Source organism: Silene latifolia, unplaced genomic scaffold, assembly GCF_048544455.1.
Source record: "Silene latifolia isolate original U9 population unplaced genomic scaffold, ASM4854445v1 scaffold_106, whole genome shotgun sequence".
Lineage (NCBI taxonomy): Eukaryota > Viridiplantae > Streptophyta > Magnoliopsida > Caryophyllales > Caryophyllaceae > Silene > Silene latifolia.
In genome coordinates this window covers 920604-1064782 of record NW_027413125.1, presented here as the reverse complement: position 1 = coordinate 1064782, position 144179 = coordinate 920604, and positions in this window count along the sequence as shown.

Here is a 144179-nt window from a genome sequence, read left to right as displayed (position 1 = left end):
TACTTGTTAATTAGCCCTTGTGACTCGTTGTGTGAACTGTTGTCGTTCTTTATTAGTAAATGTGACTCGATGTGTATACCATTTGTCCTTGTTTAAAAGTCTTTGTCACTCGTTGTGTTAAACAATTGTAATTGTTCATTAGTCCATGTAACTCGTTGTGTGAACCATTTGTCCTTGTTTATGAGTCCTTGTGACTCGTTGTGTAAACAATTTGTCCTTGTTCATTAGTCCTGGTGACTTGTTGTGTTAAACAATTGTACTTGTTCATTAGCCCTTGTGACTCGTTCTGTGAACCGTTGTCCTTGTTTATTAGTAAATGTGACTCGATGTGTGAACCATTTGTCCTTGTTCAATAGTCATTGTGACTCGTTGTGTTAAACAATTGTAATTGTTCATTAGTCCATGTGTCTCGTTGTGTGAACCATTTGTCCTTGTTTATTAGTCCTTATGACTCGTTGTGTTAAACAATTGTACTTGTTCATTAGTACATGTGACTCGTTGTGTGAACGATTTGTCCTTGTTTATCAGTCTTTGTGACTCATTGTGTAAACCATTTGTCCTTGTTCATTAGTCCATGTGACTCGTTGTTTTAAAACAATTGTACTTGTTCATTAGTCCTTGTGACTCGTTGTGTCCAACAATTTTACTTGGTCATTAGTCCATGTGACCCGTTGTGTGAACCATTTGTCCTTGTTCATTAGTCCTTGTGACTCGTTGGGTTAAACAATTGTAGTTTTTTATTAGTCTATGTGACTCGTTGTGTGAACCATTTGTCCTTGTTCATTAGTTCTTGACTTCTTTTGACTCGTTATGTTAAGCAATTGTACTTGTTCATTAGTCCATGTGACTCGTTGTGTGAACCATTTGTCTTTGTTCATTGTCCTTGTGACTCGTTGTGTTAAACAATTGTACTTGTTCATTAGTCCATGTGACTCGTTGTGTGAACCATTTGTCCTTGTTCATTAGTCCTTGTGACTCGTTGTGTAAACCATTTGTCCTTGTTCATTAGTCCTTGTGACTCGTTGTGTTAAAACAATTATACTTGTTCATTAGTCCATGTGACTCGTTGTGTGAACCATTTGTTCTTGTTCATTAATCTTTGTGACACATTATGTTAAACAATTGTAATTGTTCATTAGTCCAGGTGACTCGTTGTGTGAACCATTTGTCCTTGTTCATTAATCCTTGTGACTCGTTGTGTAAACCATTCCTTGTTCAGTAGTCCTTGTAAATCGTTGTGTTAAACAATTGTACTTGTTCATTAGTCCATGTGACTCGTTGTGTGAACCATTTGTCCTTGTTCATTAGCCCTTGTGACTCGTTGTGTGAACCATTTGTTATTGTTTATTTGTAAATGTGACTCGTTGTGTGAACCATTTTTCTTTGTTCATTAGTCCTTGTGACTCGTTGTGTTAAACAATTGTACTTGTTCATTAGTCCATGTGACTCGTTGTGTGAACCATTTGTCCTTGTTTATTAGCCTTTGCGACTCGTTGTGTGAACCATTTGTCCTTGATTATTAGTAAATGTGACTCGTTTTGTGAACCATTTGTCCTTGTTCATTAGTCCTTCTGACTCGTTGTGTTAAATATTTGTATTGGTTCATTAGTCCATGTGACTCGTTGTGTGAACCATTTGTCCTTGTTCATTAATCCTTGTGACTCGTTGTGTAAACCATTCCTTGTTCAGTAGTCCTTGTAAATCGTTGTGTTAAACAATTGTACTTGTTCATTAGTCCATGTGACTCGTTGTGTGAACCATTTGTCCTTGTTCATTAGCCCTTGTGACTCGTTGTGTGAACCATTTGTTATTGTTTATTTGTAAATGTGACTCGTTGTGTGAACCATTTTTCTTTGTTCATTAGTCCTTGTGACTCGTTGTGTTAAACAATTGTACTTGTTCATTAGTCCATGTGACTCGTTGTATGAACCATTTGTCCTTGTTCATTCGTCCTTGCGACTCGTTGTGTTAAAATATTGTACTTGTTCATTAGTCCATGTGACTCGTTGTGTGAACCATTTGTCTTTGTTTATTAGTCCTTGTGACTCTTGTGTAAACCATTTATCCTTGTTCATTAGTCCTTGTAAGTCGTTGTGTTAAAAAATTGTACTTGTTCATTAGTCCATGTGACTCGTTGTGTGAACCATTTGTCATTGTTTATTAGTCCTTGTGACTCGTTGTGTTAAACAATTGTACTTGTTCATTAGTCCATGTGACTCGTTGTGTGAACCATTTGTCATTGTTTATTAGTCCTTGTGACTCGTTGTGTTAAACAATTGTACTTGTTCATTAGTCCATGTGACTCGTTGTGTGAACCATTTGTCTTTGTTCATTAGTCCTTATGACTCGTTGTGTTACACAAGTGTACTTATTCATTACTCCATGTGACTCGTTGTGTGAACCATTTGTCCTTGTTCATTAGTCCTTGTGACTCGTTGTGTCAACCATTTGTCCTTTTTCATTAGTCCTTGTGACTTGTTGTGTTAAACAATTGTACTTGTTCATTAGCCCTTGTGACTCGTTGTGTGAACCATTGTCCTTGTTTATTAGTAAATGTGACTCGATGTGTGAACCATTTATCCTTGTTCAATAGGCTTTGTGACTCGTTGTGTTAAACAATTGTAATTGTTCATTAGTCCATGTGACTCGTTGTGTGAACCATTCGTCCTTTTTCATTAGTCCTTGTGACTCGTTGTGCTAAACAATTGTACTTGTTCATTAGTCCATGTGACCTGTTGTGTGAACCATTTGTCCTTGTTCATTAGTTCTTGACTTCTTTTGACTCGTTGTGTTAAACAATTGTACTTGTTCATTAGTCCATGTGACTCGTTGTGTGAACCATTTGTCTTTGTTCATTGTCCTTGTGACTCGTTGTGTTAACAAATTGTACTTGTTCATTAGTCCATGTGATTCGTTGTGTGAACAATTTGTCCTTGTTCATTAGTCCTTGTGACTCGTTTTGTTAAACCAATTGTACTTGTTCATTAGTCCATGTGACTCGTTGTGTGAACCATTTGTCCTTGTGACTGGTTGTGCGAACCATTTGTCCTTGTTTATTAGTAAATGTGACTCGTTGTGTGAACCAGTTGTCCTTGTTCATTATTCCTTGTGACTCGTTGCGTTAAACAATTATACTTGTTCATTAATCCAAGTGACTCGTTATGTGAACTATTTGTCCATGTTCATTAGTCCTTGTGACTCGTTGTGTAAACCATTTATCCTTGTTCGTTAGTCCTTGTGAGTCGTTGTGTTAAACAATTGTACTTGTTAATTAGCCCTTGTGACTCGTTGTGTGAACTGTTGTCCTTCTTTATTAGTAAATGTGACTCGATGTGTATACCATTTGTCCTTGTTTAAAAGTCTTTGTCACTCGTTGTGTTAAACAATTGTAATTGTTCATTAGTCCATGTAACTCGTTGTGTGAACCATTTATCCTTGTTTATGAGTCCTTGTGACTCGTTGTGTAAACAATTTGTCCTTGTTCATTAGTCCTGGTGACTTGTTGTGTTAAACAATTGTACTTGTTCATTAGCCCTTGTGACTCGCTTACGGAACCGTTGTCCTTGTTTATTAGTAAATGTGACTCGATGTGTGAACCATTTGTCCTTGTTCAATAGTCATTGTGACTCGTTGTGTTAAACAATTGTAATTGTTCATTAGTCCATGTGTCTCGTTGTGTGAACCATTTGTCCTTGTTTATTAGTCCTTATGACTCGTTGTGTTAAACAATTGTACTTGTTCATTAGTCCATGTGACTCGTTGTGTGAACGATTTGTCCTTGTTTATCAGTCTTTGTGACTCATTGTGTAAACCATTTGTCCTTGTTCATTAGTCCATGTGACTCGTTGTTTTAAAACAATTGTACTTGTTCATTAGTCCTTGTGACTCGTTGTGTCCAACAATTTTACTTGGTCATTAGTCCATGTGACCCGTTGTGTGAACCATTTGTCCTTGTTCATTAGTCCTTGTGACTCGTTGGGTTAAACAATTGTAGTTTTTTATTAGTCTATGTGACTCGTTGTGTGAACCATTTGTCCTTGTTCATTAGTTCTTGACTTCTTTTGACTCGTTATGTTAAGCAATTGTACTTGTTCATTAGTCCATGTGACTCGTTGTGTGAACCATTTGTCTTTGTTCATTGTCCTTGTGACTCGTTGTGTTAAACAATTGTACTTGTTCATTAGTCCATGTGACTCGTTGTGTGAACCATTTGTCCTTGTTCATTAGTCCTTGTGACTCGTTGTGTAAACCATTTGTCCTTGTTCATTAGTCCTTGTGACTCGTTGTGTTAAAACAATTATACTTGTTCATTAGTCCATGTGACTCGTTGTGTGAACCATTTGTTCTTGTTCATTAATCTTTGTGACACATTATGTTAAACAATTGTAATTGTTCATTAGTCCAGGTGACTCGTTGTGTGAACCATTTGTCCTTGTTCATTAGTCCTTCTGACTCGTTGTGTTAAATATTTGTATTGCTTCATTAGTCAACGTGACTCGTTGTGTGAACCATTTGTCCTTGTTCATTAATCCTTGTGACTCGTTGTGTAAACCATTCCTTGTTCAGTAGTCCTTGTAAATCGTTGTGTTAAACAATTGTACTTGTTCATTAGTCCATGTGACTCGTTGTGTGAACCATTTGTCCTTGTTCATTAGCCCTTGTGACTCGTTGTGTGAACCATTTGTTATTGTTTATTTGTAAATGTGACTCGTTGTGTGAACCATTTTTCTTTGTTCATTAGTCCTTGTGACTCGTTGTGTTAAACAATTGTACTTGTTCATTAGTCCATGTGACTCGTTGTGTGAACCATTTGTCCTTGTTTATTAGCCTTTGCGACTCGTTGTGTGAACCATTTGTCCTTGATTATTAGTAAATGTGACTCGTTTTGTGAACCATTTGTCCTTGTTCATTAGTCCTTCTGACTCGTTGTGTTAAATATTTGTATTGGTTCATTAGTCCATGTGACTCGTTGTGTGAACCATTTGTCCTTGTTCATTAATCCTTGTGACTCGTTGTGTAAACCATTCCTTGTTCAGTAGTCCTTGTAAATCGTTGTGTTAAACAATTGTACTTGTTCATTAGTCCATGTGACTCGTTGTGTGAACCATTTGTCCTTGTTCATTAGCCCTTGTGACTCGTTGTGTGAACCATTTGTTATTGTTTATTTGTAAATGTGACTCGTTGTGTGAACCATTTTTCTTTGTTCATTAGTACTTGTGACTCGTTGTGTTAAACAATTGTACTTGTTCATTAGTCCATGTGACTCGTTGTATGAACCATTTGTCCTTGTTCATTCGTCCTTGCGACTCGTTGTGTTAAAATATTGTACTTGTTCATTAGTCCATGTGACTCGTTGTGTGAACCATTTGTCCTTGTTTATTAGTCCTTGTGACTCTTGTGTAAACCATTTATCCTTGTTCATTAGTCCTTGTAAGTCGTTGTGTTAAAAAATTGTACTTGTTCATTAGTCCATGTGACTCGTTGTGTGAACCATTTGTCATTGTTTATTAGTCCTTGTGACTCGTTGTGTTAAACAATTGTACTTGTTCATTAGTCCATGTGACTCGTTGTGTGAACCATTTGTCATTGTTTATTAGTCCTTGTGACTCGTTGTGTTAAACAATTGTACTTGTTCATTAGTCCATGTGACTCGTTGTGTGAACCATTTGTCTTTGTTCATTAGTCCTTATGACTCGTTGTGTTACACAAGTGTACTTATTCATTACTCCATGTGACTCGTTGTGTGAACCATTTGTCCTTGTTCATTAGTCCTTGTGACTCGTTGTGTCAACCATTTGTCCTTGTTCATTAGTCCTTGTGACTTGTTGTGTTAAACAATTGTACTTGTTCATTAGCCCTTGTGACTCGTTGTGTGAACCATTGTCCTTGTTTATTAGTAAATGTGACTCGATGTGTGAACCATTTATCCTTGTTCAATAGTCTTTGTGACTCGTTGTGTTAAACAATTGTAATTGTTCATTAGTCCATGTGGCTCATTGTGTGAACCATTCGTCCTTTTTCATTAGTCCTTGTGACTCGTTGTGCTAAACAATTGTACTTGTTCATTAGTCCATGTGACCCGTTGTGTGAACCATTTGTCCTTGTTCATTAGTTCTTGACTTCTTTTGACTCGTTGTGTTAAACAATTGTACTTGTTCATTAGTCCATGTGACTTGTTGTGTGAACCATTTGTCTTTGTTCATTGTCCTTATGACTCGTTGGGTTAACAAATTGTACTTGTTCATTAGTCCATGTGATTCGTTGTGTTAACCATTTGTCCTTGTTCATTAGTCCTTGTGACTCGTTGTGTAAACCATTTGTCCTTGTTCATTAGTCCTTGTGACTCGTTGTGTTAAACCAATTTTACTTTTTCATTAGTCCATGTGACTCGTTGTGTGAACCATTTGTCCTTGTGACTGGTTGTGCGAACCATTTGTCCTTGTTTATTAGTAAATGTGACTCGTTGTGTGAACCAGTTGTCCTTGTTCATTATTCCTTGTGTCTCGTTGCGTTAAACAATTATACTTGTTCATTAATCCAAGTGACTCGTTATGTGAACTATTTGTCCATGTTCATTAGTCCTTGTGACTCGTTGTGTAAACCATTTATCCTTGTTCGTTAGTCCTTGTGAGTCGTTGTGTTAAACAATTGTACTTGTTAATTAGCCCTTGTGACTCGTTGTGTGAACCGTTGTCCTTCTTTATTAGTAAATGTGACTCGATGTGTATACCATTTGTCCTTGTTTAAAAGTCTTTGTCACTCGTTGTGTTAAACAATTGTAATTGTTCATTAGTCCATGTAACTCGTTGTGTGAACCATTTGTCCTTGTTTATTAGTCCTTGTGACTCGTTGTGTAAACAATTTGTCCTTGTTCATTAGTCCTGGTGACTTGTTGTGTTAAACAATTGTACTTGTTCATTAGCCCTTGTGACTCGTTCTGTGAACCGTTGTCCTTGTTTATTAGTAAATGTGACTCGATGTGTTAACCATTTGTCCTTGTTCAATAGTCATTGTGACTCGTTGTGTTAAACAATTGTAATTGTTCATTAGTCCATGTGTCTCGTTGTGTGAACCATTTGTCCTTGTTTATTAGTCCTTACGACTCGTTGTGTTAAACAATTGTACTTGTTCATTAGTCCATGTGACTCGTTGTGTGAACGATTTGTCCTTGTTTATCAGTCTTTGTGACTCATTGTGTAAACCATTTGTCCTTGTTCATTAGTCCATGTGACTCGTTGTTTTAAAACAATTGTACTTGTTCATTAGTCCTTTTGACTCGTTGTGTCCAACAATTTTACTTGGTCATTAGTCCATGTGACCCGTTGTGTGAACCATTTGTCCTTGTTCATTAGTCCTTGTGACTCGTTGGGTTAAACAATTGTAGTTTTTCATTAGTCTATGTGACTCGTTGTGTGAACCATTTGTCCTTGTTCATTAGTTCATGACTTCTTTTGACTCGTTATGTTAAGCAATTGTACTTGTTCATTAGTCCATGTGACTCGTTGTGTGAACCATTTGTCTTTGTTCATTGTCCTTGTGACTCGTTGTGTTAAACAATTGTACTTGTTCATTAGTCCATGTGACTCGTTGTGTGAACCATTTGTCCTTGTTCATTAGTCCTTGTGACTCGTTGTGTAAACCATTTGTCCTTGTTCATTAGTCCTTGTGACTCGTTGTGTTAAAACAATTATACTTGTTCATTAGTCCATGTGACTCGTTGTGTGAACCATTTGTTCTTGTTCATTAATCTTTGTGACACATTATGTTAAACAATTGTAATTGTTCATTAGTCCAGGTGACTCGTTGTGTGAACCATTTGTCCTTGTTCATTTGTCCTTCTGACTCGTTGTGTTAAATATTTGTATTGGTTCATTAGTCCATGTGACTCGTTGTGTGAACCATTTGTCCTTGTTCATTAATCCTTGTGACTCGTTGTGTAAACCATTCCTTGTTCAGTAGTCCTTGTAAATCGTTGTGTTAAACAATTGTACTTGTTCATTAGTCCATGTGACTCGTTGTGTGAACCATTTGTCCTTGTTCATTAGCCCTTGTGACTCGTTGTGTGAACCATTTGTTATTGTTTATTTGTAAATGTGACTCGTTGTGTGAACCATTTTTCTTTGTTCATTAGTCCTTGTGACTCGTTGTGTTAAACAATTGTACTTGTTCATTAGTCCATGTGACTCGTTGTATGAACCATTTGTCCTTGTTCATTCGTCCTTGTGACTCGTTGTGTTAAAATATTGTACTTGTTCATTAGTCCATGTGACTCATTGTGTGAACCATTTGTCCTTGTTTATTAGTCCTTGTGACTCTTGTGTAAACCATTTATCCTTGTTCATTAGTCCTTGTAAGTCGTTGTGTTAAAAAATTGTACTTGTTCATTAGTCCATGTGACTCGTTGTGTGAACCATTTGTCCTTGTTTATTAGCCTTTGCGACTCGTTGTGTGAACCATTTGTCCTTGATTATTAGTAAATGTGACTCGTTTTGTGAACCATTTGTCTTTGTTCATTAGTCCTTGTGACACGTTGTGTTAAACAATTGTACTTGTTTATTTGTCCACGCCACTCGTTGTGTGAACCATTTGTCCTTCTTCATTAGTCCTTGTGAATCGTTGTGTTAAACAATTGTACTTGTTCATTAGTCCATGTGACCCGTTGTGTGAACCATTTGTCCTTGTTCATTAGTCCTTGTGACTCGTTGTGTAAACAATTTGTCCGTGTTCATTAGTCTTTGTGACTTGTTGTATTAAAACAATTGTACTTGTTCATTAGTCCATGTGACTCGTTGTGTGAACCATTTGTCATTGTTTATTAGTCCTGGTGACTCGTTGTGTTAAACAATTGTACTTGTTCATTAGTCCATGTGACTCGTTGTGTGAACCATTTGTCTTTGTTCATTAGTCCTTATGACTCGTTGTGTTACACAAGTGTATTTTTTCATTACTCCATGTGACTCGTTGTGTGAACCATTTGTCCTTGTTCATTAGTCCTTGTGACTCGTTGTGTCAACCATTTGTCCTTGTTCATTAGTCCTTGTGACTTGTTGTGTTAAACAATTGTACTTGTTCATTAGCCCTTGTGACTCGTTGGGTGAACCGTTGTCCTTGTTTATTAGTAAATGTGACTCGATGTGTGAACCATTTATCCTTGTTCAATAGTCTTTGTGACTCGTTGTGTTAAACAATTGTAATTGTTCATTAGTCCATGTGACTCGTTGTGTGAACCATTTGTCCTTTTTCATTAGTCCTTGTGACTCGTTGTGCTAAACAATTGTACTTGTTCATTAGTCCATGTGACCCGTTGTGTGAACCATTTATCCTTGTTCATTAGTCCTTGTGACTCGTTGGGTTAAACAATTGTACTTTTTCATTAGTCCATGTGACTCGTTGTGGGAACCATTTGTCCTTGTTCAATAGTCTATGTGACTCGTTATGTTAAACAACTGTAATTGTTCATTAGTCTATGTGACTCGTTGTGTGAACCATTTGTCCTTGTTCTTTAGTTCTTGACTTCTTTTGACTCGTTGTGTTGTGGCGCATAAATCGAAGAAAGGAAAGCCAGGCTGCCTCATCAGATAGGGGATCACCGTAGAAAAGCAACTATCCTTTGTTGTCGTTATACTATTACTCCCTCCATTCAACTCCACTTTGCAACTATGCTTTTTGCGCGGGTATTAAGAAACGGATTAAAAAAACTATTAAAAGTACATAGGGAAAGGGAATGGTGGGTTAAAGATATTAAAAAAATATAAAGGTGAGTTTTATGGTGGATTTGTGTGGGGTATGAATGACATTTTTTGTAAATATAGATTTTCAATAAGGATATAAAGGTCTTTTACATGTCCAAATAAGGAAACCTGTAAAGTGGAGTTGAATGGACGGAAATAGAATACTTGTAAAGTGGAGTTGAATGGAGGGAGTATAATATAATAGTTCGAGTCAACCTATGCTGTAGACGTGGTTCGTGATGCTAGTACTGACGGTGTACGTTAAGGGGTAAAAGAACAGAAGGGAAAAGCTCAAGTCAATCAGGAAAGTTTTATTTTGTGTGAACGCTTTGCTCGTCTATATAAGGAAAATGAAGAGCATGCATATAATATATGGAAATGTTGATCAAAGAGCGGAAACCAGTAACTTGTTTAAATACTTATAGGATTACTGCCTTTACAAACTGAGCTTCAAGAGCTTTCTAGCTGAGGAGATTAAAACGTGGCTTTATTCCTATATGAAAGAAGGATACGCCCAATAGTTCACACAACGAGTCACATTTACTAATAAACAAGGACAAATGGTTCACACAACGAGTCACAAGGGCTAATGAACAAGGAAAAATGGTTCACACAACGAGTCACATGGACTAATGAACAAGTACAATTGTTTAACACAAGGAACCACAAGGACGAATGAACAAGGACAAATGGTTCACACAACGAGTCACATTTACTAATAAACAAGGACAAATGGATCACACAAGTCACAAAAGCTAATGAACAAGGAAAAATGGTTCACACAACGAATCATAGGGACTAATGAACAAGTACATTTGTTTTAACACAATGAGTCATCAAGACTAATGAACAAGGACAAATGGTTTACACAACGAGTCACAAGGACTAATGAACGAGGACAAATGGTTCACCAAACGAGTCAAATGGACTAATGAGCAAGTACAATTGTTTTACACAACGAGTCACAAGCACTAATGAACAAAGACAAACGGTTCACACAACGAGTCACAAAGACTAATGAACAGTTACAATTGTTTAGCACAACAAGTCACAAAGACTATTGAACAAGGACAAATGGTTCACACAACGAGTCACATTTGCTACTAATAAACAAGGACAAACGGTTCACACAACGAGTCACAAGGGCTAATGAATAAGGACAAATGGTTCACACAGCGAGTCACATGGACTAATGAACAAGTACAATTGTTTAACACAACCACTCACAAGGACTAATGAACAAGGATAAATAGGTTACACGACGAGTCACAAGGCCTAATGAACAAGGACAAATGGTTCACACAACGAGTCACATGGACTAATGAACAAGTACAATTGTTTAACACAACGAGTCACAAGGACTAATGAACAAAGACAAATGGTTCACACAACGAGTCACATGGACTAATGAACAATTACAATTGTTTAACAGAACGAGTCACAAGGGCTAATGAACAAGGACAAATGGTTCACACCACGAGTCACATGGACTAATGAACAAATACAATTGTTTAACACAACAGTCGCAAGGACTAATGAACAAGGATAAATGGTTCACACAACGAGTCACATTCACAAATAGCCAAGGACAAATGGTTCACACAACGAGTCACATTTACTAATAAACAAGAACAAATGGTTCGCACAACGAGTCACAACGGACTAATGAACAAAGACAAATGGTTCACACAATGAGACATATTTACTAATAAATAAGGACAAGTGGTTCACACATTGAGTCATAAGGGCTAATGAACAAGGACAAATGGTTCACACAACGAGTCACATGGACTAATGAACAAGAACAATTTTTTTAACACAACGAGTCACGAGGACTAATGAACAAGGACAAATGGTTTACACAACGAGTCACAAGGACTAATGAATAAGGACAAATGGTTCACACACTGAGTCACATGGAGTAATGAACAAGTATAATTGTTTAACACAACGAGTCACAAGGACTAATGAACAAGGATATCACACAACGAGTCACACGGACTAATGAACAAGTACAATTATTTTAACACAACGAGTCACAAGGACTAACGAACAAGGACAAATGGTTAACACAACGAGTCACATGGACTAATGAGAAAGTACAATTGGGTTTAACACAATGAGTCACAAGTACTAATGAACAAGGACAAACGGTTCACACAACGAGTCACATGGACTATTGAACAATTAAAATTCTTTAACACAACGAGTCACAGAGACAATTGATTAAGAACAAATGGTTCACACAACGACTCACATTTACTAATAAACAAGGACAAATGGTTCACACAACAAGTCACAAGGGCTAATGAACAAGGATAAATGGTTCACACAACGAGTCACATGGACTAATGAACAAGTACATTTGTTTTAACACAACGAGTCATCAGGACTAATGAACAACGACAAATGGTTCACACAACAAGTCACAAGGGCTAATTAACAAGGATAAATGGTTCACACAACGAGTCATATGGACTAATGAGCAAGTACAATTGTTTTACACAACGAGTCACAAGCACTAATGAACAAAGACAAACGGTTCACACAACGAGTCACAAGGACTAATGAACAGTTACAATTGTTTAACACAACAAGTCACAAAGACTATTGAACAAGGACAAATGATTCACACAACGAGTCACATTTACTACTAATAAATAAGGACAAACGTTTCACACAACGAGTCACAAGGGCTAATGAACAAGGACAAATGGTTCACACAGCGAGTCACATGGACTAATGAACAAGTTCAATTGTTTAACACAACCACTCACAAGTACTAATGAACAAGGATAAATAGATTACACAACGAGTCACAAGGACTAATGAACAATGACAAATGGTTCACACAACGAGTCACATGGATTAATGAACAAGTACAATTGTTTAACACAACGAGTCACAAGGACTAATGAACAAGGACAAATGGTTCACACAACGAGTCACATGGACTAATGAACAATTACAATTGTTTAACACAACGAGTCACAAGGGCTAATGAACAAGGACAAATGGTTCACACCATGAGTCACATGGACTAATGAACAAATACAATTGTTTAACACAACAGTCGCAAGGACCAATGAACAAGGATAAATGGTTCACACAACGAGTCACATTCACAAATAGACAAGGACAAATGGTTCACACAACGAGTCACATTTACTAATAAACAAGAACAAATGGTTCGCACAACGAGTCACAACGGCTAATGAACAAGGACAAATGGGTTACACAACGAGTCACATAAACTAATGAACAAGTACAATTGTTTTAGCCCAACGAGTCACAAGGACTAATGAACAAGGATAAAGGGTTTACACTACAAATCATAAGGACTAATGAACATGGACAAATGGTTCACACAACGAGTCACTTGGACTAATGAAAAAGTATAATTGTTTAACACAATGAGTCACATGGACAAATGAACAAGTAGAAATGTTTTAACACAACGAGTCACAAGGACTAATGAACAAGGACAAATGATTAACACAACGAGTCACATTAACTAATGAACAATTACAATTGTTTAACACAACGATTCACACGGACTAATGAACAAAGACAATTGTTTAACACAACGAGTCACAAGGACTAATGATCAAGGACAAATGGTTCACACAACGAGTCACATGGACAAATGAACAAGTATAATTGTTTAACACAACGAGTCACAAGGACTAATGAACAAGGACAAATGGTTCACACAACGAGTTACATGGACTAATGAACAAGTACAATTGTTTTAACTCAACGAGTCACAAGGACTAATGAACCAGGACAAATGGTTCACACAACGAGTCACATGGACTAAAGAGCAAGTACAATTGGGTTTAACACAATGAGTCACAAGGACTAATGAACAAGGACAAACGGTTCACACAACGAGTCACATGGACTATTGAACAATTAAAATTGTTTAACACAACGAGTCACAGAGACTATTGAACAAGGACAAATGGTTCACACAACGAGTCACATTTACTAATAAACAAGAACAAATAGTTCACATAATAAGTCACAAGGGCTAATGAACAAGGATAAATGGTTCACACAACGAGTCACATGGACTATTGAACAATTAAAATTGTTTAACACAACGAGTCACAGAGACTATTGAACAAGGACAAATGGTTAACACAACGAGTCACATTTACTAATAAACAAGAACAAATAGTTCACACAATAAGTCACAAGGGCTAATGAACAAGGATAAATGGTTTACACAACGAGTCACATGAACTAATGAACAAGTACATTTGTTTTAACACAACGAGTCATCAGGACTAATGAACAAGGACAAATGGTTCACACAACAAGTCACAAGGGGTAATGAACAAGGATAAATGGTTCACACAACGAGTCACATGGACTAATGAGCAAGTACAATTGTTTTACACAACGAGTCACAAGCACTAATGAACAAAGACAAACGGTTCACACAACGAGTCACAAGGACTAATGAACAGTTACACTTGTTTAACACAACTAGTCACAAGGGCTAATGAACAAGGACAAATGGTTCACACAGCGAGTCACATGGACTAATGAACAAGTTCAATTGTTTAACACAACCACTCACAAGTACTAATGAACAAGGATAAATAGATTACACAACGAGTCACAAGGACTAATGAACAATGACAAATGGTTCACACAACGAGTCACATGGATTAATGAACAAGTACAATTGTTTAACACAACGAGTCACAAGGACTAATGAACAAGGACAAATGGTTCACACAACGAGTCACATGGACTAATGAACAATTACAATTGTTTAACACAACGAGTCACAAGGGCTAATGAACAAGGACAAATGGTTCACACCATGAGTCACATGGACTAATGAACAAATACAATTGTTTAACACAACAGTCGCAAGGACCAATGAACAAGGATAAATGGTTCACACAACGAGTCACATTCACAAATAGACAAGGACAAATGGTTCACACAACGAGTCACATTTACTAATACACAAGAACAAATGGTTCGCACAACGAGTCACAACGGCTAATGAACAAGGACAAATAGGTCACACAACGAGTCACATGAACTAATGAACAAGTACAATTGTTTTAACCCAACGAGTCACAAGGACTAATGAACAAGGATAAAGGGTTTACACTACAAATCATAAGGACTAATGAACATGGACAAATGGTTCACACAACGAGTCACTTGGACTAATGAAAAAGTATAATTGTTTAACACAATGAGTCACATGGACTAATGAACAAGTAGAAATGTTTTAACACAACGAGTCACAAGGACTAATGAACAAGGACAAATGATTAATACAACGAGTCACATTAACTAATGAACAATTACAATTGTTTAACACAACGAGTCACACGGACTAATGAACAAAGACAAATGGTTCACACAACGAGACACATTTACTAATAAATAAGGACAAGTGGTTCACACATTGAGTCATAAGGACTAATGAACAAGGACAAATGCTTCACACAACGAGTCACATGGAATAATGAACAAGTACAATTTTTTTAACACAATGAGTCACGAGGACTAATGAACAAGGACAAATGGTTTACACAACGAGTCACAAGGACTAATGAACAAGGACAAATGGTTCACACAACGAGTCACATGGAGTGATGAACAAGTATAATTGTTTAACACAACGAGTCACAAGGACTAATGAACAAGGATAAATGGTTCACACAACGAGTCACATGGATTAATGAACAAGTACAATTGTTTTAACACAACGAGTCACAAGGACTAATGAACCAGGATAAATGGTTCACACAACGAGTCACATGGACTAATGAGCAAGTACAAGTGGGTTTAACACAAGGAGTCACAAGTACTAATGAACAAGGATAAACGGTTCACACAACGAGTCACATGGACTATTGAACAATTAAAATTGTTTAACACAACGAGTCACAGAGACTATTGAACAAGGACAAATGGTTCACACAACGAGTCACATGGAATAATAAACAAGTACAATTTTTTTAACACAACGATTCACAAGGACTAATGAACAAGGACAAATGGTTAACACAACGAGTCACAAGGACTAATGATCAAGGACAAATGGTTCACACAACGAGTCACATGGACAAATGAACAAGTATAATTGTTTAACACAACGAGTCACAAGGACTAATGAACAAGGACAAATGGTTCACACAACGAGTTACATGGACTAATGAACAAGTACAATTGTTTTAACTCAACGAGTCACAAGGACTAATGAACCAGGACAAATGGTTCACACAACGAGTCACATGGACTAATGAGCAAATACAATTGGGTTTAACACAATGAGTCACAAGTACTATTGAACAAGGACAAACGGTTCACACAACGAGTCACATGGACTATTGAACAGTTAAAATTGTTTAACACAACGAGTCACAGAGACTATTGAACAAGGACAAATGGTTCACATAACGAGTCACATTTACTAATAAACAAGGACAAATGGTTCACACAACAAGTCACAAGGGCTAATGAACAAGGATAAATGGTTCACACAACGAGTCACATGGACTAATGAACAAGTAAAATTGTTTAACATAACGACTCAGAAGGACTAATAAACAAGGACAAATGGTTTACACAACGACTCACAAGGACTAATGAATAAGGATAAATGGTTCACACAACGAGTCACATTTACTACTAATAAATAAGAACAAACGTTTCACACGAGTCACAAGGGCTAATGAATAAGGACAAATGGTTCACACAGCGAGTCACATGGACTAAAGAACAAGTTCAATTGTTTAACACAACCACTCACAAGGACTAATGAACAAGGATAAATAGGTTACACAACGAGTCACAAGGACTAATGAACAATGACAAATGGTTCACACAACGAGTCACATGGACTAATGAACAAGTACAATTGTTTAACACAACGAGTCACAAGGACTAATGAACAAGGACAAATGGTTCACACAACGAGTCACATGGACTAATGAACAATTACAATTGTTTAACACAACGAGTCACAAGGGCTAATGAACAAGGACAAATGGTTCACACCATGAGTCACATGGACTAATGAACAAATAAAATTGTTTAACACAACAGTCGCAAGGACCAATGAACAAGGATAAATGGTTCACACAACGAGTCACATTCACAAATAGACAAGGATAAATGGTTCACACAACGAGTCACATTTACTAATAAACAAGAACAAATGGTTCGCACAACGAGTCACAACGGCTAATGAACAAGGACAAATGGGTCACACAACGAGTCACATGAACTAATAAACTAGTACAATTGTTTTAACCCAACGAGTCACAAGGACTAATGAACAAGGATAAAGGGTTTACACTACAAATCATAAGGACTAATGAACATGGACAAATGGTTCACACAACGAGTCACTTGGACTAATGAAAAAGTATAATTGTTTAACACAATGAGTCACATGGACTAATGAACAAGTAGAAATGTTTTAACACAACGAGTCACAAGGACTAATGAACAAAGACAAATGGTTCACACAACGAGACACATTTACTAACAAATAAGGACAAGTGGTTCACACATTGAGTCATAAGGACTAATGAACAAGGACAAATGGTTCACACAATGAGTCACATGGACTAATGAACAAGGACAAATGGTTCACACAACGAGTCACATGGAGTAATGAACAAGTATAATTGTTTAACACAACGAGTCACAAGGACTAATGAACCAGGACAAATGGTTCACACAACGAGTCACATGGACTAATGAGCAATTACAATTGAGTTTAACACAATGAGTCACAAGTACTAATGAACAAGGATAAACGGTTCACACAACGAGTCACATGGACTATTGAACAATTAAAATTGTTTAACACAACGAGTCACATAGACTATTGAACAAGGACAAATGGTTCACACAACGAGTCACATGGAATAATGAACAAGTACAATTTTTTTTAACACAACGATTCACAAGGACTAATGAACAAGGACAAATGGTTAACACAACGAGTCACAAGGACTAATGATCAAGGACAAATGGTTCACACAACGAGTCACATGGACAAATGAACAAGTATAATTGTTTAACACAACGAGTCACAAGGACTAATGAACAAGGACAAATTGTTCACACAACGAGTTACATGGACTAATGAACACACAATTGTTTTAACTCAACGAGTCACAAGGACTAATGAACCAGGACAAATGGTTCACACAACGAGTCACATGGACTAATGAGTAAGTACAATTGGGTTTAACTCAATGAGTCACAAGTACTAATGAACAAGGACAAACGGTTCACACAACGAGTCACATGGACTATTGAACAATTAAAATTGTTTAACACAACGAGTCACAGAGACTATTGAACAAGGACAAATGGTTCACACAACGAGTCACATTTACTAATAAACAAGGACAAATGGTTCACACAACAAGTCACAAGGGCTAATGAACAAGGATAAATGGTTCACACAACGAGTCACATGGACTAATGAACAAGTAAAATTGTTTAACATAACGACTCAGAAGGACTAATAAACAAGGACAAATGGTTTACACAACGACTCACAAGGACTAATGAATAAGGACAAATGGTTCACACAACGAGTCACATGGACTAATGAACAAGTACAATTGTTTAACACAACGAGTCATAAGGACTAAAGAACAAGGACAAATAGTTCACACAACGAGTCACATTTACTTATAAACAAGGACAAATGGTTCACACAACAAGTCACAAGGGCTAACGAACAAGGACAAATGGTTCAAACAACGAGTCACATGGACTAATGAACAAGTACAATTGTTTAACACAAGGAGTCACAAGGACTAATGAACAAGGACAAATAGTTCACACAACGAGTCACATTTACGAATAAACAAGGACAAATGGTTCACACAACGAGTCACAAGGGCTAATGAACAAGGACAAATGGTTCACACAACGAGTCACATGGACTAATGAACAAGTACAATTGTTTAACACAACCACTCACATGTACTAATGAACAAGGATAAATGGTTTACACAACGAGTCATAAGGGCTAATGAACAAGGTCAAATGGTTCACACAAAGAGTCACATGGACTAATGAACAAGTACAATTGTTTAACGCAACGAGTCACAAGGACTAATGAACAAGGACAAATGATTCACACAACGAGTCACATGGACTAATGAACAAGTAAAATTGTTTAACACAACGACCCACAAGGACTAATGAACAAGGATAAATGGTTTACACAACGAGTCACAAGGACTAATGAACAAGGACAAATGGTTCACACAACGAGTCACATTTACTAATAAACAAGGAAAAATGGATCGCACAACAAGTCACATGGACTAATGAACAAGGACAATTGTTTATTATAAGGAGTCACAAGGACTAATGAACAAGGACAAATGGTTCACACAACGAGTCACATGGACTAATGAACAAGTACAATTGTTTAACACAAGGAGTCACAAGGACTAATGAACAAGAACAAATGGTTTACACAACGAGTCACAAAGACTAATGAACGAGGACAAATGTTTCACCAAACGAGTCAAATGGACTAATGAGCAAGTACAATTGTTTAACACAACAAGTCACAAGGACAAATCAACAAGGACAAACGGTTCACACAACGAGTTACAAGGACTAATGAATAATTACAATTGTATAACACAACGAGTTGAAAAGACTATTGAACAAGGACAAATGGTTCACACAACGAGTCACATTTACTAATAAACAAGGACAAATGGTTCACACGTTGAGTCACATTTACTAATAAACGAGGACAAATGGTTCACACAACGAGTCACAAGGGCTAATGAACAAGGACAAATGGTTCACACAACGAGTCACATGGACTAATGATCAAGTACAGTTGTTTAACACAACCACTCACAAGGACAAATAAATAAGGATAAATGGTTTACACAACGAGTCACAAGGACTAATGAACAAGGACAAATGGTTCACACAACGAGTCAAATGGACTAATGAACAAGTACAATTGTTTAACCCAACGAGTCATAAGAACTAATGAACAAGGACAGATGGTTCACACAACGAGTCACATGGACTAATGAACAATTACAATTTCTTAACATAACGAGTCACGAAGATTGCTTTGAGCGTCCTAATGAACGAGAACAAATGGTTCAAATAACGAGTCACATGGACTAATGAACAAGTACAATTATTTTAACACAACGGAGTCACAAGGACTAATGAACAAGGACAAATGGTTCACACAACGAGTCACATGGACGGACAATTACAATTGTTTAACATAACGAGTCACAAAAACTAATGAACAAGGACAAATGTTTAACGCAACGAGTCACATGGACTAATGAACAATTACAATTGTTTAACACAACGAGTCACAAGGGCTAATGAACAAGGACAAATGGTTCACACCAAGAGTCACATGGACTAATGAACAAATATAATTGTTTAACACAATGAGTCACAAGGACTAATGAACAAGGATAAATGGTTCACACAACGAGTCACATTCACAAATAAACAAGGACAAATGATTCACACAACGAGTCACATTTACTAATAAACAAGAACAAACGGTTCGCACAACGAGTCACAACGGCTAATGAACAAGGACAAATGGGTCACACAACGAGTCACATGAACTAATGAACAATTACAATTTTTTTAACACAACGAGTCATAAGGACTAATGAACAAGGACAAATGGTTTACACAACAAGTCACAAGGACTAATGAACAAGGACAAATGGTTCACACAACGAGTCACATGGAGTAATGAACAAGTATAATTGTTTAACACAACGAGTCACAAGAACTAATGAACAAGGACAAATGGTTCACACAACGAGTCACATAGACTAATGAACAAGTACAATTGTTTTAACACGAGTCACAAGGACTAATGTACAAGGACAAATGGTTCACACAACGAGTCACATGGACTAATGAGCAAGTAAAATTGGGTTTAACACAATGAGTCACAAGTACTAATGAACAAGGACAAACGGTTCACACAACGAGTCACATGGAATAATGAACAATTAAAATTGTTTAACACAACGAGTCACAAAGACTATTGAACAAGGACAAATGGTTCGCACAACGAGTCACAACGGCTAATGAACAAGGACAAATGGGTCACACAACGAGTCACATGGACTAATGAACAAGTACAACTGTTTAACACAAGGAGTCACAAGGAATAATGAACAAGGACGAATGGTTCACACAACGAGTCACATGGACTAATGAACAATTACAATTGTTTAACATAACGAGTCACGAAGACTAATGAACAAGGAAAAATAGTTCACATAACGAGTCACATTTACTAACAAACAAGGACAAATGGTTCACACAACGAGTCATAAGGGCTAATGAACAAGGAAAAATGGTTCACACAACGAGTCACATGGACTAATGAACAAGTACAATTGTTTAACACAAGGAACCACAAGGACGAATGAACAAGGACAAATGGTTCACACAACGAGTCACATTTACTAATAAACAAGGACAAATGGATCACACTATAACACTTCGCGTTTTAAAATGTGTTTTAGAGCTATCCACACATGTTTACATGAGGTAAGTTCCGGGACGGAACTTTATTTTAAGGAGGATGGAGTGTAATACCACTCAAATTTTATTGTGTCTTTATTTTCTATATCCGAACTTCGAGGACGAAGTTCTTTTTAAGGAGGAAAGAATGTAATACCCTAAATATTTTTAATATATGTCCTTCTACTATTTTTTTTTAATTTCTTTAAATACTTAATTATTTTCCTTGTATTATTTGGTAAATATTCGCACTACTCTTTTACTTTGAACCCTATATTTCGTTCCACTATTAAGCCCATCCTATCATTTACCCAGTATTATAATTATCATTATCACTAAACATAAAACCTAATAGTCATACAAGCCTTATAATATTATTCATCGTCTCGCCGTGTAATGTTGTGCGGCTGACTATACAACATTCAATTGCCATTCGACTTAAGCTTCTGCAAACATCATCAAATTCCACTCCTGTCAACTGTAAAAAGCTATTTATTCTCTTCCCTTTGCCAAGTGTGACATTACTACGGAATAAATTGTTCCTTTTCATCGCCCTTTTTCTACGGTTGTTGGTGTGCTCTGCTAGTTCGCTCATCGTCTTTTCTATTTGTTATAGATAAGGTAACACGATTTTACCGATCCTAATATTATTATTATTATTCGAGGTTGTATGTTTATGTGTGAATTTAGTCTTGTTAAATAATTGTTACTTTTGATTGAGATTTGTTATTGGATTGTTGTTAATAATAGGAATAGTAATAACTATATATTTTTCTATCGTTTCTAGTTTGTGCGTGGGTATATGTTATAGAGTGTTCAGAGCAGAGATGAATTTTTTAAACAAGAACGACGGTCTTGGAGATAGAGTACTGAATATTTGGTTGATTTAAGGTTGACAAGTTGGGTTTGAATTGTATGATAAAGCTAATGATTAAGCATGGAAATCATATATGGTATTTGGCCTTTGGCGTAAGATTGCATTATGTGGAATTGGGATATTGCATTATTACTTCGTACGTGGTGATAATGCGAGATTTGGTTGTTATTTTATGGTATTGTGTCTTTGTTATCGATTCTTTTGACCTTGACTCGTGGGTGGGTAGCTTAGAGTATTTACTCTAAGTGTTGAGCACGGTTCTTTGAACCTTTGATAATATCGATATTGAAATTGAGATGGAAATTGGTTACTGGTATTGAGTTATGAGTTATGAGGCCTTTAAGCCGAGTTATTTTTATGGTCCAGTGTGACCATGGTTAATGAGTTAGTTATATTGTTTGGAATTGACATTGAGATGGAGATATTGTTTTGCGGTTCTAACCGCCGGTTCACTCACCCCTTGTCACTGGTCTTAGGGTCGACGATGAGAATACGATATCTGGTTACTATGGAGTATTATATTATGAGACGGAGTAATGAGTTAGACGGAGTAGTGAGTTGAGTTGAGCATATGTTAATTATTGGGTCGAACTGGGGAACGGGCCTGGTGGTTGTCGTGGTGGTTCAGGCGGCGCGTGAGGGGTTTGGACGAGTGTGAAGGCACGGGTTGTGGGAGTCGGGTTGTTAGGTTGTTCAATGTTTGATTCGTTTTTCTTAATCGTATAATTCGTTTAATCTTTTATTTATCGTATTAGTTATTTAATTTAGTTCCCGAGTCTTTTAAATAATTAGAGACGGGTTTTGAGTCGGGTTGGTTAAAATGGAAAACTGCTATATCGGGGAAGTTTCCATTTAAGGAAACTTTCCATTTTTTAGGAAGTTTCTATTTTAGTAACCTTCTATTTTGGGAACGGGAATAGTTAAGTAATCCCTTATCATTTATTTATCTTTCGGAGGGCGAATTTTTGTGGAATATTATTGAGCATCTCATTTGATTTGACTAAAGATCGAGGTAGGGAAATACACTTGACTTATTATCGTTGATGTTGAATTGTGTTGACTTGTTTGTGTTTCATATGACCAAACCGTGAACGTTGACTTGATTCGTGGTTGTTGATTTATGTTATGATTCATATCTTTGGAAGGTGATTGATTGAATTGATCGTATTGAGTATGTTATCACAACATTTGGTAACCGGCACGATTTTATGATTGATCAGTTCAATGATATATATATATATTGTGTTGCATTAATTTCTTTTGAGCATTCATATACATTGGAGATGGAGGATGTTGTGGTGATGTGGTGTGGTGAAGATGATGTTGTGATAAGGCCCAGGCGGGTTCTGCAGACTTGCCCTGGTGTCCTCAACGTGAGTGGCGGATCGGCTACGGTCGATATATAGTCTACCGGGGATCGGTATGGCTGGGTGTTCCGGGTTATGAGATATGAGTTGAGATGGAGATGGAGGTGACGGAGGAGCATGCATATCATATTTTGTTGTTTCATTGTATTCCCTACTCAACCTCGTGGTTGACCACCCGTGTATTCGTGAACACCGTGATGATCCAAATATTGGGGAGCAGTTTGACGGGTTATGAGATAGGATGGGAGCTTGATGGGCGTGAGACACTTTGGATCGAGAAGACTTAGTAGCTAGATCATCATTTAGAAGACTTTCGCTTTTAATTATGTTAGTTCTTTGTAATTTGATGTAAAAGAGGTTTTGTAATAATTAAGTTAAAGTAATTATATAGTTTGCCTTGGTGTTTTAATTTGTTATTCACTACCTCGGGAAACCGAGATGATAACAGTCCGGTTTATTAGGGAATGTCTGGCTAAAGGCTCCTTCATAAATCGGGGTGTTACAAAGTGGTATCAGAGAGAACGATCCTCAGGCCTAAAAACAAATGAACAAAAATAATGAACATAGGAAGAGTCAAATAAAATGAACCCAGGCTAGTAATCGTTAGGAGCCCCAGTTGGAATGAGTTAGGGGCCCCCTCAAACCAAGCCACCGGCCCTTTCAGCCTAACTCAAACCCTTGAGTGATGCAGAGAGTGGGTAGTAACAAAATAAAGGATCAGACCTTGCCTATATTATACTAGCAGTTTTGCAGGAGCGGAATGTGGTAAGTAATGATGTGATACATGGTTAAAGATGAGCAATGAAAGAATATGGTTGATATTGGCATGCTGACTTATTTGAATAATTGAGTGAAATTTTAGTGTATGGATGACATGAGTTGTGAATTATGAATTATATGATGATATGCATGCGGCTTTCGATCCCGAACCCTTAGGTAGAGATATAATATAATGATATGTTTAATGAGTTGATCATAGAGGCACCATAAGCTATAGCTACCTAAGAGGTTAGATGTAGGAGGGATATGACCATGATTGACTGGAATGGTTAGTAGAGCCAACCAGGCTATGTTGTTACAAGATGAAGAATCAAGTTAAGTCCTATGTGTAAAGCTAGTAGACCAAACGGTGTCGTGTCCGTTGATAATTGTTTTGCTGTTATTCTAAGTGTGTATATACTTCTTGTTGAATGTCTTATTCTTTGCAAGAGTTTACTGTTTTTCTTACTAGGCAAATGTGATCGAATTTTGAGATTTATGATTGTTATTATTTTACTAATTGCCTTAGCAATCCATGTCTAGTGGTATGTGGAATGTGTTGCCCTAAGCCATGAATGTTATATAGTTGTGTGTTGAAAATTTCATGCCAATTTTTACGTCTAATTATATACATTTAATTTAGTTATAAGGTTAGTATTCAATAAGTGACACCTTAGTGATTTCTGGGATATATTTTCGTATTTATATAAGTTGTGATTGTTACGATGAGAAACTAATGCATTGTCTATACATACATGACTATTGAGTTATTTAGTTGATTTTATTTTCGGTTTCGCAATCTTTACCGTTTTCTAGATGGCAATTACATGTATATGGTGCAACGTGATTCCTATGCCTCAAATGATATGTAACATGTGTTGGAGGAAGAATGGTTGTGTGATAATGTGAAGTAATTTAAAGGAACCAAAAATTTTAATAAATTCCAGAATGTTACCTTGTTTGTACAGGCTGCCATTTAAAATGTGTTCTCTATATGATGGTGAAAATTTTATGTGTGATAACATTCTGATTTAGCTTTTCAATGCTTTTAGTTTCATGCTAATATGAATTATATTTTGAGAGAAATAAATATTTTAGTTGACAAATGGTCGATTGTTACTGCACAGTTCTGTTTCGATCCATGTTTTTGAAAAAGAAACCATTTAAAACGTGTTTATTGTTTATGCATAATTCCAACTCTACTGTTTAGAATATTCATTCACGTTTTCAAAATGATAAGCCACGTAAAATCTTAACGAGTCGTTATTTAATAGTGATTTTTGCAAGTTGCCCAATTTTCTATCTAATTGCTGTAAAGTTTTTGTTCCGACCAACCGAGTTGTAAAATTTGTTATAAATAAATTCCTTAAGCTTTGCAATTGATTCTCTTTCCTATGATTAGTGAATTCATTATATTTCCTAAAAACGATAATAGCTCGCGAAATAGCTAAGCGGTTATTTAATTATGAATTTTGAAAGTTGTTGCATGATGTTTGATTGTTGAAATTGTAAGTTATGTGAGTTTCATATAAAGTTTAATCAAATATGAATTATGTGATGTAACCATGTAATACTCGATATGAATTCTCGTAGCATGAACGGTAGGCATATGATATGAGTATGAACCTTGTTATATGATAATATAATCTTATTTGTTTCGGTGAGTTTTATGTAAAGTAGTCTCAATTATACAAACGCTATTACATTGCTTGAATTTTGCCTAGTGTCTTTCTCTAAACCTGATTTGCAGAAATATGGATTTTACTTCTATGATATGATTACTGATATGAAATATTTTAATTCGTCAAGTATGAACTATGAGTTAGTTGATTGTCTACATTGATGTAAATGTGTTAATTTGGTGTCAAAGCATCCAAGTATTTGTTACCTTGATTTTGTGTAATGCGTAGCATGAAATTGACAAGTGTGTTTTGTTGCTTGAAAAGTCGGATGCTAGTTACCAGTATAGAGTAATTAGCTTATCAGATGAATTGTGTCTATTGTTTCAGTAATCTTCTTGAACATTGGATGTGGAATTTTATAATGGGGTTACGGGGACGTAACCATGTTTTAAGGAGGATAGGATTGTAAAATCTTGATGGTTTACGATCTGGCTAAGTGGTATGTTATGATTGGCTGACTGAGAATTGACCATGCATGGAGTCTGCTGTTTAGATTTGTTATTATTCGGTCAATGTTGTGGTTCTTTAAGTGCCACATACTTCTGTCGTATGTTCAACTTTGGGGACAAAGTTTCTTAAGGGGGATAGAATATAACACTTCGCGTTTTAAAATGTGATTTAGAGCTATCCACACATGTTTACATGAGGTAAGTTCCGGGACGTAACTTTATTTTAAGGAGGATGGAGTGTAATACCACTCAAATTTTATTGTGTCTTTATTTTCTATATCCGAACTTCGAGGACGAAGTTCTTTTTAAGGAGGAAAGAATGTAATACCCTAAATATTTTTAATATATGTCCTTCTACTATTTTTTTTTTTAATTTCTTTAAATACTTAATTATTTTCCTTGTATTATTTGGTAAATATTCGCACTACTCTTTTACTTTGAACCCTATATTTCGTTCCACTGTTAAGCCCATCCTATCTTTTACCCAGTATTATAATTATCATTATCACTAAACATAAAACCTAATAGTCATACAAGCCTTATAATATTATTCATCGTCTCGCCGTGTAATGTTGTGCGGCTGACTATACAACATTCAATTGCCATTCGACTTAAGCTTCTGCAAACATCATCAAATTCCACTCACAATCGTAAAAAGCTATTTATTCTCTTCCCTTTGCCAAGTGTGACATTACTACGGAATAAATTGTTCCTTTTCATCGCCCTTTTTCTACGGTTGTTGGTGTGCTCTGCTAGTTCGCTCATCGTCTTTTCTATTTGTTATAGATAAGGTAACACGATTTTACCGATCCTAATATTATTATTATTATTCGAGGTTGTATGTTTATGTGTGAATTTAGTCTTGTTAATTAATTGTTACTTTTGATTGAGATTTGTTATTGGATTGTTGTTAATAATAGGAATAGTAATAACTATATATTTTTCTATCGTTTCTAGTTTGTGCGTGGGTATATGTTATAGAGTGTTCAGAGCAGAGATGAATTTTTTAAACAAGAACGACGGTCTTGGAGATAGAGTACTGAATATTTGGTTGATTTAAGGTTGACAAGTTGGGTTTGAATTGTATGATAAAGCTAATGATTAAGCATGGAAATCATATATGGTATTTGGCCTTTGGCGTAAGATTGCATTATGTGGAATTGGGATATTGCATTATTACTTCGTACGTGGTGATAATGCGAGATTTGGTTGTTATTTTATGGTATTGTGTCTTTGTTATCGATTCTTTTGACCTTGACTCGTGGGTGGGTAGCTTAGAGTATTTACTCTAAGTGTTGAGCACGGTTCTTTGAACCTTTGATAATATCGATATTGAAATTGAGATGGAAATTGGTTACTGGTATTGAGTTATGAGTTATGGGGCCTTTGAGCCGAGTTATTTTTATGGTCCAGTGTGACCATGGTTAATGAGTTAGTTATATTGTTTGGAATTGACATTGAGATGGAGATATTGTTTTGCGGTTCTAACCGCCGGTTCACTCACCCCTTGTCACTGGTCTTAGGGTCGACGATGAGAATACGATATCTGGTTACTATGGAGTATTATATTATGAGACGGAGTAATGAGTTAGACGGAGTAGTGAGTTGAGTTGAGCATATGTTAATTATTGGGCCGAACTGGGGAACGGGCCTGGTGGTTGTCGTGGTGGTTCAGGCGGCGCGTGAGGGGTTTGGACGAGTGTGAAGGCACGGGTTGTGGGAGTCGGGTTGTTAGGTTGTTCAATGTTTGATTCGTTTTTCTTAATCGTATAATTCGTTTAATCTTTTATTTATCGTATTAGTTATTTAATTTAGTTCCCGAGTCTTTTAAATAATTAGAGACGGGTTTTGAGTCGGGTTGGTTAAAATGGAAAACTGCTATATCGGGGAAGTTTCCATTTAAGGAAACTTTCCATTTTTTAGGAAGTTTCTATTTTAGTAACCTTCTATTTTGGGAACGGGAATAGTTAAGTAATCCCTTATCATTTATTTATCTTTCAGAGGGCGAATTTGCTGTGGAATATTATTGAGCATCTTTCCATTTGACTGCAGTACTGAGGTAGGGAAATACACTTGACTTATTATCGTTGATGTTGAATTGTGTTGACTTGTTTGTGTTTCATATGACCAAACTGTGAACGTTGACTTGATTCGTGGTTGTTGATTTATGTTATGATTCATATACTGGAAGGTGATTGACTGAATTGATCGTATTGAGTATGTTATCACAACATTTGGTAACCGGCACGATTTTATGATTGATCAGTTCAATGATATATATATATATATATATATATTGTGTTGCATTAATTTCTTTTGAGCATTCATATACATTGGAGATGGAGGATGTTGTGGTGATGTGGTGTGGTGAAGATGATGTTGTGATAAGGCCCCGGCGGGTTCTCACAGACTTGCCCTGGTGTCCTCATCTCATGAGTGGCGGATCGGCTACGGTCGATATATAGTCTACCGGGGATCGGTATGGCTGGGTGTTCCGGGTTATGAGATATGAGTTGAGATGGAGATGGAGGTGACGGGGGAGCATGCATATCATATTTTGTTGTTTCATTGTATTCCCTACTCAACCTCGTGGTTGACCCTGTGTATTCGTGAACACCTGTGATGATCCAAATATTGGGGAGCAGATTTGACAGGTTATGAGATAGGATAGGAGCTTGATGGGCGTGAGACACTGGATCAGAAGACTTAGTAGCTAGATCATCATTTAGAAGACTTTCGCTTTTAATTATGTTAGTTCTTTGTAATTTGATGTAAAAGAGGTTTTGTAATAATTAAGTTAAAGTAATTATATAGTTTGCCTTGGTGTTTTAATTTGTTATTCACTACCTCGGGAAACCGAGATGGTAACAGTCCGGTTTATTAGGGAATGTCTGGCTAAAGGCTCCTTCATAAATCGGGGTGTTACACACACAACGAGTCACAAAAGCTAATGAACAAAGAAAAATGGTTCACACAACGAATCACATGGACTAATGAACAAGTACAATTGTTTTAACACAACGAGTCACAAGAACTAATGAACAAGGACAAATGGTTTACACAACTAGTCACAAGGAATAATGAACGAGGACAAATGGTTCACCAAACGCGTCAAATGGACTAATGAGCAAGTACAATTGTATTACACAACGAGTCACAAGCACTAATGAACAAAGATAAACGGTTCACACAACGAGTCACAAGGACTAATGAACAATTACAATTGTTTAACAAAACGTGTCACAAAAACTATTGAACAAGGAATAATGGTTCACACAACGAGTTGCATTTACTAATACACAAGGACAAATGGGTCACACAACGAGTCAAAATGGCTAATGAACAAGGACAAATGGTTCACACAACGAGTCACATGGACTAATCACTACTACAAATACAGGCAACCACAACGGCCCTTTAACAACGCTTATTCACGAAAATCATCAAAACACGTTGTAGAATTTATTCCGCGAATTTTACCAAACTTAATGACAACGGTTATGTGTTGTTAACCGTTGTTATTGGTTTTAACAACGGGTCATACTTAAACAACCGTTGTTAATGAAAAAACTAATAACAACGGTTAAATTTTAACCGTTGTTAATGGTTTGGCGCCAAATTAGTGAAAAGTAATCACAACGGTTATATTAGAACCCGTTTTTAATACGTTTTAACAACGGTTGTAGACTCAATAACCGTTGTTATTAATATTATGAAAATCTTAAGAACAACATATTGCTTTATTCTGCTATACGCTACAAACACAAACACAAGCTAATACTGCTACTATATCATCCTCCATTCCTCCCTGATCGTCTCTCTGTCTTCATCTCCGTCACTGTTGTCACGTCTTCTCTCCCTCATCGCGCGTGTTTATCAATCAGGTATATATATGTTTCTTAGCAACGCTTATTATAACTAGATATAGGATTTTTTGTGTTATTATCTAATTTGTTGATAATTTAGCTTAATTGCTTTCCTGAATTTCGTTTATTTGTTTGCCTATTATTGTATTTTCTGAATTAGTTGCCTATTATTACGAATGTAGAATAATGACTCGAACTTGGATGATTGATGCAAATATGAGTGACCGCACCTACAAGGATGGTTTAGCTGAATTTTATGAATTCGTTTCGAACAATTTGAAAGGTTCTTCTAGTATTGCATGTCCTTGTGAAAGATGTGGTAATATTAGCTATATGGCTTTTCCGGACGTTAAAATACACTTAGAAAAGTGGAGATTTAGTCGATCCTATACACTTTGGATTTTTCATGGGGAATCATTAGAGGAAGAGAATAACTCTGAAGAAGATGATGTTGAGGTACACGAAAGGCTAACTGATGATCCTGAGTTTGCCGAGTTTTTTGAGTTGGAAGAGTTGGAAGTAGAGAAGTTGAATGTTGGGTCTATAGATAATGAAGAGAATGATGATGAGTCCATTGCTTTTGAAGATGTAGGTGATGACACTAGTAATTGGGATGACCTTAACAACATGTATGAGAAGTTGTGTGAGTCTGAAGCACCTCTTTATCCTGGTTGTAAGTTCACAAAAATGTCACTGTGGTGAAGTTGTATAATATCAAGGGGGCAAATGGGGTGAGTGACACGTGTTTCACTAGTTTTTTAGCCTTGATAAAGGAGTTGCTTCCCGATGGTAATGTTCTACCTGTTAAGACATATGAGGCGAAAAAAACTAATAAGAGGAGTGGGTATGAAATATGAGAAAATACATGCATGTCCAAATGATTGCATATTGTATCGGAAATTATATCAAAACTTAACCAATTGCCCTAAATGTTTGGAGTGGCGTTATAAGGATAAGGAAGGGATCCCGGCTAAGGTGTTGTGGTATTTTCCATTGATACCAAGAGTCATAAGGATTTATGCGAATCCCGATGATGCAAAAATGTTAACTTGGCATGAAACAGGAAGAATAAATGATGGAAAGCTAAGACAACCGGCAGATGGTAAGCAATGGAAATCGTTCGACGCTAAGTATCCCGAGTTCGGCAATGAACCTAGAAACTTACGTCTAGCGCTGTCCATGATGGAATGAACCCACACGGAAACATGAGTAGCCAACATAGTACTTGGCCGTAGTGTTGGCTATTTATAACTTACCTCCATATGTGTGCATGAAAAGAAAGTATTTGATGTTGTCGTTGTTAATTTCCGGCCCTAAACAACCTGGAAATGATATAGATGTATATTTGGAACCTCTTCTAGATGATTTGCGATTGTTGTGGGATAGTGGGATAGAAGTATTTGATGCATATAAGAACGAAACTTTCAATTTGAGAGCGATGTTATTGTGTACAATATCTGACTATCCGGCTTATGGCGACCTTTCTGGGCACACAGTTCATGGGAAAGAGGCTTGTCCATTGTGTGGGGAGGATATCGAGTCTGAATACTTGAAGTCTTCTCGTAAGTATGTGTATATGGGAAATAGGAGGTTCTTGTCTCATGACCATTGTTATCGCAAGATGCTGAAAGCATTCAATGGAAGACAAGAACTTCGTCAACCTCCTAGAATTTTGAGTGGGCATGAAGTTTATCAGAAAGTAAAGCATATTGAGATAGATTATGGGAAGAAGAGCGGCTCTAAATTGTCTACTCGTGGGTATAAGAAAAGATCCATATTTTTTGATAAACTTCCATATTGGCCGACTGGAGGTCGGCATTGCCTCGATTTCATGCACATTGAGAAAAATGTCTGTGATAATATTATCAATACCCTTCTGAATGTTCCTGGTAAAACAAAGGATAACGCCGCAGCTAGGGAAGATATGAAAATGATGGGTATTAGGCTAGAGTTGGCACCACAGAAGAGAGGTAATCGTACATTTTTACCGCCAGCAGCTTTTACCCTTTCACGGAATGAGAGAAAAGAGTTCTATGCATGCTTGAATGGAATTAAAGTGCCACATGGTTATTCGTCGAACATCAAAAGCCTAGTGTCGATGCAAGACCTAAAACTCACCCGGTTAAAGTCACATGATTGTCACACTTTGATGCAACAATTACTACCTGTGGCTATTCGTTCCATTTTACCCGAAAAGGTAAGATATGCTATAACTAGATTCTGTCTCTTCTTCCAGACCATATGCGAGAAAGTCATCGATCCCGATGACGCGGATTCATTGCAGGACCTCGTTGTAACCTCTCTTTGTCGGTTGGAAATGTATTTTCCACCCTCTTTCTTCACTATCATGATTCATCCGACCATTCACTTGGTTAGGGAGATTTTGTACCTTGGGCCCGTGTACTTGAGATACCAATATCCTTTCGAAAGATTGATGAAAGTCTATAAGGACTATACATCTAATCGGTATCGTCCGGAAGGTTGTATTGCTGAACGCGCTATTTTAGACGAAGCTCTTTCATATTGTTACGCTCATCTCTCCCCTGAGGAGTTGATTGGCGTTCCTAAGAATCGTCATAGTGACTGGATGACCGGAAAAGGTATTAGGGGCCGGGTTGAAAAAATTGTGACACGTGAAATGTTGCATTTAGCACACATGTATGTGCTAAACAACGAAGATGAGGTGCAACCTTATATTCAACAACACAAAGATGAGCTCAAATACGATCACCAAAACAAGACCGAGAAGTGGATTGCGAACGAGCATATGAAGACGTTTCCAGTGGTTTAGGAATATTGTCTTACAAAGTCTTGATCAAACCGGTGATGACATCTCTCCTAGGTTACTACGTCTTGGTTTAGGTCCAAATGCCAGGGTCACCTTTTACAACAGTTTTGCCATTAATGGATATACTTTTTACACCCGCGAGCAAGATGAGGTGAGCACAATGCAAAATAGTGGTGTGAGTTCTGAATTTGAGGCAATGCACTTTGCTACTTCAAAAGATAAAAAGCCTATTTGGGGAAAATGCCTTTATTATGGTGTTATTCAAGAAATATTGGTACTAGATTACATTGATTTCACACTGCCTTTGTTTCGATGTAACCGGGTTGATAACAACATCCATTGTGTCCGAAAGGATAAGATGGGATTTACGTTGGTCAATCTGGGTAAGGTTGGCAATAATAAGGATGATCCTTTCATAATGGCATCCCAAGCTAAACAAGTGTTCTATGTCACCGATCCTATGGATAAGAAGTGGTCATTTGTATCGTCTATAAGGAAAAGAAGGAGTAGTCCATCCGATAATGGTGATGATGATCGGGATGTCGTTTTTGAGGGAATGGATCAGTCTACCACTGTATCTTATTTCGACGATGTTGACACTGATCATGAGGACACCGAAAGCATCTATATGCGTGATGACCATGGTGAAGGTATTTGGGTTAACGAAGAAACTATGACATCCAAGAAACGTCCCCGATCCTGAGATAGTTCATCGGGACACGATATGCATGCATCTTGGTGTAAGTTGTCTTATTTTCTTGATCTTATTATTAGATGTGGATGCTAGTGTTGAAATTGCTCAATAATGTTGCGATGTATTGTTACAGTTTGGACTGTAATGGAATTACGATAATTTTTTTAAAAAAAGAGGTTCAACAATAACAACGGTTATATTTAAATTACCCGTTGTTAATACTTTCAACAACGGGTGTAGTACCTCTACCCGTTGTCAATTATTTTTTTGACATATTTCATTTTGGCGCAAATTTGGTGAAAATATATTACAACGGGTATATTTTACCCGTTGTAATAAACCTTTGACAACGGTTTACTTTTATTGACCCGTTGTTATTAACATATAACAACGGTTCTTCGTTGAGCACCCGTTGTTAATAGTTTGTCTTAATAAAAAACTAATATAGAAACCCATCCAAAGATGCCATACACAAACACACACAACATTATTACTCCAACCGTTGGTATCCTGTGTTAATTCTTCTCTCTTCCTCGCTTTTTAAATTCTCGTCCGCCGTGAGTCGCCCGATTTAAAGCCCGTTCCGTTGCCTTCCCTTATCATCCTGCTCGTTCTCTTTATCATCATCATCAACAGGTATGTTCACTTTAATTTTGTGTTTCGTCATTAGGGTTTTAAGACGATCATCTTGTTTCTTTTTTCATGCATCTGTTTGTTTTTCGTTTTCTTTGTTATCTTTATCATCCCGCATCATCTACTTTACTCCTCTTATCGGGGTTTAGGATTTTAGAAGCTCAATCTGTTGTTTTAAATTTTCATTCCTATTAGGGTTTAGGGTTTTAGATAATATTCTGCATGTACGTTGTTAAGTTGTTCATTTCCAGCTATATCATTCATATTTGGGTTTTAGGATTATCATGGGTGAAAAACGTAAAAGAAGTCAAAAGAATAATGAGCCTGGTGATAATAAGCCTGGTGAGAGGGGTGCTACGAAGTGCAAGAGAGTCCTTGCGACTATAGCCGCTAAAAAGTAGCTCGAAATAACATGGAGTGAGATGGGTTTCCCTCGGTCCAAATGCGGGCCTTTTCTCCGATTGGATTGGTGCTTGCACAAGACAGTTTGTGCCTATCCATTTAGATGATGTTAGAACTTTGAATCCAAAATTGGCGGAGTTATACTTGGCTCGTGTAAAGGAAGGCTTTATTATACCCGATAAAAGCCATGATGAGTATTTAATGCATAAGGCGGCGGATGTCCACAAAAGGGAAGTGTGGCGTTGCTAGGGATTGGTTGTATGTGGACAAGGCAACGGGGAGATGCGTAAGAGCCCACCGGAAAACAAGTGTCCCACCATCAAGCGGAAGAATGGGATCTTTTCAAAAGATGAGAACTACGAGAAGTTTCAGTTAAATATCCTCGCCTTTTAACGATTTACCTATCATTTTTTTAATTAATGAGTCCTTTATATAATCTTTTTATTATCTCATCTACTTGCGCTTTTATATAATTATTTGAAGGCCGTTAGCAAAAGAAATCGTGCTATCATTTCATGCAAGAAGGGGAAATTCTATGGTTCTCGAGGCGGTTCTGAAAAGATAGAAGAGGACCTCGTAAGTAGCATGCATTATTGCCCTGTGAGACTTTATTTTTTAATCACACTTGGACTTGCATTGATACACATTTACGTGTATAAATGTTACCATGTTAATGTGTAGGTGGCAAAGGGAGTGAAAGAGGTGGATCGGCATGTAACTTATAAACATGGGCACACGCCTAAAGGATCCCTATTGCGTCGCATGACAAATACGATGAGGAAGTTTTGGCCAACATAGTAAGCATTATTTTATTAAGACGAGTTCATTACTAACTTTATTGTTTTAGTCACAAATATAATTTGAAGTTTATTTAATATATTATAGGATAACGTATTGAAAGAGGTAGAAGAAGGGAAATTCACTCCCAGTGGTCGTAATGACGTTCTTGCTAGAGCGATCGGCCGACCCGAACATCCAGGTCGTTTGAGGGGCGTCCCGTTACAGGTTGGAGTAACGAAATATTATGGGAAAACTGCCCAGATAAAGAAGAAAAGGAAGACTAAGTCCGAGAACGCCGACATGGTAACATTTATTCTATTATTTTCATTTAAGTTCAATTCACATGTTATTGTTGGGATAAAAATTGTGACACATTACATTCTTGGCAAGCGACTTGATTAATGGCATCCGTACTACTAAAGCTGAATCTTTGGAGGTAAGCTTTCCGAAGAAGAAGTGAAGATGATGGAGGATGTCATTTCTAAAGGGGGTAATAATAAGGTACAACAGATTGGCGAAGAGGCCACTACTACCTTGGCAATACATGAGAAGGAAGTATCGGTCAACGAGATTCAGAAAGATCAGGTACCTAATAATGCTTCTGAAGTTGTAACAACTAAAGCCGATCAGGTACCTAATACTTCCTTATTTTTCTTTTGTTTTTTTTTTTTGGGTAAGATCGGGGTGTGTTCACCGCCAACTTCGACATGGTGCCATTGAATTGGTTAATTTTATTAGGTAAATAATGGGTCCGAAAAGGAGATGCAACTTGATGAGAAGACGGTGATGGAAAATGAAGATACATCCCCTTCAAGTCGGTTCCTGTTTTTCGATAAGGTATGCATGAAGTGTTTAATTAGTTAAATTTATATGAATGCTTTGAAGTTTGTGCAAAAATCGGCCGAGACAGAAAGCGTTTTTGCAAAATCTTTTGAATCTTTGAAGCGTTTTTGCAAAGATATAATAATGTATGTATGTGTATATTCTTCAGGCCGTAAACAAGAGGCCGCTTATTCTTGCGACCCTAATAGAATCGAAAAGCCACCCGTGCGTGTTGGTCGGGTCTCGTAGAAAACAAATCTGCAGCGGCGAAATCGTAGTTCATGGCGAAAAACTTTTGCGAATCATAGAATAGTAGAGATAACTACGATCAATCCAGGCCATGAAAAATTTCCACCGCCTGTCCCGGTTCGACGACATTACCATTCTGGGAGATGCGCTTGGAAGTTTCATCCAATGGCCTGATACTCACATCTACTTGGCGAAGATATCTCCGCCGCCTCCGCCCGAGCAAATGGAAAGCGATTGGGGTTAGAAGAAATACCTTTATATATATATATGTGTTACATTTTTAATTGTTGAATGTTTTTATATGTTAAATTTATATGTTATTTTTTTTTGTAGGGAACAAAAAAGGCGGCTTTGGCGGATAAGTCTAAGTCCACAGACATGCCAACGACCTCGACTTCACAACAACTTGATGAGGTATGTATTTAATTAACTTCTCCATTTTTTTAAAAATTAACCTCGCCCCTTTATTTATATTTTGTCTGTATTTATAAAAAGCATGGTAATTTTGTGTAGGGGACAAAAAAGACTGATAAGCCTAAGTCCCCAGTCTTACCTGCTACTACTACCTCATCATTGAAAGAGCAGGTTGACGAGGTATTTAATTAAGTACGCTTTTATTTTTATTACTCCAACTAGGATATGTTACCTTTGGATTTTTTATTATTTTAATTATCTATACTACATGTGTAGGCTGGTGGTAGTAGCACCACATCAAAGACTCATTCTTTCCTGGTCGTGAAAGTTAGGAGTATAAACTCCACACAATATAAAGGGAAGGATTACATGCAAAAAGTAAGAACGGGACGATGATGAGATCGTATGAGGAGGCTGGCCATCGCATAGCCTCCGAGCAACCGATAATTATTTCGCTCGAGGAGGATATTCTAGGGGGTGAGCGCCAAGCGCTTATATCATGGGATCTCGCTGGCCGTATGGGCTGGACTAGACCAGATTGATATAGCACACATATTTGTTTGGATGAAGTAAGTTTCTTAATAAATAATTTCATAGTCTAATATTCTGACTACTAGGTAGATAGTGTTTTAAATACCGGAATTAATACCGTAATAATGTAGGATATTGCAATTGAGAGTGATCCCCGAGAAGAATATTCCATCTGATCAATACGGATTCCTGTGCCCCTATGTTTTATCTTTATTTATTCCGGATTTCTCGTTCGAACAACGGGTAGATTATATTGCTCAAAGAATTGACGACAACCAAGAAGCTGATTTTTGGCGCTTATAATGAAAAAGGGTAATAAACAAATTAATATTACGTTTCCCCCTACAATTGCATTTTCATAACTAATATATGTACTTGTTAATAATGATGATGTCTCTTGATGTAGGACTCATTGGGTGCTAGCAGCCATCATGCCGACAAAGAAAAACGTTTTCTGGTTGGACTCTTTACATCATCAACCAAGCGAGACTTTTAAGCACTTGATTAAAATGTAAGTTTATAATACTGATTTATTTATAATAACATTTTCAATTTTTATTTATAGAAAAAGCTCGTTCATATTTTTGCCCCTAAAAAATTAGTTTTACGCCTCCTTTTTTATTTTTTAAAAAAAGGGCCTTTAAGAAGAAAAGAGCAAACGAGGAGGATCAACCCACGAACGATTCTGATGTTGGCCCTGATTTTATTACGATAACAGGGGTACGTGCTCAAATACAATAACATTAAGTGCAAAATCTGTGTTTAATACTAATACAATACCTAAAGTTCAAGATTCCGATGTGAGCCTTCTCTCGTCTGTTTTTTTATGTAATAATAGGCCCCTCGCTTGAGCGGATAGCATACAATGTGGATACTACGCTTGTCGGTTCATGTTGGAGATTATTAGGCGAAGATATCTCGTTATTCCAGAAAGGGTTAGTAATAATTTAAACATGTGTTTATTACTTTTTTTAAATTAGAGCTAATGTTGTCTTGCAATTGTTGCTATATATACCATGATGTTGCTAATGTTGTCTTGCTTGTCGCTATATATACCATAATGTATTCTCTTTGTTTTTTCCATGCGGATGTAATCAACCAGTCACAACAGATTGAGCAATACTCAAGTATAGATATAGACGAGGTAAGAGACATGTGGGGCAACTACGTCTTAGAATATATATAGATAGAAATGCATGATACTATACTCACAAATTTAGATCAAACTTATTAGTAATTTTTTTGTTGAAGTTAGGGAATGATTAATTAGTTCATGTAAATTCAACTCCTTGTAATTATATATATATATATATATATGATGCTGCTGTTGTGGTTGAATTGAATCTATTGAGTTCTGATGAACCCACTATGATTTATCTTTGTCTTTGGTATATGGTCTTTCTTGATATATGCAGGTTTTTGAATGGCATGAAACAAATTTAATTTTTCAGAACATTAGGTGTACGTAATAAAAACGGTTACTAAAAAAAACCGTTGTGAATACCTTTCACAATGGTTAATAAAACTAACACCGTTGTGAATGACATTTACAAATACCCGGGCATAATATTCAACAACAGGTTTTAATCAAAGAACCGTTGTTAAAAGTATTCACAATTTTGGAGGTAAAATTACAACAACGGGAATTAAACAAAGAACCGTTGTTACTAACAATTTCAACAACGGGTATGTAACATAAACCCGTTGTCAAAAGACTTCACAATTTTGGAGGGAAAGTTACAACAACGGTTATACATACGACAACCGTTGTTATATAATTCCCTCCAAAATTTTGAAACACTTTCCACAACGGAGAGCATCCAATAACAACGGCTTTTAACCGTTGTGAATAATTTAGACAACGGTTCCACTAAATAAGCAAACCGTTGTAAATACCTTCTACAACGGCCGCTTTAACAACGTCCGCTTTTTTATTTTACAACGGTTTTTACCCGTTGTTATAGGCTGTATCTGTAGTAGTGAATGAATAAGTACAATTGTTTAACACAACCACTCACAAGGACTAATGAACAAGGATAAATGGTTTACACAACGAGTCACAAGGACTAATGAACAAGGACAAATGGTTCACACAATGAGTCACATGGACTAATGAACAATTACAATTGTTTATCACAAGAGTCACAAAGACTATTGAACATGGACAAATGGTTCGCATAACAAGTCACATTTACTAATAAACTAGGACAAATGGTTCACAGATGGAGTCACAATAGCTAATGACCAAGGACAAATGGTTCACACAACGAGTCACAAGGACTAATGGACAATTACAATTGTTTAACATAACGAGTCACAAAAACTAATGAACAAGGACAAATGTTTCACACAACGAGTCACATGGACTAATGAACAATTACAATTGTTTAACACGAGTCACAAGGGCTAATGAACAAGGACAAATGGTTCACACCAAGAGTCACATGGACTAATGAACAAATACAATTGTTTAACATAACGAGTCACAAGGACTAATGAACAAGGATAAATGGTTCACACAACGAGTCACATTCACAAATAAACAAGGACAAATGATTCACACAACGAGTCATATTTACTAATAAATAAGAACAAACGGTTCGCACAACGAGTCACAACGGCTAATGAACAAGGACAAATGGGTCACACAACGAGTCACGTGAACTAATGAACAATTACAATTGTTTAACACAACGAGTCACACAGACTAATGAACAAAGACAAATGGTTCACACAACCAGACACATTTACTAATAAATAAGGACAAATGGTTCACACATTGAGTCATAAGGGCTAATGAACAAGCACAAATGGTTCACACAACGAGTCACATGGACTAATGAACAAGTACAATTTTTTTAACACAACGAGTCACAAGGACTAATGAACAAGGACAAATGGTTTACACAACAAGTCACAAGGACTAATGAACAAGGACAAATGGTTCACACAACGAGTCACATGGAGTAATGAACAAGTATAATTGTTTAACACAACGAGTCACAAGAACTAATGAACAAGGACAAATGGTTCACACAACGAGTCACATGGACTAATGAACAAGTACAATTGTTTTAACACGAGCCACAAGGACTAATGTACAAGGACAAATGGTTCACACAACGAGTCACATGGACTAATGAGCAAGTACAATTGGGTTTAACACAATGAGTCACAAGTACTAATGAACAAGGACAAACGGTTCACACAACGAGTCACATGGAATAATGAACAATTAAAATTGTTTAACACAACGAGTCACAAAGACTATTGAACAAGGACAAATGGTTCGCACAACGAGTCACAACGGCTAATGAACAAGGACAAATGGGTCACACAACGAGTCACATGGACTAATGAATAAGTACAACTGTTTAACACAAGGAGTCACAAGGACTAATGAACAAGGACGAATGGTTCACACAACGAGTCACATGGACTAATGAACAATTACAATTGTTTAACATAACGAGTCACGAAGACTAATGAACAAGGACAAATAGTTCACACAACGAGTCACATTTACTAACAAACAAGGACAAATGGTTCACACAACGAGTCATAAGGGCTAATGAACAAGGAAAATTGGTTCACACAACGAGTCACATGGACTAATGAACAAGTACAATTGTTTAACACAAGGAACCACAAGGACGAATGAACAAGGACAAATGGTTCACACAACGAGTCACATTTACTAATAAACAAGGACAAATCGATCACACAATGAGTCACAAAAGCTAATGAACAAAGAAAAATGGTTCACACAACGAATCACATGGACTAATGAACAAGTACAATTGTTTTAACACAACGAGTTACAAGGACTAATGAACAAGGACAAATGGTTTACACAACTAGTCACAAGGAATAATGAACGAGGACAAATGGTTCACCAAACGAGTCAAATGGACTAATGAGCAAGTACAATTGTATTACACAACGAGTCACAAGCACTAATGAACAAGGATAAACGGTCCACACAACGAGTCACAAGGACTAATGAACAATTACAATTGTTTAACAAAACGTGTCACAAAAACTATTGAACAAGGAATAATGGTTCACACAACGAGTTGCATTTACTAATAAACAAGGACAAATGGGTCACACAACGAGTCAAAATGGCTAATGAACAAGGACAAATGGTTCACACAACGAGTCACATGGACTAATGAACAAGTACAATTGTTTAACACAACCAGTCACAAGGACTAATGAACAAGGATAAATGGTTTACACAACGAGTCACAAGGACTAATGAACAAGGACAAATGGTTCACACAATGAGTCACATGGACTAATGAACAAGTAGAAATGTTTTAACACAACGAGTCACAATGACTAATGAAAAAGGACAAATGGTTCACACAATGAGTCACATGAACTAATGAACAATTACAATTGTTTAACACAACAAGTTACAAGGACTAATGAACAAAGACAAATGTTTCACACAACGAGTCACATGGACTAATGAACAATTACAATTGTTTAACACGAGTCACAAGGGCTAATGAACAAGGACAAATGGTTCACACCAAGAGTCACATGGACTAATGAACAAATACAATTGTTTAACACAACGAGTCACAAGGACTAATGAACAAGGATAAATGGTTCACACAACGAGTCACATTCACAAATAAACAAGGACAAATGATTCACACAACGAGTCATATTTACTAATAAATAAGAACAAACGGTTCGCACAACGAGTCACAACGGCTAATGAACAAGGACAAATGGGTCACACAACGAGTCACGTGAACTAATGAACAATTACAATTGTTTAACACAACGAGTCACACAGACAAATGAACAAAGACAAATGGTTCACACAACCAGACACATTTACTAATAAATAAGGACAAATGGTTCACACATTGAGTCATAAGGGCTAATGAACAAGCACAAATGGTTCACACAACGAGTCACATGGACTAATGAACAAGTACAATTTTTTTAACACAACGAGTCACAAGGACTTATGAACAAGGACAAATGGTTTACACAACAAGTCACAAGGACTAATGAACAAGGACAAATGGTTCACACAACGAGTCACATGGAGTAATGAACAAGTATAATTGTTTAACACAACGAGTCACAAGAACTAATGAACAAGGACAAATGGTTCACACAAGGAGTCACATGGACTAATGAACAAGTACAATTGTTTTAACACGAGCCACAAGGACTAATGTACAAGGACAAATGGTTCACACAACGAGTCACATGGACTAATGAGCAAGTACAATTGGGTTTAACACAATGAGTCACAAGTACTAATGAACAAGGACAAACGGTTCACACAACGAGTCACATGGAATAATGAACAATTAAAATTGTTTAACACAACGAGTCACAAAGACTATTGAACAAGGACAAATGGTTCGCACAACGAGTCACAACGGCTAATGAACAAGGACAAATGGGTCACACAACGAGTCACATGGACTAATGAATAAGTACAACTGTTTAACACAAGGAGTCACAAGGACTAATGAACAAGGACGAATGGTTCACACAACGAGTCACATGGACTAATGAACAATTATAATTGTTTAACATAACGAGTCACGAAGACTAATGAACAAGGACAAATAGTTCACACAACGAGTCACATTTACTAACAAACAAGGACAAATGGTTCACACAACGAGTCATAAGGGCTAATGAACAAGGAAAATTGGTTCACACAACGAGTCACATGGACTAATGAACAAGTACAATTGTTTAACACAAGGAACCACAAGGACGAATGAACAAGGACAAATGGTTCACACAACGAGTCACATTTACTAATAAACAAGGACAAATCGATCACACAATGAGTCACAAAAGCTAATGAACAAAGAAAAATGGTTCACACAACGAATCACATGGACTAATGAACAAGTACAATTGTTTTAACACAACGAGTTACAAGGACTAATGAACAAGGACAAATGGTTTACACAACTAGTCACAAGGAATAATGAACGAGGACAAATGGTTCACCAAACGAGTCAAATGGACTAATGAGCAAGTACAATTGTATTACACAACGAGTCACAAGCACTAATGAACAAGGATAAACGGTCCACACAACGAGTCACAAGGACTAATGAACAATTACAATTGTTTAACAAAACGTGTCACAAAAACTATTGAACAAGGAATAATGGTTCACACAACGAGTTGCATTTACTAATAAACAAGGACAAATGGGTCACACAACGAGTCAAAATGGCTAATGAACAAGGACAAATGGTTCACACAACGAGTCACATGGACTAATGAACAAGTACAATTGTTTAACACAACCACTCACAAGGACTAATGAACAAGGATAAATGGTTTACACAACGAGTCACAAGGACTAATGAACAAGGACAAATGGTTCACACAATGAGTCACATGGACTAATGAACAAGTAGAAATGTTTTAACACAACGAGTCACAATGACTAATGAAAAAGGACAAATGGTTCACACAATGAGTCACATGAACTAATGAACAATTACAATTGTTTAACACAACAAGTTACAAGGACTAATGAACAAAGACAAATGCTTCACACAACGAGTCACATTTACTAATAAATAAGGCCAAATGGTTCACACATTGAGTCATAAGGGCTAATGAACAAGGACAAATAGTTCACACAACGAGTCACAATGACTAATGAACAAGTACAATTTTTATAATACAACGAGTCACAAGGACTAATGAACAAGGACAAATGGTTAACACAAAGAGTCACAAGGACTAATGATCAAGGACAAATGGTTCACACAACGAGTCACATGGACAAATGAACAAGTATAATTGTTTAACACAACGAGTCACAAGGACTAATGAACAAGGACAAATGGTTCACACAACGAGTTACATGGACTAATGAACAAGTACAATTGTTTTAACACAACGAGTCACAAGTGTTGGGAAATGTGTCCTCAACAATAGTGCGATCACATGATTTAAATATCATTATTAAATCTCATACCAAGAATACGAAAGGGATGATACATTACATATATATAGTCAACTGGTCCACACATATCGGTAATGATTGGTCAAGCTAGAGTTTGACATTACTGTCGTGCGACGGTGGTGATCAGTTGATCCCTTGAGGTCACACCTAAAGGACGATTCCCTTAATTGAAAAGGTTAATTAGTTGTATACCGATACAGATTAATTAATTCCTTAAAATTGAACAATTCGATTTATGAGAGAGAATATTGATATCTTATTGTAATGGGATTAAATAAGATTTATTTTAGTAATAAAATGCTTTATTACTAAAATTGTTTATTGTTTGAGAAACAATAAAGATAAGAATGAATGGTTGATTATAATTACAAGACATTGTGAATTATAATTATATGACCCATTTTATTTACGTGATCAAGTATCACTAGTCAATTTGTTGAATATAATTTAATTAATTTATAAAGTGATATTTATGTGATAAATATGCATTTAATTAATTAGTAACATGTATCATACTACATGTGACATTTTGTGTGACAATTGACAAATTGACAAAATAAAATGGTAGTCCATTTTAAGACATGGACCGAAATGAAGGATGTCATGGTGGTGTGTAGTTGATTATTTTATGAGATAATGCAAGTGTAATCATTCCTACACACACTAGCCTTACATACCTACAATATTGATAAGACAAAAAGAAAAAGGCAAGATGCTCTCCCTTGGCCTCTCATGGGCTCTCTACTCCTATTAGAGGAGTTTTAGTTCTTTTTCTTATTTTTCTTACACTACCATTCATCTACATGCAAGTTGTTCATGTATTTTCCTCTCTTCTCTCTCTTTTATCTTCATCAAAAAGATGAGATTTTAAGTAATATATGAGTATTAGTAATCAAATTTAAGGTAAACCACAATATAAACATCTAGTACATGTTAGTTTGTGGGATTAAGGGATAGTTTTGGGTGCTACTAATTGGAGGGCTTCTAATTTGAAGTCAAGAATGTTCATCCATTAATGGAAAGCTCAAGAACTAACAAGAAGGAGATCTTGTTGGTGCCCAATATGACCGAAATTCATATGGTGAGAAAATGTTTTCTTATCTTCTTTCATTTTAGTTTGCATGCATAAGATCCACATTTAATTTTATGACAAATTAATTAAGACATATATGAGTATGATAGTATGTATAAAGATCTACATTTCCTTCAATCGGTATCAAGAGCCACGGCTGTTTGCATGCAAATCGGTTAAAAGTTTTTCCGAGTTATAAGAATAACATATAAAACTTGTAAAATTTGTGTTATTATGATATATCACGAAATTAATCTATGCATGTTAATATTTCTGGTCCTAAAATGTTTTAGGATATTTTGGTTAATTTTACGGATTTTTATTGTTCATATTATTCAATAATGGCATTTAAATATGATTTTATGAGTAAAAATGTCATTTTCGGTCTAAAATTAGCTATACTTCGAATTTTCCAGTGATTTTTGGATATGTTGTCACATTTATTATTTTGAGATAACCTGTAAATTTTCATAATTTTTGGACTTGTTATGCTCGAAAAATGGATTTTTCATTATTAAATTCAGATTTAGGTGAAAAATAGGTTAATATGAGTTAAATTTCGAATCTGGTCATAGAAATTTAATATGTTGTCACATGAAATTTTAAAAGATGTGTGTAAAATAATTGGCTATAAAGAAGTCTTTTTGCATGATTTATGGATTTTTGAAGAAAAATAGCATAAATAGTGACATTATTAGTGTAAAATTAATAAAACATAATCTATGACTTAGGAAAAACGTCTAATGTTGCATTTTATTATCTTTTTCAGATCTAAAATTGAAAAGTTTATGAATATAATTTTTCCCATGTTTTTATGATTATTTTAGTTAAAATCGATAAACCGCAACATTGTTTTTCCGGAAAAATTTCGAAATTTTTAACCTAAGATTTTGAACATTATGAGTGTCATGGTATTTTTCCACAATGTTCATGAATTTAAATTTCAAATTTTGAATTTATTTGAAATTTTTGTGATTTATTTGAAGTTTATAGCTTATTTTTGTAATTTTTGGTCCATTAATGAACAATTTTATAAATATGAGTTAATTATGGTCAAATTTTTAGTGAAGACTAAATTTTGAGTCCTAAGAGGTTAGGGTAATTAACTTATGCATAAATATGAATTTATGTAATTTTTTGTGATTATAAAATGTTGAAATCACGCAAATCCGTAAAAACCGAGTAATATACGATATTGGCTAATTAAAGGCAATTTAGCATTAAATTGAGCATGTTCATACATATTATAATGCTGCATTTTTCCTTTATGATTGTCATAATTTTAATTATGTAATTTTGAATTATGTAATTTTACTTAGTATGGCCTTAGATTTTAATTGGTATTTCCCGAAATGTATGGGAATATCGATTCGGTTGTAATTTTTATTGTGATCTCGTATCACCGTTTTGTAATTTAATAGATTTATTTTATTTTAAGTTACAAATGTATAATAGGAAATTATGTAATTTATTATGTAATTTTATTCATTCCGGAGTTCCCAAAGACGGATTTCTTCAAGAATGGCGATACATAAAGACGGTGTTACCTCGAGATGCGTGCCACAACCGAAGTTCAAGGGACCAATGGAGTTGGTTTCCGAATATGTAATAGTTAAATAGTTTTTCTATTTTAGGAAAGGCCATACTAGGATTTATTTATTTTTATGCTTGCATTTTATTTTATGTCGCATGCATCGCTAAATCGCCATAACTAAAACATGCATTTTTTTTATCGAGTTTATCGACCGTGTCAATTAGAATTATCGTAGTTCACCGCTTTAGTTCACTTAAAACGTGATAGATAATAAATTGACATGACCTCTCGCTAAAACAATCAATTGAGACATAGCCTTACCAAATAGTAGAAACCATGAAAACCTATTTCGCGAGGGAGTGCACTCGGCCCTACCGGGGTACAAACCTTGTTACGTAGGGGAAGTGGGTGATGAATGTTAATCCACCGAATTCATGTTGATAAGGGATGAATCGGCCCTACCGTGCCCAAGTTGATATGGATTTGGATCATGGACACATTTATTCGAAATTTGGATTGAACTCAACAAAAGTTTTTGATAAGGGATGTATCGGCCCTACCGTGACCTTGTCGAATGTGTTTTGGGCTAAAGATAATTGTTAATGTAATATTATCGACCAAGAGTTCTAAAAGTAGAATCGATTAAACGTTAATCCACCGAGTTATATTGATAAAGGATGAATCGGCCCTACCGTGCCTAAGTCGATATGAATTTGGGTCTTGGAATCATTTATCATAGTTAGGTAGAGGTCACTATGTAAATGCTATACTTGTTTTTCAAGTATTAATAAAACGATAAATGTTAAGTTTTCCACTATTCCGTTTTTATATTGTTCTATTTCTTTACCACAATTCATATACGATATCATTTCGATTTTGATACAAATCTCCATTAAAACATCGTAACTAAAGACAAATTTGAATTTGCTTCTAAAACCTCAAACGAACCATTGCTAAGGATCTCTTGTAAAGAGTATAGATTAAAGTTATTCATTATCAAACAGGTTTTTGATTCTTGACTAACACTTCTACTTACAATGGATTATGTTTCATATACTTAATTGAATTAAGTACCTTGAACTGATAAATTGTTTTGGTGATTAGATTTTCAGAATTCGTAATTGACCAAAATAACGCAACCACTTCAATGAAAGTTTTAAGACTAAAATAAACAAATGAAGAGTAATCTTCATGAATTCAATTTTGCTTCTCAAAGCAAAGACTCATTGAAATAAGTGGGAGCATTCTCTTAAACTGTTAAGATGAGGACGAGGTTCAAGAAGTAAATGGAATTGATACAAGGTAATGTTAAAGGTAAAGTTGTTGAGACTGACGATACTAAACCTATCAATCCCGACCGATAAAGTTTCCATTGTCTTAAATGTTGGACACGAGAAAGGAAACTACCCCAAATTATTGAAGAATCAACAAGTTAGTTGTGGGACATCTAATGGGACCTTCTTCGTTAAATGTTTATTTGATTAAACACAAATTTTGCTAGTATTACTTCAATAATATTAGAAACCGGTGGTGGTTTTCATCATTATGTTTGATACATAGGATGATTAGAATATGACGACTAGCAACAATGAAGTCAAGAGATAGAGTCATTGTGTACTAAATCTAGTTTTCGGGTTTGGAGTTGTACTTAATTGTGACTATTAAGTACATAAACTCTAAATAAGAATACAATTTGTTATAGATACAAAAGAGGTTTCACTTTTGTGACCCTATACACCATGATTTGATGTATGGCTAGCCCATCATCAAGGTGATTATATTCTAAACCAAACTAGAATAATATATCATGAAGATGATGCAAGACTCAAATTGGTAACCCAAGATTAAACCTTAAAATTTTGGAATAATGAACGCAAAGAGTTAACGAGTTCTCTTGAAACCACTAGATTGTTAATGGTATATGCGTATCTTGTATTCAAAGCAAGATGTCTCGTGCCTTTTGGTTGAAAAGGAGATCGAGGTTATAAATCATTGATCCATAATAGGTTGATCATTCTCTTTTACCAACGATTTAAGTTGACGCTAGTGTGTTCACTTAATAAGGTAAATAGAGAAATCTTTGAAGAAGTTCAAGAGTTCAAGGAATCACGATTTAGTCGTGATGGGATTATCAAAGTGAAGACTTTGATATAAGCCAAAGGAAATGTGATATAGTATCACAAGTTAATCTCTCTTAGCACGCATTATGAAATAATGTGTGGATGGATAAGAAATCAAACGCTATTCGATATGGTTTGGACTTCAATCAAGTTACTTTGAGTTACTTGATCCTTTTGGGGATTTTATCATTTTTGTCTAAATTATTTTTCCACTAAATCGAATCATATGAGATATGAAATGGTAAGGGTACCATGTTTGTAAGTTTTCACAATAAACAAATGCTCATTTTTCCTTTTCAATTATCACGAGTACGACGGGTTTGTGGCTCGTGAAGCTGTCTTTCTAAAATACAAGTTTATTGTTAGAAGACAGAGTGGGAGAAATTATTCAAGAGCCACAAAGAATGCCACAGATATGTTATGTCGCAAGAAACTGGTCTTTCTTGGCTACATGAGACGTTTTGTGTAAGACGTTGTTTCTTTAAAACCTAGGAGGTTAAATTCGTCACTTGTTAAAGATGATGAATTCATGCTACTTTTAAGAAAGTAAAGAGCTTTTAACTTACAAAAGAAATTGTTTGATTCAAGTTGATTACTTCTGGAAAGTAATGAATAAATGACTTACATAAGAATGTTTAAGTCACAACTCACTATAAGGCTTTGAGCCATGGAAATCCGAAATAAAAAGGCTTGATTAGTGACAAAGGGTTTTGCACTAATAAAGACAGTTTTCAAGGCTTGATTGGTTGCAAAGAGTTTTGCACAAATTGAAATGCTTAAGTTTATCTGGATCTTCTTAGGGATTGTGTTTCATTATTATGAAATACATAGCGAGTGAATCTAAAACCCACTTCTTCAATAGAAAGAATGTATTCAATACATGTCATGAGTTTTATAGATTCTTGCAATCCTAAGATAATGTGAAACTTTAGAGAGGATCTTAAGTAGGACATCAATGAGTTGGAATCAACATTTTGATCATGTGGTAAAACATTTCTCGATAAGTCGAGAAGTTGTGTTTATACATGGAGTTTAGTGGGAGTTACGGATTTTTAATTAGTCCGATATGTGGATGACATATTGATCATTGAGAATGATTTAAGACTTTTGGAGTATTATAATACATCTAGAATATCCGGATTTATGAAGATAAATCCACATGATATTAGCGTCAGTAAGAAGTCTTATGTTGATAAGATTCACGACTAGTTCAATTAAATTGAACATATTTGATTGATTTCATTTGCTTCCGCTGCCGAATCAATTAAAAAGAAATGATGTATAACACTTCATATGCTTTGAGTATGATGAATTGTTTTCAAAAATCGAATTTAAGTAATCTTTACCAAGTAAGCTATAAAGATTATCCTTAAGTGCTTGCAGAAGCATTAAGGAAGTAAAGCAAAGTGTTTATGATGCAATTTTGTGTAAGGGTGTTACACAAGTGACAATTGACAATTGAGATTGCGCATGGTTTCCGACAAAACCATAATCAAAACACATTAGGATGGTTAAGATACCATTGTGGCAATGTTAATTAAGAAGTAGATTTTCTAGAATCGTTCTAGGCAATAAAGAACAATGAGAGGTATTTATAACGGAAATTGAGTACACTTGCAATCATGAGATGTGCAAGAAGGATGAGTCCCGCACACTGTGAAAATAGTGGGAGCTATTCTTATGCTAGAGGGCCTATGTCTTGATTGGATCTCGACACGTACTCAGAAAGTTTTGTAATGCAAATGTATACATTACAAAGGAAAACGAGTATGTAGTAAGGTTGAGTAAGGTACAAGAAGTTGATAAAACCTACTAACCAAAGCCTTCTCATAGGCTTAACATGATGAGCCATGTCATTTCAATTAAATTGAGATGAATAACTACATAAAAGATCAAATTAGATTATAGAATATGAAGTAGTAATCAAGCATTGACTATTCATATGTGATAATCGCATTTGTCGTTTGAGTTTTACTCTAAAACTCTTTATTTATACTTTGTTACATCCAAACGGGTTGTTAAGACAATTGAACCCCGTTAAAGTGAACACGGATTAGCATTGTATTCGCCCATAGTCACTTATATGAGGTGACGTCTCGAAGTGACTAGAGTGTGATCCGATTGATGGCAAGTTCAAGTGCCATAGAGTCATGTGAGATGACTAGTCGATCACATAGGCAGACTGTTAGGAACACTTTGTCGGGCAGTGACCGCTTATAGAGTTCTGGCAAATTTATAAAGCCTGGTCGTGGCGAGAGCTACTATAGTATTCTAATGAGTCGATTCTTTTGACTAAAGACCTGTTCACCTAAGATGGCACGATTTGATTACCTTTGATTTGTGTTACTACGACCTTCGTAAATGGGGTCAAATGGGCATATTTTGGGTTATGATGGTTGTGGCTAGTCGAAGGGAATAAGTGCAATAGGAATTGTCCACCCCTTGTCAGGGTTAAAACAATATCTCGGGGCCACTCGAGGAGTAATGAATCGAAATGCGTGGCACGCTTGGAATGTATCCATGGTGGATAAATTCCGGTCAATCGATTATTCTCCGGATCGAGGAAACAACTCTCGATATGATCACTTGCAAGTACGACCCGAAAGACACCTTGCATTGAGTGGGAGATAGTAATAGGACAAGAGAATTGGTGACGCACACTTGTCGAGGACAAGTGGGAGATTGTTGGGAAATTTGTCCTCAACAATAGTGCGATCACATGATTTAAATATCATTATTAAATCTCATACCAAGAATACGAAAGGGATGATACATTACATATATATAGTCAACTGGTCCACACATATCGGTAATGATTGGTCAAGCTAGAGTTTGACATTACGTCGTCTGACGGTGGTGATCAATTGATCCCTTGAGGTCACACCTAAAGGACGATTCCCTTAATTGAAAAGGTTAATTAGTTGTATACCGATACAGATTAATTAATTCCTTAAAATTGAACAATTCGATTTATGAGAGAGAATATTGATATCTTATTGTAATGGGATTAAATAAGATTTATTTTAGTAATAAAATGCTTTATTACTAAAATTGTTTATTGTTTGAGAAACAATAAAGATAAGAATGAATGGTTGATTATAATTACAAGACATTGTGAATTATAATTATATGACCCATTTTATTTACGTGATCAAGTATCACTAGTCAATTTGTTGAATATAATTTAATTAATTTATAAAGTGATATTTATGTGATAAATATGCATTTAATTAATTAGTAACATGTATCATACTACATGTGACATTTTGTGTGACAATTGACAAATTGACAAAATAAAATGGTAGTCCATTTTAAGACATGGGCCGAAATGAAGGATGTCATGGTGGTGTGTAGTTGATTATTTTATGAGATAATGCAAGTGTAATCATTCCTACACACACTAGCCTTACATACCTACAATATTGATAAGACAAAAAGAAAAAGGCAAGATGCTCTCCCTTGGCCTCTCATGGGCCGGCTCTACTACTCCTATTAGAGGAGTTTTAGTTCTTTTTCTTATTTTTCTTACACTACCATTCATCTACATGCAAGTTGTTCATGTATTTTCCTCTCTTCTCTCTCTTTTATCTTCATCAAAAAGATGAGATTTTAATTGAAATTGTTCATGTAAGATTACTAAAATTATCAAAGTAATATATGAGTATTAGTAATCAAATTTAAGGTAAACCACAATATAAACATCTAGTACATGTTAGTTTGTGGGATTAAGGGATAGTTTTGGGTGCTACTAATTGGAGGGCTTCTAATTTGAAGTCAAGAATGTTCATCCATTAATGGAAAGCTCAAGAACTAACAAGAAGGAGATCTTGTTGGTGCCCAATATGACCGAAATTCATATGGTGAGAAAATGTTTTCTTATCTTCTTTCATTTTAGTTTGCATGCATAAGATCCACATTTAATTTTATGACAAATTAATTAAGACATATATGAGTATGATAGTATGTATAAAGATCTACATTTCCTTCAATCGGTATCAAGAGCCACGGCTGTTTGCATGCAAATCGGTTAAAAGTTTTTCCGAGTTATAAGAATAACATATAAAACTTGTAAAATTTGTGTTATTATGATATATCACGAAATTAATCCATGCATGTTAATATTTCTGGTCCTAAAATGTTTTAGGATATTTTGGTTAATTTTACGGATTTTTATTGTTCATATTATTCAATAATGGCATTTAAATATGATTTTATGAGTAAAAATGTCATTTTCGGTCTAAAATTAGCTATACTTCGAATTTTCCAGTGATTTTTGGATATGTTGTCACATTTATTATTTTGAGATAACCTGTAAATTTTCATAATTTTTGGACTTGTTATGCTCGAAAAATGGATTTTTCATTATTAAATTCGGATTTAGGTGAAAAATAGGTTAATATAAGTTAAATTTCGAATCTGGTCATAGAAATTTAATATGTTGTCACATGCAATTTTACAAGATGTGTGTAAAATAATTGGCTATAAAGAAGTCTTTTTGCATGATTTATGGATTTTTGAAGAAAAATAGCATAAATAGTGACATTATTAGTGTAAAATTAATAAAACATAATCTATGACTTAGGAAAAACGAGTCACAAGGGCTAATATGAGTATGATAGTATGTATAAAGATCTACATTTCCTTCAACAAGGACTAATGAACAAGGACAAATGGTTCACACAACGCGTTACATGGACTAATGAGCAAGTACAATTGGGTTTAACACAATGAGTAACAAGTACTAATGAAAAGGGACAAAAGTTTCACACAACGTCTCACATGGACTAATGAACAATTAAATTTGTTTAACACAATGAGTCACAAAGACAATTAAATAAGGACAAATGGTTCACACGACGAGTCATATTTACTAATAAACAAGGACAAATGGTTCATACAACGAGTCACAAGGGCTAATTAATAAGGACAAATGGTTCACACAACGACTCACATGGACTAATGAACAATTAAAATTGCCTTACATAACGAGTCACGATGACTAATGAACAAGGACAACTGGTTCACACAACGAGTAACATTTACTAATAAACAAGGATAAATGGTTTACACAACGAGTCACAAGGGCTAATAAACAAGGACAAATGGTTCACACAACGAGTCACATGAACTAATGAACAATTACAATTGTTTAACACAACGAGTCACAAGGGCTAATAAAAAAGGACAAATGGTTCACACCACGAGTCACATGGACTAATGAACAAATACAATTGTTTAACACAACAGTAACAAGGAGTAATGAACAATGATAAATGGTTCACACAATGAGTCACATTCACAAATAAACAAGGACAAATGGTTCACACAACGAGTCACATTTACTAATAAACAAGAACAAATGGTTCGCACAACGAGTCACATGGGCTAATGAACAAGGACAAATGGGTCACACAACGAGTTACATGAACTAATGAACAAGTACAATTGTTTTAACCCAACGAGTCACAAGGACTAATGAACAAGGATAAAGTGTTTACACTACAAATCATAAGGACTAATGAACATGGACAAATGGTTCACACAACGAGTCACTTAGACTAATGAAAAAGTATAATTGTTTAACACAATGAGTCACATGGACTAGTGAACAAGTAGAAATGTTTTAACACAACGAGACACACGGACTAATGAACAAGGACTAATGGTTCACACAACGAGTCACATGAACTAATGAACAATTACAATTGTTTAACACAACGAGTCACAGGGACGAATGAACAAAGACAAATGGTTCACACAACGAGACACATTTACTAATAAATAAGGACAAGTGGTTCACACATTGAGTCATAAGGGCTAATGAACAAGGACAAATGGTTCACACAACGAGTCACATATTGTAATGAACAAGTACAATTGTTTTAACACAACGAGTCACAAGGACTAATGAACAAGGACAAATGGTTCACACAACGAGTCACATGGACTAATGAACAAGTACAATTTTTTACACAACGAGTCACAAGGACTAATGAACAAGGACAAATGGTTCACACAACGAGTCACATGGACTAATGAGCAAGTACAATGGGGTTTAACACCATGAGTCACAAGTACTAATGAACAAGGACAAACGGTTCACACAACGAGTCACATGGACTAATGAACAATTAAAATTGTTTAACACAACGAGTCACAAAGACTATTAAACAAGGACAAATGGTTCGCACAACGAGTCACAACGGCTAATGAACAAGGACAAATGGGTCACACAACGAGTCACATGGACTAATGAACAAGTACAATGTTTAACACAAGGAGTCACAAGGATTAATGAACAAGGACGAATGGTTCACACAACGAGTCACATGGACTAATGAACAATTACAATTGTTTAACATAACGAGTCATGAAGACTAATGAACAAGGACAAATAGTTCACACAACGAGTCACATTTACTAATAAACAAGGACAAATGGTTCACACAACGAGTCACATGGACTAATGAACAAGTACAATTGTTTAACATAAGGAACCACAAGGACGAATGAACAAGGACAAATGGTTCACACAACGAGTCACATTTACTAATAAACAAGGACAAATGGATCACACAACGAGTCACAAAAGCTAATGAACAAAGAAAAATGGTTCACACAACGAATCACATGGACTAATGAACAAGTACAATTGTTTTAACACAACGACTCACAAGGACTAATGAACAAGGATAAATGGTTTACACAACTAGTCAAAAGGACTAATGAACGAATACAAATGGTTCACCAAACGAGTCAAATGGACTAATGAGCAAGTACAATTGTTTTACACAACGAGTCACAAGCACTACTGAACAAAGACAAACGGTTCACACAACGAGTCACAAGGACTAATGAAAAATTACAATTGTTTAACACAACGAGTCACAAAAACTATTGAACAAGGACAAATGGTTCACACAACGAGTTACATTTACTAATAAACAAGGACAAATAGGTCACACAACGAGTCAAAAGGGCTAATGAACAAGGACAAATGGTTCACACAACGAGTCACATGGACTATGAACAAGTACAATTGTTTAACACAACCACTCACAAGGACTAATGAACAAGGATAAATAGTTTACAGAACGAGTCACAAGGACTAATGAACAAGGACAAATGGTTCTCACAATGAGTCACATGGACTAATGAACAAGTAGAAATGTTTTAACACAACGAGTCACAAGGACTAATGAAAAAGGACAAATGGTTCACACAACGAGTCACATGAACTATTGAACAATTAAAATTGTTTAACACAACGAGTCACAAGTACTAATGAACAAAGACAAATGCTTCACACAACGAGTCACATTTACTAATAAATAAGACCAAATGGTTCACACATTGAGTCATAAGGGCTAGTGAACAAGGACAAATAGTTCACACAACGAGTCACATGGACTAATGAACAAGTACAATTTTTATAATACGAGTCACAAGGACTAATGAACAAGAACAAATGGTTAACACAACGAGTCACAAGGACTAATGATCAAGGAAAAATGGTTCACACAACGAGTCACATGGACTAATGAACAAGTATAATTGTTTAACACAACGAGTCACAAGGACTAATGAACAAGGACAAATGGTTCGCACAACGAGTTACATAGACTAATGAACAAGTACAATTATTTTAACACAACGAGTCACATTGACTAATGAGCAAGTACAATTGGGTTTAACACAATGAGTCACAAGTACTAATGAAAAGGGACAAACGGTTCACACAACGTCTCACATGGACTAATGAACAATTAAATTTGTTTAACACAATGAGTCACAAAGACAATTAAATAAGGACAAATGGTTCACACGACGAGTCATATTTACTAATAAACAAGGACAAATGGTTCACACAACGAGTCACAAGAGCGAATTAATAAGGACAAATGGTTCACACAACGAGTGACATGGACTAATGAACAATTACAATTGCTTAACATAACGAGTCGCGAAGACTAATGAACAAGGACAAATGGTTCACACAACGAGTAACATTTACTAATAAACAAGGATAAATGGTTTAACACAACGAGTCGCAAGGGCTAATGAACAAGTATAAATGGTTCACACAACGAGTCACATGGACTAATGAACAAGTAGAAATGTTTTAACACAACGAGTCACAAGGACTAATGAAAAAGGACAAATGGTTCACACAACGAGTCACATGAACTAATGAACAATTAAAATTGTTTACACAACGAGTCACAAGTACTAATGAACAAAGACAAATGCTTCACACAACGAGTCACATTTACTAATAAATAAGGCCAAATGGTTCACACATTGAGTCATAAGGGCTAGTGAACAAGGACAAATAGTTCACACAACGAGTCACATGGACTAATGAACAAGTACAATTTTTCTAATACAACGAGTCACAAGGACTAATGAACAAGAACAAATGCTTAACACAACGACTCACAAGGACTAATGAACAAGGATAAATGGTTTACACAACGAGTCACATGGACTAATGAACAATTACAATTGTTTAACACAACGAGTGACAAGGGCTAAGGAACAAGGACAAACGGTTTACACCACGAGTCACATGGACTAATGAACAAATACAATTGTTTAACACAACGAGTCACAAGGACTAATGAACAATGATAAATGGTTCACACAACGAGTCACATTTACTAATAAACAAGGACAAGTGGTTCGCACAACGAGTAACAACGGCTAATGAACAAGGACAAATGGGTTACACAATGATTCACATGGACTAATGAACAAGTACAATTGTTTAACACAAGGAGTCACAAGGACTAATGAACAAGGACAAATGGTTCACAAATTGAGTCACATGGACTAATGAACAATTACAATTATTTAACATAACGAGTCACGAAGACTAATGAACAAAAACAAATAATTCACACGACGAGTCATTTACTAATAAACAAGGACAAATGGTTCACACAACGAGTCAGAAGGGCTAATGAACAAGGAAAAATGGTTCACACAACGAGTCACATGGACTAATGAACAAGTACAATTGTTTAACATAAGGAACCACAAGGACGAATGAACAAGGACAAATGGTTCACACAACGAGTCACATTTACTAATAAACAAGGACAAATGGATCACACAACGAGTCACAAAAGCTAATGAACAAGGAAAAATGGTTCACACAACGAATCATATGGACTAATGAACAAGTACAACTGTTTTAACACAACGAGTCACAAGGACTAATTAACAAGGACAAATGGTTTACACAACGAGTCACAAGGACTAATGAACGAGGACAAATGGTTCACCAAATGAGTCAAATGGACTAATGAGCAAGTACAATTGTTTTACACAACGAGTCACAAGCACTAATGAACAAAGACAAACGGTTCACACAACGAGTCACAAAGACTAATGAACAATTATTATTGTTTAACACAACAAGTCACAAAGATTATTAAACAAGGACAAATGGTTCACACAACGAGTCACATTTACTAATAAACAAGGACAAACGGTTCACACAACGAGTCACAAGGGCTAATGAACAAGGACAAATGGTTCACACAGCGAGTCACATGGACTAATGAACAAGTACAATTGTTTAACACAACCACTCACAAGGACTAATGAACAAGGATAAATAGGTTACACAACAAGTCACAAGGACTAATGAACAAGGACAAATGGTTCACATAACGAGTCACATGGACTAATGAACAAGTACAATTGTTTAACACAACAAGTCACAAAGATTATTAAACAAGGACAAATGGTTCACACAACGAGTCACATTTACTAATAAAAAAGGACAAACGGTTCACACAACGAGTCACAAGGGCTAATGAACCAGGACAAATGGTTCACACAGCGAGTCACATGGACTAATGAACAATTACAATTGTTTAACATAACGAGTCACAAGGGCTAATGAAAAAGGACAAATGGTTCACACCACGAGTCACATGGACTAATGAACAAATACAATTGTTTAACACAACAGTCACAAGGACTAATGAACAATGATAAATGGTTCACACAATGAGTCACATTCACAAATAAACAAGGACAAATGGTTCACACAACGAGTCACATTTACTAATAAACAAGAACAAATGGTTCGCACAACGAGTCACATGGGCTAATGAACAAGGACAAATGGGTCACACAACGAGTCACATGAACTAATGAACAAGTAAAATTGTTTTAACCCAACGAGTCACAAGGACTAATGAACAAGGATAAAGGGTTTACACTACAAATCATAAGGACTAATGAACATGGACAAATGGTTCACACAACGAGTCACTTGGACTAATGAAAAAGTATAATTGTTTAACACAATGAGTCACATGGACTAATGAACAAGTAGAAATTTTTTAACACAACGAGTCACACGGACTAATGAACGAGGACAAATGGTTCACACAACGAGTCACATGAACTAATGAACAATTACAATTGTTTAACACAACGAGTCATAGGGACGAATGAACAAAGACAAATGGTTCACACAACGAGACACATTTAGTAATAAATAAGGACAAGTGGTTCACACATTGAGTCATAAGTGCTAATGAACAAGGACAAATGGTTCACACAACGAGTCACATGGGGTAATGAACAAGTACAATTGTTTAAACACAACGAGTCACAAGGACTAATGAACAAGGACAAATGGTTCACACAACGAGTCACATGGACTAATGAACAAGTACAATTGTTTTAACACAACGAGTCACAAGGACTAATGAACAAGGACAAATGGTTCACACAACGAGTCACATATACTAATGAACAAGTACAATGGGGTTTAACACAATGAGTCACAAGTACTAATGAACAAGGACAAATGGTTCACACAACGAGTCACATGGACTAATGAACAATTAAAATTGTTTAACACAACGAGTCACAAAGACTATTAAACAAGGACAAATGGTTCGCACAACGAGTCACAACGGCTAATAAACAAGGACAAATGGGTCACACAATGAGTCACATGGACTAATGAACAAGTGCAACTGTTTAACACAAGGAGTCACAAGGACTAATGAACAAGGACGAATGGTTCACACAACGAGTCACATGGACTAATGAACAATTACAATTGTTTAACATAACGAGTCACAAAGACTAATGAACAAGGACAAATAGTTCACACAACGAGTCACATTTACTAATAAACAAGGACAAATGGTTCACACAACGAGTCATAAGTGCTAATGAACAAGGAAAAATGGTTCACACAACGAGTCATACAAGTACAATTGTTTAACACAAGGAACCACAAGGACGAATGAACAAGGAAAAATGGTTCACACAAAGAGTCACATTTACTAATAAACAAGGACAAATGGATCACACAACGAGTCACAAAAGCCAATGAACAAAGAAAAATGGTTCATACAACGAATCACATGGACTAATGAACAAGTACAATTATTTTAACACAACGAGTCACAAGGACTAATGAACAAGGACAAATGGTTTACACAACTAGTCAAAAGGACTAATGAACGAGGACAAATGGTTCACCAAACGAGTCAAATGGACTAATGAACAAGTACAATTGTTTTACACAACGAGTCACAAGCACTAATGAACAAAGACAAACGGTTCACACAACGAGTCACAAGGACTAATGAACAATTACAATTGTTTAACACAACGAGTCACAAAAACTATTGAACAAGGACAAATGGTTCACACAACGAGTTACATTTACTAATAAACAAGGACAAATGGGTCACACAACGAGTCAAAAGGGCTAATGAACAAGGACAAATGGTTCACACAACGAGTCACATGGACTAATTGACGCGGATATGGACCCCATGGAAGAAGTTGTGCTCGACATAGAGCACCAATCAAAACCAGGCCCAAATAATACATTTCTTATGCATGAAAATTGGATGGGTTTGCGTAAAAGAGAGGTATTATGTGCGGTTGAAGCTCGAGACCCGTACACCCCTTGATGCCGTGTGGGAACAAAAGAAAAATCAAATGGGAACAAGGGGAGAGGGCCGAATGTGGCGGCACCAAGGGAGAAGAATCCTATTTTAGTTTTTTGCATTTTTCAACATAGTTTGAATAAGATTTGACAAAAGAGTCTAAGTTGTAAGTTCTATGCATCTAATCATCCTAGAACTTACAAACTAGCATTTAATGTTTTACTTAGAGGCCAAGGCTTTTGTCCTATATAAGGACCTAGCCTCCCTCATTTGTAATCATCCAAAGTTGAAGTAAAAACATTTTAGAGAGAGAAACTTGTTGGTTTCAATCTTTTTCAAAGAGTCGATGATTTCGAGTCTTGCCTTAAACTAAGGACGTGCTCCGCAGTTTGAGTTGAATTGCTTGACGCGTTTCGAGTAATTCCCCATTGTTATCACTATAGGTCTAGTGATACCAAATATCCCATTGTTTTCGATCTCTTCTCAAGGAATCGAAACAAATATCCTTTATCTTTTGCACAACAAAAACCCAAAAACAAAACAATTAAGTCTTCCGCTACGTATACGCATCAAATGGTATCAGAGCTTCGGCTCTTGATCACCCCAAAAAAATCAAGACGGTCCTAAGGAGGTCCCAATCAGTTGATAGTTGAATATCCGACGCGCTTGGTATTCAAAGATTAAACTCGGCGAGGTAGTTGAGGTTTAATCGATTGGATCTTGAAGGCACGAATTGAACAAAAAAAAAAAAACAAAAAAGCACAAAAACACTGTTCACGCTACTGTTCACTGACAAAAAAAAAAAAAAACACACACACATCTTTCTTTTCGAAAAAATCAAAAAACCAATCACCAAACATGAACTTCGACGATCCCAACTTTCTCAAGGATCTTCAAAAGGCCCTAAAGAATTTACAAGAACACGATCCCAAATGGCAGCCAAGACGTGAACGAGTCATTGACGAGTTCAAAATGAGTGAACTACCCGAGTTCACAGGAGGCACGGATCCCGAGTCTTACCTTGAATGGGAAAGACAAATAGATCGGATGTTTGATTTTAAGGGACTCGATGATGAACAAAGATCTTTGCAAGTACGCCATTTTGAAATTAAGAAATGGGGCTTCGTTATGGTATGAAAGCCTTAAGACCAGAAGAGTTCGAGCCGGAAAGGCAAAGATAACATCATGGCACGTGCTTAAACTCAAATTACGAAAAAGATATGTACCCGCCACACATAGGCTCACAACCTATCGTAAGATCACCGATCTTACCCAAGGAAGGCCAAGTGTCCTGGAATACATTAACGAATTTACAAACCTAGCCTTAATGGGAGACTTGGTGGAGGATGAGGACATAAGAATGGCGCGATTCCTACGAGGTCTAAACCGCAACATCGCCCATGTTGTCGAGTTACAGAATTACTCAGATTTCGATACCTTGTGTAGTATGTGTCTCAAAGTGGAGGCACAAGGAAAGACGAAGGTGGCAACCACCTATGGTGAGAATAGCCGGACTTGGAAAAATGAGAACAACTCAAGGACAAGCACCACGGGAAATACCACCGATCCCAAGACGACTCCTACCTCCAGTGCTGCTATCAAACCGCCCGCCTCAAAGGAGAATAGCTACACACAGATTCGGTGTTTTAAATGTCAAGGGTTTGGACATTTCAAAAATGCGTGCCCGAATCAACGAACCATCACACTAAGAGAGTCCGTGGAATGTCGTGATGAGCTGTTCGAAGAGGAGGAAAGAACTGAGGGTATTTTTAATTTAGAAGGAGATGAGGAAGAGGCACCCGCCAGGAACGCCGAAGATTACGTCGTTCCTAGTTATGATTGCATTTTGGTTCTCTGAACCCTGCAAGCTCAAACTTCGCCCATTGAAACGGAGCAGCGAAGTCAAATATTCCACACCAAGTGCCAAGTGAAGGACAAATGGTGTAGCCTAATCATTGACGGAGGCAGTTGCACCAACGTAGCCTCAACAGAAATGGTGGAGAAATTAAAACTACCCACGATCCCTCACCCAAAACCATACGCCCTGCATTGGCTGGATGACGAGAATAAAGTGAAGATCACTAAGCAAGTGAGGGTGGCACTGACCATGGGATCTTACAACGACGACATCCTATGCGATGTTGTACCAATGGATACATGTCATGTCCTATTAGGACGACCTTGGCAGTATGACCGGGATGTGGTGCATCGCGGTCGAAGCAACGAGTACGAGTTGGTAAGTAAGGGAAAAAGAATTGTCTTAAAACCAATGGCGCCAGGTGAAGTACGTTCTATGAGTGCCAAGCGTGGAACGACCACTAGCATGACCATGCTTGCTAGTGAGAAAGAGGTGGACGAGGCCATTGTCAATAGCAACCAGGTTTACCTAATGGTGGGCAACGAGACTCCTAGCAACGAAAGTAAGGATGGACGATTAACCTCGCTCTTGGAAGAATTCAAGGATGTTTTCCCCGAAGAATTACCCGCTGGGTTACCACCTATTCGTGGGATCGAACACCAAATCGACCTCCTGCCCGGAGCTCCTTTACCAAACAAAGCCGCCTATCGGTGCAATCCGATGGAGACCAAGGAGTTACAGCGGCAAATCGAAGAGCTAATGGAACGAGGCTATGTACGCGAAAGCATGAGCCCATGTGCCGTCCCTACACTACTTGTTCCAAAGAAGGATGGGACGTGGCGAATGTGCATCGATAGTCGAGCCGTGAACAACATCACTATCAAGTATCGGTTTCCAATTCCGAGGCTTGATGATATGCTCGATGAGTTATATGGAGCCGAGATCTTCTCTAAAGTTGATTTGAGGAGTGGTTATCACCAAATTCGGATGAAAGAAGGGGACGAGTGGAAAACTGCGTTTAAAACTAAGCATGGCTTATAGGAGTGGACGGTTATGCCATTCGGCTTAACAAACGCTCCAAGCACCTTTATGCGACTCATGAACGAAATACTCAAGCCTTTCCTAGGCAGATTTGTAGTCGTTTACTTGGACGACATCTTGATCTACAGTCGGAGCAAGGATGATCACTTCCAACATCTTCGTAAGGTGTTCAACACACTTCGGGAGCAACAACTCTATGGTAAGAAGGAGAAGTGCTCGTTCTTAGTCGAGAGCGTTATTTTTTTTGGATACAGGGTTTCTAAGGAAGGGGTCTCCGTCGATCAATCCAAGATTGAGGCAATCAAATCGTGGCCTATTCCGAAAACTGTCACAGAAGTCCGATCCTTTCACGGACTTGCTTCATTCTATCGGAGGTTCATTCGGGATTTCAGCACCATCGCTAGCCCTATCACTGAATGTACAAAGAAAGGAACTTTCGTATGGATTCCGGCTGCTCAACGGGCATTCGAGACGATTATCCAAAAACTTTGTGAGGCACCATTGTTGGCACTCCCGGATTTCACCCGCCCGTTCGAAGTCGAATGTGACGCAAGCGGTGTTGGAATTGGAGCCGTGCTAGTGCAAGGAAAGCGACCCATCGCTTACTTCTCTGAAAAACTGAACGGGACCAGGCTCAATTATTCGACTTACGACAAGGAATTCTATGCGATCGTAAGGGCCCTACAACATTGGAGTCACTATCTCCGACCAAGTCATTTCATCCTGCACTCGGACCACGAATCGTTGAAACATATCAATGGGCAACAAAAGTTGAACTCAAGGCATGCCAAGTGGGTGGAATTTTTACAATCCTTCCATTTCTCCTCCAAATACAAAACTGGCAAAAGTAACGTGGTGGCCGATGCTCTCTCACGCCGATACTCATTATTGACGGTACTCGATATCCGACATCGGGCTTCGAGGCACTGAAGGAATCCTACGAGAACGATCCCGACTTTGGGGAAATCTTCAAGATTTGCAAGAACGGGGCTCATGATGAATTCATTACTCAAGATGGTTTCCTTTTCAAAGGTAACAGACTTTGTGTCCCAAAACTCCCGATCCGAGAACTCCTAATTCGAGAAGCCCACGGAGGTGGACTTGGGGGACATTTTGGAGTAAACAAAACTGTGGATATCCTCAAAGAACATTTCTATTGGCCACAATTGCAAGGAGACGTACAAGCGATAGTACGAAAATGCATCACATGTCACATGGCCAAAAGCAAATTCCAACCTGGGGAGTATGTACCTTTGCCTACCCCGTGCCGACCTTGGGAAGACATATCCATGGATTTCATTGTAGCGTTACCGCGGACCCAAAGAGGCAAGGATGCGATCATGGTAGTAGTCGACCGATTCTCAAAGATGGCCCATTTTATCGCATGTCACAAGACCGACGACGCCAGCAATGTGGCGGACTTGTATTTTCGGGAAGTCTTACGACTCCACGGAATCCCAAGAACAATCGTCTCCGATCGAGATTCTAAGTTCCTAAGCTACTTCTGGAATACGTTATGGAGAAGGGTGGGAACCAAGCTTTTGTTCAGCACTTCTCATCATCCCCAGACGGACGGACAAACGGAGGTCACAAATCGCACTCTGGGAACAATGCTGCGAAGTCTGGTGAGCAAAACTCAGAAAGATTGGGATTTGAAACTCGCGCACGCTGAATTCGCATACAACCGCTCCCCAACTTATGCGACAAAGCACTCCCCATTTGAGGTCGTATATGGTATAAACCCGTATTTACCACTAGACCTCATTCCCCTACCCAAGGATGAAATCATGCACAAGGATGCGGAGTCCAAATTGAAATCAATGATCAAGCTGCATGATCAAGTCAGGGCAAGAATTGAGAAAATTAATGAAGTATACAAGCGCAAAGCAAACAAAACCCGCCGACCAAGGTCTTTCCGCGAAGGAGACCTCGTGTGGTTACACCTAAGGAAGGAGCGTTTCCCGAACAAACGCAAAAACAAACTCATGCCGCGGGCGGAAGGTCCTTACAAGGTAATATCAAAGGTAGGCGACAACGCATACAAGGTCGAGTTGCCCGGAGAATATGGGGTACACGCCACCTTCAACGTCGGGGATCTATCTCCTTACATTGACGACGATGGAATCAAGGAATTGAGGGCAATTCCTTTTCAAGAAGGAGGAGATGACGCGGATATGGACCCCATGGAAGAAGTTGTGCTCGACATAGAGCACCAATCAAAACCAGGCCCAAATAATACATTTCTTATGCATGAAAATTGGATGGGTTTGCGTAAAAGAGAGGTATTATGTGCGGTTGAAGCTCGAGACCCGTACACCCCTTGATGCCGTGTGGGAACAAAAGAAAAATCAAATGGGAACAAGGGGAGAGGGCCGAATGTGGCGGCACCAAGGGAGAAGAAACCTATTTTATTTTTTTGCATTTTTCAACATAGTTTGAATAAGATTTGACAAAAGAGTCTAAGTTGTAAGTTCTATGCATCTAATCATCCTAGAACTTACAAACTAGCATTTAATGTTTTACTTGGAGGCCAAGGCTTTTGTCCTATATAAGGACCTAGCCTCCCTCATTTGTAATCATCCAAAGTTGAAGTAAAAACATTTTAGAGAGAGAAACTTGTTGGTTTCAATCTTTTTCAAAGAGTCGATGATTTCGAGTCTTGCCTTAAACTAAGGACGTGCTCCGCAGTTTGAGTTGAATTGCTTGACGCGTTTCGAGTAATTCCCCATTGTTATCACTATAGGTCTAGTGATACCAAATATCCCATTGTTTTCGATATCTTCTCAAGGAATCGAAACAAATATCCTTTATCTTTTGCACAACAAAAACCCAAAAACAAAACAATTAAGTCTTCCGCTACGTATACGCATCACTAATGAACAAGTACAATTGTTAAACACAACCACTCACAAGGACTAATGAACAAGGATAAATAGTTTACAGAACGAGTCACAAGGACTAATGAACAAGGACAAATGGTTCGCACAATGAGTCACATGGACTAATGAACAAGTAGAAATGTTTTAACACAACGAGTCACATGAACTAATGAACAAGTACAATTTTTATAATACAACGAGTCACAAAAACTAATGAACAAGAACAAATGGTTAACACAACGAGTCACAAGGACTAATGATCAAGGAAAAATGGTTCACACAACGAGTCACATGGACTAATGAACAAGTATAATTGTTTAACACAATGAGTCATAAGGACTAATGAACAAGGACAAATGGTTCGCACAACGAGTTACATGGACTAATGAACAAGTACAATTATTTTAACACAACGAGTCACATTGACTAATGAGCAAGTACAATTGGGTTTAACACAATGAGTCACAAGTACTAATGAAAAGGGACAAACGGTTCACACAACGAGTCACATGGACTAATGAACAATTACATTTGTTTAACACAACGAGTCACAAAGACAATTAAATAAGGACAAATGGTTCACACGACGAGTCATATTTACTAATAAACAAGGACAAATGGTTCACACAACGAGTCACAAGAGCGAATTAATAAGGACAAATGGTTCACACAACGAGTGACATGGACAAATGAACAATTACAATTGCTTAACATAACGAGTCACGAAGACTAATGAACAAGGACAAATGGTTCACACAACGAGTAACATTTACTAATAAACAACGATAAATGGTTTACACAACGAGTCACAAGGGCTAATAAACAAGGATAAATGGTTCACACAACGAGTCACATGGACTAATGAACAAGTATAATTGTTTAATACAAGGAGTCACAAGGACTAATGAACAAGGACAAATGGTTCACACAACGAATCAATTGGACTAATGAACAATTACAATTGTTTAACACAACGACTCAAAAGGACTAATGAATAAGGATAAATGGTTTACACAACGAGTCACATGGACTAATGAACAATTACAATTGTTTAACACAACGAGTGACAAGGGCTAATGAACAAGGATAAACGGTTCACACCACGTGTCACATGGACTAATGAACAAATACAATTGTTTAACACAACGAGTCCCAAGGACTAATGAACAAGGATAAATGGTTCACACAACGACTCACACACTAATAAACAAGGACAAAAGGTTCAGACAACAAGTCACATTTACTAATAAACAAGGACAAGTGGTTCGCACAACGAGTCACAACGGCTAATGAACAAGGACAAATGGGTTACACAACGATTCACATGGAATAATGAACAAGTACAATTGTTTAACACAAGGAGTCACAAGGACTAATGAACAAGGACAAATGGTTCACAGATTGAGTCACATGGACTAATGAACAATTATAATGGTTTAACATAACGAGTCACGAAGACTAATGAACAAGGACAAATAGTTCACACTACGAGTCATTTACTAATAAACAAGGTCAAATGGTTCACACAACAAGTCACAAGGGCTAATGAACAAGGAAAAATGGTTCACACAACGAGTCACATGGACTTATGAACAAGTACAATTGTTTAACACAAGGAACCACAAGGACGAATGAACAAGGACAAATGGTTCACACAACGAGTCACATTTAGTAATAAACAAGGACAAATGGATCACACAACGAGTCACAAAACCTAATGAACAAGAAAAAATGGTTCACACAACGAATCACATGGACTAATGAAGAAGTACAATTGTTTTAACACAACGAGTCACAAGGACTAATGAACAAGGACAAATGGTTTACACAACGAGTCACAAGGACTAATGAACGAGGACAAATGGTTCACCAAACGAGTCAAATGGACTAATGAGCAAGTACAATTGTTTTACACAACGAGTCACAAGCACTAATGAACAAAGACAAACGGTTCACACAACGAGTCACAAGGACTAAAGAACAATTATTATTGTTTAACACAACAAGTCACAAAGATTATTAAACAAGGACAAATGGTTCACACAACGAGTCACATTTACTAATAAACAAGGACAAACGGATCACACAACGAGTCACAAGGGCTAATGAACAAGGACAAATGGTTCACACAACGAGTCACATTGACTAATGAACAAGTACAATTGTTTAACACAACCACTCACAAGGACTAATGAACAAGGATAAATAGGTTACACAACAAGTCACAAGGACTAATGAACAAGGACAAATGGTTCATATAACGAGTCACATGGACTAATGAACATGTACAATTGTTTAACACAACAAGTCACAAAGATTATTAAACAAGGACAAATGGTTCACCCAACGAGTCACATTTACTAATAAACAAGGACAAACGGTTCACTCAACGAGTCACAAGGGCTAATGAACAAGGACAAATGGTTCAAACAGAGAGTCACATGGACTAATGAACAAGTACAATTGTTTAACACAACCACTCACAAGGACTAATGAACAAGGACAAATGGTTCACACAACGAGTCACATGGACTAATGAACAATTACAATTGTTTAACACAACAAGTCACAAGGGCTACTGAAAAAGGACAAATGGTTCACACCACGAGTCACATGGACTAATGAACAAATACAATTGTTTAACACAACAGTCCCAAGGACTAATGAACAATGATAAATGGTTCACACAATGAGTCACATTCACAAATAAACAAGGACAAATGGTTCACACAACGAGTCACATTTACTAATAAACAAGAACAAATGGTTCGCACAACGAGTCACATGGGCTAATGAACAAGGACAAATGGGTCACACAACGAGTCACATGAACTAATGAACAAGTACAATTGTTTTAACCCAACGAGTCACAAGGACTAATGAACAAGGATAAAGGGTTTACACTACAAATCATAAGGACTAATGAACATGGACAAATGGTTCACACAACGAGTCACTTGGACTAATGAAAAAGTATAATTGTTTAACACAATGAGTCACATGGACTAATGAACAAGTAGAAATGTTTTAACACAACGAGTCACACGGACTAATGAACAAGGACAAATGGTTCACACAACGAGTCACTTGAACTAATGAACAACTACAATTGTTTAACACAACGAGTCACAGGGACGAATGAACAAAGACAAATGGTTCACACAACGAGACACATTTACTAATAAATAAGGACAAGTGGTTCACACATTGAGTCATAAGGGCTAATGGACAAGGATAAATGGTTCACACAATGAGTCACATGGGGTAATGAACAAGTATAATTGTTTTAACACAACGAGTCACAAGGACTAATGAACAAGGACAAATGGTTCACACAACGAGTCACATTGACTAATGAACAAGTATAATTGTTTTAACACAACGAGTCACAAGGACTAATGAACAAGGACAAATGGTTCACACAATGAGTCACATGGACTAATGAACAAGTACAATGGGGTTTAACACAATGAGTTACAAGTACTAATGAACAAGGACAATCGGTTCACACAACGAGTCACATGGACTAATGAACAAGTACAACTGTTTAACACAAGGAGTCACAAGGACTAATGAACAAGGACGAATGGTTCACACAACGAGTCACATGGACTATTGAACAATTACAATTGTTGAACATAATGAGTCACGAAGACTAATGAATAAGGACAAATAGTTCAGACAACGAGTCACATTTACTAATAAACAAGGACAAATGGTTCACACAATGAGTCATAAGGGCTACTGAACAAGGAAAAATGGTTCACACAACGAGTCATACAAGTACAATTGTTTAACACAAGGAACCACAAGGACGAATGAACAAGGACAAATGGTTCACACAACGAGTCACATTTACTAATAAACAAGGACAAATGGATCACACAACGAGTCACAAAAGCTAATGAACAAAGAAAAATGGTTCACACAACGAATCACATGGACTAATGAGCAAGTACAATTGTTGATACGATATTGATTGCTGAGGAAGTTAACTTAGATTTGGAGCAGTTAAATGAAACAGTCCCACGGACTGTTCAGATCCATCAGCTATTTGGTGCCAAGTCCGAGTCAGCCAAAGGAGTCGTGTGTTTACTTGGGCTCCAAGTATAGTCTTACCTTGGATGCCAAGCAAAAAAGACCGAGTGTGGAGAAGCAAGGAGGATTTTACAATGGCTTGAAATCTGAAATTGCTAGGAGGATTAAATTAGAAATGATGCATTCATATGGTGAATTTCTTGAGTTGGCTTTGTGTGTGGAGAAGAGCTTAGCAAGGCCTGAAAACCATAAGGCTTTAGCTAAAAGGGAATGTTTAGGGGTAACCAAAACAGTTGGGATAGAGGAGAGTTTAGACCAAGGAATTGTCATGCCATGCTTAAACATTGCTTGTCCTAAGTCTAAGTCCCTTGAGCCAAAGGTCATGAGCACTTATGCTAAAATGAATAGCTCATGTAGTGCTATCTTTGAGAACCCATGTCTTGAAACAAAAACCCCCTTCAACTCATTAAATGAGCCTACTAGTGAGGAGGAGAGTAGCCATACCCTTACCCATGGAGCCATCAATAATGACCAAGCTACTGATTTGGGGCCTAGAGAAGTGATTGTTAACCAAGGACTACTTAGCCTTCAAACCATGGAGTTTGGACAGTCCATGGTCATGTTCAATGGTGGAACTTGTTTGGATTCAAGCAAGGGTAAAGCAAGAGGAGAGTCTTGGGTTGTTCCATACTCGAGTGTACCAAATCCGACCTCCTATATCAGCCATGGTTCTTGCTTCAAAAGCTACATCTTGGGAGCATGCCAACCGAGTAAGGAGCAACCTCAAACGTCCTTAGAGCCTGATTTGTCCAAGAACTTTGGTGACAAGAGAGTAACAACACCTCTCTTGCCATACACAATTCTAGTCTATGATCCGGGAGGAAGTCATGATAATCCATCTCTTGAGGTGTGTGTGGTCTTATTGTGAAGAGGTTGAAGATGACAATGTCGAGAATTTGAGGGCAAATTCTTTTGAAGAAAGGGAGTTTGCAACAAAATTTGTTGCATTGTGATTCATTTTTAAGCCAAAAGAAACAGTCTAAGGAACGGTTCACAATTGAATGCATTTCATCGCTTTTTGAAGTGTCATTACATCAAGCCTAACTTCCAAGCTCTATATCTCAAGTTTTACTCATGCAAATACAATGATTCTTATGTCATTAGAAAGCTTGGGATCTTAGAAAAACGATGGATTTTGAATCACCTCCATATCAGGTATATAGCTTGAGATATGGCTGATGCAAACAGACTGCGCATTTCTGGACAGCCCATGACCTACGTGCACTAAAAGTTCAATAACTCGAGATTTACTCAACGTCTAAGGTTGATTCTTTTTGGAGGTGAAAGTTAGTTCCCTTAGCTTTCAAATGAGCTATCATGGGCCCTGATATTCGTCCTGAGCTAAGAGATATGCCTCTTCCAAAATGCATCTGATTTCCTAAGATGCTCTCCAAACCCGGTTTTGAACCGTCACCAACAATCGAGGTCCAACTTCAATTCCGTCTAAGAAGTCATGCCTCCAACCGCCCTATTTCACATCTTTGTGAGTTTAGGATGTTTTTGTGTAGGATCTTTTATCTCCAAGGGTTACCATTCAGAAATTATTTGAAGAACTAAAGCAAAGGTACAAGGGGACCCGGTTTTGAACAATGAGCTAAATGTCGCTATCAATCTTTCCTCTTTTGATCCAACAAAGCTCAAGAGACTTTTTGGGAGCTGAATAGGAGTCATACACGGTTCCACATGCCTCCAATCAGTCCATATAATCATAAATAAGAAGTTGAGCTACAAACAAGGAAGATTGGACTATTAGTTTACTTTATCATTTCTTTGCTTTATGTCATTTTCAATTTCAGCATTGTAAGAGCCCTAGGCTGCTGTTTTTATGTCCTTTTAGCTGCTCATTTTGTGGCCCTTAGATGTAACTTGTAATCAAGGGTCAAGATTGTAAGCCTTGGTCTATATAAACCAAGTTAGACATATGAGAAAATCAGATTGGAGTTAACGAAAATTATGAGTTTTATGAGGTTTCTCAAAACCCTTGATTAGTTCTTTGCTTAGTGCTAGAACAACTCCATTACTTAGTGTTTGGGGTCGTGTATCTTGGTTTGCTTTGTGATCTGACCAAGTGCATAAGGGGATTAGTTCTTGCTTTGTGATCTTGAACAACATCCCGAGTCTTGAGATTGCTTTGTGATCTTCTCAAGTCATATCCCGAGTCTTGTTATTGTTTTGTGTCAAAACAGTCCCAAAGTTTCTGTTTTGTTGCCTTAAGTTATTGCGGGAATTGTTATTTGAATGTTTAGTTCATAAGCATTTAAGTTACAATCTTATTTCCATTGCTTTCTTTCAAAGTTATCAAGCTATTTAGGATCTTATATTCGTCCAAAACAGGCTGTTTCGTGCATTGCTTTGGTTGAATCATTTATTAGCTTCTAAATGTGTCCTTATATAGCTTGTTGGTCCTTAAAACAATCCATCTAAGTGTCCAAATCGAGTCCTTTGTTGAGTCTAATTCTGTCCAAGTTAGTTCTTGTTTTCGAGTCTTATATGTCCAAAAATCAAGTCCTAAGAGTTTTACTCCAAATTGGTTATCAGAGCTTTGGTTGAGTGTTCATCTTTCCTAACTACATCTAAAACTACAAAAATAACCCAATGAGTGAAGAGAGGTTTTCAAAACTTTGGTTTGTTTCTTGAAAATCAGTTTTACTTAAGTTGTTGTGATTCTGATTTTTCATGGGAAAATCAGTAGCTATTGGTGTTGTACCCTATGTTCCATGCTCAAAGATGAAGCCTTGTGTTCTTGGTTCCATTTCCAAGTCATTAGAAGCAGCTATGGTGAAGTTGCAAGCTCTAACAAAAGGGTATGAAGGTGATGTGCATACATGGAGTGCAACAAGTACCCATGGGGTTCCAAGGGAACCAAAACCTTCTGATTTGTATCAAGGAGAACACCTCCTGCCCTATGAGTGTTCTAATTCCTCTCCGACCCTTAGAAGCAAAGGTAACACACCATTACTTCCTTCCTTTAATGGTGAAAACAGTAGAGCATTTGTGTCTTGGTTGTTTGATGTTGAATGCTATTTCGAGAACAAGTGTTTTTCTGATAAAGAGAAGTGTAAACTGGTTGTGTCTTCTTTAAAGGGTGTTGCTTTGTTATGGTATAATACTCTTACATTTTCAAGGAGGATGGAAGGGAAGGGTAGAATATGTTCTTGGTTTAAACTTGAAAGGAACATGAGATTAAAGTTTCTACCTTCTTCTACCATGGATAATTTGTTGGCTGAACTTAAGACCCTTAAACAAAATTCCTTGAGTGTTCATGAGTATGCTAGATTATTTGAGGAATTACACTTTGTGTATGACAATGAAGTAAGTTCTTTTCTTAAGGGAATCAGATTTTACAATGGCTTGAAATCTGAAATTGCTAGGAGGATTAAATTAGAAATGATGCATTCATATGGTGAATTTCTTGAGTTGGCTTTGTGTGTGGAGAAGAGCTTAGCAAGGCCTGAAAACCATAAGGCTTTAGCTAAAAGGGAATGTTTAGGGGTAACCAAAACAGTTGGGATAGAGGAGAGTTTAGACCAAGGAATTGTCATGCCATGCTTAAACATTGCTTGTCCTAAGTCTAAGTCCCTTGAGCCAAAGGTCATGAGCACTTATGCTAAAATGAATAGCTCATATAGTGCTATCTTTGAGAACCCATGTCTTGAAACAAAAACCCCCTTCAACTCATTAAATGAGCCTACTAGTGAGGAGGAGAGTAGCCATACCCTTACCCATGGAGCCATCAATAATGACCAAGCTACTGATTTGGGGCCTAGAGAAGTGATTGTTAACCAAGGACTACTTAGCCTTCAAACCATGGAGTTTGGACAGTCCATGGTCATGTTCAATGGTGGAACTTGTTTGGATTCAAGCAAGGGTAAAGCAAGAGGAGAGTCTTGGGTTGTTCCATACTCGAGTGTACCAAATCCGACCTCCTATATCAGCCATGGTTCTTGCTTCAAAAGCTACATCTTGGGAGCATGCCAACCGAGTAAGGAGCAACCTCAAACGTCCTTAGAGCCTGATTTGTCCAAGAACTTTGGTGACAAGAGAGTAACAACACCTCTCTTGCCATACACAATTCTAGTCTATGATCCTAGAGGAAGTCATGATAATCCATCTCTTGAGGTGTGTGTGGTCTTATTGTGAAGAGGTTGAAGATGACAATGTCGAGAATTTGAGGGCAAATTCTTTTGAAGAAAGGGAGTTTGCAACAAAATTTGTTGCATTGTGATTCATTTTTAAGCCAAAAGAAACAGTCCAAGGAACGGTTCACAATTGAATGCATTTCATCGCTTTTTGAAGTGTCATTACATCAAGCCTAACTTCCAAGCTCTATATCTCAAGTTTTACTCATGCAAATACAATGATTCTTATGTCATTAGAAAGCTTGGGATCTTAGAAAAACGATGGATTTTGAATCACCTCCATATCAGGTATATAGCTTGAGATATGGCTGATGCAAACAGACTGCGCATTTCTGGACAGCCCATGACCTACGTGCACTAAAAGTTCAATAACTCGAGATTTACTCAACGTCTAAGGTTGATTCTTTTTGGAGGTGAAAGTTAGTTCCCTTAGCTTTCAAATGAGCTATCATGGGCCCTGATATTCGTCCTGAGCTAAGAGATACGCCTCTTCCAAAATGCATCTGATTTCCTAAGATGCTCTCAAAACCCGATTTTGAACCGTCACCAACAATCGAGGTCCAACTTCAATTCCGTCTAAGAAGTCATGCCTCCAACCGCCCTATTTCACATCTTTGGTGAGTTTAGGATGTTTTTGTGTAGGATCTTTTATCTCCAAGGGTTACCATTCAGAAATTATTTGAAGAACTAAAGCAAAGGTACAAGGGGACCCGGTTTTGAACAATGAGCTAAATGTCGCTATCAATCTTTCCTCTTTTGATCCAACAAAGCTCAAGAGACTTTTTGGGAGCTGAATAGGAGTCATACACGGTTCCACATGCCTCCAATCAGTCCATATAATCATAAATAAGAAGTTGAGCTACAAACAAGGAAGATTGGACTATTAGTTTACTTTATCATTTCTTTGCTTTATGTCATTTTCAATTTCAGCATTGTAAGAGCCCTAGGCTGCTGTTTTTATGTCCTTTTAGCTGCTCATTTTGTGGCCCTTAGATGTAACTTGTAATCAAGGGTCAAGATTGTAAGCCTTGGTCTATATAAACCAAGTTAGACATATGAGAAAATCAGATTGGAGTTAATGAAAATTATGAGTTTTATGAGGTTTCTCAAAACCCTTGATTAGTTCTTTGCTTAGTGCTAGAACAACTCCATTACTTAGTGTTTGGGGTCGTGTATCTTGGTTTGCTTTGTGATCTGACCAAGTGCATAAGGGGATTAGTTCTTGCTTTGTGATCTTGAACAACATCCCGAGTCTTGAGATTGCTTTGTGATCTTCTCAAGTCATATCCCGAGTCTTGTTATTGTTTTGTGTCAAAACAGTCCCAAAGTTTCTGTTTTGTTGCCTTAAGTTATTGTGGGAATTGTTATTTGAATGTTTAGTTCATAAGCATTTAAGTTACAATCTTATTTCCATTGCTTTCTTTCAAAGTTATCAAGCTATTTAGGATCTTATATTCGTCCAAAACAGGCTGTTTCGTGCCTTGCTTTGGTTGAATCGTTTATTAGCTTCTAAATGTGTCCTTATATAGCTTGTTGGTCCTTAAAACAATCCATCTAAGTGTCCAAATCGAGTCCTTTGTTGAGTCTAATTCTGTCCAAGTTAGTTCTTGTTTTCGAGTCTTATATGTCCAAAAATCAAGTCCTAAGAGTTTTACTCCAGAGCTCGACTTAATTATTCAACCTATGACAAAGAATTCTATGCTATGGTTAGAGCTCTTGATCATTGGAGTCATTATCTTCGTCCTAGTCACTTTATTTTACACTCGGATCATGAATCATTAAAACATATACATGGGCAACAAAAGTTGAATCCGAGGCATGCTAAGTGGGTTGAATTCCTAAAATCGTTTCATTTTTCATCAAAGTATAAGGATGGTAAAAGTAACGTTGTGGCAGATGCTCTTTCACGCCGCTATTCATTGTTATCTACACTTGAAGTTCGTTTGCTAGGTTTTGAGACCTTGAAATATTACTATATTGAAGATATTGATTTTGGAGAGATTTAAAAGGAATGTCAAGATGGTTCATTCAAAGAATTCGTGATTCAAGACGGATTCCTCTTCAAAGGTAATCTTCTTTGTGTACCTAAGCATTCGGTTCGTGAATTATTGGTGTGTGAAGCACATGGAGGTGGGTTAGCTGGTCGTTTTGGTGTGCAAAAGACGTTGGATGTATTGAAGGAACATTTTCGTTGGCCAAAGATGCAAGGAGATGTATACAACATTGTGAGCAAGTGTGTGACTTGTCATCTTATGAAAAGCAAGTTCAAGCCCGGAGAATACACCCCATTGCCGGTTCCAATTAGACCATGGGAAGATGTGTCGATGGATTTCATTGTTGCTTTGCCTCGCACTCAACGAGGTAAGGATGCTATCATGGTAGTAGTTGATCGTTTCTCCAAGATGGAGCATTTTGTGGCTTGTAACAAAACGGATGACGCGAGTAATGTGGCTGATTTGTATTATAAGGAGATCGTTCGTCTACATGGAATACCAAAGACAATAGTTTCTGATCGTGATTCGAAATTTTTGAGTTACTTTTGGAACACATTATGGAGGAAGGTTGGAACAAAGCTCTTGTTTAGTACTTCACACCATCCACAAACAGATGGGCAAACTGAAGTTACTAATCATATTCTTGGAACTATTTTGCGAGGGTTGGTAAGCAAGACTCAAAAGGATTGGGATTTGAAATTAGCACATGCCGAGTTCGCTTACAATCGTTCTCCTACGTTTGCAACAACTCACTCTCCATTTGAAGTTGTTTATGGTTTAAATCCTTACTTACCGTTAGACTTGATACCGTTACCTAAAGATGAATTGGTGCATAAGGATGCGGAGTCAAAGTTGAAGTCTATGATCAAGCTACATGAACAGGTAAGAGAACGGATCAAAACCGTTAATGAGGCTTACAAGAAGAAATCAAACAAACATAGGAAGCCAAGGCTTTTTAATCCAGGAGATTTGGTATGGTTACATTTGAGGAAAGAAAGGTTCCCTAGCAAGAGGAAGAACAAATTAATGCCAAGGGCCGAGGGACCTTACAAAGTGATCGAGAAAGTGAATGATAATGCATACAAGATCGAACTTCCAGGAGACTATGGAGTACATGCTACATTTAATGTCGGGGATCTATCTCCATACCTTGACGATGATGGGATTTCTGAATTGAGGACAATTCCTTTCAAAGGGGGAGGGGATGATACGATATTGATTGCTGAGGAAGTTAACTTAGATTTGGAGCAGTTAAATGAAACAGTCCCGCGGACTGTTCAGATCCATCAGCTATTTGGTGCCAAGTCCGAGTCAGCCAAAGGAGTCTTGTGTTTACTTGGGCTCCAAGTATAGTCTTACCTTGGACGCCAAGAAACAAAGACCGAGTGTGGAGAAGCAAGGAAACGTGCATAGGCAAGCACAAAGTCGGTTGCCATATCTTTCCTTATTTAAGTTTTCCTAATTAGTAGTCTATCCGGTTTTAGGAAAGTTTCCAATTTTCTTAAAATCTGGTTTAGTTAATTATTTCCATGTTGTTATTTCCTTTAATTATTTTCCCTAAAAGTATTAGGATTATAATAAGGCAAATTAGCCATAGCTTAAGTCGAGTAACATTAGGAAAGTCGATTGTTTCCTTAAAGTCCTTCTAGGAGTCGGTCTAGCTTAGTATAAATAGGGAGCTATTGTATCCTTATTTCACATTCAAGAATTATCAATAAACTTGCAAAGTTTTCGTTTACATTGTGTAAGCATCAAGGTTCGACGAGTTTCGTTCCAAACCCCGTTATTGTTTGACGCATTTCGAACATTAACACGAGTTATAATCAATAGGTCTTGATTATAATTCACCATTGGTTGAGCTATAGGTCTAGCTCAAGCAAATATCCTTTTATTTTCTTGTTTCGTTTATATCACAAAAAAACACATAAAAATTACTAAGTTCTCGTTCTGAATCAGACAGTTCAATAAACAGTTCAAATCATATAAAATCGACAATCAGACAGTTCTCAGCACTGTCCAGTTTTATTAATTCCGCTGCAACTCTAACGAATTTTATTCTTTTGAGTAATTTTCGTATCAATTGTTTTAACACAACGAGTCACAAGGATTAATGAACAAGGACAAATGGTTTACACAACTAGTCAAAAGGACTAATGAACGAGGACAAATGGTTCACCAAACGAGTCAAATGCACTAATGAGCAAGTACAATTGTTTTACACAACGAGTCACAAGCACTAATGAACAAAGACAAACGGTTCACACAACGAGTCACAAGAACTAATGAACAATTACAATTGTTTAACACAACGAGTCACAAAAACTATTGAACAAGGACAAATGGTTCAAACAACGAGTTACATTTACTAATAAACAAGGACAATAGGGTCACACAAAGAGTCAAAAGGGCTAATGAACAAGGACAAATGGTTCACACAACGAGTCACATGGACTAATGAACAAGTACAATTTTTAACACAACCACTCACAAGGACTAATGAACAAGGATAAATAGTTTACAGAACGAGTCACAAGGACTAATGAACAAGGACAAATGGTTCACACAATGAGTCACATGGACTAATGAACAAGTAGAAATGTTTTAACACAACGAGTTACAAGGACTAATGGTTCACACAACGAGTAACATGAACTAACGAACAATTACAATTGTTTAACACAACGAGTCACAAGTACTAATGAACAAAGACAAATGCTTCACACAACGAGTCACATTTACTAATAAATAAGGCCAAATGGTTCACACATTGAGTCATAAGGGCTAGTGAACAAGGACAAATAGTTCACACAACGAGTCACATGGACTAATGAACAAGTACAATTTTTATAATACAACGAGTCACAAGGACTAATGAACAAGAATAAATGGTTAACACAACGAGTCACAAGGACTAATGATCAAAGAAAAATGGTTCACACAATGAGTCACATGGACTAATGAACAAGTATAATTGTTTAACACAACGAGTCACAAGGACTAATGAACAAGGACAAATGGTTCGCACAACGAGTTACGACTAATGATCAAGTACAATTATTTTAACACAACGAGTCACATCGACTAATGAGCAACTACAATTGGGTTTAACACAATGAGTCACAAGTACTAATGAAAAGGGACAAACGGTTCACACAACGAGTCACATGGACTAATGAACAATTACATTTGTTTAACACAACGAGTCACAAAGACAATTAAATAAGGACAAATGGTTCACACGACGAGTCATATTTACTAATAAACAAGGACAAATGGTTCACACAACGAGTCATAAGAGCGAATTAATAAGGACAAATGGTTCACACAACGATTGACATGGACTAATGAACAATTACAATTGCTTAACATAATGAGTCACGAAGACTAATGAACAAGGACAAATGGTTCACACAACGAGTAACATTTACTAATAAACAAGGATAAATGGTTTACACAACGAGTCACAAGGGCTAATGAACAAGGATAAATGGTTCACACAACGAGTCACGTGGACTAATGAACAAGTACAATTGTTTAATACAAGGAGTCACAAGGACTAATGAACAAGGACAAATGGTTCACACAACGAGTCAATTGGACTAATGAACAATTACAATTGTTTAACACAACGACTCACAAAGACTAATGAATAAGGATAAATGGTTTACACAACGAGTCACATGGACTAATGAACAATTACAATTGTTTAACACAACGAGTGACAAGGGCTAATGAACAAGGACAAACGGTTCACACCACGAGTCACATGGACTAAAGAACAAATACAATTGTTTAACACAACGAGTCACAAGGACTAATGAACAAAGACAAATGCTTCACACAACGAGTCACATTTACTAATAAATAAGGCCAAATGGTTCACACATTGAGTCATATGGGCTAGTGAACAAGGAAAAATAGTTCACACAACGAGTCACATGGACTAATGAACAAGTACAATTCTTATAATACAACGAGTCACAAGGACTAATGAACAAGAACAAATGGTTAACACAACGAGTCACAAGGACTAATGATCAAGGAAAAAAGGTTCACACAACGAGTCACATGGACTAATGAACAAGTATAATTGTTTAACACAACGAGTCACAAGGACTAATGAACAAGGACAAATGGTTCGCACAACGAGTTACATGGACTAATGAACAAGTACAATTATTTTAACACAACGAGTCACATTGACTAATGAGCAACTACAATTGGGTTTAACACAATGAGTCACAAGTACTAATGAAAAGGGACAAACGGTTCACATAACGAGTCACATGGACTAATGAACAATTACAATTGTTTAACACAACGAGTCACAAGGACTAATGAACAAGCATAAATGGTTTACACAACGAGTCACATGGACTAATGAACAATTACAATTGTTTAACACAACGATTGACAAGGGCTAATGAACAAGGACAAACGGTTCACACCACGAGTCACATGGACTAAAGAACAAATACAATTGTTTAACACAACGAGTCACAAGGTCTAATGAACAAGGATAAATGGTTCACACAACGACTCACACACTAATAAACAAGGACAAATGGTTCACACAACAAGTCACATTTACTAATAAACAAGGACAAGTGGTTCGCACAACGAGTCACAACGGCTAATGAACAAGGACAAATGGGTTACACAACGAGTCACATGGACTAATGAACAAGTACAATTGTTTAACACAAGGAGTCACAAGGACTAATGAACAAGGACAAATAGTTCACAGAACGAGTCACATGGACTAATGAACAATTACAATTGTTTAACATAACGAGTCACGAAGACTAATGAACAAGGACAAATAGTTCACACAACGAGTCATTTACTAATAAACAAGGACAAATGGTTCACACAATGAGTCACAAGGGCTAATGAACAAGGACAAATGGTTCACACAACGAGTCACATGGACTAATGAACAAGTACAATTGTTTAACACAAGGAACCACAAGGACGAATGAACAAGGACAAATGGTTCACACAACGAGTCACATTTACTAATAAACAAGGACAAATGGATCACACAACGAGTCACAAAAGCTAATGAACAAGGAAAAATGGTTCACACAACGAATCACATGGACGAATGAACAAGTACAATTGTTTTAACACAACGAGTCACAAGGACTAATGAACAAGGACAAATGGTTTACACAACGAGTCACAAGGACTAATGAACGAGGACAAATGGTTCACCAAAAGAGTCAAATGGACTAGTGAGCAAGTATAATTGTTTTACACAACGAGTCACAAGCACTAATGAACAAAGACAATCGGTTCACACAACGAGTCACAAGGACTAATGAACAATTACAATTGTTTAACACAACAAGTCACAAAGATTATTAAACAAGGACAAATGGTTCACACAACGAGTCACATTTACTAATAAACAAGGACAAACGGTTCACACAACGAGTCACAAGGGCTAATGAACAAGGACAAATGGTTCACACAGCGAGTCACATGGACTAATGAACAAGTACAATTGTTTAACACAACCACTCACAAGGACTAATGAACAAGGATAAATACGTTACACAACGAGTCACAAGGACTAATTAATAAGGACAAGTGGCTCACACAACGAGTCACATGGACTAATGAACAAGTACAATTGTTTAACACAACGAGTCACAAGGACTAATGAACAACGACAAATTGTTCACACAACGAGTCACATGGACTAATGAACAATTACAATTGTTTAACACAACGACTCACAAGGACTAATGAACAAGCATAAATGGTTTACACAACGAGTCACATGGACTAATGAACAATTACAATTGTTTAACACAACGAGTGACAAGGGCTAATGAACAAGGACAAACGGTTCACACCACGAGTCACATGGACTAAAGAACAAATACAATTGTTTAACACAACGAGTCACAAGGACTAATGAACAAGGATAAATGGTTCACACAACGACTCACACACTAATAAACAAGGACAAATGGTTCACACAACAAGTCACATTTACTAATAAACAAGGACAAGTGGTTCGCACAACGAGTCACAACGGCTAATGAACAAGGACAAATGGGTTACACAACGAGTCACATGGACTAATGAACAAGTACAATTGTTTAACACAAGGAGTCACAAGGACTAATGAACAAGGACAAATAGTTCACAGAACGAGTCACATGGACTAATGAACAATTACAATTGTTTAACATAACGAGTCACGAAGACTAATGAACAAGGACAAATAGTTCACACAACGAGTCATTTACTAATAAACAAGGACAAATGGTTCACACAATGAGTCACAAGGGCTAATGAACAAGGACAAATGGTTCACACAACGAGTCACATGGACTAATGAACAAGTACAATTGTTTAACACAAGGAACCACAAGGACGAATGAACAAGGACAAATGGTTCACACAACGAGTCACATTTACTAATAAACAAGGACAAATGGATCACACAACGAGTCACAAAAGCTAATGAACAAGGAAAAATGGTTCACACAACGAATCACATGGACGAATGAACAAGTACAATTGTTTTAACACAAAGAGTCACAAGGACTAATGAACAAGGACAAATGGTTTACACAACGAGTCACAAGGACTAATGAACGAGGACAAATGGTTCACCAAAAGAGTCAAATGGACTAGTGAGCAAGTATAATTGTTTTACACAACGAGTCACAAGCACTAATGAACAAAGACAATCGGTTCACACAACGAGTCACAAGGACTAATGAACAATTACAATTGTTTAACACAACAAGTCACAAAGATTATTAAACAAGGACAAATGGTTCACACAACGAGTCACATTTACTAATAAACAAGGACAAACGGTTCACACAACGAGTCACAAGGGCTAATGAACAAGGACAAATGGTTCACACAGCGAGTCACATGGACTAATGAACAAGTACAATTGTTTAACACAACCACTCACAAGGACTAATGAACAAGGATAAATACGTTACACAACGAGTCACAAGGACTAATTAATAAGGACAAGTGGCTCACACAACGAGTCACATGGACTAATGAACAAGTACAATTGTTTAACACAACGAGTCACAAGGACTAATGAACAACGACAAATTGTTCACACAACGAGTCACATGGACTAATGAACAATTACAATTGTTTAACACAACGACTCACAAGGACTAATGAACAAGCATAAATGGTTTACACAACGAGTCACATGAACTAATGAACAATTACAATTGTTTAACACAACGAGTGACAAGGGCTAATGAACAAGGACAAACGGTTCACACCACGAGTCACATGGACTAAAGAACAAATACAATTGTTTAACACAACGAGTCACAAGGACTAATGAACAAGGATAAATGGTTCACACAACGACTCACACACTAATAAACAAGGACAAATGGTTCACACAACAAGTCACATTTACTAATAAACAAGGACAAGTGGTTCGCACAACGAGTCACAACGGCTAATGAACAAGGACAAATGGGTTACACAACGAGTCACATGGACTAATGAACAAGTACAATTGTTTAACACAAGGAGTCACAAGGACTAATGAACAAGGACAAATAGTTCACAGAACGAGTCACATGGACTAATGAACAATTACAATTGTTTAACATAACGAGTCACGAAGACTAATGAACAAGGACAAATAGTTCACACAACGAGTCATTTACTAATAAACAAGGACAAATGGTTCACACAATGAGTCACAAGGGCTAATGAACAAGGACAAATGGTTCACACAACGAGTCACATGGACTAATGAACAAGTATAATTGTTTAACACAAGGAACCACAAGGACGAATGAACAAGGACAAATGGTTCACACAACGAGTCACATTTACTAATAAACAAGGACAAATGGATCACACAACGAGTCACAAAAGCTAATGAACAAGGAAAAATGGTTCACACAACGAATCACATGGACGAATGAACAAGTACAATTGTTTTAACACAACGAGTCACAAGGACTAATGAACAAGGACAAATGGTTTACACAACGAGTCACAAGGTCTAATGAACGAGGACAAATGGTTCACCAAAAGAGTCAAATGGACTAGTGAGCAAGTATAATTGTTTTACACAACGAGTCACAAGCACTAATGAACAAAGACAATCGGTTCACACAACGAGTCACAAGGACTAATGAACAATTACAATTGTTTAACACAACAAGTCACAAAGATTATTAAACAAGGACAAATGGTTCACACAACGAGTCACATTTACTAATAAACAAGGACAAACGGTTCACACAACGAGTCACAAGGGCTAATGAACAAGGACAAATGGTTCACACAGCGAGTCACATGGACTAATGAACAAGTACAATTGTTTAACACAACCACTCACAAGGACTAATGAACAAGGATAAATACGTTACACAACGAGTCACAAGGACTAATTAATAAGGACAAGTGGCTCACACAACGAGTCACATGGACTAATGAACAAGTACAATTGTTTAACACAACGAGTCACAAGGACTAATGAACAACGACAAATTGTTCACACAACGAGTCACATGGACTAATGAACAATTACAATTGTTTAACACAACGAGTCACAAGGAATAATGAAAAAGGACAAATGGTTCACACCACGAGTCACATGGACTAATGAACAAATACAATTGTTTAACACAACAGTCACAAGGACTAATGAAAAAGGATAAATGGTTCACACAATGAGTCACATTCACAAATAAACAAGGACAAATGTTTCACACAACGAGTCACATTTACTAATAAACAAGAACAAATGGTTCGCACAACGAGTCACAAGGGCTAATGAACAAGGACAAATGGGTCACACAACGAGTCACATGAACTAATGAACAAGTACAATTGTTTTAACCCAACGAGTCACAAGGACTAATGAACAAGGATAATGGGTTTACACTACAAATCATAAGGACTAATGAACATGGACAAATGGTTCACACAACAAGTGACATGAACTAATGAACAATTACAATTGTTTAACACAACGAGTCACAAGGACTAATGAACAAAGACAAATGGTTCACACAACAAGACACATTTACTAATAAATAAGGATAAATGGTTCGCACATTGAGTCATAAGTGATACGAATAGAGCAGCGTAATTAAGGACGTTTTGGACAGTACTGAGGAATGTTCGTACTAGGTTCGCGCAGACCTGGAATTGTTTGATTACGACAACAAGAACTATTAAAATGACGGACTGTTTTTTGGCGAACCGAACGTACTACTTACGACCCGTTCTGGTTTTTGTGAATAAAAGGGATAGTGTTTGAACAAGCAAGAGCTATAACTTGATCAAGGTGAGAGAGAGACCAAGACCTATTGATCTACAACTCGAAAGTTTAATCGAAATCGCGTTTCAACCAAACCAGTTTTGTTTCTATGCAAGAAACGATTTTAACACAAGTGTTTTTACTGAAATTTCTGGACGATTTTATTCAAGCAAATGAAGGCATTATATAGCCCCATTTGAGTCGTGCAAAAGGCTAGCAAAGTGAAGAGTTGCTCATTCACTCAACACTTAATTACAATCATAAACACCACTAGTCATTGAACTTAGACAACCATAAATTAAGCTAACATTTTATTTGTAAAACATAATCTGAAAATGTTAAGCAAAAACGTCTTGTGGGCCGTCCTCCTTGGAATGCGTGCCTCCCCCATCAGCTCTCATATTCCACACTTAGCAAATTAACAAAAGAAGGATAATTGTAGCTCCTAGGCTGAAAATTACGAGCTAATATCAGACCTTCCCCTTGAGTGTTCATAACCAACTCGTCCAGCCCATTAGCTAACTCCGAGTCATTAGCTTGGTTCGCATCATCCCCTCCCCCTTGAAAAGGAATTGACCTCAATTCAGCTAGGCCATCGTCATCCAAGTAAGGAGAGAGGTCACCAACATTAAAAGTGGCGTGAACACCATAATCACCGGGAAGTTCAACCTTATAAGCATTGTTGTTGACTCGCCCCACAATTTTGTAAGGACCTTCCGCTCTAGGCATGAGTTTATTCTTTCGTTTGCTTGGAAATCGCTCCTTTCTCAAATGCACCCAAACCAAGTCTCCAACCTCGAACACCCTTGGCTTCTTATTCTTGCTTGACTTGCGTTTATAGGCTGCATTCACGGCTTCAATTCTGGCCGTGACTTGCTCATGGAGCTTCAACATTGCCTTCACCTTGGACTCGGCATCTTTATGCACCAACTCATCTCTAGGCAACGAAATTAAATGATGTAAAACTATATGGAAAAACGAGAATGAACAGATCGTGGAACTGTTCGTTTGAGTTTGTTAAATCTGTGAATGTGTATGTCGATGTAACTAGTAAATTTGCAGCGGAAATTGCTTTGTTTGGACTGATTATTTCGAGAATATGGAAGTAACCGGATAGTTTGGTGAATTCCTAGTCCTAACCTCGCAAGGTGTCAAACGCAGATTCACGCAATCAACCTCGCAAGGAAGACCTAAAGATTAAGCTCGCAAACCTAATCAAAATAATGCTCACAAACGTAAACAATTTTATTGCTGGAAATTCGATGTGTGTTTCTGATTACACACGGCCCTATTATACTCCTAAACGAGGTCATAATTCGACCCAAACCCTAGCTTGCAAATCAAGCTATCTTTCCTTTTCCTAAACTAACTAGGAAAGTTAGTAAAATACTAATATTAGAATACAAACAGATTTTAGGGTATTCTAATCAAACTAGGATTAGGAAAATCTAGCTTTTCCTAACTTTATTGGAAATAGTAATTAAACTAATTTATTCTTCCTACACGATTTAGGAAACCGTGTATCCTAACCATCCTAGGAGCCGTGATATGCAGCCCCATAGCCGTGATATGCAGCTCCAACGCCTTCCCATTTCAGCATTAATACATTACTCGATCCAAGCTCAAACCCTTTTACTAGTTGAGTCACATTTCGACTAATAAGGATCTCATTTGCTTGTTCCGAGCATGCTCATGCATCATTCTCTCCTTCTTTTTGAGAATTTGCCCTCAAATCCTCGTCTTCTAGATACGGTGACAGGTCACCTACATTGAATGTCGCGCTCACCCCACCATATTCACTCGGCAACTCCAGCTTGTATGCATTAGAACCATAACATTCGAGGATCTTGAATGGACCATCTGCTCGTGGCATCAACTTGTTCTTCCTTTTGGACGGAAATCGTTCCTTCCTTAAATGTAACCACACAAGATCACCTTCCTTGAAAACAGGCTGCTAACGATATTTATTAGCCTTCTCTTTGTATTTAGCATTTGCCTTCTCAATTTGAGCTCGAACTTGTTCACATACTCGGAGAAATGCTGCTTGCCTTTCTTTGGCTTCAAAACTTAATACATCTTTCTTTGGAATGGGCACTAAATCGTTTGGCAGATATGGATTCACGCCATAGACAATCTCGAATGGAGCTCGTCCTGTCATCATTGATGGTGTACGATTATAAGCAAATTCAGCATGCGCCAATTTGATATCCCAATCCTTTGTGCTTCTACTAACCAATCCTCGCAATAGACTCCCTAGAGTACGGTTGGTTACCTCGGTCTGACCATCTGTTTGTGGATGGTTTGATGTACTGAAAAGAAGCTTAGTTCCCATCAAACGCCATAACGTTTTCCAGAAGTAACTAAGAAACTTTACATCTCGATCTGAAACAATAGTAAGAGGTATTCCATGTAATCGAACGATCTCTCTGTAGTACAAATCAGCCACTTTAGTTGCATCATCAGTCTTGTGACACGGAATAAAATGCGCCATCTTCGAGAATCGATCAACTACCACCATAATTGAGTCCTTACCCCTCTGAGTTCTCGGCAAACCAAGGATAAAATCCATGGTTACCTCGTTCCATGGTTGTACAGGTACGGGCAGAGGTGTATACAAGCCTTTGGTGAACCTGCTTTTAGCCTTTTGACATACCACGCATTTCACCACGATTTCTTGTACGTCCTTATTCATCCTCGGCCAGTAGAAGTGTTCACTTAGGATGTCACTCGTCTTATTAACTCCAAAGTGTCCAGCAATAGCCCCGCCATGAGCTTCACGTACCAACAACTCCCTAATCGACCCATTTGGAATGCATAGCCGATTACCTTTGAAGAGATAGCCATCTTGAACAGTATACAAACCTGTTGGATCAATAATTTCCTTCGAAAATTCTGGATCAGATTTGTACAGCTCCTTGATATGTTCGAAACCAAGAATTCTGGCATCCAACTCAATCAACAATGAATGTCTTCGTGATAATGCATCAGCCACGATATTAGAACTTCCCGTCTTATACTTTGAGGAAAACGTGAATGATTGCAAGAACTCTACCCATTTAGCATGTCTTTGATTCAACTTTTGCTGTCCATGAATGTGTTTAAGAGCCTCGTGATCAGAATGTAGAATAAACGGCTTCGGACGCAAATAATGACTCCAATGGTCCAATGCTCTCACGATTGCATAAAACTCCTTGTCATAGGTTGAATAGTTCAGCCTTGCACCGTTTAATTTCTCGCTGAAGTATGCAATAGGTCTCTTCTCTTGCACTAACACGACACCAATCCCAACACCACTGGCATCACACTCGACTTCAAACAACTTATTAAAATCGGGTAGTGCTAAAACAGGTCCGGAGCATAGCTTGCGCTTCACATCTTCAAACGCCTTTTGGGCGCTACTAGTCCACACGAACTCTCCTTTCTTGGTTAGCTCTGTAATTGGAGCCATAATCGAGCTAAAACCCTGGATGAATCGTCTATAAAATGATGCTAAACCATGAAAGCTTCGCACCTCTAAAGTTGATTTCGGAACTGGCCAGGCTTGAATAGCATCGACCTTGGATGGGTCCATACTTACTCCGTCTTTACCCACAATATAACCAAGAAAAACAACACTTGAGACCATAAAAGCACATTTTTCTAATTTACCATAGAGCTTCTGATCTCGCAAAACTTCAAACACAGCTCGCAAATGTCGTTTGTGCGACTCTTCATCTTTGCTATAAATTAGGATGTCGTCAAGATAGACCACCACAAATTTGTTAAGGAACGGCCTAACACTTCATTCATCAACCTCATAAACGAACTAGGAGCATTGCACAGTCCAAACGGCATCACAAGCCATTCATATAACCCCTGCTTCGTTTTAAACGCGGTCTTCCATTCATCCCCTTCTCGAATCCTCATTTGATGGTAACCACTCCTCAAATCCAGTTTAGAAACGACACTTGAACCAGAAAGTTCGTCAAGCATAACATCAAGTCTTGGCATAGGAAAGCGATATTTGATTATAATGTTATTTACCGCTCTACTATCAATGCACATTCGCCAAGTCCCTTCCTTTTTTGGTACTAATAACGCAGGCACCGCACACGGACTTAAGCTCTCTTGAACATATCCCCTATCTATCAATTCTTGGACTTGTCTCTGTAACTCCTTTGCTTCCTCCGGATTACAACGATAGGCCGGCTTATTAGGCAATGCCGCCCGGAATCGATCTATTTGGTGTTCAATACCACGTAAAGGAGGTAACCCATCCGGTAATTCATCCGGAAACACATCCCGGAACTCTTCTAATAGCTCCTGTACCCCACGGTCATCACACACACCAACGGACCCCAATTCACGAACCAGTCGTACATAAGTTCGTTCTCCACAAGCTAAAGCCTCCTCAACCTCCCGAGCCTCCATAAACATACTCCCCTTCTTTGTTTTAGACTCTTTAATCTTATTAGGTGACATAGGTTTCAGATTATATCTCACATTACCCTTCATCACGCTATACACATTGGATCTCCCGTCATGTTCAACCTTTCTATCGAATTGCCAAGGCCTACCCAACAGAATGTGGCATGCATTCATAGGAATTATATCGCACCACACCTCATCAGTATAGGGTCCTAAACTCAACGAAACTAAGGCCTGTTTCTTAACTTGAATCCCATTCTCCCCATTCAGCCAATGTAATTTATATGGTTTAACTCGGTCTTTAGTTTGCAATTTCAGTTCATCAACAAGGTCCCTCGCTACTACATTAGCACATGATCCACTGTTAATAATAAGATTGCAAATTTTACGGTTTACCTTGCACCGAGTGTGGAAGACTTGTTCTCGTTGTTCATTCTCAGCTGAACCCGTTTCCATATGCAAATTACGTAGCACTAAACACTCCTCTTCACTCAACGGATCCAAATCATAGACTATTCCTTCACCATCAGTTTCAACATTCTCTTGAACTGTTTCCTCTTCCTCGCGTGACAAATACAGAATCATATCATACAATTCTTGAGTCATTAGGGCTCGTTTCTGAGGACATTCGTTTGCTATATGACCATAGCCTTGACACTTGAAACAACGCCTCAAAGAACTCCCTTTTGGCTCGGCAACATCCTTTCCTTTGTCCTTGGGTTCTTCTTTCGGGGTTTCTTTAGCCTTGCTAGGAGCTGGCCTGGAATACGAGTTGGTTCCCGAACTTTGTCCCTTGGAATAAGCATAAGGTTTACGTGCCTTATCATGCTTTTCAAATTTTAACGCCAATCTGCAAACATCGCTAAATCCATCGTAATTCTGGATTTCTACCTTCGTTGCAATTGTGGGTGTTAGGCCCTTGATGAATCTCGCCACCCTTAGCTCTTCTTTCTCCTCAAGATCGCATACAATTGACATCTTCTCGAATTCTTTGATATAATCAGTCACGGACATGCTTCCTTGCTCTAAAGATTGGAGCTTTAAGTAATTATCTTGTTCATAATCCCTTGGCAGGAATCGTCTCATCAGGTGCTTCTTTAACTTGATCCAAGATTCGATCTTGTCTTTGCCTTCCTTTTTCCTCTGTTTTTTCAGATTTTCGTACCATAAAGATGCATACTTTGTAAGCTTCAAGATTGCAACCTTAAATTGCTTCTTGTCATCATACTCTTTATACTCGAAAACCCTCTCAGATTGTCTTACCCAATCCAGAAATTTTTCCGGATCCATCTCGCCATCAAAGTCTGGAATATCGAGTTTTAAACCCCGATCATCATCGTTCTTATTTTTTGACTTCCTCTTTGGTCATTGCGCTTCTTCGATTCGGATGGAGTGTCCGATTCTTTTTTCTTCTCTTTAGCCTTCAACATGCTTGCTATGTTTTTTTAACACATAAGCCATCTGAGCCATCTCTAACTTCAGCTCGTTATGACCATCTTCCCATGTTTTCGGACCCTCATCACCGTCTTTAACCATGATTAGCAACGTCCCAAGACAGATCTATTAAGGAATAAATCTGAACTTAGCTCTGGTAACCAATTTGATGTAAAACTATATGGAAAAACGAGAATGATCAGATCGTGGAACTGTTCGTTTGAGTTAGTTAAATCTGTGAATGTGTATGTCGATGTAACTAGTAAATTTGCAGCGGAAATTGCTTTGTTTGGACTGATTATTTCGAGAATATGGAAGTAACCGGATAGTATGGTGAATTCCTAGTCCTAACCTCGCAAGGTGTCAAACGCAGATTCACGTAATCAACCTCGCAAGGAAGACCTAAAGATTAAGCTCGCAAACCTAATCAAAATAATGCTCACAAACGTAAACAATTTTATTGCTGGAAATTCGATGTGTGTTTCTGATTACACACGGCCCTATTATACTCCTAAACGAGGTCATAATTCGACCCAAACCCTAGCTTGCAAATCAAGCTATCTTTCCTTTTCCTAAACTAACTAGGAAAGTTATTAAAATACTAATATTAGAATACAATCAGATTTTAGGGTATTCTAATCAAACTAGGATTAGGAAAATCTAGCTTTTCCTATCTTTATTGGTAATAGTAACTAAACTAATTTATTCTTCCTACACGATTTAGGAAACCGTGAATCCTAACCATCCTAGGAGCCGTGATATGCAGCCCCATAGCCGTGATATGCAGCTCCAACGCCTTCCCATTTCAGCATTAATACATTACTCGATCCAAGCTCAAACCCTTTTACTAGTTGAGTCACATTTCGACTAATAAGGATCTCATTTGCATGTTCCGAGCATGCTCCTGCATCATTAAATCCAAAGGAAGATAAGGAATAATACCGTATACAATTTCAAACGGTGAATGACCCATAGCATGAGTAGGCGACCTATTATAAGCAAATTCGGCATGAGAAAGTTTGAGATCCCAATCCTTTTGTGTCTTGCTCACAAGCCCACGCAACAAAGTTCCCAAAGTACGATTGGTGACTTCGGTTTGCCCATCCGTTTGAGGATGGTGAGAGGTACTAAACAGCAACTTTGTACCCACTTTCCTCCATAATGTATTCCAAAAGTAGCTCAAAAATTTAGAATCCCGATCCGACACAATAGTCTTCGGAATGCCATGTAACCTCACAATTTCCCGATAGTATAAATCAGCCACATTAGAAGCATCATCGGTTTTATGGCAAGCAACAAAATGAGCCATCTTAGAAAAACGATCAACCACCACCATGATAGCATCCTTACCACGTTGAGTGCGTGGCAAAGCAACAATGAAGTCCATAGAAACATCGTCCTAAGGTCTGACCGGAATTGGTAAAGGAGTATATTCACCCGGTTTGAACTTGCTCTTCGAAACTTGACAAGTAACACACTTACCCACGATGTTGTGAACATCTTTTTGCAATCGTGGCCATAAGAAATGCTCTTTCAAGATCTCCACGGTCTTAGCCACCCTGAAGTGACCAGCTAGTCCTCCACCGCGAGCCTCCCTTACAAGCAGTTCCCGAATCGGATGCTTAGGAACACAAAGTCGATTTCCCTTAAAAAGAAAACCGTCTTGAATCAAATACTCTCCCTTAGCTGCTGATTTGCACTCAAGATATATTGCACCAAAATCTACATCTTCATCATAATAATCCTTTGAAGTTTCAAAGCCCAAAAGACGGACATCAAATGTGGACAGCAAGGTATACCGACGAGATAGAGCATCGGCTACAACATTACTCTTCCCATTTTTATATTTGGATGAAAAGTGAAATGATTGTAAAAATTCCACCCATTTTGCGTGCCTATGATTCAACTTCTGCGGCCCATTAATATATTTCAAGGATTCATGGTCGGAATGCAATATAAAATGGTTAGGATGAAGATAGTGACTCCAATGATCAAGAGCCCGCACAATAGCATAAAATTCCTTATCATAAGTGCAATAGTTCAATCGAGCCCCACCCAGTTTCTCCGAGAAGTAGGCAATAGGACGTTTCCCTTGAATCAAAACAGCCCCTATTCCCATGCCACTAGCATCACACTCGACCTCGAAAGGTTGAGAAAAGTCGGGTAAAGCCAAGATAGGAGCGGTACACAACCGATCCTTAATCGTTTCAAAAGCTTGCTTAGCAGCCCCGCCCCAATTAAAACTTCCTTTCTTCAAACACTCCGTTATAGGGCTGGTTATGGTACTGAAATCTCGAATAAATCGACGATAAAATGAAGCAAGCCCATGAAAAGATCGTACCTCACTAACGGTTTTAGGTTCTGGCCATGATCGAATTGCTTCAATTTTTGATTGATCAACCGAGACACCGTCCTTGGACACCACGTATCCCAAGAAAACCACGATCTCCACAAGAAAAGAGCACTTCTCACGCTTCCCATAAAGTTTCTGACTTCGCAATGTTTCGAACACTTGCCTCAAATGTTCAAAATGATCATCTATGCTCCTGCTATACACCAATATATCATCAAGATAAACCACAACAAACCTGCCCAAGAAAGATTTAAGTACCTCGTTCATCAATCTCATAAAGGTACTTGGAGCATTGGTAAGACCAAATGGCATGACGGTCCATTCATATAACCCATGCTTCGTTTTGAAAGCCGTCTTCCATTCATCACCTTCACGCATTCGAATCTGATGGTAACCACTTCTAAGGTCGATTTTTGAGAAGATAACCGAACCATGTAGCTCGTCAAGCATATCATCGAGTCTTGGAATTGGGAAGCGGTATTTGATTGTTATATTATTCACGTCACGACTATCAACACACATTCTCCACGACCCATCTTTCTTTGGCACAAGTAGCACCGGTACATCACAAGGACTTATACTTTCACGAACATAGCCCCTAGCCATCAATTCATCGATTTGCTTTTGGAGTTCCTTTGTTTCTTCGGGATTACAACGATAAGCAGCCTTATTCGGGAGAGATGAGCCCGGAATAAGATCAATTTGATGTTCAATGCCCCGAATAGGAGTGATGCGGGAGCATTGCTCGATAGTGAAAATGAAGTTCTTATTAGTCAAAATGTGGCCCAAATCGTAGAGGGATTCAAGTTTGGCTCGAGTTGTGTGACGATGTTGAAGTGGGCTGGTATCGAAGAGGCGTGGGCTGAAAACACGGTTACTAAATAACCGAATGTCGGGCTTGTGTTCGGATATTGGTAGCTGGTGTTAGATTTTATTAGTTATTAAATTTTCTGCAAATAAAAGATATTATTCTTAGCTTATTATCTAAGATAAGAGATAATATCAGATTTTATTTAGTTATTTGATTCTTATCTTTTTCCCCAAGATAGCTTGGAGGAGGAGTTAGTATAAATAGGGCCTCTTGTAAACCATATTTTTCCAGATTATGAGTTTTAATAAAAAGTTTACATTTGTGAGCTAACCCTAATTAATCTTGCGAGGTTGTTAGTTTCTTTCTTCCTTGCGAGGCTAAAAGTTATAGTAGATTGAGCTATAACCTTGCGAGGTTAGAACGAGATCCACTATCCTATCCGGTTACTTTGTTCCAATTCACGCATATCATTCAACCCAAAACTTCGTCCCCAATCAATTACACGAAAATCCACATACAAAAATCAGATTTTTATCTTAAGTTTCAAGATTTCCAATTCATTTAAGTTATAGCTCCTGCTGTAACTTTGCAAACCCTAATTCGTTCATTCAAAACCTACGAATTCTATATCAAATTGGTTATCAGAGCCTAGGTTTTTGATTTATTCCCTAATAAATCAGTCTTGGGAAGTCATGGCTATTGGAGATGATGCCGAATATAGCGACGGAGCAGCAAAACCATGGAAAGACGACATGGATGCAATGAGAGCAGAAATTGGCCAGATCTCATATATTGTGAAGAACATAGCCAATTTTTTGAATAAGAAAAAGAAGCAGGACGAGGCTGATTCGGACAGCCAAGCCGAATCTGAAGAAGAAGAAGAAGGTCCAAAGGAGAAAAACAAAAACAAAAACGATGATGATAAAGGCCTTAAACTCGACATACCCGAGTTTGATGGAGATCTAGATGCTGAAAAGTTTCTAGATTGGATTCGTCAAGCAGAGAGAATATTCGATTACAAAGACTACGTTGAGCATAGGCAATTTAAGGTTGCTACCTTAAAATTAACCAAGTATGCGTCTTTGTGGTACGAAAATCTGAAAAAGCAACGAAAAAGGGACAGAAAACCAAAAATTGAGACTTGGGAAAAATTGAAGAAACATTTGATGAAGCGGTTTCTGCCTAGGGATTATGAGCAGGCAACTATTTAAAGCTAACATCTTTAGCACAAGAGGGTTTGAACGTTGCTGATTATGTGAAAGAATTTGAGAAGTTGAGCATTGTTTGCGATTTGGAAGAGAAAGAAGAATTGAGGACAGCACGATTTATTCGAGGCCTCAATCCAACGCTTCAACAACGAGTAGAAATCCAGAATTACGATGGATTTGATGATGTTTGCAGGTTGGCTCTTAAATTCGAGAAGCAAGATAAGGGCAAGAAATCCTATTCTCGTGATTATTCAAAGGGTTCGAATTCTTATTCGAAACCAGCAACTACCGCGTCTAGTAGCAAGGAGACACGAAAAGAAGACCCAAAATACAAGGGCAAGGGTACGGCGGTTGAAACAAAGGATGCGAGATTGAGGAGGTGTTTCAAGTGCCAGGGATATGGGCACATTGCCAACGAATGTCCGCAAAAACGAGCCCTAACGATTCAAGATATGGTGGATTTAGTTCCAAATTTTGTACTTCCCGAACCAGAATCGAGTTCAGCTATGCAAGAAGAGGAGAATAGCGATGGAGAGGTTCATATTATTGATCCTTATAGTGATGAGGAGAAAGAGGTGTTGGTAATCCGAAGCCTCCACACCGAGGCTGCTCGCGTTGAGGAGGAGCAAAGGGAACGATTGTTTCACTCTCGTTGTAAGGTAAACAATCAGCTTTGCAATCTTATTGTTGATAGCGGTTCTTGCACTAATGTCGTGTCTAGGGAACTTGTTGACAATCTGAAATTACCTACGAAAAATCACCCTAAACCGTATAAATTGCATTGGCTTGATTGGAATAACGGGATCTTAGTTAAGAAACAGGCCTTAGTTTCTTTGAAATTAGGACCGTATGAAGACGAAATATTATGTGACGTGATTCCAATGAATGCTTGTCATATATTGTTGGGAAGGCCGTGGCAATTTGATCGTAGAGTTGAGCATGATGGCAGGGGTAATGTTTATATCGTGACTAAAGGAAAAGCTAAATACCATCTTAAACCATTGTCACCAAGTAAACGAAATAAACCCGCTGCAAAAGAGAGTTTGTTGTTAGATGCAAGTGCAATAGAGGAGGTCCTTGCTCAAGGAGAACAAGCATATGTGCTGGTTGTCCGAGACTTGGAGTCCGTTGGTGAGAGTAACCGCCAAGGAGTGCAGGGGCTACTTGACGAGTTCATGGATGTGTTTCCCGAGGAGTTACCAAATGGGTTACCTCCATTGCGGGGAATTGAACATCGCATTGACTTGATTCCCGGAGCTGCTTTGCCTAATAAACCGGCTTATCGGTGTAATCCCGAGGAAGCTAGGGAATTACAAAGGCAAGTACAGGAACTAATTGATCGAGGGTATGTGCAAGAGAGCTTGAGTCCATGTGCTGTACCAGCGTTATTAGTGCCAAAAAAGGAGGGAACTTGGCGAATGTGTATTGACAGTAGGGCGGTGAACAACATTACAATCAAATACCGCTTTCCTATGCCAAGGCTTGATGATATGTTGGACGAACTTTATGGTTCGTGTGTTTTCTCCAAACTTGATTTACGGAGTGGTTATCATCAGATGAGGATTCGAGAGGGAGATGAATGGAAGACGGCATTCAAAACGAAACAGGGGTTATACGAATGGCTCGTCATGCCATTTGGGCTGTGTAACGCTCCTAGCTCGTTTATGATGCTTATGAATGAAGTGTTAAGACCTTTCCTTAACAAGTTCGTGGTTGTATATCTCGATGACATTCTGATTTATAGCAAGAATGAAGAAGAGCACAAGCAACATCTTAGAGCTGTATTCGAAGTTATGCGAAAACAGAAACTATTTGGCAAGCTTGAGAAGTGCATGTTTATGGTGCCGAGTGTAGTGTTTCTTGGCTATATTGTTGGTAAAGATGGTGTGAGTATGGACCCATCTAAGATCGACGCAATTCAGGCCTGGCCGGTTCCTAAATCGACTACAGAGGTGCGAAGTTTCCATGGATTAGCATCATTCTATAGGCGATTCATTCAAGGGTTCAGTTCCATCATGGCCCCAATTACGAACCGACCAAAAAGGAGAGTTCGTGTGGACTACTAGCGCCCAAAAGGCGTTTGAAGAAGTAAAGAGTAAGTTGTGTTCCGGGCCTATTTTAGCACTTCCTGATTTCGACAAGTTGTTTGAGGTTGAATGTGATGCGAGTGGCGTTGGAATTGGTGCTGTATTGGTACAAGAAAAAAGGCCGATTGCATATTTCAGTGAGAAGCTAGGTGGAGCAAGGTTGAACTACTCAACTTACGATAAAGAATTCTATGCCATTGTGAGAGCATTAGACCATTGGAGTCACTATTTGCGACCGAAGCCGTTTGTGTTACATTCTTATCACGAGGCTCTTAAGCATATACATGGGCAGCACAAGTTAAATCAAAGGCACGCTAAATGGGTCGAGTTTCTGCAATCTTTTACTTTCTCATCAAAGTATAAGACAGGAAGTTCGAATGTTGTAGCTGATGCACTTTCTAGGAGGCATTGTTTGTTGGTTGAGCTCGATGCAAGATTGTTGGGTTTCGAGCATATTAAGGAGTTGTACAAGGCTGATCCGTCTTTTGCTAAAGAATTGATTGAGCCTACTGGAGCTTATACATTGCAAGATGGATTTTTATTCAAGGGAAATCGACTTTGCATTCCACAAAGTTCGATTCGGGAATTACTTGTTCGCGAAGCTCATGGAGGAGCAATAGCTGGTCACTTTGGTTCTAATAAAACTTACGACATTGTAAGTGAACATTTTTACTGGCCAAAGATGATTAAGGATGTTCAAGAAATCGTGGCTAAGTGTGTCGTGTGTCAAAAAGCGAAGAGTTCATTTGCTAAAAGGCTGTACACGCCATTACCAGTTCCGAAACAGCCTTGGAGCGAGGTGAGTATGGATTTTATACTCGGATTGCCTAGAACGCAGCGTGGTAAAGACTCTATAATGGTGGTTGTTGATCGGTTTTCGAAGATGGCTCATTTCATTCCTTGTCATAAAACCGATGATGCTACTAATGTTGCCGATCCAGATTACAAAAGAGGTGGTTCGTTTACATGGGATTCCACTTACCATTGTATCAGATCGAGATGTAAAGTTTCTTAGTTATTTCTGGAAAACGTTATGGCGTTTGATGGGAACTAAGTTACTTTTCAGTACTTCTCACCATCCACAAACAGATGGTCAGACGGAAGTAACTAATCGCACTCTTGGAAGTTTGTTGAGAGGATTAGTTAGCAAGAGCACAAAGGATTGGGATGTTAAACTCGCACATGCCGAGTTTGCTTACAATCGAACCCCATCTGTTACTACTGGGAGAGCCCCATTCGAAATTGTGTACGTAGTCAATCCATTTCTGCCTATTGACTTGGTTCCAATCCCAAAGAAAGATCTCATGAGTTTTGAAGCAAAAGATAGACAAGCGACATTTCTTCGTACTTGTGAGCAGGTGAGAGCTCAAATTGAGAAGGCAAATGCAAGGTATAAGGAGAAAGCAAATAAGCATCGCAAACAGCCCGTGTTTAAGGTAGGAGATCTTGTGTGGCTACACTTGAGGAAAGAACGATTTCCATCGAAGCGGAAGAATAAGCTTATGCCGAGAGCTGATGGTCCGTTCAAGGTTTTGGAATGTTATGGTTCAAATGCCTATAAACTTGAGTTACCAAGCGAGTATGGAGGTGTGAGTGCTACTTTCAACGTGGGAGACCTGTCGCCGTGTCTGGATGACGACAATTTGAGGCCAAATTTTCAAAAAGAAGGAGAGAATGATGCGGGAGCATTGCTCGATAGTGAAAATGAAGTTCTTATTAGTCGAAATGTGGCCCAAATCGTAGAGGGATTCAAGTTTGGCTTGAGTTGTGTGACGATGTTGAAGTGGGCTGGTACCGAAGAGGCGTGGGCTGAAAACACGGTTACTAAATAACCGAATGTCGGGCTTGTGTTCGGATATTGGTAGCTGGTGTTAGATTTTATTAGTTATTAAATTTTCTGCAAATAAAAGATATTATTCTTAGCTTATTATCTAAGATAAGAGATAATATCAGATTTTATTTAGTTATTTGATTCTTATCTTTTTCCCCAAGATAGCTTGGAGGAGGAGTTAGTATAAATAGGGCCTCTTGTAAACCCTATTTTTCCAGATTATGAGTTTTAATAAAAAGTTTACATTTGTGAGCTAACCCTAATTAATCTTGCGAGGTTGTTAGTTTCTTTCTTCCTTGCCAGGCTGAAAGTTATAGTAGATTGAGCTATAACCTTGCGAGGTTAGAATGAGATCCACTATCCTATCCGGTTACTTTGTTCCAATTCACGCATATCATTCAACCCAAAACTTCGTCCCCAATCAATTACACGAAAATCCACATACAAAAATCAGATTTTTATCTTAAGTTTCAAGATTTCCAATTCATTTAAGTTATAGCTCCTGCTGTAACTTTGCAAACCCTAATTCGTTCGTTCAAAACCTACGAATTCTATATCAAGGAGGCAAACCAGCCGGTAATTCATCGGGAAATACATCACTAAACTCCGTAAGGAGTTTTTCAACTCGGTCATTTTCCTGCAAAACAACATTAGAACTCGAATTTTCTTAAGCAACTATTAAGAAAACCCGTTCACCACCATCAATAGCACGCTCCACATCCCGTTCTCCAATCAACAACGACATACCAGCCTTGGGGACCGTGTTTGTGGCAGCAACACGGCTGTTTTGAGGTGATAAGGGCTTGAGCACAATTCGTTTTCCCTTATCCATCAATTCATATTCATTACACCTTCCCCGATGCAACACATCCCTATCAAATTGCCAAGGTCGACCCAACAAGATATGACAAGCATCCATGGGTATAACGTCACACAAAACCTCATCAACATACGAACCCATTGCTAAATTCACACGGGCCTGTTTAGTAACTTTGATACTACTACCGTTATCTAGCCAATGCAAAGCATAAGGATGGGGATGTTTTGTGGTCTTAAGACCCAATTTAGACACCATTTCAGTAGAGGCAACGTTAGTACAACTCCCTCCATCGATAATTAGACTCACCCATCTATCATTCACCTTACAATTAGTATGAAACAATTGGTTTCCTTGTCCCGACTCAATTGGTTTAGACTCAACTTTCAAAGTTCGCAAAACCAAATTAGTATTGACATTAGGTGCCTCATAACCCTCTACTTCTTCTTCCCCTTCCTCATTATCATTAGAAATCAGAAACTCATTCATTTGTTCCTCCTCGGCCAACAATTCATCCCGGAACCCTAAGGCTACTCTTAAGGTTACAACTCGTTGATTAGGACACGCACTTTGATAATGACCGAATCCTTGACACTTAAAGCATCGAACCTTAGCCAAACTAGTCTCTTTTCCCGGGGTTTTAGAGGACTGACCAGCGGCGTTTTTAGGGCTGCCAGTCGAGGTGTTAGACACGGCCTGGTCATTTGAAGTACCGACAGATTTAGACTCGGGTTTCGACCATGATTTAGGCTTACTCGATTCTGAATTCGACCCACTCCCATACTTAGGTTTCCCTTGGGATTCAACTTTCAAACAAAGGCTACACAAAGTATCAAAATCAGAATATTGGTATAACTCAACCGTGCTAGCAATGTTATAATTTAAACCACGCAAAAATCGAGCAATTTTTTGTTCCTCTACTTCCTCCAATTCACCCATAATAGCAAGATTCTGAAATTCATCTAAATACTCGCTAACACTCAATTTGCCTTGTCTAAAATCAGCGATTTTGCGATAAGTAGACAGCCTATGGGTCGATGGTACATACCTTTTCCGTAGTTTGCGTTTTAGGGACACCCAAGAATCAATTTTCTCCTTGCCTTCTCGGACCCTCTTAGCCTTCATCGCCTCATACCACAGTGATGCTCCTTTGCTCAATTTCAGAATTGCAAACCTACACCTCTTGTCATCATCCAAGTCTTTAAAATCGAACAAACGATGGATTTTCCGTTCCCACTCCAAATAGGCTTCGGGATCAGCCCCTCCAACGAATTCAGGAAGATCACTCGCCTTGAATGCATCAACAATTCGTTCTCCTCTCCTAGGTTGCCAACGCTCTTCAGTTTCACGAGCATGTTTCAAGGCTTCCCGTAATTGATGAATGAATTCTGGACTGTTGAAATCCACCGACATAGTTAAACAAGGATCAAGAGCCGAAGCTCTGATACCACAAATGATACGAATAGAGCAGCGGAATTAAGGACGTTTTGGACAGTACTGAGGACTGTTCGTACTAGGTACGCGCAGACCTGGAATTGTTTGATTAAGACAACAAGAACTATTAAAATGACGGACTGTTTTTTGGCGAACCGAACGTACTAGGTACGACCCGTTCTGGTTTTTGTGAATAAAAGGGATAGTGTTTGAACAAGCAAGACCTATTACTTGATCAAGGTGAGAGAGAGACCAAGACCTATTGATCTACAACTCGAAAGTTTAATCGAAATCGCGTTTCAACCAAACCAGTTTTGTTTCTAAGCAAGAAACGATTTTAACACAAGTGTTTTTACTGAAATTTCTGGACGATTTTATTCAAGCAAATGAAGGCATTATATAGCCCCATTTGAGCCGTGCAAAAGGCTAGCAAAGTGAAGAGTTGCTCATTCACTCAACACTTAATTACAATCATAAACACTACTAGTTCATTGAACTTAGACAACCATAAATTAAGCTAAGATTTTATTTGTAAAACATAATCTGAAAATGTTAAGCAAAAACGTCTTGTGGACCGTCCTCCTTGGAATGCGTGCCTCCCCCATCAGCTCTCATATTCCACACTTAGCAAATTAACAAAAGAAGGATAATTGTAGCTCCTAGGCTGAAAATTACGAGCTAACATCAGACCTTCCCCTTGAGTGTTCATAACCAACTCGTCCAGCCCATTAGCTAACTCCGAGTCATTAGCTTGGTCATTAGCTTGGTTCGCATCAATAAGGGCTAATGAACAAGGACAAACGGTTCACACAACGAGTCACATGGACTAATGAACAATTACAATTGTTTAACATAACGAGTCAGGAAGACTAATGAACAAGGACAAATAGTTCACACAACGAGTCACATTTACTAATAAACAAGGACAAATGGTTCACACAACGAGTCATAAGGGCTAATGAACAAGGAATAATGGTTCACACAACGAGTCATACAAGTACAATTGTTTAACACAAGGAACCACAAGGACGAATGAACAAGGACAAATGGTTCACACAACGAGTCACATTTACTAATAAACAAGGACAAATGGATCACACAACGAGTCACAAAAGCTAATGAACAAAGAAAAATGGTTCACACAACGAATCACATGGACTAATGAACAAGTACAATTGTTTTAACACAACGAGTCACAAGGACTAATGAACAAGGACAAATGGTTTACACAACTAGTCACAAGGACTAATGAACGAGGACAAATGGTTCACCAAACGAGTCAAATGGACTAATGAGCAAGTACAATTGTTTTACACAACGAGTCACAAGCACTAATGAACAAAGACAAACGGTTCACAAAATGAGTCACAAGGACTAATGAACAATTACAATTGTTTAACACAACGAGTCACAAAAACTATTGAACATGGACAAATGGTTCACACAACGAGTTACATTTACTAATAAACAAGGACAAATGGGTCACACAACGAGTCAAAAGGGCTAATGAACAAGGACAAATGGTTCACATAACGAGTCACATGGACTAATGAACAAGTACAATTGTTTAACACAACCACTCACAAGGACTAATGAACAAGGATAAATTGTTTACCGAACGAGTCACAAGGACTAATGATGTAATACCCCGTATTTTTATATAATAAATTAAATGGATATTATTATATATTAATTATTATACATTTATATTACTAATTATGTCGGGATAATAGTTGAGTCGATAATTACATTAAGCTATCTTTGAGACGGGTTTATACGGAATTCGAAATGCGAGCTAACCCATTTACCCTCGACCCATTTGATGTTCAGCCCAATTAAACCCTAAGCCCATTAACCCTAACCCTAACCTTAATTATAACCTAAACACTACCCAAACCCTTCCCTCAACCCGCCTCCCTCTTTCATCAGCCCAAATCTCAACCCTCACGCATAGAGAGAGAGAGAGAGAGAGAGAGAGAGAGAGAGAGCTGGGTTGTTGTCAGTGCAGCAAGGAAGAGATAGGGGCGGTTGTCGACGTTCATAGGCGGCTATGGTGGCGGTGGTGGTGACGGAAAGGTAAGCATACAACCTCTGTCCTCTGTTTTTCGCTTTTGATGTCGGGTTTTTGGTGGTTGTTTCGTGTCTTAGGGAGGTGAGGCTAGTGGTTGTTGACGGGGTAAGGGAAATGGGTGGTTAGTGACGAGTGTTGTGGTGGTGGTTAGGGTGGTTTTGGGTGGTGATAGTGGTTGTGAAAGGCGGCATTGACAGGGGGTAGCAAACGGGTTTTAGATGCGGTTTTCAGGGGAGTTTGAGACGGGTAGGTTTTGGGTGGCACCACCGTGGACTAGGGGGAGGTCGAAACGGTGGTGCTATGGTGTCTGTGTGCGTGGGTTGGCGGCGAGAAGAATGGTGGTGATAGGGTGGTGTACTGTTGTCAACAAGTGGCGGCTATGGGGTTGCAAAGGTGGGCATTGTGGCGCGCAGAGTTGCGACGGGGGTTGGTGGTGGTGGTTCTGACCACCGGCGTGGGTCGACCACAGTCGTGGTGGTTGGAGGTGACCAGACCAGACCTGGTGTCAGGCCTGGTGGTCGGCGGTGAGGGCTGGTGGTTGTTGGAGGGAGTTGTGTCGGGTTGAAGGGGGTGCGGTTAGGGAGTCGGGTTGTTTAAGTCGTTCGTTTGATTCGGGTTTTCCTTAAATCGTTTAATTCATTAAATTAGTTATTAATTTAATTCCCGAGCCATTTAAATTAGTTATTTATTTTAACTCCCGAGTTATTCAAAATGTTTAAAGACGGTTTTGAGTCGGGATTGTTAGAGTTATTCAAATACTTGATTCGTTTCATCGTATAATTCGTTTAATTCTCTAATTATCGTTTTGGTCTAAGTTCCGGGTTACTTAAAATAAAATAATAATTAATTAATTAAAGACGGGTTTTTGAGTTGGGTTTGTTAAAAGAGGAAAGTTACTATATCGGGAAAGTTTCCATTTTGGGAGATTTCTATATTTTGTAGTTAGTAATTATAAATATTATAATTGTTTTAGGTGACGAATTCGTGAAGTCCAGTTATCAAATTCATTGCTTTATTTTCGGGACTGCTTAAACTGCTTAATTGGAATTGATGGCACTTTGAGGTAGGGAAATACACTTGACCTATTATCGTTGTTGTTGAATTGTGTTGACTTGATTCGTGGTTGTTGAGTTACGTTATGATTCATATACGGGAAGGTGATTGACTGAATTGATCGTGTTGAGTTTGTTATCACAACATTCGGTAGCTGGCATGATTTCATTCATTAATATATATATTGTGTTCCATTAAATTTCATTGAGCATTTCATATGCATTGGAGTTGGAGGATGGTGTAGGAGTGACGATGTTGAGATATGATGTGAGTTGTGATAAGGCCCAAAGGGTTCTCCAGGACTTGCCCTGGTGTCCTCAACAAGTGGGCGGATCTGCTACGGTCGATATATATAGTCTACCGGGATCGGTATGGTCAAGGTTGTCCGGGGTATGAGATATGAGATATGAGTTGAGATGGAGATGGAGGTGACGGAGGAGCATGCATATCATATTTTATTGTTTCATTGTTTTCCCTACTCGCCTTCGGTGACCACAATGTGTATTCGTGTACGCCTGTGATGATCCAATTATTGGGGAGCAGATTGACAGGTATTTCAGAGACTGATGGGAGCTGATCGGGAAGAGAGCTTGGATGACTGACTTAGTGCCTAGCCCACCTTAGTCTTATTAGTAGTTTTATCAGACTTTATCTTTTGGTCATATTTTTGGAGGCTTTGTTTTAATTCCAGTTGTAATCTCACTATAAACATTTTAATAAAGTACTGTGTTTCTTTCCTTTGTTATCTACTGCCTCGGGTTCCGAGATGGTAACACCGTCATTTATCTGAGGAGTCCTAGTTCAGGCCCTTAAATAAATGGGGGTGTTACAAAGTGGTATCAGAGCGAACGATCCTCAGGCCTAAACCAATGAGCCCAATGAACATAGGATGTGTCTAATTAAAATGAACCCCGGATAGAACTCAAGGGAGCACACTAAGGTAAGGTATGAGTTAGGGGCCCCCTCACACCGAACCAGCGGCCCTCTCAGTTTGACCCGGAAACCCTGAGTGTATATGAGAGAAAGGGTAGAAGAGTTGCTTGAGGTTGAGCATGAAATTCATATATCGTTGCCTAAGTGTTAATTGATTGATACATTGATTATTGCAGGACAACGCTACGGTAAGTAATTTGAATGAATGATGTGTTGATAGCACTACTATGACTAAGTAATATGCGGTTATGTGATCCCAAAGCCATGCTAGTATAGTATTGTGATAGTAATTAGAAACACTATTGAATTGCATGTTTTTAGTCATAGCAATCATGATTAGACGTAAGGAGTAGATCGAGATGCGAACTGATTCTATGGGGTAGATGTTACGAAGTACACAGTGCGAGATTTCAGTTAGAATGGGTTAGTATCGATAGTATAGTTGTAAGAATTGGGGCATAAGGAATGAAAGACTTAGTGCTGAAACTCGTTTTGTTTGATGTTACTCTCTAATTGAACTTACTGCCATTTGGCGTTGGTTTCATGCTTATAGGATATACGGATTAGGAGTAATAAATATTTTAGTGAGCTGTGGTTAGGAAGTTCCTGTGCAGTGATGTTTTGACCAACGATTTTGTAAAAATCCTCATTTAAATTGTATTAATAATTTTCGCATAATTCCAACTCCACCGATCATAAAATTCGCATATGTTTTCAAATTAATAAGCCACGAAAAATCTTGATGTCTCTATATTAAATAATAAGTTTTACAAACTGACCCAAGTTTCAGACCAATTGCTGTCACATACTTGTTTGGACCAACAGAGTTGTAAAATTCTTTAAAAATGGAATTCTTATGCTTTAGACCTAATTATTTTTCCCCTGTGTTTTTAACTCTCCGTGTGTTATAAAAATAATATGAATCAAGTTTTAATCGAACGGTTATTTATTCGTGATCTTTGAAAGTTACAACGTGAATCAAAACATTTAAAGTGTGCGTTCTATGTTGAATTTTCATACAATTGTTTGGTTAATTCATGAGCTTTAGTAATGAGAATTTATAATGTTTCATATGGCGATAGTAGCACGCATGTTCAGTAATTATGTATCTTAACAAGTGACAAAAATTTAAAACTTAGTTGATAACATGGTTGGCATGATAGTATGAGTAAAATTGGATATCTTAATTTGATTTTAATCGAGGGTGAAATATTTTATATGAGTCCAGTTGTTTGCATATTTTATATACGTTTGGCATGTTGGAATATCTTTGGTGTGTTCATCATATTTGCATAGTGGTCGGATATATATAAATATAAAACTATATTGTCATAACTTGGTAAAAAATTGATGGTATTAAAAGTAATTTGATTGTTCTAATATACTCGCATGAAACTTATAATAGTTATATTTATTACCTTCATCGCATTAGATTATTTCAGTTGGACCTAAACCTATAACATGATAATAAACCGTGTTGTTATTCATTATTGAATATGTTCGTTATTATATTGTCATAAAATGCTAAAATGATTTTTGCAATTTCAGCACGACATTTGACATATCTATATTCTCGAGTCGTTACTATCAATTATATTTTTAATAAAGATTGTTTATGATAATTATATTAGCAATTATAATGGAATAACCGTTTGAGGATTCACATGATATGCGTTGGTTTAAATGATAGTCGTTATAGTTACGTTTAATTGAGCCGTGAATATAACTGAGTAAAGAAGTGCAACTAAAATCCTGATGATTGAGGTAATACTCGTGCATTAATAAAGATAGAACTGAAATGAATAAGATGAACCTGTAAACTACAATATATGAGTCGACACCTAAGCTCGTTTTGTTTGAGGGAATTGAATTAAGTTTATCTGATTCGAGTTTCGTAGTAAGCTGTAAATGAATTCTATGGACGGCTCTGTTATAAGATTTATGTTAGGAAAGTTATTTACCGTACAGGATGAAAGTAAAAGTTTTGAAAATGAAGTTAAATTTTGTCGTGTGAGTATAAATTCGGAATGAGTTTTCCAGCCAGTGTCTGGTTGTATGGGTCCATGATAATTGCTAGTCTGGAGGAATGAAACTAGAACGGAGTCATAAGTAGCGGGATAATTTAGTCATGTTGTTTGTTCATATAGCGAATTGGTGGGTGTGGTTAATTACGAATGTCCAAACGGGAAATGTAATGTGGTGATTTAAATGAGTTATGTGTTAACACGGTATGTTGATATTAGCATGATATGCAAGGGATAATTGTAAAATAGGTGTAATTAAATACATTTAATCTTTTATGTCATGATGTTGGGTGCGGTCAAAATATATTTAAAACCAAGAACGAAATTTGATGTATGATAGTCTTGCATGTTAACTTTCCAATATCGCTGTTTACTCGCTTGTTTGACTCGACCAATAAGTTTGTAAAATTTGCCAATCAAAGTGCATTCGTCATTCGTGAATAAATCCCAAAACCCTTTGATATGAGGATTAAAAATATTTCTAAGATGATAAGTACTGCGAAACTGGTTGTCTTCATTTTATTTGGTGATTCTGTGTCTTGACCTAAATTTGTACAAGTATGTAAAGGAAAGCCAGACTGGACCTATTAGGTTATAAATTTTCATAAATCGATTTATTAAGTTTTGACCCTAATTCCTTTCTTATGTTGAGTGATCCCCTATGTTTCTAAGGTATGAGATTACAATGATTGGTGAAATGAATAATTACTAATGATTTTACTGGTAACGGTAGTTTCCTTGAGAGAGCTTGTATATTGATTGTCTTTGGTAAGGATTAGTTAACTTGAGCGCGAGTTGTGAATCTTCTAACCTCTTTCAGTTGTTAGCGGTAGTTGAGAACTTGTGTCATAATAATGAAGGTTACGAGGACGTAACCATGTTTTTAGTTGGGTAGGATTGTAAAATCTTAACGCTTAATTTGCACTTGGTTGTAGATTGCAGTTTTGACCGAGTTGATGTTTAGCTGTGAGGTTACCTATGCAAATAAATCCTATATGTTTTGTTCCTACTTCTGTAGTTGGTTGATGTGTAAAAAGAGAGTGTAGTTAAACTACTGGTAATGAGTTATGAGTTAGCCTATGCGCTGAGTTATGTTTACGGGAGTTATGTTTACGGTCCAGTGTGACCATGGTTAATGAGTTTATGTTGAGTTTGAGATCGGAATTTAGATGGAAGATGACGGTGTTCTCAGGTGATTATTTAGTGTTATACAGTTGTGTTCTCAGGTAGTTATTAGTCGTAGTTAATTGGGTTAAGTAAAGATTTGTTAAACTTCGGGACGAAGTTTATCTTTAGGAGGGCGGAATGTAACATTCCGTATTTGTTATGTTTAATTGATGTGTCAAAAGTGTGTGTTAACCGTGTTAGAAATACGTGATGTCCGTAGGTACGATATACAATACCCTTTTGAGGTTTGAGTATGGGAGCGAACTTCGGACGAAGTTCATTTTAAGGGGGAAGACCAGTAATACCCGTATTTTTATATAATAAATTAAATGGATATTATTATATATTAATTATTATACATTTATATTACTAATTATGTCGGGATAATAGTTGAGTCGATAATTACATTAAGCTATCGTAAGTTATTTGAGACGGGTTTATACGGAATTCGAAATGCGAGCTAACCCATTTACCCTCGACCCATTTGATGTTCAGCCCAATTAAACCCTAAGCCCATTAACCCTAACCCTAACCTTAATTATAACCTAAACACTGAAGGAAATGTAGATCTTTATACATACTAACATACTCATATATGTTTAATTAATTTGTCATAAAATTAAAGTTGGATTTTATGCATGCAAACTAAAATAAAAGAAGATAAGAAAACATTTTCTCACCATATGAAATTCGGTCATATTGGGCACCAACAAGATCTCCTTCTTGTTAGTTCTTGAGCTTTCCATTAATGGATGAACATACTTGACTTCAAATTAGAAGCCCTCCAATTAGTAGCACCCAAAACTATCCCTTAATCCCACAAACTAACATGTACTAGGTAGCATCCCGTGCTTCGCACGCCCAGTTTTTATATGTTTTATTTAAATTATAAGTATATATATTTGTTATTTTTATCAAAGATTATAACTTAGGACCTGCGCGGCGAAACAACACGGGCATACATACAAAATTATATAGACAATCTTTTAAAATTTTATAATACAATATTATATTAGTTTAAATTTACAACCTGTTATACAAATGGATTACAATATTGGAAAAAATATAATCACTCGGAAATTACATGGAAGAATTATGGACAAACATTTAAATAACACTTATGATACACAATTTAATACGCCTCTAGCCTTCCAGTGAGATGCTCGAGTCTTCATTCAGGTTAATGGATACTCAAGACAAAAGGGCAGTTTTGATATGTAAAACTGAAACCAATCGGTATAAAGTACTTGTCATTCTGTCAAGACAATGTAAAATCACAAATTCTCATTTGTGATGTAAAATACGGAAAAAGAAACCATACTCTAATAGTCTAGCTAACACACTGAAAAATTGGAGTAGGAGAAATACCATAGGTTAATGTTCTCGCTTAATTTGTTTTAAATAAAAATGGAAATATTTTTTGTACCTTGTGTTTTCACATTTTCCTCCTTGTACTCTTCGTTTTAACTTTGTTCTACTAATGTCCTTAGAATTTGGTTTCAAGAAAATTAATTACTTCTTTGATGGACTAAAATAGTTTATCATATATATACGTCGTATATTTTTTTTAAAGAAAGCGTAATTATATTTAGAAATTCAAGATTATGTTTTTTTAGTTAAGGGTGCCTTGGACAAAAATTTAAGATTATATTTTTTTTAGTTAGGGGTGCCTTAGACATAAGCATAAGATTATGTTTTTTTAGTTAGGGGTGCCTTAGACATACGGAGTATTAGGATAACTTTTATCGGAGGCAAGTTAAAAAACTGATAGTAACACAAATACGATTTTTATTCTGTAAAAAGTAACAAAATAAGAGCATAGTTACATAATTGAATCGCGAGCGAAGTTTTCCGCTACCTTCTTTGCTACTTTTTATTGCATGTCATTTGAAAGTTGTGATAAATGTATTCGAGCAATACATTACATGCGAATTACATACCTTAATTCTGACATTTTTCCCACTTTCTCATTAATCGGTGTAATGGAAAAAATATCGTCACACTGTTACATATTACTTCAACTCATCATTTCATGCTCCCTTGATTCAACGCTTCTGATGAAGACATAAACAAATATACCAAAATTCCAATTATGACATCACTCAGATAATTGTTAATAATATTTTTTGCAAATTGGATCCTCTTCATTTCTTTTTTTCCATTTCCTCTCTAATACACTCATATTATATTATATATCTTATTTTCATTTATTTACCTTTTTCTACTCAAGTGTATTACAATAACCACTCGATCTATGGAAATTTCGATCCGACCATTAAAAGATAATGGACCTCCATTTCTTTTGAGAAAATGGAGATGATCCTTACTTATATAATCATGCGTTAATGCCTATTTTTCAAAAACAATCCCTCTTTTATAAAATTAGTGCCTTTTTTTCTATAACACTCACTCTATTAATTAATACTTGTATAATTATCACTAAATAAATTTAAATTAGTTATAGAATGAGAATAAAACCAAACAACAGAGGGATCAACGCAACACATAAGTCTTCGTCATTGTGAAGAAGAAGGAGTTTGATACTTTATCTATTCCATTTTTTTTTTTTATCGTTTTCTTTCGAAATTTTATCCCAAACTTATTGACCTGTTTATAAATTTAGTTTAAAAGAAAAAATTTCTTACAAAATTAACTCCCCCACTCTCTGCAACAACAACGTAACAACAACAATATCAAAGCTTTAATCCCAAAATGATTTGGGAACGCCTGACATGAATCATCCTTTAGAACCGTCAATGTTTGAACGCACACCTCAAAAATGCGAAAAAAAAAGTGAAAAACAAAAGGGGAGTGAAATATAATACAAAAGTCAGGCAAATTTCTATGATTTAAATCGAAGTCCGGATTTCTTTTATAAAAACTTAGAATTTAAATCGAGACTAAAGCTAAAAGCGGTTTTTAGGTTTTGAAAACCGAAGTAAAACTTAAGGGACTTGAATACCTTAAAAGTAAACCAAATATTAATATATAAGAAAATTGTTGGTAAAAAGGTGTAATAAATCCGAAAAAAACAAATAAATTTTAAAAATTAAATAAAAACATTAAATATATAAAATAACGTCAAATACTAACTCCTCCACTCTCTAACACGGTAAATTTATTTCAACTCTTAATTCAAGGCATAAATTAAGAGGCTGTCTTTTTTCTTTAAATCCTTGTAAATTAAATTATGGGCTATTAAAGTCAGATGAATGGAGTAATACAATAAAAGAAATGATGTGTTTTGATAGATGATCTCAAATACGGACTAATTAACTACAGAGTATATGAAATTATGAATAACTCTATTAACTAAAAAATCACTTGTATAGTAAACATACCCTCTCCGTCTCATTTATTTGTTCACTTTTTTTTATTTTTTGTAAGGGATATTTTAATCAAAAGTTAAAAAATGAATGGGACGGAGGAAGTAATAATTAATGTGTAAAACTATTTTACAATATGAGAAAATTGTTTTTGAATTGAAACACTCATTTAGGCTCTGTTTGACAAAACTGACTGAAAAGGTAGCTGAAACCTGAAAAGGTAGCTGAAAACTGAAAAGGTAACTGAAACCTGAAAAGGTAACTGATAAGGTAGCTGAAAATTAAGACCCGATAAAGAAGCTGATTATATAAAAAATGTTTGGCAAACTAACTCAAAAGGTAACTGATTTTGATGAAATGACGTAAAAGGATATGATAATTATTTAATTGTATAAATTTAAGGGGTAAAAAGGGAAAATCAAACCAAATCAGGTACCTGAAATCTCAAATGCTATTCTAGGTAGCATTTCATTTCAGGTACCTTATTTGGTTAAATAAGCTACTTGCCAAACGTTTACAAAAAAATAAGGTACTTGAAATTTTGGTCAAATAAGCTACTTTGACCAAATCAGGTACCTGAAATGTCTTACCAAACAGAGCATTAACCTAGTAATTATTGAGACGGTCTCACAATATGAAATAGTTTTGTTTTTTAAAAAGAATAATCTCATTTGTTAGTAATAGAGTAAATACTTTTTCGATAGAAATGAACCGTTTTATAATGTAAAACCGTCTAACCTATAATTTGTGTTTACTCAATGTTGAGTACCTATTATAATTTATTATTTTTATACGGAGTAAACTATTTCGTATATAATCGTATTTGGAATTGAAATAAGTTATTAAATTTAGTTAGCTATAGAATAAGATAGGAATAGGGGTGGCACTTGGCAAAGATCCTATAAACTTGTCTACACTTTTATCTACTTTGGCTTTTTACTCGGTGATTTTGGTATGAAAGAGGAGTGGATGTGCGCAGTAGTGCACTATTTTATTTGATACGGAGTAATTACTAAGTTTAGAGAGCCTTTATAAATGATTTATATGTTAAAACATATACTCCCTCCTATTGACAATAAACTTCCCTATTTCCTTTTCCGTCTATTCACAATAACTTCCCTATTTCCTTTTTTGGGAAGTGTTTGTGTGGTCCAAATTTAATTGTATGGTGGGGTAATGTATTTGTGTGGTCCAAATTTAATTATATGGTGGGGTAATGTGTTTCCTTAATATTTGTGCCAAAATGAAATGGGAGGTTTATTGTGAATAGGAGGGAGTACAAATTATTATCAATGACGTTTGTTTTCCTGTAAAATATTTTTCAATAATTACACAAAAAAAAAATTCTCTCATTTTACCTCGTCTTTTGCTTCTTGGGTATCATGTAGTTGTTCGCCTGTCATACTAATGATTTTTTGAGCCTCATCATCAAAGATTAAGAATGTTGTAGCTCCAAGGCAGTTTCATCTTCCATTTCGGTGTCTAAACGATATCTATAAAAATTTGACGATGTGTAAAAAAAATGTTCAAAATGTGTGTAAAAATTGTAATTGTAGCATATTTACAATAATTTATGTTTTTTTACATCACGACACCATCATCAATTTTAGGAGATTTTATGTCATTTTATATTAAAAAAAATTGACAGTGCATTAGGTTTGAAAGGTTGGATATTGAATATGGGACGGAAAAAAATAATTGAATAACAGGAAGGGAGAAGTGTGTGATACAGGGAAGAAGAATACCTATCTATTTATATAAATATTTTTCTTAAGGTACAATGTATCATATGGTATCACATTTACAATGTAACACATAATCTAGTCCTTTTTTTCCTTGTTCATGTCATCTAATAAAACAATGACTAAGCATTTAAAAAAATTAAGGAATCCTAGACTCAAGTTTGCTAATATTTATGCAATTCAAACCCTTTTGTTTTTCGTTATTTGTGGGGCTTAGTAACTTAGTTTCTAGATTTTTCTAAACATCAGAAATGTACAGATTGTACACTTCATATAGTCACTTTGTTTATTGTTAACTATGATGTAGTAATGGACATGTGAACACACTTGTGATATAGAAATACTTTTTTTTTTACATTTTTCTAAATGCCACGTGTCAATCCACAATTCTTCTAACCCAGTTTTATATATATATATAAGACTAGATGTTTGTAGTGTAGTTTACCTTAAAATCTATTACTAATACTCATATACTACTTCTAGTAATCTTAGTAATCTTTTGAACAAATTTGGATTAAAATCTCACCTTTTTGATGAAGATTAAAGAGAGAGAAGAGAGAAAAGCATGAACCATTTTTCATGTTTTTGTAAGAATGAATTATCATCATATGAATGTGTGTAAGGAAAATAAAATAACCAACAACCCACAAAAAGAGGGAGTGTCACGGTTGGAATAGCCAACATTGGCATCATTTCTTTTCCTTTTACTCTTCTCAAAAATAGTAGGTGTGTAAGAGGTGTAAGACTAGTAGTAGGTAGGCATCATTATGTTTGTTTTATCAAATAAAATAAAACAACCAAAACCCACTAACACATCCTCCATTTTCGGTCCATATACTTAAAATGGACTACCATTTTATTTTGTCAATTTGTCATTTGTCACACAATATGTCATATGTAGCATGATACATGTTATTAATTAATTTAATGCATATTTATCACATAAATATCATTTTATGAATTAATTAAATTTCATACAACAAATTGACTAGTGATACTTGATCACATAAATAAAATGGGTCATATAGTTATAATTCACAACTTCTTGTAATTATAATTAACCATTCATTCTTATCTTTTATTGTTTCTCAAACAATAAATAATTTTAGCAACAAAGCATTTTATTACTAAAATAAATCTTATTTAATCCCATTACAATAAGATATCAATATTCTCTCTCACAAATCGAATTGTTCAATTTTAAGGAATTAATTAATCAGACGGTATACAACTAATTAACCTTTTTAATTAAGGGAATCGTCCTTTAGGTGTGACCTCAAGGGATCAACTGATCACCACCGTCGCACGACAGTAATGTCAAACTCTAGCCAGCCAATCATTACCGATATGTGTGGACCAGTTGACTATATATATATATGTAATGTATCATCCCTTTCGTATTCTTGTAATGAGATTTAATAATGATATTTAAATCATGTGATCGCACTATTGTTGAGGACACATTTCCCAACAATCTCCCACTTGTCCTCGACAAGTGTGCGTCACCAATTCTCTTGTCCTATTACTATCTCCCACTCAATGCAAGGTGTCTTTCGGGTCGTACTTGCAAGTGATCATATCGAGAGTGGTTTCCTCGATCCGGAGAATAATCGATTGACCGGAATTTATCCACCATGGATACCTTCCGAGCGTGGCCACGCATTTCCACTTCATTACTCCTCGAGTGGCCCTGAGATATTGTTTTAACCCCGACAAGGGGTGGACAATTCCTATCGCACTTATTCCCTTCGACTAGCCACAGCCATCATAACCCAAAATATGCCCATTTGACCCCATTTACGAAGGTCGTAGTAACACAAATCAAAGTTAATCTGAAACTGTGCCATCTTAGGTGAACAGTCTTTAGTCAAAAGAATCGACTCATTAGAATACTATAGTAGCTCTCGCCACGACCAGGCTATATAAATTGCCAGAACTCTATAAGCGGTCTTAACGCCCGACAAAGTGTTCCTAACAGTCTGCCTATGTGATCGACTAGTCATCTCACATGACTCTATGGCACTTGAACTTGCCACCAATCGCATCACACTCTAGTCACTTCGAGACGTCACCTCATACAAGTGACTATGGGCGAATACAATGCTAATCCGTGTTCACTTTAACGGGGTTCAATTGTCTCTACAACCCGTTTGGATGTAACAAAGTATAATAAAAGAGTTTTAAAGTAAAACTCGAACGACAAATGCGATTATCACATATGAATATTCAATGCCTGATTACTATTTCATGTTCTATAATCTAATTTGATCTTGTACGTAGTTGTTCATTTCAATTCAATTGAAATGACATGACTCATCATGTTTAGCCTTTGAGAAGGCTTTGGTTAGTAGGTTTTATCAATTTCTTGTACCTTACTCAACCTCACTACATACTCGTTTTCCTTTGTAATGTATACATTTGCATTACAAAACTTTCTGAGTACGTGTCGAGATCCAATCAAGACATAGGCCCTCTAGCCTAAGAATAGCTCCCACTGTTTTCACAGTGTGCGGGACTCATCCTTCTTGCACATCTCATGATCGCAAGTGTACTCAATTTCCGTTATAAATATCTCTCATTGTTCTTTATTGCCTAGAACGATTCTAGAAAATCTACTTCTTAATTAACATTGCCACAATGGTATCTTAACCATCCTAGTGTGTTTTGATTATGGTTTTGTCGGAAACCATGCGCAATCTCAATTGTCAATTGTCACTTGTGTAACACCCTTACACAATATTGCATCATAAACACTTTGCTTTACTTCCTCAATGCTTCTGCAAGCACTTAAGGGTAATCTTTACAGCTTTTTTGGTAAAGATAACTTAAATTCGATTTTTGAAAAACAACTCATCATGCTCAAGGCATATGAAGTGTTATACATCATTTCTTTTTAATTGATTCGGCAGCGGAAGCAAATGAAACCAATCAAATATGTTCAATTTAATTGAACTAGTCATGAATCTTATCAACATAAGACTCCTTACTGGCGCTAATATCATGTGGATTTATCTTCATAAATCCGGATATTCAAGATGTATTATAATACTCCAAAAGTCTTAAATCATTCTCAATGATCAATATGTCATCCACATATCGGACTAATTAAAACTTCCGTAACTCCCACTAAACTCCATGTATAAACACAACTTCTCGACTTATCGAGAAACGTTTTATCACATGATCAAAATGTTGACTCCAACTCATTGATGTCCTACTTAAGATTCTCTCTTAAGTTTCACATTATCTTAGGGTTGCAAGAATCTATAAAACTCATGACATGTATTGAATACATTCCTTCTATTGAAGAAGTGGGTTTTAGATTCACTTGCTGTATGCATATCCTCATAATGAAACGCAATCCCTAAGAAGATCCAAATAGACTTAATCATTTCAATTAGTGCAAAACCCTTTGCAACCAATCTTGCTTGAAATATCTCTTTATTAGTGCAAAACCCTTTGTCACTAATCAAGCCCTTTCATTTCGGATTTTCATGGCTCTAAGCCTTGTATTGAGTTGTGACTTAAACACTCTTATGTAAGTCATATGTTCATTACTTTCTAGAAGTAATCAACTTGAATCAAACAATTTCTTTTGTAAGTTATAAGCTCTTTACTTTCTTAAAAGTAGCATGAATTCATCATTTTTAACAAGTGACGAATTTAACCTCCTAGGTTTTCAAGAAACAATGTATAATGTCTTACACAAAACGTCTCATGTAGCCAAGAAAGACCAGTTTCTTGCGACATAACATTCTTCGTGGCATTCTTTGTGGCTCTTGAATAATTTCTCCCACTCTGTCTTCTAAAAATAAACTTGTATTTTAGAAAGACAGCTTCATGAGCCGCAAACCCGTCGTGCTCGTGATAATTGCAAGGGAAAAATGAGCATTTGTTTCTTGTGAAAAACTTACAACCATGGTACCCTTACCATTTCATATCTCATATGATTCGATTTAGTGGAAAAATAATTTAGACAAAAATGATAAAATCCCCAAAAGGATCAAGTAACTCAAAGTAACTTGATTGAAGTCCAAACCATATCGAATAGCGTTTGATTTCTTATCCAATCACACATTATTTCATAATGCGTGCTAAGAGAGATTAACTTGTGATATTAGATCACATTTCCATTGGCTTATATCAAAGTCTTCACTTTGATAATCCCATCACGACTAAATCGTGATTTCTTTAACTCTTTAAACTTCTTTAAAGATTTTCTATTTACCTTATTAAGTTAACACATTAGCGTCAACTTAAATTGTTGGTAAAAGAGAATGATCAACCTATTATGGATCAATGATTTATAACCTCGATCTCCTTTTCAACCAAAAGGCACGAGACATCTTGCTTTGAATACAAGATACGCATATACCATTAACAATCTAATGGTTTCAAGAGTACTTGATAACTCTTTGCGTTCATCATTCCAAAATTTAAGGTTTAATCTTGGGTTACCAATTTTTGAGTCTTGCATCATCTTCATGATATATTATTCTAGTTTGGTTTAGAATATAATCACCTTGATAATGGGCTAGCCATACATCAAATCGTGGTGTATAGGGTCACAAAAGTGAAAACCTCTTTTGTATCTTAACAAGTTTATATTCTTATTTAGAGTTTATACACTTAATAGTCATAATTAAGTACAACTTTAAATCCAAAAACTAGATTGAGTACACAATTACTCTATCTCTCGACATTATTGTTGCTAGTCGTCATATTCTAATCATCCTATGTATCAAGTACAATGATGAAAACCTCCACTGGTTTCTAATATTGACGAAGTGGTACTAGCAAAATTTATGTTTAATCAAATAATCATTTAAAGAAGAAGGTCCCATTAGATGTCCCACAACTAACTTGTTGATTCTTCAATAATTTGGGGCAGTTTCCTTTCTTGTGTCCAACATTTAAGACAATGAAAACTTTATTGGTCGGGATTGATAGGTTTAGTATCGTCATTCCTCAATGACTTTACTTGTAACATTACCTTGTATCAATTCCATTATAATCTTTACTTCTTGAACCTCGTTCTCATCTTAACAGTTTAAGAGAATGCTCCCACTCATTTCAATGAGTCTTTGCTTTGAGAAGCAAAATTGAATTTATGAAGATTACTCTTCATTTGTTCGTTTTAATCTTAAAACTTTCATTGAAGTGGTTGCGTCATTTTGGTCAATTACGAATTCTGAAAATCTAATCACCAAAACAATTTATCGCTTCAAGGTACTTAATTCAATTAAGTATATGAAGCACAATCCATTGTAAGTAGAAGTGTTAGTCAAGAATCAAAAACCTGTTTGATAATGAATAACTTTAATCTATACTCTTGACAAGAGATCCTTAGCAATGGTTCGTTTGAGGTTTTAGAAGCAAATTCAAATTTTTGTCTTTAGTTACGATGTTTTAATGGAGATTTGTATCAAAATCGAAATGATATCGTATATGAATTGTGGTAAAGAAATAGAACAATATAAAAACGGAATAGTGGAAAACAAAACATTCATCGTTATATTAATACTTGTAAACAAGTATAGCATTTACATAGTGACCTCTACCCAACTATGATAAATGATTCCAAGATCCAAATTCATATTAACTTGGGCACGGGGTAGCCGATGAAACCCTTATCAATATAACTCGGTGGATTAACTCTTTAATCGATTCTACTTTTAGAACTCTCGGTCGATAAAATTACTCTAATATTTATCTATAGCCCAAAACACATCAACAAGGGCACGGGGTAGCCGATGAAACCCTTATCAATTACTTTTGTTGAGTTCAATCCAAATTTCGAATAAATGTGTCCATTATCCAAACCCACATTAACTTAGGCACGGGGTAGCCGATGAAACCCTCATCAACATGAATTCGGTGGATTAACATTTATCACCCACTTCCCCTACGTAACAAGGTTTGTACCCCGGGGTAGCCGAGTGCACTCCCTCGCGAAATAGGTTTTCATGGTTTCTACTATTTGGTAAGGCTATGTCTCAATTAATTGTTTTAGCGAGAGGTCATGTCAATTTATTATCTATCACGTTTTAAGTGAACTAAAGCGGTGAACTACGATAATTCTAATTGACACGGTCGATAAACTCGATAAAATGACAATGCATGTTTAGTTATGGCGATTTAGCGATGCATGTGACATAAAATAAAATGCAAGCATAAAGATAAATAAATCCTAGTATGGCCTTTCCTAAAATAGAAAACTATTTATCTATTACATATTCGGAAACCAACTCCATTGGTCCCTTGAACTTCGGTTGTGGCACGCATCTCGAGGTAACACCGTCTTTATGTATCGTCATTCTTGAAGAAATCCGTCTTTGGGAACTCCGGAATGAATAAAATTACATAATAAATTACATAATTTCCTATTATACATTTGTAACTAAAATAAAATAAATCTATTAAATTACAAAACGGTGATACGAGATCACAATAAAAATTACAACCGAATCGATATTCCCATACATTTCGGGAAATACCAATTAAAAACTAAGGCCATACTAAGTAAAATTACATAATTCAAAATTACATAAATTAAAAAATATGACAATCATAAAGGAAATGCAGCATTATGATATGTAAGAACATGCCCAATTTTATGCTAAATCGCCTTTAATTAGCCAATATCGTATATTACTCGGTTTTTACGGATTTGCGTGATTTCAACATTTTATAATCACAAAAATACATAAACTCATATTTATGCATAAGTTAATTACCCTAACCTCTTAGGACTCAAAATTTAGTCTTCACTAATTATTTGACCAAAATTAACCCATATTTTCAAAATTGTTCATAAATGGACCAAAATTACAAAAATAAGCTATTAAACTTCAAATAAATCACAAAATTTCAAATAAATTCAAAATTTGAAATTTAAATTCATGAACATTCTGGAAAAATTCCATGACACTCATAATGTTCAAAATCTTAGGTTAAAAATTTCGAAATTTTTCCGGAAAAACAATGTTGCGGTTTATCGATTTTAATAAAATAATCATAAAAACATGGAAAAATTATTTTCACTAACTTTTCAATTTTAGATCTGAAAAGGATAATAAAATGCAACATTAGACGTTTTTCCTAAGTCATAGATTATGTTTTATTAATTTTTCACTAATAATGTCACTATTTATGCTATTTTTCTTCAAAATCCATAAATCATGCAAAAAGACTTCTTTATAGCCAATTATTTTACACACATCTTGTAAAATTTCATGTGACAACATATTAATTTTCTATGACCAGATTCGAAATTTAACTCATATTAACCTATTTTTCACCTAAATCCGAATTTAATAATGAAAAATTCATTTTTCGAGCATAACAAGTCAAAAAAATATGAAAATTTACAGGTTATCTGAAAATAATATATGTGACAACATATCCAAAAATGAATGGAAAATTCGAAGTATAGCTAATTTTAGACCAAAAATGACATTTTTACTCATAAAATCACATTTAAATGCCATTATTGTAAATTATGAACAATAAAAATCCGAAAAATTAACCAAAATATCCTAAAACATTTTAGGACCAGAAATATTAACATGCATGGATTAATTTCGTGATATCTCATAATAACACAAATTTTACAAGTTTTATTTGTTATTCTTATAACTCGGAAAAACTTTTAACCGATTTGCATGCAAACAACCGTGGCTCTGATACCGATTGAAGGAAATGTAGATCTTTATACATACTAACATACTCATATATGTTTAATTAATTTGTCATAAAATTAAAGTTGGATTTTATGCATGCAAACTAAAATAAAAGAAGATAAGAAAACATTTTCTCACCATATGAAATTCGGTCATATTGGGCACCAACAAGATCTCCTTCTTGTTAGTTCTTGAGCTTTCCATTAATGGATGAACATACTTGACTTCAAATTAGAAGCCCTCCAATTAGTAGCACCCAAATCTATCCCTTAATCCCACAAACTAACATGTACTAGATGTTTGTAGTGTAGTTTACCTTAAAATCTATTACTAATACTCATATACTACTTCTAGTAATCTTAGTAATCTTTTGAACAAATTTGGATTAAAATCTCACCTTTTTGATGAAGATTAAAGAGAGAGAAGAGAGAAAAGCATGAACCATTTTTCATGTTTTTGTAAGAATGAATTATCATCATATGAATGTGTGTAAGGAAAATAAAATAACCAACAACCCACAAAAAGAGGGAGTGTCACGGTTGGAATAGCCAACATTGGCATCATTTCTTTTCCTTTTACTCTTCTCAAAAATAGTAGGTGTGTAAGAGGTGTAAGACTAGTAGTAGGTAGGCATCATTATGTTTGTTTTATCAAATAAAATAAAACAACCAAAACCCACTAACACATCCTCCATTTTCGGTCCATATACTTAAAATGGACTACCATTTTATTTTGTCAATTTGTCATTTGTCACACAATATGTCATATGTAGCATGATACATGTTATTAATTAATTTAATGCATATTTATCACATAAATATCATTTTATGAATTAATTAAATTTCATACAACAAATTGACTAGTGATACTTGATCACATAAATAAAATGGGTCATATAGTTATAATTCACAACTTCTTGTAATTATAATTAACCATTCATTCTTATCTTTTATTGTTTCTCAAACAATAAATAATTTTAGCAACAAAGCATTTTATTACTAAAATAAATCTTATTTAATCCCATTACAATAAGATATCAATATTCTCTCTCACAAATCGAATTGTTCAATTTTAAGGAATTAATTAATCAGACGGTATACAACTAATTAACCTTTTTAATTAAGGGAATCGTCCTTTAGGTGTGACCTCAAGGGATCAACTGATCACCACCGTCGCACGACATGAATGTCAAACTCTAGCCAGCCAATCATTACCGATATGTGTGGACCAGTTGACTATATATATATATGTAATGTATCATCCCTTTCGTATTCTTGTAATGAGATTTAATAATGATATTTAAATCATGTGATCGCACTATTGTTGAGGACACATTTCCCAACAATCTCCCACTTGTCCTCGACAAGTGTGCGTCACCAATTCTCTTGTCCTATTACTATCTCCCACTCAATGCAAGGTGTCTTTCGGTCGTACTTGCAAGTGATCATATCGAGAGTGGTTTCCTCGATCCGGAGAATAATCGATTGACCGAATTTATCCACCATGGATACCTTCCGAGCGTGGCCACGCATTTCCACTTCATTACTCCTCGAGTGGCCCTGAGATATTGTTTTAACCCCGACAAGGGGTGGACAATTCCTATCGCACTTATTCCCTTCGACTAGCCACAGCCATCATAACCCAAAATATGCCCATTTGACCCCATTTACGAAGGTCGTAGTAACACAAATCAAAGTTAATGGAAATCGTGCCATCTTAGGTGAACAGTCTTTAGTCAAAAGAATCGACTCATTAGAATACTATAGTAGCTCTCGCCACGACCAGGCTATATAAATTTGCCGAACTCTATAAGCGGTCACCGCCCGACAAAGTGTTCCTAACATTCCGCCTATGTGATCGACTAGTCATCTCACATGACTCTATGGCACTTGAACTTGCCACCAATCGCATCACACTCTAGTCACTTCGAGACGTCACCTCATACAAGTGACTATGGGCGAATACAATGCTAATCCGTGTTCACTTTAACGGGGTTCAATTGTCTCTACAACCCGTTTGGATGTAACAAAGTATAATAAAAGAGTTTTAAAGTAAAACTCGAACGACAAATGCGATTATCACATATGAATAGTCAATGCCCGATTACTATTTCATGTTCTATAATCTAATTTGATCTTGTACGTAGTTGTTCATTTCAATTCAATTGAAATGACATGACTCATCATGTTTAGCCTTTGAGAAGGCTTTGGTTAGTAGGTTTTATCAATTTCTTGTACCTTACTCAACCTCACTACATACTCGTTTTCCTTTGTAATGTATACATTTGCATTACAAAACTTTCTGAGTACGTGTCGAGATCCAATCAAGACATAGGCCCTCTAGCCTAAGAATAGCTCCCACTGTTTTCACAAAGTGTGCGGACTCATCCTTCTTGCACATCTCATGATCGCAAGTGTACTCAATTTCCGTTATAAATATCTCTCATTGTTCTTTATTGCCTAGAACGATTCTAGAAAATCTACTTCTTAATTAACATTGCCACAATGGTATCTTAACCATCCTAGTGTGTTTTGATTATGGTTTTGTCGGAAACCATGCGCAATCTCAATTGTCAATTGTCACTTGTGTAACACCCTTACACAATATTGCATCATAAACACTTTGCTTTACTTCCTCAATGCTTCTGCAAGCACTTAAGGGTAATCTTTACAGCTTTTTTGGTAAAGATAACTTACTAATAAACAAGGACAAATGGATCACACAACGAGTCACAAAAGCTAATGAACAAAGAAAAATGGTTCACACAACGAATCACATGGACTAATGAACAAGTACAATTGTTTTAACACAACGAGTCACAAGGACTAATGAACAAGGACAAATGGTTTACACAACTAGTCACAAGGACTAATGAACGAGGACAAATGGTTCACCAAACGAGTCAAATGGACTAATGAGCAAGTACAATTGTTTTACACAACGAGTCACAAGCACTAATGAACAAAGACAAACGGTTCACAAAATGAGTCACAAGGACTAATGAACAATTACAATTGTTTAACACAACGAGTCACAAAAACTATTGAACATGGACAAATGGTTCACACAACGAGTTACATTTACTAATAAACAAGGACAAATGGGTCACACAACGAGTCAAAAGGGCTAATGAACAAGGACAAATGGTTCACATAACGAGTCACATGGACTAATGAACAAGTACAATTGTTTAACACAACCACTCACAAGGACTAATGAACAAGGATAAATTGTTTACCGAACGAGTCACAAGGACTAATGATGTAATACCCCGTATTTTTATATAATAAATTAAATGGATATTATTATATATTAATTATTATACATTTATATTACTAATTATGTCGGGATAATAGTTGAGTCGATAATTACATTAAGCTATCTTTGAGACGGGTTTATACGGAATTCGAAATGCGAGCTAACCCATTTACCCTCGACCCATTTGATGTTCAGCCCAATTAAACCCTAAGCCCATTAACCCTAACCCTAACCTTAATTATAACCTAAACACTACCCAAACCCTTCCCTCAACCCGCCTCCCTCTTTCATCAGCCCAAATCTCAACCCTCACGCATAGAGAGAGAGAGAGAGAGAGAGAGAGAGAGAGAGAGAGAGAGCTTTGTTGTCGATCTGTGCAAGTAAGAAGATAGGGCGGTTGTCGACGTTCATAGGCGGCTATGGTGGCGGTGGTGGTGACGGAAAGGTAAGCATACAACCTCCGTCCTCTGTTTTCGCTTTTGATGTCGGGTTTTTGGTGGTTGTTTCGTGTCTTAGGGAGGTGAGGCTAGTGGTTGTTGACGGGGTAAGGGAAATGGGTGGTTAGTGACGAGTGTTGTGGTGGTGGTTAGGGTGGTTTTGGGTGGTGATAGTGGTTGTGAAAGGCGGCATTGACAGGGGGGTAGCAAACGGGTTTTAGATGCGGTTTTTGGGAGTTTGAGACGGGTAGGTTTTGGGTGGCACCACCGTGGACTAGGGGGAGGTCGAAACGGTGGTGCTATGGTGTCTGTGTGCGTGGGTTGGCGGCGAGAAGAATGGTGGTGATAGGGTGGTGTACTGTTGTCAACAGTGGCGGCTATGGGGTTGCAAAGGTGTCAATTTGTTGTGGCGCGAGTTGCGATGGGGGTGTTGGTGGTGGTGGTTCTGACCACCGGCGTGGGTCGACCACAGTCGTGGTGGTTGGAGGTGACCAGGCCAGACCTGGTGTCAGGCCTGGTGGTCGGCGGTGAGGGCTGGTGGTTGTTGGAGGGAGTTGTGTCGGGTTGAAGGGGGTGCGGTTAGGGAGTCGGGTTGTTTAAGTCGTTCGTTTGATTCGGGTTTTCCTTAAATCGTTTAATTCATTAAATTAGTTATTAATTTAATTCCCGAGCCATTTAAATTAGTTATTTATTTTAACTCCCGAGTTATTCAAAATGTTTAAAGACGGTTTTGAGTCGGGATTGTTAGAGTTATTCAAATACTTGATTCGTTTCATCGTATAATTCGTTTAATTCTCTAATTATCGTTTTGGTCTAAGTTCCGGGTTACTTAAAATAAAATAATAATTAATTAATTAAAGACGGGTTTTTGAGTTGGGTTTGTTAAAAGAGGAAAGTTACTATATCGGGAAAGTTTCCATTTTGGGAGATTTCTATATTTAGTAGTTAGTAATTATAAATATTATAATTGTTTTAGGTGACGAATTCGTGAAGGATCAATTATCAAATTCATTGCTTTATTTTCGGGACTGCTTAAACTGCTTAATTGGAATTGCTGGCACTTTGAGGTAGGGAAATACACTTGACCTATTATCGTTGTTGTTGAATTGTGTTGACTTGATTCGTGGTTGTTGAGTTACGTTATGATTCATATACGGGAAGGTGATTGACTGAATTGATCGTGTTGAGTTTGTTATCACAACATTCGGTAGCTGGCATGATTTCATTCATTAATATATATATTGTGTTGCATTAAATTTCTGTTGAGCATTTCATATGCATTGGAGTTGGAGGATGGTGTAGGAGTGACGATGTTGAGATATGATGTGAGTTGTGATAAGGCCCAGGCGGGTTCTGCAGGACTTGCCCTGGTGTCCTCAAATGGAGCGGGCGATCGGCTACGGTCGATATATATAGTCTACCGGGGATCGGTATGGCTGGGTTGTCCGGGGTATGAGATATGAGATATGAGTTGAGATGGAGATGGAGGTGACGGAGGAGCATGCATATCATATTTTATTGTTTCATTGTTTTCCCTACTCAGCTTCGCGGCTGACCCTGTGTATTCGTGTACGCCTGTGATGATCCAATTATTGGGGAGCAGATTGACAGGTATTTCAGAGACTAATGGGAGCTGACCGGGAAGAGAGCTTGGATGACTGACTTAGTGCCTAGCCCACCTTAGTCTTATTAGTAGTTTTATCAGACTTTATCTTTTGGTCATATTTTTGGAGGCTTTGTTTTAATTCCAGTTGTAATCTCACTATAAACATTTTAATAAAGTACTGTGTTTCTTTCCTTTGTTATCTACTGCCTCGGGTTTCCGAGATGGTAACACCGTCATTTATCTGAGGAGTCCTAGTTCAGGCCCTTAAATAAATGGGGGTGTTACAAATGAACAAGGACAAATGGTTCACACAATGAGTCACATGGACTAATGAACAAGTAGAAATGTTCTAACATAACGAGTCACAAGGACTAATGAAAAAGGACAAATGGTTCACACAACGAGTCACATGAACTAATGAACAAACGAGTCATGAAGACTTGCTTTGAGCGTCCTAATAAACGAGAACAAATGGTTTACACAACGAGTCACATGGACTAATCAACAAGTACAATTATTATAACACAACGAGTGCAACGTATGGGGTGGGTTGGCGGAAGCGGCTTGGTTCGAAATTTTGGCTTGCTCGTGGTTAAACGCCATTTTGTGAATTTTGACGGATGAATATTTTTTTTTTGTTTTTTTTTATGAACAATGCCGCGTGAACAGTAATTTGTTTTTTTTTTTTTGTGTGTGAACTTTGGAGATATTTGCTACAGTTAGACCTATAACGATAACAATGGTTGGAATCCTCGTAACGCGACAAGGAAGTTCCCCTTAAACATTGGAGCGCGTCCGCGGTCTAATTCGAGAATCAAAACGCGTTGATCTCAATTTTGTCTCTACACTCATGTATAACCACACTAATGCTTTGCCGGTTCAGAGAAAATTTCTCAAAACGATTTTTAAATTCTTCAAGATGTCTCAAAATGAAGTACAAATCAGCCTTTTATAGGCCTAGAAACCGACCTAAGGAAGGGGGATGGGGAAAATCAATTTTGACTTACAATAAATATAATCTACCTAGTTCCTAGCAAAATCTAGTAATTTAAATTTTGAAGAAAATTGAGTTGACATCGTAAATTACAAAGCAAGGAAAAATAAATCGTCTTTGAATTTCCGCAACAAGGTTCACACGGCAGCCCTAGCCGTGACCTGCAATTTTCGTCATCCTCGTTTTGCGCGCTTGCTCTTATTTGTCAACTCGTAACTTGATCATCCGTCGTATTTATTTTGGACTTAATTAGACGGAATTTATTCGTGATTCCCGCTGAAATTTATTAGAATTTTTACACCCCCCCCCCCCTATACGCATCAACACTCCTTTTCTTCAAAAAGAATCGCCCCGATTCTTGTACCTTTAAGTGTCGAGGAGGAGATGCTGGTTTTGCGTTTATCCTTTCCTACCCAATGCCCAGGTTGAACACCTTCGATGATTGTGGCTGATTTCACCCACAAACTCTACAGTCCCGAAACTTGCAGCGTGAAGGGTTCAACCGTGCTCTATAGCTCCGAAACATCTTCTGCCCGAAATGCTTTAAACCGCAAATTGATCTTGGAGCATCTTTAGAACCGTGAAAATTAAAGGTGTCATTCACCATGGCCTTCAAATGTAAACAATAGCATACCGAACCAAATAAACACATAGGTTCAAAATTAACTCCACGAATCTCCTGGGCTGCCCATTTTGTTTCCAATATTGCATCCCTGCAATTGATAGTTCCTTCGAATATAGCAGGCAAATCGAAATTGACATCAAGTTTATCCTCGTTTGTAAAACCATCGTGAAAGAGCGATATAACATCGTCTTCGTACACATCAAAAACAGGTGGTAAACTAGGATCAAACACCTTTTCCTTCCCCTTAGGATCGTCTTGGTTTAAGGAAATCACGAGCCGAAGCTCTGATACCATTTGCAACGTATGGGGTGGGTTGGCGGAAGCAGCTTGGTTCGAAACTTGGGCTTGCTCGTGGTTAAACGCCATTTTGTGAATTTTGACGGATGAGGTTTTTTTTTTGTTGTTTTTTTTTATGAACAGTACCGCGTGAACAGTAATTTTTTTTTTTTTTTTGTGTGAACTTTGGAGATATTTGCTACCGTTAGACCTATAACGATAACAATGGTTGGAATCCACGTAACGCGACAAGGAAGTTCCCCTTAAACGTTGGAGCGCGTCCGCGGTCTAAGTCGAGAATCGACACGCGTCGATCTCAATTTTTTCTCTACACTCGTGTATAACCACACTAATGTTTTGACGGTTCAGAGAAAATTTCTCAAAAACGATTTTTAAATTCTTCAAGATGTCTCAAAATGAAGTACAAATCAGCCTTTTATAGGCCTAGAAACCGACCTAAGGAAGGGGGGTTGGGGAAAATCAATTTTGACTTACAATAAATATAATCTACCAAGTTCCTAGCAAAATCTAGTAATTTAAATTTTGAAGAAAATTGAGTTGACATCGTAAATTACAAAGCAAGGAAAAATAAATCGTCTTTGAATTTCCGCAACAAGGTTCACACGACAGCCCTAGCCGTGACCTGCAATTTTCGTCATCCTCGTTTTGCGCGCTTGCTCTTATTTGTCAACTCGTAACTTGATCATCCATCGTATTTAATTTGGACTTAATTAGACGGAATTTATTCGTGATTCCCGCTGAAATTTATTAGAAGTTTTACCCCCCCCCCCTCTATACGCATCAACGAGTCAGAAGGACTAATGAACAAGGACAAATGGTTCACACAACGAGTCACATGGACTAATGAACAAGTACAACTGTTTAACACAACGAGTCACAAGGACTAATAAACAAGGACAAATGGTTCACACAACGAGTCACATGGACTAATGAACAAGTACAATTGTTTAATACAAGGAGTCACAAGGACTAATGAACCAGGACAAATGGTTCACACAACGAGTCACATGGACTAATGAACAATTACAATTGTTTAACATAACGAGTCACGAAAACTAATGAACAAGGACAAATAGTTCACACAACGAGTCACATTTACTAATAAACAAGGACAAATGGTTCACACAACGAGTCACAAGGGCTAATGAACAAGGACAAATGGTTCACACAACGAGTCACATGGAGTAATGAACAAGTATAATTGTTTAACACAAGGAGTCACAAGGAATAATGAACAAGAACAAATGGTTTACACAACGAGTCACATTGACTAATAAACAAGGACAAATGGATCGCACATCGAGTCACAAAAGCTAATGAACAAGGACAAATGGTTCACACAACGAATCACATAGACTAATGAACAAGTAAAATTGTTTTAACATAACGAGACACAAGAACTAATGAACAAGGACAAATGGTTTACACAACGAGTCACAAGGACTAATGAACGAGGACAAATAGTTCACCCAACGAGTCAAATGGACAAATGAGCAACTACAATTGTTTTAACACAACGAGTCACAAGGACTAATGAACAAGGACAAACGATTTACATAACGAGTTACAAGGACTAATGAACAATTACAATTGTTTAACACAACGAGTCGAAAAGACTATTGAACAAGGACAAATGGTTCACACAACGAGTCACAATTACTAATAAACAAGGACAAATGGTTCACACATTGAGTCACATTTACTAATAAATAAGGACAAATGGTTCACACAACGAGTCACAAGGGCTAATGAACAAGGACAAATGGTTCACACAACGAGTCACATGGAATAATGAACAAGTACAATTGTTTAACACAACCAATCACAAGGACTAATAAACAAGGATAAATGGTTTACACAACGAGTCACAAGGACTAATGAACAAGGACAAATGGCTCACACAACGAGTCACATGGACTAATGAACAAGTACAATTGTTTAACACAACGAGTCATAAGCACTAATGAACAAGGACAAATGGTTCGCACAACGAGTCACATGGACTAATGAACAATTACAATTGCTTAACATAATGAGTCACGAAGACTTGCTTTGAGCATCCTAATGAACGAGAACAAATGGTTTACACAACGAGTCACATGGACTAATGAACAAGTACAATTATTTTAACAAAAGGACAAATGAACAAGGACAAATGGTTTACACAACGAGTCACAAGGACTAATGAACGAGGACAAATGGTTCACCCAACGAGTCACATGGACAAGTGAACAAGTACAATTGTTTAACATAACGAGTCACAAGGACTAATGAACGAGGACAAATGGTTTACAAAACAAGTAACAAGGACTAATGAACATGGACAAATGGTTCACATGAGTCACTTGTGCTAATGAACAAGTATAATTGTTTGACACAACGAGTCACAAGGACTAATGAACAAGAAAAAATAATTCACACAACGAGTCACTTGGACTAATGAACAAGTATAATTGTTTAACACAACGAGTGACAAGGACTAATGAACAAGGATAAATGGATCACACAACGAGTCACATGGACTAATGAACAAGGACAAATGGTTCACACAACTACTCACAAGGACTAATGAACCAGGATAAATGGTTTACACAACGAGTCATAAGGACTAATGAACAAGGACAAATGGTTCACACAACGAGTCACATGGAGTAATGAACAAGTACAATTGTTTAACACAACGAGTCACACGGACTAATAAACAAGGACAAATTGTTCACACAATGAGTCACATGGACTAATGAACAAGTACAATTATTTTAACACAACGAGTCACAAGGACTAATGAACAAGGACAAATGGTTCACACAACGAGTCACATGGACTAATGAACAATTACAATTGTTTAACATAACTAGTCACAAAGACTAATGAACAAGGACAAATAGTTCACACAACGAGTCACATATACTAAAAAACAAGGACAAACGGTTCACACAACGAGTCGCAAGGGCTAATGAACAAGGACAAATGGTTCACACAACGAGTCACATGGACTAATGAACAAGTACAATTGTTTAACACAACTACTCACAAGGACTAATGAACAAGGATAAATGGTTTACACAACGAGTCATAAGGACTAATGAACAAGGACAAATGGTTCACACAACGAGTCACATGGACTAATGAACAAGTACAATTGTTAAACACAACGAGTCACAAGGACTAATGAACAAAGACAAATGGTTCACACAACGAGTCACATGCACTAATGAACAAGTAAAATTGTTTAACGCAACGACTCACAAGGACTAATGAACAAGGATAAATGGTTTACACAACGAGTCACAAGGACTAATGAACAAGGACAAATGGTTCACACAACGAGTCACATGGACTAATGAACAAGTACAATTATTTTAACAAAAGGACAAATGAACAAGGACAAATGGTTTACACAACGAGTCACAAGGACTAATGAACGAGGGCAAATGGTTCACCCAACGAGTCACATGGACAAGTGAACAAGTACAATTGTTTAACATAACGAGTCACAAGGACTAATGAACGAGGACAAATGGTTTACAAAACAAGTAACAAGGACTAATGAACATGGACAAATGGTTCACATGAGTCACTTGTGCTAATGAACAAGTATAATTGTTTGACACAACGAGTCACAAGGACTAATGAACAAGAAAAAATAATTCACACAACGAGTCACTTGGACTAATGAACAAGTATAATTGTTTAACACAACGAGTGACAAGGACTAATGAACAAGGATAAATGGATCACACAACGAGTCACATGGACTAATGAACAAGGACAAATGGTTCACACAACTACTCACAAGGACTAATGAACCAGGATAAATGGTTTACACAACGAGTCATAAGGACTAATGAACAAGGACAAATGGTTCACACAACGAGTCACATGGAGTAATGAACAAGTACAATTGTTTAACACAACGAGTCACACGGACTAATAAACAAGGACAAATTGTTCACACAATGAGTCACATGGACTAATGAACAAGTACAATTATTTTAACACAACGAGTCACAAGGACTAATTAACAAGGACAAATGGTTCACACAACGAGTCACATGGACTAATGAACAATTACAATTGTTTAACATAACTAGTCACAAAGACTAATGAACAAGGACAAATAGTTCACACAACGAGTCACATATACTAAAAAAACAAGGACAAACGGTTCACACAACGAGTCGCAAGGGCTAATGAACAAGGACAAATGGTTCACACAACGAGTCACATGGACTAATGAACAAGTACAATTGTTTAACACAACTACTCACAAGGACTAATGAACAAGGATAAATGGTTTACACAACGAGTCATAAGGACTAATGAACAAGGACAAATGGTTCACACAACGAGTCACATGGACTAATGAACAAGTACAATTGTTAAACACAACGAGTCACAAGGACTAATGAACAAAGACAAATGGTTCACACAACGAGTCACATGCACTAATGAACAAGTAAAATTGTTTAACGCAACGACTCACAAGGACTAATGAACAAGGATAAATGGTTTACACAACGAGTCACAAGGACTAATGAACAAGGACAAATGGTTCACACAACGAGTCACATGGACTAATGAACAAGTACAATTGTTTAACACAACGAGTCACAAGGACTAATGAACAAGGACAATTAGTTCACACAACGAGTCAAATTTACTAATAAACAAAGATAAATGGTTCACACAACGAGTCACATGGACTAATGAACAAGTACAATTGTTTAATACAAGGAGTCACAAGGACTAATGAACAAGGACAAATGGTTCACACAACGAGTCACATGGACTAATGAACAAGTACAATTGTTTAATACAACGAGTCACAAGGACTAATGAACAAGGACAAATAGTTAACACAACGAGTCACATTTACTAATAAACAAGGACAAATGGTTCACACAAGGAGTCACAAGGGCTAATGAACAAGGACAAATGGTTCACACAACGAGTCACATGGACTAATGAACAAGTACAATTGTTTAATACAAGGAGTCACAAGGGCTAATGAACAAGGACAAATGGTTCACACAACGAGTCACATGGACTAATGAACAATTACAAGTGTTTAACATAACGAGTCATGAAGACTAATGAACAAGGACAAATAGTTCACACAACGAGTCACATTTACTAATAAACAAGGACAAATGGTTCACACAACGAGTCACAAGGGCTAATGAACAAGGACAAATGGTTCACACAACGAGTCACATGGACTAATGAACAAGGACAATTGTTTAACACAACTACTCACAAGGACTAATGAACCAGGATAAATGGTTTACACAACGAGTCATAACGACTAATGAACAAGGACAAATGGTTCACGCAACGAGTCACATGGAGTAATGAACAAGTACAATTGTTTAACACAACGAGTCACACGGACTAATAAACAAGGACAAATTGTTCACACAATGAGTCACATGGACTAATGAACAAGTACAATTATTTTAACACAACGAGTCACAAGGACTAATGAACAAGGACAAATGGTTCACACAACGAGTCACATGGACTAGTGAACAATTACAATTGTTTAACATAACTAGTCACAAAGACTAATGAACAAGGACAAATAGTTCACACAACGAGTCACATATACTAAAAAACAAGGACAAATGGTTCACACAACGAGTCGCAAGGGCTAATGAACAAGGACAAATGGTTCACACAACGAGTCACATGGACTAATGAACAAGTACAATTGTTTAACACAACTACTCACACGGACTAATGAACAAGGATAAATGGTTTACACAACGAGTCATAAGGACTAATGAACAAGGACAAATGGTTCACACAACGAGTCACATGGACTAATGAACAAGTACAATTGTTAAACACAACGAGTCACAAAGACTAATGAACAAAGACAAATGGTTCACACAACGAGTCACATGCACTAATGAACAAGTAAAATTGTTTAACACAACGACTCACAAGGACTAATGAACAAGGATAAATGGTTTACACAACGAGTCACAAGGACTAATGAACAAGGACAAATGGTTCACACAACGAGTCACATGGACTAATGAACAAGTACAATTGTTTAACACAACGAGTCACAAGGACTAATGAACAAGGACAATTAGTTCACACAACGAGTCAAATTTACTAATAAACAAAGATAAATGGTTCACACAACGAGTCACATGGACTAATGAACAAGTACAATTGTTTAATACAAGGAGTCACAAGGACTAATGAACAAGGACAAATGGTTCACACAACGAGTCACATGGACTAATGAACAATTACAATTGTTTAACATAACGAGTCACAAAAACTAATGAACAAGATCAAATAGTTTACACAACGAGTCACATTTACTAATAAACGAGGACAAATGGTTTACACAACGAGTCACAAGGGCTAATGAACAAGGACAAATGGTTCACAGAACGAGTCACATGGACTAATGAACAAGTACAATTTTTTAACACAAGGAGTCACAAGGACTAATGAACAAGAACAAATGGTTTACACAACGAGTCACATTTACTAATAAACAAGGACAAATAGATCACACATCGAGTCACAAAAGCTAATGAACAAGGACAAATGGTTCACACAACGAATCACATGGACTAATGAACAAGTACAATTGTTTTAATACAACGAGACACAAGAACTAATGAACAAGGACAAATTGTTTACACAACGAGTCACAAGGACTAATGAACGAGGACAAATGGTTCACCCAACGAGTCAAATGGACTAATGAGCAAGTAAAATTGTTTTAACACGACGAATCACAAGGACTAATGAACAAGGACAAACGGTTCACACAACTAGTCAGATGGACTAATGAAAAATTAAAATTGCTTTATATAACGAGTCACGAGGACTTGCTTTGAGCGTCCTAATGAACGAGAACAAATGGTGTACACAACGAGTCACATGGACTAATGAACAAATACAATTATTTTAACACAACGAGTCACAAGGACTAATGAACAAGGACAAATGGTTTACACAACGAGTCACAAGGACTAATGAACGAGGACAAATGGTTCACCCAATGAGTCACATGGACAAGTGAACAAGTACAATTGTTTAACACAACGTGGGAGTCACAAGGACTAATGAACAAGGACAAATGGTTCACACAACGAGTCACAAGGACTAATGAACAATTACAATTGTTTAACATAACGAGTCACGAAGACTAATGAACAAGGACAAATAGTTCACACAACGACTCACATTTAATAATAAACAAGGACAAATGGTTCACACAACGCGTCCCAAGGGCTATTGAACAAGGACAAATGGTTCACACAACGAGTCACATGGACTAATGAACAAGTACAATTGTTTAACACAACCACTCACAAGTACTAATGAACAAGGATAAATGGTTTACACAACGAGTCACAAGGACTAATGAACAAGGACAAATGGTTCACACAACGAGTCACATGAACTAATGAACAAGTACAATTGTTTAACACAACCACTCACAAGTACTAATGAACAAGGGTAAATGGTGTACACAACGAGTCACAAGCACTAATGAACGAGGACAAAAGGTTCACACAAAGAGTCACATGGACTAATGAACAAGTACAATTGTTTAACACAACGAGTCACAAGGACTAATGAACAAGAACAAATGGTTAACACAACGAGTCACATGGACTAACACAACGAGTCACATTTACTAATAAACATGGACAAATGTTTCATAATACGAGTCACAAGGGCTAATGAACAAGGACAAATGGTTCACACAACGAGTCACATACACTAATGGACAAGTACAATTGTTTAACACAACTACTCACAAGGACTAATGAACAAGGATAAATGGTTTACACAACGAGTCATAAGGACTAATGAACAAGGATAAATGGTTCACACAACGAGTCACATGGACTAATGAACAAGTACAATTGTATAACACAACCACTCACAAGTACTAATGAACAAGGATAAATGGTTTACACAACGAGTCACAAGGACTAATGAACGATGACAAATGGTTCACACAAAGAGTCACATGGACTAATGAACAAGTACAATTGTTTAACACAACGAGTCACAAGGACTAATGAACAAGGACAAATGGTTCACACAACGAGTGACATGGACTAATGAACAATTACAATTGTTTAACATAACGAGTCACGAAGACTAATGAACAAGGACAAGTAGTTCACACAACGAGTCACATTTACTAATAAACAAGGACAAATGGTTCACACAACGAGTTAAATGGACTAATGAACAAATACAATTGTTTAACTCAACCACTCACAAGGATTAATAAACAAGGATAAATGGTTTACACAATGAGTCACAAGGACAAATGAACAAGGACAAATGGTTCACACAACGAGTCACATGGACTAATAAACAAGTACAATTGTTTAACACAACGAGTCACATGGACTAATGAACAATTAAAAGTGCTTAACATAACGAGTCACGAAGACTTGCTTTGAGCGTCCTAATGAACGAGAACAAATGGTTCACACAACGAGTCACATGGACTAATGAACAAGAACAATTATTTTAACACAACGAGTCACAAGGACTAATGAACAAGGAGAAATGGTTCACACAACGAGTCACATGGACTAATGAACAATTACAATTGTTTAACATAACGAGTCACAAAGACTAATGAACAAGGACAAATAGTTCACACAACGAGTCACATTTACTAATAAACATGGACAAATGTTTCACAATACGAGTCACAAGGGCTAATGAACAAGGACAAATGGTTCACACAACGAGTCACATGCACTAATGGACAAGTACAATTGTTTAACACAACTACTCACAAGGACTAATGAACAAGGATAAATGGTTTACACAACGAGTCATAAGGACTAATGAACAAGGACAAATGGTTCACACAAAGAGTCAAATGGACTATTGAACAAGTACAATTGTTTAACACAACGAGTCACAAGGACTAATGAACAAGGACAAATGGTTCACACAACGAGTCACATGGACTAATGAACAAGTAAAATTGTTTAACACAACGACTCACAAGGACTAATGAACAAGGATAAATGATTTACACAACGAGTCATAAGGACTAATGAACAAGGACAAATGGTTCACACAACGAGTCACATGGACTAATGAACAAGGACAATTGTTTAACACAACGAGTCACAAGGACTAATGAACAAGGACAAATAGTTCACACAACGTGTCACATTACTAATAAACAAGGAAAAATGGTTCACACAACGAGTCACATGGACTAATGAACAAGTACAATTGTTTAATTCAAGGAGTCACAAGGACTAATGAACAAGGACAAATGGTTCACACAACGAGTCACATAGACTAATGAACAATTACAATTGTTTAACATAACGAGTCACGAAGACTAATGAACAAGGACAAATAGTTCACACAACGAGTCACATTTACTAATAAACAAGGACAAATGGTTCACAATACGAGTCAAATGAACTAATGAACAAATACAATTGTTTAACACAACCACTCACAATGACTAATAAACAAGGATAAATGGATTACACAATGAGTCACAAGGACTAATGAACAAGGACAAATGGTTCACACAACGAGTCACATGGACTAATGAACAATTACAATTGTTTAACATAACGAGTCATAAGGACTAATGAATAAGGACAAATGGTTCACACAACGAGTCACATGGACTAATGAACAATTAAAATTGCTTAACATAACGAGTCACGAAGACTTGCTTTGAGCGTCCTAATGAACGAGAACAAATGGTTCACACAACGAGTCACATGGACTAATGAACAAGTACAATTATTTTAACACAACGAGTCACAAGGACTAATGAACAAGGAGAAATGGTTCACACAACGAGTCACATGGACTAATGAACAATTACAATTATTTAACATAACGAGTCACAAAGACTAATGAACTAGGACAAATAGTTCACACAACGAGTCACATTTACTAATAAACAAGGACAAATGGTTCACACAACGAGTCACAAGGGCTGATGAACAAGGACAAATGGTTCACACAACGAGTCACATGGACTAATGATCAAGTACAATTGTTTAACACAACTACTCACAAGGACTAATGAACAAGGATAAATGGTTTACACAACGAGTCATAAGGACTAATGAACAAGGAGAAATGGTTCACACAACGAGTCACATGGACTAATGAACAATTACAATTGTTTAACATAACGAGTCACAAAGACTAATGAACAAGGACAAATAGTTCACACAACGAGTCACATTTACTAATAAACATGGACAAATGTTTCACAATACGAGTCACAAGGGCTAATGAACAAGGACAAATGGTTCACACAACGAGTCACATGCACTAATGGACAAGTACAATTGTTTAACACAACTACTCACATTTACTAATAAACATGGACAAATGTTTCACAATACGAGTCACAAGGGCTAATGAACAAGGACAAATGGTTCACACAACGAGTCACATGCACTAATGGACAAGTACAATTGTTTAACACAACTACTCACAAGGACTAATGAACAAGGATAAATGGTTTACACAACGAGTCATAAGGACTAATGAACGAGGACAAATGGTTCACACAAAGAGTCAAATGGACTATTGAACAAGTACAATTGTTTAACACAACGAGTCACAAGGACTAATGAACAAGGACAAATGGTTCACACAACGAGTCACATGGACTAATGAACAAGTAAAATTGTTTAACACAACGACTCACAAGGACTAATGAACAAGGATAAATGATTTACACAACGAGTCATAAGGACTAATGAACAAGGACAAATGGTTCACACAAAGAGTCACATGGACTAATGAACAAGGACAATTGTTTAACACAACGAGTCACAAGGACTAATGAACAAGGACAAATAGTTCACACAACGAGTCACATTACTAATAAACAAGGAAAAATGGTTCACACAACGAGTCACATGGACTAATGAACAAGTACAATTGTTTAATTCAAGGAGTCACAAGGACTAATGAACAAGGACAAATGGTTCACACAACGAGTCACATAGACTAATGAACAATTACAATTGTTTAACATAACGAGTCACGAAGACTAATGAACAAGGACAAATAGTTCACACAACGAGTCACATTTACTAATAAACAAGGACAAATGGTTCACAATACGAGTCAAATGAACTAATGAACAAATACAATTGTTTAACACAACCACTCACAATGACTAATAAACAAGGATAAATGGATTACACAATGAGTCACAAGGACTAATGAACAAGGACAAATGGTTCACACAACGAGTCACATGGACTAATGAACAATTACAATTGTTTAACATAACGAGTCATAAGGACTAATGAATAAGGACAAATGGTTCACACAACGAGTCACATGGACTAATGAACAATTAAAATTGCTTAACATAACGAGTCACGAAGACTTGCTTTGAGCGTCCTAATGAACGAGAACAAATGGTTCACACAACGAGTCACATGGACTAATGAACAAGTACAATTATTTTAACACAACGAGTCACAAGGACTAATGAACAAGGAGAAATGGTTCACACAACGAGTCACATGGACTAATGAACAATTACAATTATTTAACATAACGAGTCACAAAGACTAATGAACTAGGACAAATAGTTCACACAACGAGTCACATTTACTAATAAACAAGGACAAATGGTTCACACAACGAGTCACAAGGGCTGATGAACAAGGACAAATGGTTCACACAACGAGTCACATGGACTAATGATCAAGTACAATTGTTTAACACAACTACTCACAAGGACTAATGAACAAGGATAAATGGTTTACACAACGAGTCATAAGGACTAATGAACAAGGAGAAATGGTTCACACAACGAGTCACATGGACTAATGAACAATTACAATTGTTTAACATAACGAGTCACAAAGACTAATGAACAAGGACAAATAGTTCACACAACGAGTCACATTTACTAATAAACATGGACAAATGTTTCACAATACGAGTCACAAGGGCTAATGAACAAGGACAAATGGTTCACACAACGAGTCACATGCACTAATGGACAAGTACAATTGTTTAACACAACTACTCACAAGGACTAATGAACAAGGATAAATGGTTTACACAACGAGTCATAAGGACTAATGAACAAGGACAAATGGTTCACACAACGAGTCACATGGACTAATGAACAAGTACAATTGTATAACACAACCACTCACAAGTACTAATGAACAAGGATAAATGGTTTACACAACGAGTCACAAGGACTAATGAACGAGGACAAATGGTTCACACAAAGAGTCAAATGGACTATTGAACAAGTATAATTGTTTAACACAACGAGTCACAAGGACTAATGAACAAGGACAAATGGTTCACACAACGAGTCACATGGACTAATGAACAAGTAAAATTGTTTAACACAACGACTCACAAGGACTAATGAACAAGGATAAATGATTTACACAACGAGTCATAAGGACTAATGAACAAGGACAAATGGTTCACACAAAGAGTCACATGGACTAATGAACAAGGACAATTGTTTAACACAACGAGTCACAAGGACTAATGAACAAGGACAAATAGTTCACACAACGAGTCACATTACTAATAAACAAGGAAAAATGGTTCACACAACGAGTCACATGGACTAATGAACAAGTACAATTGTTTAATTCAAGGAGTCACAAGGACTAATGAACAAGGACAAATGGTTCACACAACGAGTCACATAGACTAATGAACAATTACAATTGTTTAACATAACGAGTCACGAAGACTAATGAACAAGGACAAATAGTTCACACAACGAGTCACATTTACTAATAAACAAGGACAAATGGTTCACAATACGAGTCAAATGAACTAATGAACAAATACAATTGTTTAACACAACCACTCACAATGACTAATAAACAAGGATAAATGGATTACACAATGAGTCACAAGGACTAATGAACAAGGACAAATGGTTCACACAACGAGTCACATGGACTAATGAACAATTACAATTGTTTAACATAACGAGTCATAAGGACTAATGAATAAGGACAAATGGTTCACACAACGAGTCACATGGACTAATGAACAATTAAAATTGCTTAACATAACGAGTCACGAAGACTTGCTTTGAGCGTCCTAATGAACGAGAACAAATGGTTCACACAACGAGTCACATGGACTAATGAACAAGTACAATTATTTTAACACAACGAGTCATAAGGACTAATGAACAAGGAGAAATGGTTCACACAACGAGTCACATGGACTAATGAACAATTACAATTATTTAACATAACGAGTCACAAAGACTAATGAACTAGGACAAATAGTTCACACAACGAGTCACATTTACTAATAAACAAGGACAAATGGTTCACACAACGAGTCACAAGGGCTGATGAACAAGGACAAATGGTTCACACAACGAGTCACATGGACTAATGATCAAGTACAATTGTTTAACACAACTACTCACAAGGACTAATGAACTAGGATAAATGGTTTACACAACGAGTCATAAGGACTAATGAACAAGGACAAATGGTTCACATAACGAGTCACATGGACTAATGAACAAGTACAATTGTTTAACACAACCACTCACAAGTACTAATGAACAAGGCTAAATGGTTTACACAACGAGTCACAAGGACTAATGAACGAGGACAAATGGTTCACACAAAGAGTCACATGGACTAATGAACAAGTACAATTGTTTAACACAACGAGTCACAAGGACTAATGAACAAGGACAAATGGTTCACACAACGAGTGACATGGACTAATGAACAATTACAATTGTTTAACATAACGAGTCACGAAGACTAATGAACAAGGACAAGTAGTTCACACAACGAGTCACATTTACTAATAAACAAGGACAAATGGTTCACACAACGAGTTAAATGGACTAATGAACAAATACAATTGTTTAACTCAACCACTCACAAGGATTAATAAACAAGGATAAATGGTTTACACAATGAGTCACAAGGACAAATGAACAAGGACAAATGGTTCACACAACGAGTCACATGGACTAATAAACAAGTACAATTGTTTAACACA